We start from the raw sequence: 142,293 nt of genomic DNA on the forward strand, positions 1-142,293 counted from the left end.
CAGCACTTCCAAAAACCTTGTTGTCATAGAGCCAGCATCTGATGGTAAACTTGGTGACCATGTGTCCCCAAGATCCAACCAAGTTTTAGATCTCCACCTGTTCGCTCTTTGCCTTTCCCAATGGTGGTGGATGTTATATGTGTATCTCAATTTCTTATCCCAGTGAAACTGGAAGGCCACAGTATAGTCCTCTATGTTTGAGATGATGAAACCATGTTCATGCATTGTTATGTGGTATTTTGATACATTTTATTTAAAAAAATTAAGTGATGTCAATAACTGTGACATACAGTCCAGTGTATAGTGTATTCCCTGAATAATTATATTATGAGAAAAAAGAAAAATGTCTATTTTTTGCACACAGTACAGCTCATTACCTATGTTCTTTATTTTATCCAACCTTCTTTGCCTGTTTTTATCAAGGGTGTGAATGGTTTTGAAGGGCGATGTAGTTATTTTATTTTTGAAATAGACTTTAAATAAAATATAACAGGCTACACACATTCATTACACATTTTTAAACAATAACCTTCTTAATAAAAAGGGTATAATACATATTTTCTATGTATTCTTGGGTCATACATTTTTATTATAGATCTTTCATTATTTTAATTATCAAAGACCTCATCCAACCATCCATATACCCCCTCCCTTTACAGAAAGTGAACACACAGTTTTCCCAAATAAGTTAGATAGATGATGGCTATTCTGATATACAGTACATACATTACATATTCATTGTACAGATTCTGAAACCTGTATTCTAATGATCATGAGACTATTTTGTTTCCTGTCAGGCTTGGTCTTAGTCAGGACCTTGTTCATTCCTGGACCCTCATGCTCTCAGTGGCCCGTTTTTACAAGAACTGCTCATTTCTCTTACATAATGGGTTAGGAAATGTGTCATGCTTTTCTCACCTGCTTTTTCATTCCTCGAAATGCTCTCCTAAAATTCAGCTGAGTCCTGCTGAACATAGCAAATTAAACAGTGGTTTTATAATGAACGGCCATGGACTGACATGACACATTTACGGTGATGCGTGTATACTGCTCCATGAAGTGGTCTCAGTTCAAGTGTTCTTCCCGCACTACTGCCCTGGCCACAGTGCTGACATTGACCAGGGCCGTGTTGGTGCAACAGCATGAAGCCTTCCATTCATTCTGCTGTTAATATGTGTTATGGTGATTGTTGACTGGTGTGGCAAATGTGTGAGCAGGCTATGCTAGGTGCTGGCAGCGTGTGCATGTGTGTGTGTTTCTGCGGTGAGCTGTGTTCTTCCCCCACCCTTCAGAACTGCTAAACCTGTACCCCTGCACCTTAATGTGGTATTCTCAAGGGGCTGCATTTCTATGAATCTGGCGCCTGCTAATAGGGGAAGTTTTTCAAGACTAATTCTACCGCTTTGACTGTTGTTGGGGCTCATCTTGCAAGGCCTTTAATAGCATAAGTGTCCCATAGACAGGCAGAATGGGGAACTACCATTGTTTTGTTTTTTTGTTCACTGCACAACTCCAGCTATTTGGTGGAATTGCCCCTAAATAAGTATGCCCCACCCTTTCTTCACCCCTTCACTCATTCAGTCTCTCTGCTGTCTCCCTCTCTTGCAAATATATTCTCTCACTCACTAACTTAATCACTCCTTTTCTAGAGCCAGAGTGGGGGCTTGCAGTCCTCCCTGTCCCATACCGGGTCCATAAAGTCTACCCATTATCACAAGCAGAGATAATCTCCTTGATAACAGAAAATGTTTCTGACATAGCATCCCATGTTCTCGTGGCATAATTTTGCTCTCTGTCAGTTGCCAGGTGTCATATTTTCAGTCCTGCTCATTGTTGTGTAAAAGAACATGTCAACAACTTTCAAATCCCTCTGACTTTCTTGTACCACTGGAGATTTGGGGGACATTTCTGCTTTTCCCTCAAGCACAGATGCTCTGACTACTGATTATAAATAAGGCTATTGCAGCATGTGGACAGGCCATCAGATCACTTGAAATTACTGAAACATCCATCATGTACGGTAAAGTACCAGTATGTAACCAATAGGTCCTTGATTTTATCGCCTGTTATATGGCTTATGAGAAGAGTCAGTGTTCATGCATGCAGGCCTTCTGCAAAGGATGGGTGACTCATTCTGCCAAATAGTGGAGGTCTAGTTATAAAATGGCTCCCCTCAGAGTTCTGGAGCATCTAACCCACCCCCTTTCTCCCACACACAAACAGACACACAGCGTCTCAGGGACCTGGGGGTGAACTTAATTCTCTTTTTCTTTCATCTTTTATCTCCCCAGCTCTGCTCTGCCTGGTGAATTCTCACGTTCTGTTTGATTCCATTAATTTAATTTGCTGGGAAAACAAACGGATGGTAGAGGAGAGGAGAGGAGATGGAAAGGAGGTGTGCCGGTCTTGGGCCCTTAAACCTTTCAGAAAATCTTTCATCTCCTGTGCTACTCAGAAATAAATATCGGTCCCTAGAGAGTAATTAGAAAATAAAGCACTGTCCAAAAATAGTATAAATTTGCCAGGGTAAGTTGTAGTTTTGAATGGACTGCAATGGGGACATTTCTTTTTTGGGCCCAGAGGCTTAATATGCTGCACTACTTCTGCTTAACCAATTGAGTTTGACAGCTTCTGGGGGGACGTCATTCCCTGGTCCCCAGGGCCCAGTATTTCACGTATTTGGTTAGGGTTTCAGCTATCAGATAGGATGAAATCTCAAATTTGAGTATTTCAAGACTTGAAGCTGTGATCCTGATCCTAAAAATTTGGATACGCATTTGATAATCTAACCCTACATAGAATCTCAATCAAATGTTCTTTTTGGGTATTTCAAAATTCTAAGGTGGGGATTGGGATAGTTTTGGTGCTGATAATCTCGATAATCTCGATCCCGCTGAAAGGGTGGATTCAGGATGGGTTCAAGGTTGATGTAGGGACATGTGGGAAATATGGCACATCTTCAGTAAATCGTTTCATCTAATGATTGCTCATTAATAGGAACGCAAACCCTTACAAAACAATATAAATTATAAATTGGCAATGAAATATTTTCAAGAAGAACCTCACAAAATGTGGTGTAAAGATAATGCCAAGCATTAAAAAGCTGCAATGCTTTGAGATGGTATTTATAAAATATATTCTAAAATAATAGCTGCAAATACAAGAGCTTGTGGTCTTCTTCACTAAGACTTAGTGGCAGTATCACCACATCCTACCTTTGACATTTGGTTGGTAATTATCAAGCAAGGCATTTATGTTGCAAAGAATTTAAAGAAGCCTTTTGAGTTTTGAACAAAAAGATGTGATTATTTTTCGATGCCTGTTACATTTGACACAAATCTAATTTCTATAGCAGGATAGCGGTAAGCAATGTAGAGACTACATCTTAGTAATGGGCAAACTAGCTCCATGCTATGTTGCGACTATCTCACACATATGGAAAGCAACAGACAACAGAATCAACCCTATGGTGAATTTCTCAGTGTGCCATCTGGGTTGAATTTTGAAATTAAGCTGACTTTGGCCAATGCATTGTGTACTAAAGCAGATGAACAGGACTAATATGCAAAGTTATTTACACATTTTTCAACTCACTTCTGTTTGTTTTAATGAAATCTTGTATTATTTGTGCCAACATATAGAGACATAGCCGAAGACTGCAAATCTAGATTCTGTCATTTGTATTCTGTAATGAATTAAAAAACCGGGACAAAACCTACAAGATCAATTTGATCTGGGATAGCAAAAAAAATCTTTTCAAAAATCTGGATCTCGATTAAAAGTTTTGAGATACTGGGTCTTTCATATGACCTTTCCTTAAAACTCCTGAAAAGGGGGATCTTCTCAGAAAGGGCACCTGTTAGATGTATTTAGTCATAATAACCCCAAAGTTGCATCAAGTTCCTCTGGGCCTCTTCTGTTTTAACTCATGACTGCATGCTGACTGAGTTTTGGCATGGTGCAGGAGAGATTTGCATTCCACTGACCAGAAATTATCTCTCCAGGGGCTCAGAAATGATCAGAGTTTCCTGATTCATGTTGTGGTTTAAGGAAAGAAAAGCAAGAAAAGTTTTATTTACGAGCGTTCTCCTCTTGATTGTGCCCTATAATCATTGTTGTCTTGATCTCTATTGAAAATCCAACTAGGGTGAAAACTCTACAAGTAAAATGTATAGAGATTAAATATATTTCCTCAATCAATTAATTATTATCATAGTGGTTGCACATGTGTGTGCTCATGCTTGTTAAAATGTATGCTTTAAAAATATCTTTTTAGCAATGAATGCTGCACCCTACACAGCTGAAGCATCCTATTCACTGGGTGACATAGTGAGTAGTTGTGGTCTCCCTATGGATCTATCAGCCACTGTTGGCACTGGCGTGGTCTGGATTCATTCTGAGGCCGTGAGGCTCATTCCAGTTAAAATTGTTCATGGAATGTTTTGGTAATGCACCAGTACAAGGCCATACAGTGGCTCCACAAAAATTCTGCTGCCCGAATCCTCACCCACACAAAATCTCATGAACATATCACACCCATCCTCACTCAGCTACACTGGTTACCAGTTCAACAGCGCACTGATTTCAAGATCCTCCTACTCACATACAAGGTTTTGAACACCCTTGCACCCCCCTATCTCTCTGACCTTCTTCACGACTACACCCCAACTCGCACTCTCCGCTCCTCCTCAGCTGGCCTCCTGTCGATCCCCACCACCCGACTCTCTACTATGGGTGCTCGAGCATTCAGCTCTACAGCACCCAGGCTCTGGAACTCTCTACCCATACACATCTGCCATACAGAGTCACTGTCATTTTTCAAAAAACTTCTCAAAACTCATCTGTTTATTCTTGCATACCCCTGACTGTTTCCTTCCCTTTACATGTTGTTGTGTTTATCTCTGTCTGCTGTCTGTTTGTTTGATATAATTGTATGTTCATTGTAAATTATTTTTAATTGGATATATAGTATCATGTTTTCTTTTTTGTTGATGATTTTAAATGGGATATTTTGTATCATGTTTTCTTTTTTGTTGATGATTTTAAATGGGATATTTTGTATCATGTTTTTATCATGTTTATTTTGTATTTTGCACAATGTAAGGTGACCTTGAGTGTCCAGAAAGGCGCCACTTCAAATAAAATGTATTATTATTATTATTATTATTGGCACCCTTAATAAAAATGCTTGCGCATGGATAATGATCTATATATTATGTTCAAACATCTGGGAAAACTCTATGCTTTTACTAAAATTAATTTACTCTCATGTTTCAATGTTCTTTATTTACTCAACAGGAAGAGGACGCAAGTGCATATTATTTCTATGGATGGTAAGGAAGATGGTGAGGGAGACCATAAGTAACCCAAGGATCGCATACTTAGGGGCGACAATGGCTCAGGCGGTAAGAGCAGTCGTCTGGCAGTCGGAGGGTTGCCGGTTCGAATCCCACCCTGGGTGTGTCGAAGTGTTCTTGAGCAAGACACCTAACCCCCAAATGCTCCTGGCGAGCTGGTTGGTACCTTGCATGGCAGCCAATCGCCGTTGGTGTGTGAGTGTGTGTATGAATGGGTGAATGAGAAGCAACAATTGTACAGCGCTTTGGATAAATCCGCTATATAAATGCCAACCATTTACCATTAAATGCCATGAAAACCACAGGATTTGGATTTGGGGTATCAATGATTCTGAAAAGTTCTGTATGGAGGAATGGTCAAAAATCCCTCCAAATATGTTCTCTAAATGTATCACAAATTATAGGTAAAGACTCTCTTTGTCAGTGTCAGCTTTGTCAGTGGTGTTTGCACAAAGTATTAAATCAACCAATAATTAGTGGAACCTGTTTTTTGGGGTTTACAGCATTTTTGTGCATATTTATCAAGGGTGCCAATAATTCTTGAGCCCACTATACATAATAATATACAATTACTATCAATCGACTGACCCTGGCAAGCCTAATTATCCTGCATACTGTCTGTGTGTACTGTTTACTCTATCTGATGCAGTCCTTGGTAAGCATACAAAACAGTGATGTGTCCCCAGAAGGGATTTGAACATGCCAGCCTCTGGTAACAATCAGCATTACTTGACGTTATCACCTCCTGCAGTGTAAACAGGCACATGAGATGCAGATGAACAGATCCTCCCTGTTCAGAGCAGGCAGACAGTGGCTCATTCTCCTGGGCCTTTTTCCACCCTCTGTCCCCACCCCTCTGATTTACGCAGGGCGCTAGTTATTTTTGTGGAAGACTGCTTGTTCATTGCAAAGGCTTCTTTGAAGTTTGCCGTCCATTTCACGCTCTCAGGGCAAAACCAAAGAGCAAAAGAAAAGTCCCACTGGCTCTTGTCAGCCTGTTCCACTGGTTCCTCCACAGTCAGTCTCTCAAGACCATCAGCAGAGAGGTTGCTCCTGCCTTATCCCAGCGCTTGTCATGCTTGTGTCATAATCTTCGGTGGACCTACAGACCGGTCCTAATGGGCCCTAATGTGCTGTTCTCATTGGCTGTTGGCCCTGGTGATGATTTCCTCAGTTCCTCAATTTGTTAAACCGTTAGAAAATAAAGAGCCAAAGGCTGTTTCCTGGAGCCCTCAGCTGTGAACGCATCTGTGTGAAGCTTCCAGCCTGCCCCCACACATGTTTGCTCACGGGTCGCCTGATTGCCTTTCCTTCCTGTTTCTTTCCCACTAAAGACCCAGTGTCCTTCCCCTCTCTCCACTCAGCCTTTCTGAGAGATGGAGAGATGCATGCTGGGAGGGAGAGGGTTAAGGATGTTGCGAGGGAGCCAAGCACAAAATGACTGTGAAGAGTATGTGTGTGTGTGTGTGTGTGTGCATGTAAGTTAATGCACCTGTCCTTATCAGCCAAACATTTGGACGCACCTTGCCCTTTTCTGCTTTTTCTGATTGATGACAGAGGAAATAAAACATCAAACAATTCACATGTGGTCAAAGTGCAGATTCAGAGCTTTTTATTGAAGCTATATTTTTATTAATTTTCGTTTCACCACGTAGTAATTACGTCACTATTTATAAGTCACCCCCTATTTCAGTGTTTAAGACAAATTAACATAATGTCAAATAAAATAGTAATGTTTTGTTTTTGGTATCCTTTGCAGGTCATGATATCCTGAAGTCTGACCTATCAACATCACCAGAGTCTGGATATCTTCCTTTCAGTTTGTCTTACAAGTGATACCAAAATACATTTGCATTTGAATGGATCTCTATGGGAATTGGGGGGTGGGTCTAGATTCAGCTGTAAATTACACTGAAAGAATATGGAGCACATTTGTTGGCTAAATGGTTTTAAGTCCTCAAGGGTCCAAGTTATCAAACCACCATGCTGTTGGCAGATATGCAGTAAATACTACAAGGGAAGTTTGTCCAGACTAATTTTCCTGTTGAGCTCAATGGAAAGTGATTCAGGAGAAACAACCCTTGTAGTATCTACTACAAATTTACTGGCAGCATGGTGGTTTGAGGCTGGTTTGATGCATTGGGACCTTTGATGACTTACAACCATTAGTCCACTAATGTGTTTCATACCAGACTGTGTCAGCATAATTTAGTCCCACCCCCCAATTCCCATCGAGATCCATTCAAATGCGAATACATTTTAGTATCGCTTATAAGACAACCTGAAAGTAAGATATCCAGACTCTGATGATGTTGATAGGTCCCAGACTTCAGGAAGTCATGACATACAAAGTATATGCAGCCAAATACAAAACATGATTATTTTATTTGACATTGTTATTTGTCTCAAACATTGAAATGGGGTAATAAAGAGTATTTTTGTTTGTATTTATAGTCCTATTCCTTTCTGTGTGTATGCTTTGGCAAGATATTGGAATGTACTTCATGCCAATAAAGCATTATGAATTTGAATTTGAGAGCGAGAGAGCTTGCGTCCTGAAGTGATTAGCCTGCTGATTACGCAGCCCATGCTGGGGCATCAGCCCCACAAAGACATCATCCCTCACACAGGCAAGGGGGTCAAACAAAAAACACAACACTAGAGTAGCCCAGGAGCTTTCTTTGACTGTACCTGATACAGCCTTGGTCTGAGTCACAACAGTATTACTATGATCACAACACCAACATCGGCTCAGCTATATCCCTATGCCAAGAGAGAGCAGGTGTGTGAGAGACAAGGTGATGGTAGAAGTCAGCATCTCTGTCTCATTTCAAACTGCAACCTTCTAGTTGCAAGCCAAGTTTCTTAACATGGGGGTTCCCAAATGTTCTCATCTCAAACACCCCTTAAACCTATGTTACAGACAGACCCCAGCAGGTTCCTGTCCCCAGTTTGGGAATTCCTTTCAACCTCACACCACTGCTTGTGAATGAAAATACAATAATTTGGCTTCTTAGCTCAAGATTTCATAACATTCAGCAATTTTCTGCAGGCAAAATAGTCATCTCAGAGACTTTTTACAATAACTTAATTTGCCTACTAAACCCATTTGAATTTAAGATGGAAAATTATATGTTGTTTAAATTAGCTTTTACCTTTGAGAGCTTTGCTAAATAGCTTTGAGTTTCTCATGTATGTATTTGAATGGGTTTCATGCAAATTATATACAAGCAAGAACACAGAACCATGGCATGCCCCACCACCCACAAATAACTCATTTTTAGGAAATGAGAAAGTGCATTTTATTGCTGAGGCCAGCTTTGGGTAAAGACACCTTGTGTAATGATCCGACTGTATCATTACAAACTGCAAACTAAGTACCTCAAATGAACCTCAGTGCTCAATGATTTAACAAATATGTCTGTATTAAATCAATTACTTTATTATTTTATGAGAAACAAAATGACCAGTCAGCTTCAACTTTAAATTCTTCATTCAATTCAGGAATGACGTCTTGGCCAAAACAATCAGTGTTTGATTTAATTAATAGTAATAATAAAATTAGAATAACAACACTTGTTTTGAGAAAGAAAATTATAAAAACAGTGAAAATAAATTATCTTAATAACAATAAGAATAATAAACATTTAAAGTTAGGTTTATAAACTTTTTCGTTTGCCTTCTGCTTTTCATAAGGTCCTTTAAAAAATATGCAATGTCCATGATCAGTAATCCAGCATATATATATATATATATATATATATATATATATATATATATATATATATGTATATATTAAATGATATGGACAGACTTTCCTGGTGTTTGCAATATTCACAATTTCTACAGATGTGACCCCAGCAGGTCCTGGTCCAAGGAGTGTAATTTAGTGGGCAAGGTCACCCACGCAAGGTCATCCTGGGCAGCATCAGCCTCACATCCTCCAGTCTAAGGTGATACCAATTACAAAACATAGTGGGGGGGGATTCAGCTTTGGAACCTGATTTGCCAGAAATCATCCTTGTTGGGGGAGGGTGAGTGTAAAAAGTCCCAAAACATTTGTCTTGATTAACACCCTCTCTCAATTCTGTGCAGGACAGGAAAACATAACATTGAAAATGGCTCTTTAGTTTCATCCTCTTCTTTGTCCACTTGATGTAGGCAGACATGAATCTGCCTTTACATAATTTTTTTAATCAACTGAGGTCAAAATAGTCCTGATACTTTTCCACGTGAAAAACAGGAAAGGTCCCGAATGCTTCCCACACATCTTCCAGCAGGTTGGAGGAGAGTGTGGAGGGAGGAGGGCCAGGGCGGGTGGGATGTCAGTGGGGCTCTGCCCAGGGAGGTGACCTGTTTGAGTGGTGATGGTGTGGATGGGCAAAGGAAGGGTGGATGGGGGTTGGGGTGGGCAACATGTGTCCAGAATGGCTGAAGGGTGGCAGGTGGCCCATGTGTGGCATGTGTCCAGCCAGGGCCGTTGCACTGAAGGGCGAGGCCTTGTCGTGCATGGACCTGGACAACTCGTCAAAGCCATCCCCGCCTCTCCGGCTTTTCTTGGACTTGTTGGACATCTTGCGATTGCGCGTTTGAATGCCTTCCTTCTTCATAGTCAGAGGCCGGTTCACCTGCACAATGGACATGAGCAGAAGTTACACTGTAACTGCATACCAGCTTGTTAATGCAAATATTTAATCTGCCAATCATGTGGAAGCAACTAATTGCACAAAAGCATGAAGACGTGGTCAAGAGGTTCAGCTGTTTTTGACCAAATGTCAGAATGGGGAAGAAATGTGATCTAAGCGACTTTGACCGTGCAGAAAAGCATCTCTGAACACACAACTAGGCTACAGCAGCAGAAGGCTAAAGTCTAAAAAATAAGTTGAATAAATATCTAATAAAGTGCTCACTGAGTGTAGATGTGTCTACTGAAACACTGGCCACTTCCTCTGCATATTCATTACATTACATTATTGGCATTTAGCAGACGCTCTTATCCAGAGCGACGTACAGTTGATTAGACTAAGCTGGAGACCTCCCGTGGAGCAATGCAGGGTTAAGGGCCTTGCTCAAGGGCCCAACGGCTGTGCGGATCTTATTGTGGCTACACCGGGATTAGAACCACCGTCCTTGCGTGTCCCAGTCATTTACCCTAACCACTACGCTACACTACGATACAGTGTTCTGTGTCGGAACGTTGTGTGGTGCCATTAAAGCCTTTCTTTAAACTTGGGGATTGGGTAATCCTCTTTTTAATTTTTTTGTTTGTTTACAACTGGAATGTTTTTCTTTGGGCAAGCAACGGTGAAGTGTGCTTTATTTATTATCCTTGTTCATTTATTTTGTCATTTATCTCTATATGACATCTAGTGAAAACACTATGCAAAGTAAATCATAATTTTTTTATAGCAGTAAAATACTGTTATTACTAGCACTATCATGCATATGCTGTTTAGTCGTTTCTCTGAAAACACATTCACGCTCGAGAGTAGCCAACCAAGGGATAGAAGCCACGCTAAACGTCAAAGCCCTGCTTTCAAACAACCGTTGCTTGAATGACAGCTCCTCCCTTCAGTCTCTCTGGGGGATAACGCCCCCAATGAAACAAAAAGGATGAAAGAAACCGAAAAACGGCCACCGGGTCGTGCTTGACAGAGTAAGTAGGCTTTGCGCCCTTGCCTCTCCTTCCTTGCCGTAATCAATGCAAGCTGTCCGCCCACTTGACCAAGGCACAGTTTGCCGTCAGTGGTAGGCTACTACTTACGTTGTGCAGTTTGTAGTAAAGCCCGCAGGCGTTGCAGACCGGGTCGCCGTTCCCGTTGCGCCGCCAGAGAGTGGTCGTGCTTGTCTGACAGTTAGCACAGCAGGTGCCAGCTCGTCTCGCAGCAGACTGGGGAGAAAACAAATACATTATTTTAATCTATTAGTGAATAAGTAATCGTCCAACTGGTAAATGACACTGAAGTCTAAGCGCCTGAACTGAGCTCCAGAGCACACATTAATATGAAATGTAGGCTATGGCCGATCAACATTGTTTCATTAAGTGATTTGCAAATTGGTGTTCTATATCCACAAAACTGTTTAATTTCTTTTATAGAGATAGAACGATAACAAACAGACTGTGCTCCTCCAGCTCATGTAGAAAAAGCGAGTCTAGGCAGCATAACCTCCACCCCTTCTTTTGTAAATATGGGACCGGGAAACGCTGGTGGCATGTTTGGGATGCAGCATAGTCTCTCTGTTTCTATATGTATATTTTACTCTAGTCAGCGTATCTAATAATACCCGACTGACATCAAAGAACGCGTCTTCCTGTTGAACGCATAAATGGCTTACAGGCCGAAGTCAGTGCATTGTTTTAATTAAATGTATCACATTTATACAAGTTTAATTTAATTTTCCAATCTGTTCTGTGTGTACACAAATATAAAAAATGCATAAAGCAAAGTATTATTAAATGTGTTGCACCCTTTATTGATGTACACTCCATGATTAAAATAAGATCAAGTAGCCTGTTGTATACAAAGGCATTTTTATTTTCTCTTGATAATCACTTAAGATTAATTTTCTTACATTTAATAAGAAACATTAGCAAGTATTTAAAACAGTGTGTTGAAGCTAGATCTATTGCCTGTTTTCCCCGTTTCCTGACAAAAAAATACCTAAAACTTTGTAATAACCCGAGTGTTAATAGTAACAAATTAAAAGCAAGGAGCATGGAGGCCTAACGCTGGGCCAATTTAAACAGAAACCAGACAACAAAAACACGCATTCCACTACATAAGGGCAGTACGCACCGACCTTGACAAACAAGAGAGGCAGAACATAAATCCATTTATTTTCCAAATCCCCGAACACCCCTCACGTTCTTTCTCTACAAATTACAGAGTCCCAGTGTTGTGATAATCACTTTACAGTGTATGTCAAAGTCTGGCCAACCGGGGCTTTAGAAAATTCAGTGCGGTTTGTTGTAGACGGAAACACGCGTGAGCCCAGTTTCCTTATCGGTCCCGGACAGATATCCGGATAGGAAACAACTGGATGGCCTTTGAACGAGCTCTGAAAACACTTGGGTTGATAAAGTAGAAAGCTGCGGTGACTGACTCCATGGAAAAATATGGACTTTTCAGAGGAACGAGGCTGGACAACAATTGGAAAAATGCGCACATAGCCTACATTTACTCCATTATAGTGTTTTAGTTAGCACGTACCTACAAATGTATGGAACGGTGAATGTGTTCATTCACCAACTTATTAAATTAATGAATCAAACAAAGTAATAGCAATGGTTTTATATGTAGGTCTACATATACACCTACAGCAGATTATCGTTAAATTACTTTGTTGTTGTTATTATTAAAGAGGCGTCATAAACAGAAGCACATAACGTAGAAATAGTAGCTAAACGTAAGATGTAAAAATCACAAGCATTTTGCAGTTTTGTTAGTGTCGTACCCAAAATATTTATTCTGTCATTTGACAAAACCATTACTTGTTGTCAGTCGATTGAAATCAATAGCTGTCGATTGTCTCATTTTTAAAAATGGATTGGCTGTATTAATTCTGTGAAATGATATAGGCCTTATTACGTTCTTAATTTACAGAGTTCAGACACATGGGGGTTTAGTTCGATGCATATGAATAACACGTTTGTGCTTAGGTCATATTAATAGCCTAGCTATATTTTATTTTAACCTAACCGGCTACAGTTTGGCATTGATTTCAGGGAAGAAAATTAGAAATTCATAACTTGATAATCAAGAAAATATAATTCTCCTTTGAATGGACGCCTCAAAGCCTTCATGCTCTATTATGCAATCTCACCTGATCGTAAGCAGTAGGTAGGTTTACAATGACATAAAAATAAATCGAAACAATAGTAATAATAATGAGTATTCTTATATTTTTAGCAACCTGTTATCATTGGTGTTTTTTTCGCACCATTCTCTGAAAACTCTAGAGACTGTTGTGCGTGAACATCCCAGGAGATCAGCAGTTACAGAAATCCTCAAACAGCCCGTCTGGCACCAACAATCATGCCATGGTCGAAATTTATTCTACATTCAGATGGTTGATGTGAATATTAACTGGAGCTCCTGAGCCGTATCTGCACGATTTTATGCATTCTATTGTTACCACACGATTGGCTGATGAGATAATCGCATTAATATGTAGGTGTACAGGTGTCCCTAATATAGTGCTCAGTGTAGTTCAATATATCAAATACTAAATTATTAAGATTTTTTAGATTACTTTATATTACTATTTGTTTGAGAGCAAATAAAAAAGTTGCCTATTTTGTGTACAGGTTTCTAAATAACCCTTTATGAGGCAGTGTAAACAATATGTAAAAACTGTCCATGAAAGTGACTATTTAAATGAATATGCTTACTTTTTATTTAAGTGATTATTGTTTAAAAAAAAAAAAAACATAACAAAAACAATTTATGTTTTCATACTAATTTCATACAGCTTTTATGGTTATACGGCTTACAGGATTTAAATTGTCTGTCTACTTGTCTCATGCATACAGTTCTTAAAGTAAAGGTGTATGAGTGATACAGTCCATAATTTAACATCATACATATATTGTGCTAAATGTATTTCAAATGACTTATACTTTCAGCTTCTCTAATTATGTTTTCCCATTCTAGAAAAAAACCCAATAGCAATAACCTATAATCTAACATAATCATTTGAACAGGCGTATAGGATTATTTTAGAACACAAAACAAATTATTGATTAGGGCACTATTTTTTTCAGGAGACTGACAATTTTATAGGTAGCTAGCTAATAAAACCAGTGAGATTCTATAGATCGGAGAAAGAATGTGCTATACAGTTACTTGGATTGTTGGCCTTTAATGTATAGCACAATAATATTGAATGTACCTCTTACTTTTATTGTGTTGATTATAAATACCATTCACTGATTTGTACATTGAAAGCTCTAGTTTTTTAAGTAGTAAGAATGGAACAGCAGGATAATTGTGCTCATGAGGTATGTTATGCAGTAGTATGTAGTCCTCTGGCAGAAACACCAAGCAACTGAAATATAAACTGAATGTCACAGTGTATCTGAGGACTAAGTAACAAGGAGTTCTATCAGAGTTCAGCTGTATTGCTAGATGACAAAACCAGTTGCAGCAGCTAAATAATTCCCGTTAATCTTTTCCTGATATTAAGTGATAATAAAACCAGGTCCAGAACTGGTATCAGTGTCAGTATCAGAAGTAGTGGCACTACTAACAACAATACCGGCCATAACAATATCGATAGTAGCAGTATTGTAGCGAGCAGCACATGAGTTCGCCGGGGATGAGGGAGAAACACAATTCCAGGAAGCTGATCGGGAAAATATAACTTTTCCTGGAATTGTGTTTACACTTCAGTTCGTATTTGTCCCTCTTCCCAAAGCCCCTCACCCCCACTCGGATTCCCACTCTAGTATTCTCGTGGCCTACTCACCAGTCTCCGCTTGGGCTTGATAAGTGGTCGGTTCTGACCATTCATCTTGTGGTACAGGCCGCAGGCATTGCAAAGGTAGTGTCCAGTACCATCCCGTCGCCACAATGGCGTTGACGTAGCACCGCAGTTGACACACTCCCGGCCCTCTGAGAAATATAGGGGGGGGGGGGGGGGGGGGGGGTAATGGTTATAAAATGAAGAAGTAATCCACATACCACATAGGCCTCTGCAAAGAGATAGTGTCACACACAGAAAGTTTACAAAAAAAATTTGTGCTGTATAGCTATCCCTGGCATGGTCATGTACCAGCGAGTGCTTCAATTAGTGCAATGGAATGGGCATAGTTTCATCATTAAACTCCATCTCCCTCCATTTAGATTGTTAGTCTATTTTTTTCAATTTCAGTGAGTGTAAAAGATAAATAGTGGTTTGAGTGAGAATGTTTGAAAATGAGTGTACAAGCTTGTGGGTGTGAGTTCTCAGAACATCAGTGCCAAGTAGTAACCCAGGGATTTTTTTTCTTGGTTTGGGTTATGTTACTGTTTGACAGTTTGGTTTCAGCTGAGTTTGGTTCACTGGTTTGTGTCTGCGTAATTGTTTGTTCAATTGCACTATGCATAAGACTGTGGGCAGAACATATATATTATGAGCTTGCTTATGTGTTTTTATGATGAATGGTTCCTGGTAAAAAAGATTCATAAGCTTGTAGCTCAATCATGGAGATGGTCCTCAAAGGACAAGATATCACGAAAGAGACGTCACATCAAATTACAGGCCTTGCAAAGCAGAGCAACCTTCACAAGATTTTAAATAAATAATTTCAGTTCCCTTTCTCCCCCCTTTATCAGCCTGAAGCTATCCGCCTTGGTGCACAATCATCCAGAGTGGTTTACTGTCTGTGGAGGTATGCGCCTTCCTAAAGGGTTTGATATAAGTGTTGATAAGTCACAGAATTCCAAATGGGCACCTTCTGGGCACGATCTACTGTGTTCAGCTGCATTCCTTCTATATATGTACACATTTGTAATGTTGACTGGGGTGGTACAGGTTGCACATTTATGATGTTGGCTGGGGTGATTCAGATTATTTTGTTTGTTTGATGAATTCTTTCAAATCTTTGCGCTCTCATAACCATCTGTAACCATTGGCATGAGTGCCAACAAGTATCCTGTATGTGATACTTTTCTCTGGTATAGGTTTCTGCTGAAGTACCACGGCCATTTTGGCATGTGTGTGTGCTCTTTGAAAAGGAAAAATTTGTCTGAGGAAAATGCAAAGTTTCTCATCAACAATTCTCAGAAAGCATTTCAGTTATTTCTGTCTCAATCATGTGTTCTTACTATTTCAACACCTGCCACCCCCATCCCAAACCACATAAACAACAGTATGTCCTCTGAACAATGGGAAGTATCTTTTGAAGTGTGAGCTGTCTGGAACCTGACTCTTCCCTTTGTGCCACAATTGAGGTAAGTTGGTATCAATATAACCCTGCTTTCATATCCATGATTTACATTTCCTTTTAGCATCTATGTATGTACATATATGTACAACATAAATTGCAGTAGTCTATTCATATAGTTTGATGTTTACAGAAGCAATTGAGGTTAAGTGGTTCATCAGAGCCCCACCTGTGAATTGAACATACAACCTTGGCATTGCTAGCCCGGTTTCCTCACCACTATGCTGCACTGTCACCCTATAATGGCCCTGGAGTTTGGCTCAAGCATAAGCTTACAGGAAGCAACAGTAATGTATGTTTTGCACCATAAATTACAGTAATTTTCAGTATTTCCAGTATTTTTTATGAAACAGCCTAATGTGTACATTTGACTTAAAATCTAACAGCAAAAGGAAGATGGGTGTTTTTGTTTTCAGTCAATACCAATTTGGGAAATCCAACGCCAATGCTTTTAACTGTTATCCAGTATTAATTGTAACCATAGTGCAAGCCTGAAAATGGATACCACAGTCTTTATAGGGAAATAGTTTTTTTTTTGTTTTTTTAATTTATTTATTGTTTTTAATATATTTGCTGTGGTGGACCAATTTGCTCTTTAATCCAGGCAGCAAGGCACACAGTTGCCAAAGCATTGGTACTTAAATATTAACGCTACTGACAGTAGTTGTATTTCTGTTCTTTTCTATCGCACTTGCAAGGAGTAAGCCCTGCTGAGTATTCCTCTCGGCTATCACCTTACAGAAATAATTGACTCTCACTTGAACAAAGCAGCTGATAAAGTTGTTAGACTAGGAGCATCCGTGATGAACTGGGTGACGTGCTCTCTCTCACTCTCTCCTACAGTGTGTACTCATTGGTTTCCCTGTTATCACATAAATCACCGGTATGTTGTGTTTCCCGTGCTGTTATTGCGCTATATATATATATATATATATATATATATATATATATATATATATATATATATATATATATATATATATTCTTCTATTTTGGGACGGCATCAGCTGCATACGCATATTTACTCCGTTTCATTATTCCAATGAATATAATATGCTGTCCCAGCGGGTAAACCCAGAATCTGTACGTTAGTATCCGCATTGGTATGTTATCATATTATTTTGCTGATTATATTTACCCTTCATTCACTCTGAAATGCAACAATCAAATATGGTATTGAAAACAAACAGCAGCCCCCTGTCGCCAAACACGAGCACAAGCAGTCATATGGGATACATGTAATAACCAATCCATACTTCAATTGTTAATTACAAGACCAGTGAATATGTTATTCAAGCTGGCGACAAATGGAAAACAAAATAATAATAATAATACTACTAATACTACTACTACTACTAATAATAATAATAATAATAATAATAATAATAATAATAATAATTAACTAGCCTACTATTCATATATTTTTCATATAGGGACAGTTGTTATGTTCAATTGTATTAAAGGTAAATATTCGGCCACTTAATTTGTAGCTATGTATGCTGAATAGGTTTTGTATTGTCTTGTGTCTCCGGGTTGCATTTCCCTTAGATGCCATTTTGGCTAGTCCAAGAGTAAGGTTGTGTCCATTTAAAAATTCTAAATTTAGACTACATGAAAGCTGTATATTAAATTATTCGTAGATAGACGACGATGAACTATTGAGACATGCAGTCGTTGATTTTAAGAATACGATCGTATTCCTTCAGGACTATATGAGCAATTTTTGTTTTGGCTTTGTTTGCGTAAGACTGAGTGGCAGCTTGAATTGGTTTGTATTTGTTTGGGTTGACGAATTGGATAGGCTGCTGATAAGTTGTGCTGAAACAAGTTCAACATAGCCTCATGATAAGATAACTGTTTTCTTACATTATTTTTCGTTGTTCACTTTTCAAAAACCGAATTCCTGAAGCAGTCGTAAAACTGCGTTGCTGAACCATGTCATATACGTCAAGTATTTAAGTTGGCCCTAACTGAAACCAAAAGGTTAAATTACGAGATTTTAAGAAGAAAATTGAAGAATGAATCATATGTTTTATGCATTTTGTTGTAACATGCTATATCATATATACTATATATATATGCATTATAACCTACGAGGCTTATAGCCTACTTGAAAGGTGGTTGAAACCCAGATTTTAGAGGATGAGGCTCACCTGAACACGACCTGGTTTTGTTTTTACACTTCGGAGTGAAGCTGGAAGACGATCCATGGAGCAGACTGCTGGGGTGAAACAGGCTGCCGCTGTAGTCGTGAGGCGCAGGGATAGAGTAGGCTGGATATGTTGGGATTGGGTGGTGTGTGGAGGTCTGGGCGCTCATTGAAGCAAGGCTGCTGCGGAGCGGACTGCAACCTTCCATCTTCATCCCGTCTGCGAGTGAGATTTGGTACTTTATGGACTCTTTTTCGTCCATTCTCGTAGAAGATGAGGACGGGGAGGTGGCACCGGGGTCTGGGGATACGTCTTTGGGAGGGGTAGGCGGAAAGCTGTAGAGGTGGTGCGGACTGGAGTGGGACGCGGGGGTGAGCGAAGACACAGGAGCAGTGCTGGAGCTACTGTTACAGGGATAGCCGGAGCTGGCGGGGTGCAGCCCGGGCTTGCTGAAATGACTGACCGCCCATGCGTTGTGGTGGTGAGCTGCCGAGAGGGCTGCCTTCCCGCTGTCTAGCCACGGTATGCCTGGACTGTGAATTAGGTGTGGTCGACAGACCTGACTGCCAGTTAGGCGCGCTGGAAAATGACACAAAACAATTTGGGTGAGAAGGCATTTTAGAGAAAAATCTAAATAATGTAACTTAACAACAGGCGTCGCCTCATAAAAATACTGATAAAATGCAAATGATTAAATTATTTTAGTCAAACCATCACCGAGGAATAACAAGTAGAGTAGTTTTCTCACCTGTTGATTCAGACTTTGAATGATATAAGCCCGACATTGAACGGAAACGTAGTAGGCTATATACTGAGCCGTGGAAATCAAATAGGATTACGAATAATCGCAAACCAACGTTCTTTTACGTATTTATTTTAGTTATTTAGTTTAATCCTTGTCGTTTAATATTTATCAACATAATAATGTCGACCTCCTTTGTTTTACGTTGAATTACCAGCAACATTATATTACGTCATTCTACAAAAACAGTCTACCCTATTTTCGTCCGAGACAAAAAAATATTCAGTCGAAAAATCCCACCAGGAAAAATTCGGCCGCATGTGTAAAGGTGGTCTGATTGAGGAGCATGTTAGCCATTACTCTAGTTGCGCGGCTTTAGAAGAAATGGTCTTGTAACAGCGTTATTCGCGTTTTTAGTTTGATATCATATCCGGGAAGTTTCCCCCTCTCTCTCACACACTCGTTTTTTCGTCCGAAAACACCAGCCCTGAAAACAGGGGTTAGCTGACTTCCTTTTCCCTGTCATTTTATCTTCGACAATTTCCCTATCCAGTAGCATTTCTTGGTGGAGGTAACCAATGGCAAAATTCGTAATGTAATCATTTAAATCAAGCAAACCATTACGAAAAACAGTTTAAAAAATGAAGCTATACGACACTTTATTTATTACGACAGATTACTCAGAGCATGCCCTTACAACAGTGATTTTCGTTGTCACAGATTCCTCGAGAGTTTAACAAGTTTCCCTGTTTTGCTGCATTTGGGAACCTGCATGTATGTTCATAACAACAACAAATATATTTAAAAATATTTCATTCAAAACAGGATCTTGCAATACAACCAAAACTGTCTATACAATTTGGAAATGTTGGATATGGGGGATTATACAAAGCACGGAATTAACAATTTCATGCATATCTTATTTTTTGTATAATCTGAATCGCTGAATGTCATGCGCAGTAGTTTATATAAATAGTATAATCATTATTTGTATGACAATAGCAGCTTTTGAGTTTCCAGACTAAATGCCAAACATATACTACAACTTATGTTGGAGCTATGATGATTTCGTGTTAGGTGACAATGTGGATCTTACCGTGCGCCTGGCTGTAGGACACTCTGGCCCGGGAATTGGGGTAGTATGGATTCCCTTGAGAATCCAGGTGGTTCAAGAAAACATCAACCTCATCCGGTGGCAGCAGTTGTGCGACGGGCTCCATGTAGTTATGTGTCAGACCATGGTGGTGCGAATCCGGGTGCTGACCGTTCAGCACGGCGTGGTGATGTGCCATCCATCGAGACTGGTCGGTCGCCACTTCCATCTCTAATTCTTCTACCAACTAAATGGCGTTGTGCAAAATAATTGTTCGTCCAAGGAATGACCCTGTTTCGTTCTGAATCCTCTCCTATTGAAGGAATATACTCACTGATATAGTCCAGACGTGGCTACAATTGTTAATTGTTGGAATATGAAAAGCTTTTGACGACCCGTCACAACATTGGTGTTCTCATCCAACTGTGCTTCATCGCGTCATGGTCAGTAGCTGCAGGGAAACCAATGAAAATTAGATATCTCGTTTAAATACGCACTTTGGGAAACTTTATTCGTATGTAAAGAAAATTACTGCGCTCTTTTTGCCGGGATTTAACGTAAACACACGGAAGATGGAATTGATCGGATCAGTCTGCCTCCAAACTCAAAGCAACCAAGGCTACAGGTCCGTATTAAAACCAACAAAACAACACACATAGCTAGTAGTACAGTATATTAAAAACAGCCAATTTGTATTTTAAATAACAGGAGCAATCGTACGAACATTTGACTTACCAGAATATAAAACAAATGAATACTCCTGGCATACCAGTAATAGGCTATATCTAAGAGATTCCTTGACTGTGTTTTGTCCTTTGTTTTTCCAAAAATTATTAAAGAAAATGAGCAATGTCCCTGCAGTGGATAATATTAGTCCAATGACGCAGTTTGTTCGTCGGAGATTCTGTGCTTGGAAATGCACTTTCTTCCTTTTCTGTGCTTGTCAAGTCGTAAACCGAAAGTCTATTTTACCACACGCAGCTTGCAATGTTAAGAGCTGGCGCCAGTAAATTCCATATCATTCATACAGGGGCGGGGTCCCAGGTTCGGCAATGACCTCCTGCTAGCCAATCTACACGCGCCCTTGTAGCAATTGGCTACGCCAGCCCCCGATTATCCACGCTCTTCACCCAAAACACTGACAGGACCGCGCACGTTCTGGCAGAGAAACTCGGGACATATTAATCAAAGAGATAATTTATGAAGATGTATTCCAAAAGCCCGCATCTCCAGAACAATTACCCATCGGTAATAGCTTGCGCACACACACTCAAACAGCGGGGAAATGGGCATTTAGTATGAATTTGTGCGTCTTCACAAATTTTTTTTAATTAAAACTAAAGTACACCCACTACAAGCTACCTGCGGATGTGACAGAATTTATTTAGACTGCAAAGATATCAAATAGCATGTAGGCTACGGTTAAGAGCGTCATCCGAATTGATTTCGAACTACGCGGACGCTGTTTGGCATGTAATGGGAATAATGTGTGGCACAAGGGTGTTGTTTATATGGCTCGCCATATACAATTAAATTTAGTGCGTAATATTTCACATGGAGTAAAGATAACAAATAATTAAGCAACGCTCCATCCAATGATTGTGGAGATTTTCACGGTCTCGAAAGTGGGGCCTCATTGTTGCGAGAGTTTTGATTGTTTTTAATTGGTGCTCACTGCATTCCTACCCTCACGAAACGTTTTTGTCTCGTGTTTTAAAGCGATCAAACGTCACTTTACATCTTAATAGCCCCTTTCTCTCTCTCGGCGACATAGACAGGGCGTGAGGGTTTGGCTGAAAAAGCCAGTTGGGGGCCATTAACAGGAGTTTGTTAAGTCGTGTTCACAATTATCTGCTGGCAAAACAAGTAAGATGGCCCACCCCAGGCCCAAAGACAGAGTGTCGCCAATTGATCTGATTTGCAATCCGGTGGTGCGAGCAACTCTGCCGGCTGATGATCCTTTATCATACGAAGATAATCAGTATTTCAGTTTATGAATTATTTGCCTACTTTTAACTGAAATATGGCTCCGTCGATTGACGCGTAGCTTGAGTTGCACTTGGCATCCTTGCGTTGAAAATGTTGAAGTTTTCCATGCGTATCTGTCCACAACAAACGATTGAGAAATAACTTTACAAGTTGTCGTTTCTGTTCAGTGTTGTTTCCTAACTGTATTCGCGGAAAACTCCGCAACATAGGGTTGCCTACTCGCCGGCGCTAAATTGTATTGCCTGTCATTGACTATGCTACTTGGCAAAAGCGCTTCTTTGGTGTAAATTATTCAATGGACCTGCTTGTCCGGAATGCTACGATCTACCGGGTTGGATGTCTGAGCAAACAGCTGTATATGCCTACACTCGGCCGTCTGAGGCGTTCATTTCTGTAAAGCCACAGGAGTCAGTGGCGCTATTCGACCGAATCGCACCTTAATCACTTTGACCGAGTCATGCATGGTCTTATTATTCTTAATTTGGATTATGAAAGGTTTTTTTGGCATCATGTGAATGGAATTAAAGATTCTACATTTTACATAGAACTTGTGGCTTGCAGACGCCAAGGGCAATTTACATGGATGGATGTAGGATGGATAATATAGGCTACACGGTGTGCATTGGGTGCAAAGCAGTTACGTAATTACCAGAGTGCCTCCTCACTTAATAGCCCTAATTATTGTCAGACTGGCTAATCAGAGGATTGCATGGTAGTAACTGTAATAAATCATATTTTAACAAACCAGCAACATTTCCTGGTCTTTCTCATATTTACCTACCGGACCTGTTCGTGTGTTTAACAGTTGGGGCGGGAAAGTGAAAATGATTGACAGACAATCATTGACTGGCAGCGACTCTGACGCGTGACGTCATTGTACCATCAACACCAGAACTTCTGATCATAAAAATGTGGAAAGGCAAACTTCGGCGAAGAGGCTAACTTTGGTTTATGGAGATGCAATACTTCCCCCCAAGAGAAGAATAGAAGGATACAGTGTTAGACAATATAAAAATATTTTATATAGAAAGTGAACTACTCTGGTCTAATAATTTAATACAGTAAACTAGAACTGGCTGGTAGGGTTTGTGGGTCGTAAAAATCTGTGTAGGATACAGTCTATATAGCTACATTTAATTTGAGGGAAAGAAACAGATTTTAAATGTCCAAAATGATGAATGTGGTATATTTTGTTCAATTAATCACTTTTAAATGTATTTGAAGCTCAACATCTGAATGTCAGAAACGGAATATCTATTAATTATATATAAGTGTGCATGTGTCACCCAGGAACAGCCCTGCACCCTGAGTCTTGTGCTGTGGATCATGGTGGGACAGGCCACTGTCACATGCGGCCTCAGCTCACACAGCTTCCTATACCTCCCATTCTCTGCAGATGGGACCTTGTTGTGTTGATTTTGTTTGTTTGCAGATCTGGACTCAAAATATGTTTGGGGTTATTTGTCATTGTTATGCATTTATTACTGGTACTCATTTTTGTACCAAGCAGCTTTCACTGAGATGCATACAGAATAGGACCTCATTAGTGGATATGATATGTATAGCTGGGTATAGCAACCATGTGGCACTCATGGTTTTAACCCATGCTTAACCAAGAAGCAAAAGGTCTGTTGTCCTGGAAGATAGGAATATGATATTCATATGTCGGCTTCCTTACCGAAGAAGCCATGTCTGCACAGTTGTTTCGAGTTAGGCAGAAAAACACCATGAAAAGGCCAGACTCCTCTCATCTAACATGCTCAGTTGAGGTACGTGCACATGCATGAACAAGCTTATGACTCACTCTGGCCCAAGCATTCCTTTGCTGTGCACACTTGTTATTTTTCTGATATGGAGATATTTCATTAATTTTATTTTCATCTGTGCTATTGCTATTGAAATGTTCCTATCAGCAGAATGTGATGCAGAGCTAAGCTAATTAACAAGTAGTGTGACATGGATAATCTTGTTGTGACCTGTCTACCCTACAGCGTCTCATCGCCTTCCTCAGTCCAGGAGGAGCAGTGGAGGAGGACCAGAGAGCTGCACGCGCAGATAAGCAAGGCAGAGGGAGAGTGACACGAACCACTGGCAGGTATCATTGTCTTTCCCTCGTGGATAATTTGATTGTGGCTGAACAAAGAGGTCCGAAAGCAGCAGCGAATAGGTACAGGCACTGCTGCCGGGGAGGAGGGATCAGAGAAAGGAATGACTGCAGGCCATTCGCCGAGCATTACATTGGCTCAAAGATGCACCGTAGGTAGACCGTAGCAAGTGACTAGCTGTCTGTTGTATGCATACTCTATACTGTAGATATTTGGCATGCGTGTCATTAATGTTAATAAACGTGAAAGCTGCACTAGTCTGTATGGAAGGTCTTTATTTGGTACAAGGCCAGTTCAGCTACAATGAATGTGAGTACAGTAATGCATGGAGCAAGTGTTGCGTCTCTCGGGTCCTTGTACATTGATTCCATATTTCATGGGTAGCTACTTTCATATTATTTGCAAATACGCCTATCTAAGGTAGAATCGAAATATACAGAGGCTGGCTATGCTTTTCTAAATATGCTGATACAGCTGTATAACAAATTATTAGCAGTCAAAATTGGCATTGATAAGGGAAATACTAGAGAATGGGCTGTATTACTCTGGCATTTTCGATTGAAATCGATTAGGGTACAGGTAAAGTATAGATGATTACTTGAATACCACCTTAGGGCCAAGCTATATTCCAGGAATGCTGCCTGGAGAGGATGAAATCGAGTCCACAATCCAAACTATCACGTTTAAATAGCTGTGGTGTTCTGATGCCACACGGGAGAAGTAAAGTCCGACTGGTTCATATTTTCCGTTGCAGCGACGTAGCCTAATGATTTCTATGAATCTGGGCTTCAGAAATATCATAAAAACATCCGATTAAGTAGCATAAAAGTGGAAGTATAGATTAGATAAGCGATAAGAATTGTGGCTAATTATAGGTATTGTGTTTAGATATTCTAAGCCAAATCAAATCCGTCTATGGACGTCAGCCTTATAGGCCTACTTTTAAACAATTGCGTAAAATGTTCCTTTTCCTGTACTAATGGTGGTATATTTAATTACAATAGCATATTTGAAAATACGTATTTTAACTGAGATTACACACGCTTTGTCAACCAATGGACAGAAAAGGCAAAGAATATCAGAAATTCAGCATCCAACGAGCTTTGTGTCATACGTCACGGTTTGCCTCTCTTAATTAATTAATGTGACATTTGTTTGTGATAGGTTTACTCTTTTTTGTTGTGCCAGAAATGGGCATTCCAGTGTGCAACTGACCTGTTCCAGAATAAAGCAGCATTCCCACACAAGCCTTGAATAAGACATAAGGATGAAGAAAACGACAGCAATAGCAAATCAGCAACTCTGATCCCTGTTTTTCATTTGAAGGCAAATCTTTGAGTTGATTTCGAGAGCGGATAGCATGCAACATTTTCATTTGTATAAAAGCTAAACGAATTTCAATATTCGTTAAAGAAACATCTCTATATTATTCTGCTATAAAGATCAACAGCATATAATGATTGATTAGATTTGAAGCAAATTAAATTTTCCAGTAAATTTCCACGGATTTAAAAAGATTTGTTTCTGTGTCGTGCCGAAGTTGACAGAGTACGGATGCAGGCGCCTTCTATGAGCGATCATACGCTTGGTTTGGTGGTCAGTGAATAGAGCCTTATTGTGTTTATTAGACTGTCTCCTCAAGCAGAATAACAGGATTTTTGAATCTCCAAGATAAGCTAATATGCGCCTATAAGTAGTCCAGCAGTATTATAAAAACGTAAGTAGTTCGGTTAACACCACCAACAACAAATCCATTTAGGCTACTTAAAAGCCCTTTCAAAATAAATGATCTAATTATAAGACATATATATGCATTTTCTTTCAAGCATTTATACACACAAAATACACGTTGTCACCATTTAAAAACCACCGTTCAGTAAGAGCCTATATAAATCTTAGTTTTAAATTCCGCAGCACACGGCTTCACTGAGGCGCTCTGGAAATTATACCAGAGGTATTGGCTTGTGCAGTTTGTCGGTGCCGTGCTTGGTAGGGTTTAGCTAGCGTCCGTGCCTCTCGCTGCGCAGGTAGACTTTGTACGTTGCATTACATTTGACAGTGAACATGATATTGTTTGTCTCTTAACCTGTTTATTGTTCATTCCAGTCCAGTATCACTTCCATTCATATTAATAATGAACAATAGCGTAATTGAAATTTAATTAGGCCATTTTACATTTAAGAAAAAGTCTCCTCTTACCAAGGCATAGAGTAATTGAATAAGTATTTCAGATGAGATATTTCTCAAAATACTGTAGTAATTCATATTTTAAGTTGTGATGTAAGCCATTTTGTGAAAGCCTCTAACGTCTCAAGTGCATTTTTATAGCAAGACTATATGGTCATGACGGCAAACGATAAAACACCAACATGCAACCAATTGCATCATCCCCTCTAAAGACTCACGTCTTAAACGTAAGTGGACACTACGAGCAATATCGATTAGCGTCAATTATTTTAGTGAAATAAAAACATAGGCTATAGACTTGGTTGCGTCTCGCATAAAGTTGAGAATGTCCACTTCATTTCATTAAAACAATGAACAACAATCTTACCAGTGGATATGACAGGGGTGTCATTCCCCCATTGATAACACTTTCCCCCTTGCTGCTTTACCGAGTTGTCCCTGTGCTGCAGAACAGTCCGGTCAAAACTTGATCAGCAATGGTGAAACCGAGAAGTCACACTTTTGTAAAGGGGCTAGTCGATTCTGTGACTGGTTGTCCGTCGGTTCACTCTTTCGCATACAACAAAGGCACGCTTTTGTGAGTAATGCCAGCGAGTCTATAGAGAAGTCTTCACCATTCACCATAATAGTCTCTCTCTCTCTCTCTCTCTCTCTCTCTCTCTCTCTCTCTCTCTCTCTCTCTCTCTCTCTCTCTCTCTTTCTCTCTCTCCCTCCCTCCCTCTTTCTCTCTCTCAAGAGATGGAAGCCAGGTATAAACGTATAGGCTGCATTGCATTAGATTACAATTCCACCTCACCTGACTATTTTACTCTGGGTCTGGTACCTCTGGCAATCTGAAGATGGGCGGAATTGTGGACCGATAGCCTATGCGCTGCTCTGGCGTTCCTCTCGATCGGCTACAAGCCTGCCAGTGCAGGACTGGCTCCGCTTGATACCAACTTATGTAGCGATGGCCCAGAGCTCTCAAAATTTTAATGTGAAGAAAGAGAACACATCAATAGTATATTCAAAGATTCATGTGCACGCCCACGCACGGGACTTTTCCTGCACTAATGGAGATGTTTGTTTACAGTAATTGTAGTTTACAGAAAGATGTAGCCTGATCGGGGATAGTCACAACAGTTAAAATCAGTTAATGTTAAAATCCCAACAGTAGACTACAAGTTTCCCAGATCTATCAGTAACAGTGTGTCTGTAATGAGACACAAGCGACATATCTATCGACCTGTCTTCGTTTATTTTAATGATTGGATGATCAATTTAGTCACATTTCTGACGACGAAGGTTTGGATTTCTCACGCATATCACTAGAATGCTATTCTCAAACTATATTTAATTTGAATTTTGGTTAAATTGTCACTATGGCTATTGCAGCTATTAGCTTCCTGCCTTTGGGGTAGAGGCTAGTTTTAAATTTGAAATCGAGTTTGGTTTTCGTGATAGGCTAGCTGATACTGTGTATAAATTAATAAACGATGGAAAATGGAAATATCGCATATGTACCACTTGCTTAACAAATTAGATTCAGTCCATTCAGCGAGGCTTTTGACAGCAAGAAGCCCTTCACCCTACCACAACAACCGCATACTCTCATTGCACCCCATTTTTCTCTCAAACACACAACTTTTTAAAACATGCAAAGCCCCACTAAATCTCCTGCACGAGACCATTGCTTGTGCGCCCCTGCTGCAGCCGGGCAGGTGCAAGAGCGATTGTGTTGCTGTGTCTTGACACTGTCCACAATGTCCATAAAACAGAGAAAGTGAAAGAAAGGACATGCAACCTGTGACAGAATTGACTCTGAAACTCAAAGCTTTCGTTGTAACAATAAGTAGAAACTTTAAAATCTGTGTATCCAAATCTCAGTCTGATGGCATATAGAGAACGTGTTTTGCAAATTGTAGACTATCCTTAAGTCTTGATCATTAGACTATATCGTAATGGCCCATAGGTAGCCAACCGTGAATGATTATGTTATATTGATAGCCTATGCCGACTTGAATAACAAGAGCGTGTTTAAAAAATAAGTAGCTTCAGGATTTATTGAATTAATCGTAGTTTATATTAATATGACTTTTTAGTTCGTTTTTACAGTAGCTATATAGCACTAGGCTAAATTATCTATTGTAATTTGTAGAAAAGTTCAAACTCGTCTTCACGCATTGTTTGTGGTGATATAGCGCCAAACTTTAGGCAATTTAAAATAAGTGAATAGCTACATGGAGTTTCTTTTCTTTTTTTTCAACAGTATTCTTCGATCATATCTATGGTCATGGACTTGTGATGCCCAGCATAACATGACAAACATTTGTCTAAATTCGTTACTCAAAGTTAAAAGAAAGCGCATTTCAGTTAGGCTATGGCCTAGCATACTTAATCAAAGCCACAGTTCGTATTGTGAAATGTATTGTGCATTTAGCGGACTAGAGCTGTCGTTTGAACTCTGGGTTTGAATCATTGGTAATAGGCTACACTGTTGTTTTGAGCTTGCCTTTTTACTTCAATTGTTGGAGTGTAAAATCCAGATGTAGCGTGACCGTAAATGTAATACAGAACGCGTAAGACGTGAAATGGTGAGCAGAGGTCGCTCTGGCCAAGGGCGACTGCAAAGTAAATAAATAATGTAATTTAATAAGGTGTCAAATACTTAAGGCGTTGGACATATGGACCGAATCAATTGAAGCCTCGTGGTGCATAATCAGATTGAAAAACGCAGCGAAATGTTGTGTTAAACAGGCAGAAAATAAAGCGAAGTGTCTCGCCATCTTAAGTCCTGGCGGCTCTGTGGACCCAGTGCTGTATTATAATATAGGCCAATTTACAAATACAAATTGTTTAAAGAATATTAATTGTTCAAAAACATTTGTTCTACGCATTTTTGACAAGGACTAGGTAGACAAGTTGATGTGGCTATGTGTTGTTTTTTACTTTTTATGTTTGGAGCAGCTGCGTTACATCCACTCGGTCCTTCAACTGCTTTGCTGAAATTTTATATCTGCATCACAAGTGCATACGCATGCTGGACTGCTTATCAGTACCATATTTCAATCAGCGCGTGACAGCACGTTAAAATGGCTATTCACCTTGCTGTGCCCCATATATTGCTTTTTTCACATCCTCTTCTTCTTTTCGGCCTCTAGACTCCAAGGGGGATGGGAGGTCAGTCAAAGGTTGCCACGATATTTGGTACAACGTGTCAGCAATCTCTGAGGTGTTTCTTAAATGGTAAAAGGCTGCACAGAGTGCATACAATGTTGCTCGGTCATAATTCGTACTCTTGTCTTTATTTACATCATTACAATATATTTACAACTTCCACTTGTCATTATGCTCCTCTTGAATCTTTTGTGTTGGCCTCCTGTCAACTGTCTACATGAATTGAACCAGGTTTTTTTTGTCTATACCATGGTTACTGATGGTTTCTATTGTCATTTTACAGTGTTTTTTCATTATTGTTTCGCTAATACAAACTTGTTTGTGTATTTTGCGTAGATAACTTATAATTGAAGTGAACATTTGAAGGCAATACGAATTAGAAGAAGCTGGAATCAGTTTTGGTGTTTGTTAGTGGTGTTCAGCTTACGTGAGCTGGCACCAGAGAACAGCGCGCTCTTGATGTGCGCGGGATAAAGCCTTATCTTTACCGAACATCCACTTCTATCTGGAGCCCGCAGTATGAAATACTTTTAATTTGTCACGTTAGCAAGACACACGCATGCACGCACAAACACACACACACACACACACACACACACACACACACGCACATATGCAGCAGTGTCTCGGGTGGAGATGCATATCTGATACAAGCCTGGTTTGCAAAGAGAAAATTCTGAAAATGTCCTCTTTCATTTGTTTTTACAGGCACGATTATTTTAAAATGATAGGCCTATGTCTGATAATATGCCATTGTTACGATGATAAATCAAATAAAATGAACTCTAATTAAATAATTCTTCGTCTAACATCTTTTTTATTGCTGAATATATCTAGTATATGTTGCAGTGGTCGAATTAGTGCATTTGTTTTGGCTTATATTATTTAAGCTCTTAAGGCAGATATTAAAGTAAATTCCGTTTTAGTGCTTATTGTGTGTACGTGGGCGTGTGTGTGTGGCGTGTATAAAAAAATATGCTCATCTGAAACCAGGATCCTCCTTCTTTTGATTATTACCATCGAGGGGTAATTTTTCATCGGTGGTAGCTAATCTTTGTTCTTTGTGGAGATAATAAATAGCCTAATCGTTATCAGCAAGCTGCTGGAGGTGTCGGGAGACTGGGGCGGATCGGAGCTGGAAATAGGCTCCAAAGTGCTGCTGAATAAATGGTGTTTCTTATCTCTCACTCCCAGATTATCACCGCCTTTTCAAACTCACACAACAAATACACTGGATGCATCTAATGCATCATTTACTGGAGAAGATCTCGCAGCTTGATAGAGACAGATAGGGGATGGGACAGAGAAATATTTACACGTTTAAAGCGTGCTGTCATGTATAAGCCAATAAGCAGTATGGGCTACATTTGTGAATGTACACTGGCTGTAGGCTACAGTTACATAAGCCTATACGGCACCGATTTGTGTATATTTGTGCAATTGTCATATGGACACGCCGTTTGTATTAGCCTATTTCATCTGCGAAATTCGTTAAATGAAACTATTTGTTCCTATATAATTGCATTAAGCATTCCGCCCATTGATTCTGAATCGGAATATGTTTATTTAAAATGTAAATATAAATAACATTCAAATATCTTGTTTGATTGTCCAGAAGCACCACTTAATGAGCTTATTGTCTGTGGAAGCCAATGTATCTTATAATGTTTTAAAATGATAAAACTCCATGTAACCTGCATATGCGATTCATATTATTTTACTTATATTTTTAACATTTTGGAATTGACATTTGTAAAAAAAAAAAAAACAGTCTACAAGAATAAATATAGGTTACTAATAACTAAATTAGAACAAGTCCGCAATATTGGCCACATTGCCTCCGACCAACTAAACAAGTCTACATGTGCCTGAAATTATATCCTGTATATAGGCGCTGTGTGAACCATTCGATGGATAATGTGGTCTTTCTAACTTTTGTCACATCAAAGTTCGTCATGCCAGAATGCCAATTCCAGAGTAGCCTTTATGTAGATGCATTTAGCTATAGGGTTGGAGACTATAATATCTTCTGTATATTTATAAAGCTCCACACAATGTGCTCAGGCAATTCAAAATCATATACAACATCATGTTTTCTGAAGGAACACTGGCAAACAATAAAATTATGTTTAGTCATATTCCACATTTTAAACTGTGTTCTATTCCCCAAAACTTTTTGGTTGACTGAAGCACAGGCCCCAACTTAAGAGCTAAAGAAAGAATTTGTTTGCATTGCATAACACTTTTGTAAGCACTGCATCACCTTTCACAAATAACTTTCACCAAGGGACATATACTGTCAAGGGTGCAGTCTTCCACTTTCTTGATAGCTGTCACACATGAGAAAGAAGCTTAAAAGTCCAGTCTCAAATAGTTATTGCTCCGTTTTGGCAACAAGGAACACATGTTACTCTTCAATGAATTAAATTAGGTTCAGAATCTCATGGAGGGGGTGGCACGGATGGCGCAGTGAGTAGCACTGCCGCCCCACAGCAAGGAGGCCCTGGGTTCGAATCCCCGTCGGCCGGGGCCTCTCGGTGTGGAGCCTGCATGTTCTCCCCATGGCCCTGTGGCTTCCTCCGGGCACTCCGGCTTCCTCCCACAGTCCAAAGACATGCAGGTTAGGCTGATTGGAGAGTCTAAATTGCCCATAGGTTTGAGTGAATGGTGTATGCGCCCTGTGATGGACTGGCGACCTGTTCAGGGTGTACTCCTTGCTGGGATAGGCTCCAGCCCCCCTGAGATAAGCGGGTTAGGATAATGAATTAATGAATGAATGATCTCATGGAGGAGATACTAATGAGGACAAGTAATTTTAAGGGCACTGGAGTATTTGGGTTGAAACAAAAAGGGGAATTAAGCTAAACTGAAGAAGCTATTCAGCTGTGCATTTGTTTTGTGGAAATATACAAATGTATCTGGTTTTATGTGTTTAAATGGCTTCAGACTTGCCGTCACCATAAGTCATGCACATCACATCTTTTTAATGTCTAAATTGGAGAATAAATCCCAATCTTTGTTTGATTTGTTGTGTGTAGTTATGGTCCATGAAGTGCCAAATATCACTTATTAGGCCTACTTTCATTGGCCCTTATATCTCAATAGCTATTTTTAAGAAATCTGATAGTAAAACACATAGTTTTAGACCGTGCAGTTTGTAGACATTTAAAATATTCTCAGCATGTTTATTAGAACGTACAGTCAATATATAATTACACTTAAAATTAGGAAGTGTAGCCTATAACACACTATGTGGAAATTAATAAAACTGAAGCGAAATAAATAAATAAATAAATACTTTTGCTCTAATATCAATGATAAAATAATCATGATAGTGTGTTAGGTGTCATGTGTAGCTTTGTAACTGCACAAGTGCACATGCGGCCAATAATTATGCTGCTAATTTGTAACGAGTGTAATTAGCAGTTGTAATGAGCTGGAAGGTGGGTTCAGCAAGAGGATTGGGAGTAGCGCCATGCGCCGATGTCACAATTCGGTTCTTTCTCCAGACTGCGGCTGCTAAGGTGCGCTGGACGACTTGAAAGATGCACGATTCGGCACGTCCGCAGGCTGAATCGCCGGTCACAGCGACTTAAATCCGCAAATATGAACAGATTTTAAGCGGTTTTAAAATCAGTGTGTTGGGGAATTGATTTTAAATAAGATGACACAACGTTTCTAGCTATATGATGTATTTCCATGAGTTTATTTGTGATTATTTACATGGGGTTGCTGTTATTATTATTATCGTTATTTTTGTTATTTTTAATATTATTTCATCGTCCATTTTAATTTTAAAAAGTTGAACGTTTCGAGTCGAAATTTAGCTATGTTTGGGGGGGAGGGGTGAGATTTGTTGCGAAGATAATGGCACATTATTTAGTAAATACTCACGAATAGGCTTATTTCACATGGCTCAAGCATAAACTTGAGTGTACCGATAAAATATAATTTCAAATCATATAGCCTACAACAGTGCATCATTCCTTATGGGGCATGAAATATTTGTATTTGTTCGTTTAAATGTAGTTGGGCACCTTAGTGTGGAGACCAGGCTTGGTGTGACAAATGACAGCAAATGGAAAGAACATGACTGAATTTTGCATCTGAAGAACCTACTCTTGGTAGGGTAACCTAGGTGTAATGAAATTCCAAACGTAAATGTAGCTATAATTATATAACACAGTTATACAGTTTGTATTGAAATATGCAGAACTAGGCCTACTCAAGATTCGTTCGGGCTTTCGGATCTTTAAAACGACAACAATGTTCGTATGCTACAATTTCAAAGTCGTAGCCTAGTAGTCGCTTATGTAGTACTGTTCTTAGCAGTAGTATAGCAGGAGTGTTTATTATTTGGATTGGTCTGTCCGTCTTTATTAGGCCTATCCTACATTGTGTGTGTGTGTGTGTGTGCGTGCGTGCGTGCGTGCATGCGTGTAGATAGACATAGGCTACACCCTAAATTCATTAGGCTATTTAAATTCTGTATTTTCATCCCTGGGTTCACTCAACTCATCTAAAACTTTTTATTCTTCATTCTTTCATTCCAGTTTATTACGCCGAGAACCATGTAGGCCTTCCAGTGCCAAAATGTTCTATACTGGTAACTTGATCATTTCTATTGAATCCTTATCTGATCGTTATCTTGTTTCGATGCTGGAAAAGCATACGACCGTATGATTTGTAATGCACTGAAGATATAAACGTAATTCGACCCTACAGACGTATTCATGAAATACAAACAGAGGGGACAAGAGATTATAGCAACATTATAGCAACATTTCTCTTTCTAGGCTACAACTTCATACTTCGGTATCCAGGAATAAGGAAAAGGACAGTAGGCCTATGTGTGGAGGAGAAAGCCTTTCATTTATTATTGAGAGAAGAACATTATGTATTAACAACTCCGTCTGTCACTTACGACAAAGCTGTATTTTCCAATATACACAAACTCAACGTTTAATAAAGTATCTTCACCGGCCCAGTGCTCAGATGGTCTCCCAGGCAACTCAGATAACGGAGCAGCAGTTTTCCATATCTCCACCAGAGCCAATTCTAAACCGAGATTGGCTCTTTTTCCAGAAAGGTCAAAAGCAGCCACGAAAGATGATGTTTTCACTCATTTAGTGAATGTGCGCGCAAGAATAAATGTGCACTTCCTTGAGTAGGTCTAATTCCGTTTCGTTTTCTGTATTTATAAATATATCTAATGCTCTTTTCTTTACCATTGTGAATAGGTATAGCAGGATCCGCAAAGAGGTCTGCAGCCTGACGGGTGATGTAAAGTATAGACGGTGATAGCCATGGAATGTGTTATTATTTGATTCCATTGGCAGAAAGAAATATATAATTATCAACTACATACGGTCTGCGAATTCATTTGCGGAATGGACCTAGAGCTGTGCACTGCCAAGTTTGTTAACGGACAGGGACACCTAGTGGGAAGCCGATGAAAATCAACTTGTGAGTGCATTAGAACTGAGACGTTTTATGTATAATTAAAATGGGATGTACTCAGCCATACACAATAAAATGACTATTGCGTATATTTCACTCCAAGGGAATATTGGAACATTATTCCTCTTGGAATAATATAAGTTTCATTGGAGTTAAATTGTCACTGAACGTTTTATCGAGTTTAAATTAAGAGGATTTAAATGTCTGGGTGTTTGGACGTGTTTGTATTATTTTTTAACAGCTGCAGAGCATAGTTTGGGTAGTTTGTGTGCTATTGTAGTTTTCTACAAGTAGTGAGTGTGCATGTGTGTTTGTAAGTACAGGATCTGCATGTGTTTGTGCATTTGTGCATGTGTGTGTGCATGAGTGTGCATATGTTACAAATACTCTATGAGACACTGTTGGAATGTTCCAGTCAGGACTCCCTGCAGCTGGACAGGAAGTGTGTGGAGTCCTGACAGGAAGTGTGTGCCAGCAGGGCAACTGCAGGGTGGGGAGAAATAGAGTGCCTTCCTGTCAGTGAGTGCTTCCGACTTGCCCTCTCTCTTGTTTCTCTATCTGTCCCTCTATCCATCTCTCCCCACCCTCTGGTTATCCATCCCTCCCTCTGTTTGCACAGGGGAGGTGGGGAGTGCGACAGCGGAAAGAGATATTTGATATATGAATATACTCGCAGTGATCACTTTATTAGGTAGACGTATACACCAGCTTGTTAATACAAATATTTAATCAGCCAATCATGTGACAACTAAATGCATAAAAGCATGCAGAAATGTGATCGAAGTGACTGTGATCGTGGAATGATTATTGGTGCAGGACAGGGTAGTTTGAGTGTCTCATAAACTGGTGATCTCCTGTGATTTTCATGCACAACAGTCTCTAGAGCAGGGGTGCACTGCATGGGCTGCTCCGCTTCAGGATTTTGTGCCAACTTCTGCTCTTAATTATTTAACTAGCTAAATAATATTTTGATTAGACATTTGTATTTGCACCAGCTACAGCTGCAGACTGCTATCCTAAAGATCTTACTGTGCTCAAGTGGAGGAGTGAACCAGCACAATTTCTGGAGCTTTCTGAGAAATACATTAAGGGAATTGGTTGGAACAAAAACAAGCTCGCAGACAGGCCCTCCAGGGCCGGAGTTGTGCACCCCTGCTCTAGAGTTTGCAGAGAATGGTGCGAAAAAACAAAAATCATCCAGTGAGCAGCAGTTCTGCAGGCAGAAATGCGTTATTAATGAGAGAGGTCAGAGGAGAAGGGTCAGACTGGTCAAAGCTGACAGGAAGGTGACAGAATGATATTTTATGACAGTATGTTTAAGTAGATAGGCTACAGCAGATGAAAAAATAAGTCTAATAAATACTTAATAAAGTGCTAAGTGAGTGTACATTACATGGTTATAGGGACACTTCAGCCAAAAATGCAGTTAGAGTACTTCTCTTTAAAAATAGAGTATAATTCCACAGTTACTGGTGAATATCAACAGAGCTCAAAAAAGTACATTTTAATCAATAATAATTACTCTACTGCTGAAACTTGCCAAATGTGTCTGTTCAAGCAGAAGTTTCTGCCGAAGCACACCAGTATTCTGGGGCAAAGTGTCGATTGTTTTGATCAGTGATTTAGCCAGCTGTTTGCTGTGCTTGGCTTGCATATCAAAACATAAAAAGTGTACATGTTAGCCAGCTGTAAACTTTAGTTAGCAAAACACATGTACACGTGTTACCCCAGAATATTTGTGTGGGTCGGTCTAAACATTTCCCTGAACAGTTGGCGAGTTGCTGCAGTAGAAGAAATAGTTCTTGATTAAATGTGCATACAACTGGAAGGAAGATGTCCATTATATTACAGTGAACTGCATTTAAAAAACATTGTGAAATCTAGAAGGAAGTTAGGTGTTCCAAAAAATAAGTTCCCAATATGTTTTTTTCAGTGCTAGACAGAATTAGATAGCATATAACCTTACACTGCAAGTCTTTGAATATGGTAGTTGCATGAGTTTTTAGGAATTAATTCTGTCGATACTGAACAATGTTCTGGGAGGTGGTATATTTATTTATCGTTGTCTAGCCTTCTGCTGGACTTCAGTACTTCTCTCTTCTCTCACATGCACAGTCTGCTTGTGCATGTGCCTCTGTTGTGACCACCAAGGCATGGTTACCATAGCAAAGACAGTGTGCTTTGGGTTAGGATTCATTTTTTTTCCATCCAAAGGGCTTGAATGCCGGGCAGCCACAGGAGCAAATAGTTGTGCGCAGGAAGCAGGTGTGACAAGCGAGTGTTTCCTGCCTATGTGATGGCCATTTGATTTTCTGCACGGCCCACAAACACAGCTGGACTCTGAATGCAGCTGCGGAATGGGCACAAGATGCCAGGGAAGCGTTAGGGTATAGCAGGGACGGAGGGAATAAAATTCAATATGAAGACACAAAGATTGTCAAAGTCCAGATGGTTTATTTATTTTATTTTAAATTTATGATGGAAACTTGTTTGCTTTTGACAGTACATCTGTCATGAGAGAGAGAGGTGGCAGAGAGCAAGGGGCTTTGTGTATATGCAATATTCCGAGATGAATAAGCTGTCATAATATGGTGCAACACTCCCCAAAACACTTTTTGACAAACTAAAAACTCGAAATATGTGAGTTTTATGTGTATGTGTGTGCATTGTCTTTCGGTTTGTCTGAGTGCATGCGAGTGTACTTGCTTTTCTCCAAGGTGAAACTGTGTGGGTGGTACCTATGATGTCGTGGTAATTTATGAGCTTTCCAAGGCTGATAGTGCAGGATATTGTTCACTGACAGATACTGGTCTCTTAGAATACTTGGGGGGCATAATCAATCACCACTCTGTCAGTTTGCCCCTGCCAGACACTGTAGCACCCTCTAACTGATGCAAACACATATGTACTCAGGTGGTAAATGACACAGATTTCAAAGGTTCGTTTTTTGTCCCCATGTTTATTTAAGCAAAACATACAGTTTTTAACAGCAGTCACCTAAAATATGATCATTTTTAATTGGGAGTTAGCCCACCAGCTATACAGCGTTAACAAATTATATATACACTGTGCTTAAAGAAGTTTAGTACGCTTGAAACTTCTATATGTGCCTGTTGCTGCTTCTTTGAGACATTTTTGTGCCCATCCATAATGTGAAATTGACAATAAAAAAGGACAATATTCTTAATGAAAAAATATACTACACAAACAAATGTTCAAGTTAACTATAACATTTCTAACCATATGATGCAAGTATCTTACTAAGGTCTTGGGCCACCACAAGCCTCCAGAACAGCTTCAGTGCGCCTTGGCATAGATTCTACAAGTCTCTGGAACTTTACTAGAGGGATGGAACACCGTTCTTCAAAAGGTATTCCCTCATTTGGTGTTTTGCGGGTGGTGGTGGAGAGCACTGTCTAACAGGTCAGTCCAAAATCTCCCATAAGTGGACCTCAACCATGCCAGGAAAATGTCCACCACAATATAACAGAACCATCGGACCACCTTACTGCAGAGGTCAAGCATTGTACTGTTCTCTTGGTATATGCAACACATGCTCTCACAAGAGTCATACTCTGTTTATAAATGCAGTGTTTCTGTCATTTGTGCCAGTACTGTAGATTAACATAGAAAATACAGTGATGTCATGGCTGTCTCTCTGCACCTGTGTCCACCTCCACCTCAGCAACACTTTATTGCTGTTTCTTCTCTCTTTTTTTTAGCCAAATATGAATTCCCAGTACCACTGCTATAGTATACATTTAATAGATGTAATGGTAGCAGCTCACTGTTGTTAAATAAAGACAGAGGACACTTTACCATGATTTGGACCCCAACACCTCAACAACCCCCGTCCTTGGCCAGAGAGAGGGAGTTTCAGCCTCGCCACATGGCACCCGGCCCCTCCCACAGGCCCCAGCTCAGCGTACAGTCCTCGCCACATCAGGATACACGTCTGTTCATGTATTCCGGTTTAAACGGAATTTTGCCCAGATCAGGATGACTGCAGACCCTGGTATCATTACAGCGGTTACTTCTCGTATATCATTGTGCTTTAGCAACCAGGGAGGGACAGCCTGTACTAACTGCTGCTGCCTCCCTGTCACCCACACCACCGCCTCTTCCGCTCCATCTTGCCACTTCTTCTGCAGTCTTGAGTGTGCTCCAGTTGTGTCAGAAACAGCCTAGAATACCTCAGGTAATGGATGGAGGCTGGAGATGGGCAGGACAAGGCTGGGCTGTTAAAGAACATACATGTCAATCAAGGCAGAAGGTCAAATTGTGACAATGTACAGTTACAGCCAAACATACCCAATCCAAGTGACCCCCCTTACCAGCCTTCTGCTGCAGTCAAGTGCACCAACCCATGATGTAATGCATTACCAAGCATTGAGTCCCTGCAATACTCCACAAACTAAAACAGTCAAATGAAACAGGAACTTTTCTTTAGAATTTTTTAGGGGTCACTAACCATACCGCTCAACAGAACACGTTAATTTTAGGGGGGCGTGATGTTTTCTGATAGTTGGAGGAGGGGGTCTACGTCCACGTCTATTACCACTTATTTTCTCATAATGTTTGAATGGAAGTTACGGTTTTCAAGGAATTAATAAATTACAATTTACCAGTCATAGGAAAGATCAAAAATGATTTACAGAAATGGGCAAATTCTTTGTTTGCCTGTCAGTTGTTGTCAGGGTCAGGTTCAAAGTCCTGACTCTGGCCTACACTGCAGCCAACAGGACAGCTCCTTCCTCCCTACAGGACATAATTCAGCCCTACACGCCAGCTCAGCCACTCCTGCCACCAATGCAAATGGTTCTCGCTTCTGACCATGGAGCCTCTCCACCCTAGTTCCCCCAGTGGAGGAACAACTGTTCCTCTACGAACCACTCGGACACTGCCCATTCTAGAACCATAGTCACAGATTTAGGAAGATAGGGTGCAAATCACTGCTACCCGCTGATTTGCCATTAATAGAGAGAACTAGCTTCTATCCTATGCTACAATTTGGTGGTTCTCACAGTTAAGCTCTTGGTGTAAAATGTGTCAATACTAAGGGATGAAAGGATCATTTTCCTGTCTTATGCAATCCCCATTTCCCTCGGTCATGCACAGACAGTAGTGATAAGTAGCAATGATTAACAAATTATTTTTTTGATGGACCAGTATTGAAATCATACTCCCATTTGAGGAGTATGGTTTAAAACAAAAACAAATTTGAACAATTAACTGTCCCTCAATATAGAATGAAAGTGAAGATTATTTTGCCTGAATAATTGCTGAAAACAAAGATATTATTTTGTATGGGACAATTGGCAACTGGGAGAAGATTTTAATCAATCCAGAAGGTATTCTTGGGAACTAGAACATGGAACTACCTGTACAAGCGCAGATGAATGGAAAATGATTTAACTGAATGCAAAAGATAAGTTGCTCAATCGCTTCTCATGAAATACAATTTAAGATTATTCACAAATTACATGCGACTCGGATTAGAAGATCCAGATGCAATACTTCTAACTGAACTGTGCAAGATGTAATGTGCTACATATTAGCTACATATTTTCATAAAATATGTTCAAAATGGAACTAGTGGAGAAACCTTGCACATATGCATTTTCTGATTGAATATTGCTTAATGCCGTTTGATATTGCGTACAACCCTTGTGCTTGTACGCAATCAACACTACAGGAGTGCCCTCTACTGGTAGTCAGTATGGTCTACATCAGGGCTGCCCAGCCCTGTTCCTGGTCATCTACAGTCCTATAGGTTTTGATTTCAACCCTAATGACAAATATGATTCTTACAATCAGCAGCTCAATTAGATCTGCAGCTATTGAATGAGGTGTGCTTTGTTAGGGTTGGAGTGAAAAACTACAGGATGGTAGGTGGGTAGCCCGGTCTAGATAATTATGTGCTTCCAATACAAAAAGTATCTACATTCAAGTATTTAACATGTTTCTGAAAAAGTATGCATTGAGTTCAGAATGCATGTGAAAACCTTTTTCTTTTTTTCTTATACTCATCTAGGCTGCATTGACAAAACACACAGATACTGAAGGTTTACATTTTTATTCCAAATCTGCTCATTTCCATTTCTTTCATGCCATTGTAAGTTCACATAGTCATGTCAACATAACCAAATTCCCTCCAATACCCCATTTCACACACACTGTAATCTCATGTAGGGACAAATCTCACATTACAGAAGGCTTCCAATTCACATCAAAGAAAAAACAATTGTGTCGTCAAAGAAGTATAAACTATTGCAATCGCTGACAAAAAAATGTGCTAAACTGCACAGGGACTGACTTGCATCCAGGTCTTTTCTGTTTGCTCAAAGTTTTGGGCAAGGTAGGTCGCACCAAAAATAAGCTAGCTGATGCAGAGTGGAGCGGTTTTATTTACAAATACCTCCAACATACGCTGCAGTGCATTTGGCTCAAGCTGTCTGCAAAACAACCTCAGGTTTAGTGCCTCACCCTTTCATAGGTTACATATGACCAGGGTACTTGTGGTGAGGGGAAGGAAGAGAACATGAATATAAATTTGTACAGTAATTTAGAATAGAAAAACTCACAAATCGGTATTAACATTTATGTTCATATTTCCAACTAAAGCAATCATTCAAGCAAAGGTGAAAAAAATGGCCTTACAAAACCGAAACCCTAAAATAAAAAAAGCAGCGTTTCTGCTGGACCCACACAAGATTCTCTCACTTGTCTTCTCCCACACCTGAACACAACTGGCCAATCACAGCGTCAAGCATGTCTGCCTTTTCAATCAGGCGACGCAAACAAACTTACAACTTGACATGTGAGTATGTGTGAAGTCATATGTATAGGAGAGGGAGAAATGTATGCTTAAGTAAGTGCCAACTGTGTGTGTGTGTGTGTGTGTGTATGCGTGTGTGCATGCATGCGTGTGTGTGTGTGTGTGTGTGTATGCGTGTGTGCATGCATGCGTGTGTGTGTGTGTGTGTGTGTGTGTGTGTGTGTTGTTAAGGGCGGAGCTGCATGATTCACAAAGGGTATATTGCGTACATGCATTTACAGGGCGTCCAGCAGGCTGTCGATGCGGGTGACCAGCTCCTGCCTCCGGCTGGCCAGTGACTTCTCGCTCTCTATGTAAGCCTCTTTCTTCACCTTCCCAGCCACCAAGCGTTCGGCCTCCTGACAGGAGCGGAACACCAGATCCTTCACCTGGCCGTCCAGCTTTTGCACCTCCCCCACCTGAGGGCAAGGAAGCGCTTATATTATACAACAACACACAAACACGTTCTTTACATATACTTTCTTACTTTACACACAGTTATACTTACATCACTCAATGTATACACCCTGATAGTGTGTGCATACCTTCTATTAATAACATGCCACAAGTAAAAGTGATTATACCATTAATTGCCAACTACAGTTAACCCCAATTTGACCATATCTTTACTTTCGGTTAAAGAATGGTCTGGATTTGTTGGTGCTGTGACATGACATTCCAGTGTGTGTGCGTACAGCCCTCACCTTGTCTGCCAGGTCAGACCCCTCCGCTTTGAGGCGGGCCTGCAGGGAGGCGATGTCATTGGTCAGGGTGCGGTGCTCGGCCTCCAGAGTCTTCCGGCCGCTGTTGAGGGCGCCCGTGTCGCGCGACTGCTTGTAGCGGTTCACCACCTCGTCCAGGTGGCGGTACAGCCCCAGGCGCTTGTTGACCAAGGTCAGCACCTGCTCTGTGATGGACGCCACCTTCATGCGCACCTCCGCGGCAGGGTCCTGTGAGACAGCGTTAGACCATTCATTCATCATCACGGTATTATTTCTGCATGCCAATAAGACGTATTTGAGTCTGAATAAGCGGGACACGAGGAATGAGAGTGCAGCAGTTGAAGGAAACAGAAAGGAGAAGGAGTGGAAGACTGGAGTGACAGTGAAAGTAAGAGGCTGGCTAAGGGAGGGAGAGAGATGGAGTGGCAGATTAAGATGAGGTAAGAAGGACAAGGAAACAGGCAGTGGCAGAAGTGATAAGAGATAAAGGGGAAGAGACAATGAAGTGATGGACAGAGATGAGAGTAAGAGAGAGAGTGAAACAAGATGGCAGATTGCAAAGGCATACCTTGGTGATGGAGAAATCCAGGCGCACATAGATGATGACAGTGAAGAACAGGATGTAAAAGGCCCCAACCACAAGCAGGGGCTCCTGCAGCATCAGGATCTTGTTGAAGGTGTAGTGTACCTGATGGAGACACACAGATCTTTGAAGTGTACACACACAACAGTGTCACAATAATTCAACAGTATGTTTCACAGGTTGACAAATTCAAATGCTCCTACCAAACCATAACCCCCCTCCCAAAACTCACCACCACATCCTGAATGTGCTGCTCTACCAGGTTGCTCTTAGTGGCCACCAGAACTGGGCGGCCAAAGGTGTCCAAGTAGGTATAGTGCAGCTGGTCTGGCACACGGTGGATGGGGTAGGGTGTGTCCACATGGACGTTCCTTAGAGAAGGACCCGGTGACACACTGGGTCATTTGGGACATTTATTTGGCAGAGAAAGAGAGAGAGAATAGTCCTACACAGAGAGGGGAAAAAGCAAAGATGGAAAGCAAGCTCACCTGGCTCCTTCCGGAAGAATGAGTTTGACCGTGAGGAAATCGATCACCTGGTCATCATACACATGGTCAACCAGCCGCATCTTCAGAGCGTACTGGTCACCTGGGGTAGAGAGGCGGGGAGAAAAAGGATTAATTTGACCTTTAGCGCTTCTGTAAAATCCAGGTCCGTTTCATACTCAGAATTGAACCATGCAGTTGAGCCACTCACCCAGGGTGTACAGGTACTCATAGCTGGGCAGGTTGTAGCCGATGATGTAATGAGTCTTCCAACCACCAAACAGGGGGAAGCGAGGACGTACCTCCACCTCCACAGAATCTTCCAGAATCAGCAAGTGGGAGGTGGAGATGTTACCGATCTCGTCACGGTAGTAAACATCCTGAGCCGAAGCAGGCAGGATGGTCTGGAGGAGGAAGGTTGGTGTAGAGAGAAAGGGGCATTAATAGAGCAGGGTTTCTGGGGGAAAAGTGAAAAGAGGTTTCAATGCAGAACTAGAGAAATGATGGTTGTTAAAAGGACTTTTAAGCAACACACCTTGAATGATTTCACAGAGGAGATCCCACTGTCAGACTGTCTTTGGTAGTCATAGCGGGAGAAAGGCCCTTTTAGGACAGCCCCTGTATGACGCAAGTCGATGGTCTCTTCCACAGCGATGTTCCCCCAATGGGAGACCTCAATGGTACGGGTGATGCTACTGATGGTGAGGAAGGGGTTGTTGTTTTCATAATGGATCTTCATGGCATCCTGAGCAAGTAAAAAGTAGAAAGAGCCATCATGAACTTGATCAGTCCTAAACTGGCACGTTTACTATGGATTTGTAACTATGATAGGGGTCAAAGGAGCCCACTTGCTGTTAAAGAAACCTAGTTCACAAAGAAATTATATAATTATTTATTGGTGACTGAGCAGTTTTTCCAAAGCTGCTGTCACGTGCATATCAGTGACCGCCCAGTAGACCCTTCTCTGATAGACCCTTCACTTTAGACAATGATGAAATTAGACCTCCCCAGTCATAAACATTGATAATTGGCCCTTACTATTGACTGACAGCAATATCCCACATCATCTCAATGCAGTCAGTATGGTTATTAGAACTAGGCATATGGTAGTCGCATATTTTTAACTATCGGAAGTGGCCTACACACATAAAAACTGAAGTTATATCACTTGCACTTGCATTTTATTCAAACTGATAAATGGTTTTTAAACAGTAACCCATCATTGCCTGATGAAGATTGGTGTAACCTTGTTCACATGGAGACATCCTTCTGCATCAGTTCAGTTGTTTGGAATAGACATTACATTATTGGCATTTGGCAGACACTCTTATCCAGAGCGACGTACAGTTGATTAAACTAAGCAGGAGACAATTCTCCCCTGGAGCAATGCAGGGTTAAGGGCCTTGCTCAAGGGCCCAACGGCTGTGCGGATCTTATTGTGGCTACACCGGGATTAGAACCACCGACCTTGCGTGTCCCAGTCATTTACCTTAACCATTACGCTACAGGCCGCCCCTAGACCTATCACTATAATTTTACTTTCTGTCCAGTATTTGGAAAGATTTACTTGCCTCTGTCCCAACACTTCCTCCAGTGTTTTTTTCTTGAGCAAATAAGTGGTAATTGAACAAGTGTGGAATAACAGTCGAATCCTGGGATCCTGTCCAGAGTTTTGTCAAGCCAAGTGTACAAATGCTTGGAGTTAAAAACCCAAACAGCCTCAAGCAATTCATAAATCAATTGAAATAAACGGTTTATTTTGGAGTGCAATAGGACATTTAATATGTTGTCAGTTTTTGTGCAATTTCTCCGAATGTTTAATGCATTAGTTATCTATTGTTTTGACAGCACTGTTCATCTGCTCCGCTCATGTTTTATCTTCCAATACAATGTTATTGTGACTTCTCTCAAAGCAGCTGATTTCAAAGATTTCAGAAGTGTACATAATTTGGCCTTCTAGACTAATGCTTACACTCAAAACTGCATTGGTCAAACCATTGATGACATCTATTTGCTGATCAAAGCTCTTGTGCTCTGCTTACAGAAAGTACACCCTTAGTTGGTCTCTGTACCACCGCCATAGATGCATTTTTCTGTAAATGTCGATCTACTGTTGTCTGGAACAGTACAATTCGATGGTACATTTGAAGACTTGTAAGGGACGCAGGGCAAGTTACCTGGCTGTAAGGGGCAACATCACGGAACGGTCCATACTCAATGATCTCATCACTCTTGCTGGGGTTTCCCAACTTGGTGTAGCTCTCCACATTCTTGGAAGCAAGGCGAACACGGGTGCTTTGGCTTCGGGTAGGGTAGGGTGAGTACACATAGTGGTTGCCCTGGAATACTACCAGCTGCCGCTCTGCCTGGGTAATGTGAGTGGGGAAGGGCTGCAGCACATGGCTCAGCACCGTCTCCACTTGCAGCCTTAGTTTGCTGCCCCCTGCCAGAGGGGAGGTCAACTGCACCTGGAAGAACTTCCCACTAGAAGGGACACAATGTAGATTAAAGGTATGAGCATAAATTGCTTTATAGCAAAAAGTTCAGTTTTTCACTATGAAGCACTATGCCAAACAAACCAGGACACAGAATCTCCCCAATGTCAGACCTGGAATAGAAAAGAATGCTTGGGGGATTTCAACTGAAATCACTAGCAAATAATAGGTGCCAAAGAGAGGTCAAACAAAATAATATAAGCCTACATTAAACAAGTGCTTAGTTCCCTATTGGTCACATCTATGAACAAGATCCTCTCTTCAATTAGGATGGTCTCACCTGTGGTCTTTGATTGTAGTTTCTTTCAGCTCCAAGTTGCTGTCCTCATCTTCCTCACCTTTCACCTGGCCAAAACAAACATATGACATTTGACTACCTTTGCCATCAAAGTGGAGGAAATAACCCTAGATGTACATAGATGACTATATTACCAGTAGTAGAAGCAGCAGTCAGTAAACCGTGCCAATGCAATTCTAGTTTTGTACAAGTTTTACATTAACAATAATAAAATGTTCTGTTCTTGTGTGTGTACATACAATCAGTGACCACTTAGGCAATATATATATATATTTTTTTTACTTATTCATCTTTTGCTGCTGTAGCCCATTCACTTCAAAGTTCAACATGTGGTATATTTCAGAGATACTCAGTCACTTAGATTACGTTTCTTCACTATTCTGATGTTTGGTCTGAATAGCAACTGAACCTCTTAGCCATGTCTGCATGCTTCTATACATTGAGTTGCTGCCACATGACTAAAAGTCAAAAGTATAGGGACAGTGACACATTTTTTTTTCGTCGCAATTTACTCTAACACAGTCGATTTAAAACAAAGCAATGAAAAACTGGTGGCTGTATACCCGGATATGAGTCTCTGCAGCAACTCCTTCCAGTCAAACTAGCCACTCTGAATGCTTACGTGTCACACTCACAGCTCACTGACAGGAGGGGAACACGCGGAAGTACTATCTGCCGTCTTGGCCATTCATTTCCAAAAGATTCAGCCTTCGTTTACCTTTTATTGAATGTATACAATAAACGATTATACCAGATATATCATAATCTGTGAATTGCATCGCCCCTTTTAAACCAGTTAACAGAAGTGCAAAAATATTAATAGAATAGTAAGTTACTTAGTTCACAAGCTACGTTACCCTATATTCACTGACAAACTGCTGCGAAATCAGTATGATTGTTATCGAGCAAATTGAGATTGTAGCAAATACTGTGCATGGTTTATTAAATTACCGATTCAACACTAATGCAAGTTACAAAATAACTGTAATGTTACTTTATGTTGGTTTCCATTACCGTTAAAACTATGGTAGATAGTAAGGCGCGGCAAACTGGAAACGACCGGGTGCTTTACTAGCGGTTAGGCTGTACAATTTCAGCTGGCCAATGTTTCTTTCCGTGATCCAGATAACTAGTTAACCCTGTTAGGTTAGCGTCACCTACGATGTTGGGTATTAATAACCTTCGCGGCTAAACAGTGAACGAAAACTCTCGAGTCTAATGTATTTGCGTGCTAAATAACGTTAGCTAGCTAAATGAATTATAGCTAGCTAGCAAGGCAAAATGAGGTTAGTTCGGTAGCAACACATTAGCGAACAAACTCGGTTGCACCGATCCGGCTACTTACAGATACTCCAATGTAAGCGAGGTGTGGGGCCAACTCAGTTTCCAGCGCCACAATGAAGCTATGTACAGCAGATTCTCCCTGGTTAGACAGCAGAACCTCCGCTGTTATTTTGGCTAGGTGCGTGCTCAAATCCACGGTGCGTTTCACCTCCTCGTTCACCAGAGAGGTTTCAGCGCAAATTAGCCCGGTAAGTAGCACCAAACAGGTGGAATAGAGCTTGGTACCGTGCATTGTTGAAGCTTATTTTTTCGGGAAAATATTGGCTTTATTTACCGCCAGGAATTAAAATATAGCTAAATGGCTTTCAGAGAAGAAAGGCCTCGCCGGCTGGAGAATCCCTGCTACAGCCAAAGCGATGACGCTTCAGTCATTCCGACGTACACTCACGTAACGTTGGAGTACCTACGTCTTAACGTAATAATAAAATAAAAAAAACTCCACCGGGATTCTGCGTAGATTGACTTTCCTTCCAGAGGTCTACGGACCTTTTTTTCAGAACAAAATTAAATACACATTTGTACAAATTGAACAAAAAGCGTTATAGAAATATAAGTTACAAACATATTTTCAAGGCTTTATGAATGCCCATTAACTTCTTTTCAGTTTTTCAGTGCATTTAATGTCTGAAAAGAATGTCCCTGTTCAATTAAATTGTTGTACATTCAGCTTCTTCCTGGCCCGTTTGCACTTATGAATAAAACCTGTTCCATATAAAATAAAAAGGTTGAACATAAATGTTGTTTAATTATCAATATCAATCTTGTCATATGTGGCGGCACGGATGGTGCAGTCTCACAGCCTCACAGCAAGGAGGTCCTGGGTTTGAATCCCCGTCGGCCGGGGCCTCTCTGAGTGGAGTTTGCATGTTCTCCCCTTGTCTGCATGAGTTTCCTCCCACAGTCTAAAGACATGCAGGTTAGGCTGATTGGAGTGTCTAAATTGCCCATAGGTGTGAGTGAATGGTGTGTGCCCTGCGATGGACTGGCGACCTGTCCAGGGTGTATTCCTGCCTTTCGCCCAATGTATGCTGGGATAGACTCCAGCGACCCTGTTCAGGATAAGTGGGTTAGGATAATGAATGAATGAATCTTGTTATATAAAATATAATTTAATAATACATTTTTTGCATTTATGTTCAACATCTATCTAAAATAATTTGACATATACATCCATAAAAAAGATGATAGCTTGATTCAATATTACTTACACAGACATTACGTTTTGCATTAACATTGACCTTAAGCCTCAGCGGCATCTGATTTGAAGGATAGATTTGTTGGGGAAGTGAAGTTTAAAGTAAAATATGCAATTTTAACCGTCAACACCTTCATTTAATGCCCAGCACTCCGAATACCGAACACAAATGTATCAACAGTTAAAAGCCCTGACTTAACCAACATGTAAAATAAATGTATTTGTATTCATTATTATCGAAGATATCAAATATCAGTTAAATGGAAACTGCTAGGCAGAGCAACCTTTTGGATCAAGCTTGATCAAGATGTATAACTCAAAAGCAGATTCAAAATAAGAAAAGTTACAGCACAGATCTACGTCTAATGTAGAGACGGGTTCATCTACCTTAAAACAATGAAGTTTACAGACATAGACAAGTAACAGTCACAAGAGAAATTAATGAGAGAAAATACCGAACCACAGCTTGTTTCCTCCCTAAATGAATCCCAAGGAAGCCAAAGTCAATGCTCAAAAACCAGAAAACAGCCAAATATTCCAAAACGACCAGGGATGAGAATGTGGAATGCCGCATCAAGGTGTAGGACTTACCAACTTCAACTCAAAAATTATTAAATAAAGACCCTATTTTATCTCGGTAAAGGGAGGGTGGGACATTCTCGCTTCCCCTGGCCCATGCATATTAATGAATGATTGGAGGGGGGATCCTAGAAGTATCTAGGATATATATTTTTTACACTCAGTGAGCACTTTGTTAGGTATTTATTAGACTTCTAGTGCTGTAGCCTATCCACTTAGAGTTATGATGCATTGTGTGTTCAGAGATGCTATTTTGCATACCACTGTTGTAATGTGTGGTTATTTGCATTACTGTCACCTTCCTGTCAGCTTTGACCAGTCTGGCCATTCTCCTCTGATGTCTGTCATTAACAATGTGTTTCTGTGTGCTGAACTGCTGCTCACTGGATTTTTCTTTTGTGTTTTGCACCATTCTTTGCAAACTTTAGAGACTATTTTGCATGAAAATCCTAGGAGATCAGCAGAGTTTGAGATACTCAAACCACCCTGTCTGCCACCAACAATCATTCCACGGTCAAAGATCACTTAGTCACTTATATCCAATTTTTTCCCATTCTGATGGCTGATATGAACATTAACTGAACCTCCTGACCTGTATCTCCATGATTGTATGCATTGCACTGCTGCCACACAATTGGCTGATTTGATAATTGCATTAATAAGTAGGAGTAATAAAGTAAAACATTTTCCTAATGAAGTGCTAGGTGAGTGTATTGCTTATAACACATCCCTTTTTAAGGTTTCATGGAAATTAACCCTCCCCTAATGAGCATAATGGTGACATTGAATATTTAGGACTACTCTTGGGAGTGACAGCTATGGCTATTAATGAAATGTTTGTGACCACTATGTAGAGAGACAAGATCAGCCAGTTATGAATTTATGAAGACAGCAGTGAAGCAGTGACACTCTGACTTCCACTTTATTCTGGTATGGGTTGCTCTAGAATTCCCAAAATAGTGGCTGTAGGTGAATTAGCAATTTTTAAGATCTGGAATCTAAATAGTATAAGAGGTGCCAGAGTGATGTTTGCTAGGCCACCCCCATTGAGACGGACACACACACAGACACACACACACTAACTGCCCCCAGTTACTGCTCCGTTTCTTATCTGCAGCCAAATGTGAGCTGGTCCTTTAAAGTTTCCCATGACCAAATTAATCTTTCAGGGTACTAATGAGGAATCATTTTAAAAGAAACTTATTTTAAAGTCCAAATAGGTTTCCAATTATTTTGTCCAAATTCAGTGTTCCATTTTTGTTTTGCTTGAGGAATTGTGTCCAATTGACTCATTTTCCTAAAAAATGTATTGGTACACTTTTTATCCACAATATTTACTCCAATTATCATAAGATTGAAATTAATATCAGCAACATCTGTGCTGTATCCTTGTAATAATCTCAAGAGGCTTGATGGTATTTCCTGAATGACAGTAGCAGATTATTGTATATCCACTGGAATGTCGTACTTCCTCACAAATTCAGTGTATGTGCATAATTGTCCCTTTTCATTGAGTAATTGAATCACCAATAACATATCACTCTTGGCCCATTTAAAATACCACAATTTATGTCTATTTTGGATATAATTCTTAATTCATTTGATTTAGAATATAGCGTTGAATAATCCAAAATGTATCATATCCATACCACCTTGAATGGTAGTTACATAATATACATCTTTTTATTTAAATAATGGTGCTTGTTTCTCCAAATAAAATCAAACAATTCCCTGTCAATATGCTTAACTACCAATTTTTGGACATCCGATAAGATTCAGGGCCAGGGACCAGGGACCAGGGATTGATATTTGGGAGCCAAGCAGCAGGTGCATAGGCACACACAGTGTGTTTCTACCTTTTCTTTTCTTTTTAATTCATTATTTTCTTCTGGCTAGGGTGTCTATGGCAGCCCCTAGAACCATATGGTAAAAAGTTTTAAAATTTAGCACACTGATTGGGTATAGTCCCATGATTCATTTCACCATTTACATTTACATTTACATTTTGTCATTTGGTAGACGCTTTTAATCCAAAGCGATTTACAAGTGCATAGGTTCTTCCACAAGTCAAAGCATCACATCCATAACTAGGAAAATACACATGGAATGCTGTTCTAAACATATAGTCGTCATCATAAGTGCAATGTTTTTTTTTTTGGGTTAGACAAGGAGGATAGGGATATCAGAAAGGGGGGGTGGGGGAAATCAGGAGGGAGGACTAAGGTAGAGTTTGAAAAGGTGAGTTTTGAGTCTGCGTCGAAAGAGGGGGAGGGATTCTGCTGTCCTGACAGTGGTAGGCAAGTCATTCCACCATTGAGGAACCAGAACGGAAAACAGGCGTGAACGTGCAGCTCGACCACCAGGTGCATGTAGAGAGGGAACCATAAGGCGACCAGAGCTGGCAGACCGGAGTGGTCTAGCTGGGGAGTAGGGAGTGATCAAGGATTGTATGTAAGGTGGGGCAGTCCCCTTAGCAGCCTGAAATGCCAACACTTGGGCCTTGAATCGGATGCATGCGGCAATAGGAAGCCAGTGGAGGCCAATGAGAAGCGGGGTGACATGAGCCGACCTGGGCTGACTGGTGATCAGGTGGGCTGCAGCATTCTGGACCAGCTGGAGGGGCTTGATGGCACACGCTGGGAGACCGGCTAGGAGGGAGTTGCAGTAATCTAGGCGGGAAATGACAAGCGCCTGGACTAGGAGCTGGGTGGCGTATATTATAGAGAAAGAACCTGCTGGTTCTGGCAGTGGAGGATACTTGTGGAGCCAGGGTGAGGCAGTTATCAAGAGTCACTCCAAGATTCTTTCCCGTACGGGAGGAGGAAACTACAAAGTCCTCAACAGTCAGTCTGTCGATTGACGGAGAGGACTTAGCAGGGATGTAGAGAAGCTCAGTGTTGGCAAGGTTGAGCTTCAGGTGGTGGGAAGTCATCCACGCAGAGATATCAGCCAAGCAGGCAGAGATCTGTGTGGTGACTTGGGTGTTGGGGAGGAAGGAAATGAAGAGTTGGGTGTCATCAGCATAAGAGTGATAAGAAAAGCCATGGGAAGAGATAACAGAACCAAGAGACATGGTGTATAGCAAGAAGAGGAGAGGCCCAAGAACTGAGCCTTTGCGGGACTCCAGTTTGTAGGGGGTGAGGGTCAGAGACTGAGCCCCTCCAAGTCACCTGGTAGGATCACCAAGATTCATGTCACCACCTCAAGCACTCTAGTGCCACCAATGGGTCAAATTTGGCATGGATGATCTTCAGACCAAGCTTCACAAAAGATCTGAAATTGAAAACTGCCAGCGAAACCACCAAACAGAAAGTGAGGGCATATCTCAGCAATGCTTTGATGCATTGGTATATGGACTCAGGACAATTTCCTGGGGATGTGGAAAAAAATGGGTGTCATTTGACCACTATGGGGTGCTGCAATTAGCTAAAACTTTTTGCCTCATAAGTGTTCATGTGTTTCCCTTAAAAAAGGTTATTCTTGTGTCAGGTGATACTCTGGAGGTGCCAAAGATGAGATTTGGCATAGATGATCTTCAAACCAAGCTTCACTAAAGTTTTGGATTTTTGATTTTGAAAAGCATTCATCCATGACAAGAAAATCTAATGTAAACGGCCTAAACAGGACGTAAGCTCATATCTCAGTTACACGCAATCTTTTGTCACTTGACATAAAACTTGCTATCAGTGCTTACAGCCACACTTTTAACATGATCCGAACATGTTGCCATGGCAACCCTGCCCTGCTAGACTGCTTGGCCCCCTCAACCTTACTTGCAGGTTTAATTCCTGATAAACTAGCAAACTCCAGTGATTAGCAGAGGTACTACAGTTTATTAAGCCAAAAATTAAATTTCCTGACACAGAACTAATTACTGGACTGGGACCATTTCTTTTTCCAAGCCTCACAGAAGAAGATTCCTGTTTTTCCCATCATGTTTAGTTTAGCCCCAGTGTGCATGTTCTGGTGCCAAGAAATACTCCATTAAGCACCTCTAATAGGAACCCATGGAACAGGTAAGCAGAATCTGTCTACGGATCTTATATATCTTGATGGACTCTAATACTAATTGCACTAATTAAAAAAATGAAGTACATAAAATATGTTCCCGATTTTCGGTAGCCCCCAAATCTGGAACATAGACTGAAGTAAAAAGTGCTGTTCTAGGTTTTACTCTGGGCAGTTATGAGGCTAACTCAGTAATCATGCTTTGTGGAACAGGCCCCAGGTCCACCTAGTAGAGGTATAAATATACATTCTTTCCTGTGCTCAATCTAATAGCATGCAGCTAAAGCCCTTCTGTAAGACAGGCACTGAGAATGCAGGAACAGTCCTGGAAGGCATAGAATGAGAATTAATTTCGTCATTGTTCTGTTAAAACAAAAACTTTGACCATTATTTGGTACGACTTTTCTTTAGCATGCTCCATAGTATAAGACACTTTGTGATTATTAAGTTCAGATCCATAATTTTAAGGAGTAATTAATTAATCACAGATGGATCATATAAACCCATAAGTTATGTAATGTCAAAAGCAAATATCCAAGATTTTCAGATGTCAGTACAACAATAGGTTCTTTTTTATTACAGTGTACAGTGAACATTTACATTTTAGGCATTTAGCTGAGGGTCTTATCCAAAGCAACTTAACAATTAGTGAACAAAGAATAATTTTTGATAAGCGGTCTGACGCGTCGTTAGGCAAGGTTCCGAATGTTTAAAGGCGTGTCTTCGCGAACGTGCGCGATGACGTCACCGTCCGCTGACACCAGGGTTGTTTTGGAGGAAGTGAGAGAAGAAAAGAGAAAGAGAAACAGACAGTGCAGAAGAACAAGCAGACAGGCGACAGAAAACCCTTCATATTCACGTTCTACTACGGAAACACAAAACACAAGACAGTCGTGGTCGAAAAAAGCAGAAGGCACGAGAGAAAAGAAGCGAAGTGTATCCTGCTAGCTAAGTAGCTAGCTACCGGTCCGCCGAGCAAGGCAAGAACATTTTTATTCACCATTCCAGGCTAACGTTAGCTTTTCCAAAGTAACAGAAGAAAATACAATTGTGACAACGACTAAAAATCAGATATTTGTTTAATTCCAAATAAACATTTTACAAAACTGCTGGAATTACGAGGTAAGTTTTGATGACATTGTTTGCGACATGTATTGCTGGCTAGCTAGCTAACAAATGATAGCTTGTTAGCTATCTAACGCTAGCCATCTTTCGAATTGGGGGATAGTTCTAAGACGCTCGTTGGAAGCCGGTTTTGCAGTATAAGGTGAGTTCGAGGTCCAGAATTTTTCGTCGGCCTATTTGTTGCATGGATGAACACACCTGCCGACCACTATTGCCTTGTTAACCGACACTGCAGTACACACAGTCTCTGAGCTAAAGGGAGGAATGTGGCTGCGTGCGATAAACGCTAGCCAACTGTCTTGGCTAACTTGCATGTGAGTGTTATTAGCACTGTAGCCTGTGTTAGCTAGCTAGCTAAGTAATTTCTCCACTTGTCGAAATGGCTAGGCCGAAGTAACGCCGAGATGTTTCATTGGATATCTGGGCCTATACCATGCGAACATTGTTTTGTTGTGTAATTACCACTAGCTTTGATGGTAAATTAAGTACAAATGGCAGTTTATTACGTCTGTCATTTATGGGATCTAGCTCTCACCTGTCTTAATATCTGATTCAAATAACGTTATGTTTATTGCTGTATTGTATATTTAGTCTAAAATGACTAACCCGTTATTTATGCTTTATCACACCTGTTAGATGCGTGCATAATCAGAAGTGATTATATATATATATATATATATATAACTGCTAGATGTATAAAAACCATGCATACATACAAGCTGGCTATATCGCACGCATGTCACGTTAACGTCAGCTAGCTAATGAGATGCTGCGGTTATCGATAGCAATATAGTGTTAATTTGATTTGCTAATTTGGAGACGAAAATGACTAATTGAACTAATGTGACGTGTACCTACTATCCTCAATTATGAATACTGTGTGAAACTTTTTAAAGTGTGCACGTCTTTGGGTTACTGTGCCAGCAGTGGCCTCGCTACCAATAGACAGTATCCATCTGGCTTGGCTTTCCTTATCCTGCACAAGGGAAAAAAAGAAGAAAAAAAAACATCCCATGTGATGCGATTTGCCTGAATGTCATGGGTTGCAGATTAAATATGGATAAGAGTGGCAGGAAATGGCACTAGTAGTACTGCCTGAGCTGACTAGCGAGAAGGAAATTCACCGTTTGGTCATTGACGAGTCTTTGTGCTTAGCAGACTCGTCTTCTCTAAGGAACCTCTACAACTTCGCTACCTGCGTGGTTAATGAATTGTCATTGGGAAGTTCTGTTATATAAACAGTTGTCATTCTGAATTTAGATACTACTCTTTCTTGGTATTATCCACTTTGTACGATACTTTGTGAATTTTATGTACAGCTTCTTAATTTGTTAATTGTTTAGTCTTTAAATATTACAAATATTTTGATTCACAGCAGATTAATAGTAATCATATAAAGACATATGATCTGTAATGTAAATTTTGATTGTAATGCTTTTTTAGCATGGTATTTTTAGTTAATGTAGGATGTTTACCTGTTGTCATCATTTTGTTCATGATTTTAGCTTAGAGCGCCTATAAGTTAATTTTAAGCTATTGTACAACCTTCATCCTTAAAGAACTAATCTGTAATCGGGCCATTATCAGCAGTAGTTGGCATAGAAGTGTTATCACATCCATTTTGTGGTACTGTAGCTATATATAAACAATTCTCATATCATGTAGGGAAACGTTTTTCCTCGATCAGTTGGCAAAACAGAGGTCACGTAGCAGTCAAGTGAATTTTGGCCTCCAGCAATGTAAGGCTGAAAGCAAAATAAATGAGTCATACTGAAGGTTTAGGAATGTTCCTTCCTGCAAGAAGGTCTATAGATCCTTAGTGCTTCTGTCATAAAAAGGTTTGTATGGGTTGATGGTGGGCACGTGGGGAGGGTGTGACCTCTACTGTCTACACTTATTGCTTTTGTTCATTAAAATGTGAATGCAGAGACAAAATCTACCCAGAAATTAAGCAAAGTGTAGTATAGTGAGGTATGATCGCTCCTCTATGATCTGAGTGTCATTTGCCCCTGTAAAGAGATGAGGTAGTCATCAGACTCCAGAAATGAAAAAAGTACATTTCTTTTGATTCCTTTGATGATTTTTATTTTACTGAATGCACTATTCGTTGCTAACTGAACCAGGAGTCAGGGCACACCTCTTAGCTGGTTAAGAGCTGAGAGAGAAGAGGCAACATTATTAGTTAGATGCATAACCACTCCTCCACTCTCAAAATAGGTCAACAAGAGCATGTTTATTTAATGTTCATTTAGGGAGAGGAGGTGCCATCAGCTCCGGGTTTAGTTTGTTTTCTGAAACTGCTGTGTTAGAGGAGACAACAGACCATGGGGGATCTTTAGGATGAAAAAAGCCAGATGTTCCTAAGTAAGTAGGATCATGGAAGACACAACCACACTATGCCTGCATTCCTATTAACCAGACTGGTTTTGACGGCTAGATTGTGTCCATCAAATTACTAAGCATTTTTGCATTGAGCACACGCATCCTAGCATTTTCACACAAACCTGGAGGGCCATGTGATGCCTGTGGCTGTCTGTATTTGTACCCCCCCCCCCCCCACGCCAAATGATTAATGATTAATGTCAGTCTAATTGAATTTGTAGTGCATTTCATGCAACGGGTCATTGTTTCAATTACGATAGATTAGTCGCATGTAATTGTCGGCATGGTCATCCAATCACGCTCTGGAAAAGTTTTGTTTAGAGGACATTTGTTATTAATATCTGCTGAAATGTATTGGGCAGGACATACAGTATGAAGTATCTGTTGTGTCAGCGTGAAGTTGATCCTCATTGACTAAAGTTTGATAAAGGCGTCTGAAGTGCCTTTTTCAAGCTCACTGATATGTAGGTCCCCCAGAACGCTGCTCCCAGTAGATCTGCCTCTCATCTCGGTGTGAGATTGTCAGATCAGCTCTGATTAATGAGCCCATTAATCTGCCAGTGTGTCACTGAGCTGCCTGCTATGCTAACCGCGGTGAGCCGTCATTTGCTGTCCCTGCTCTCTCCCCAGCTGTGGCAGAATGACGTCCAGGAAGAAAGTGCTGCTGAAAGTCATCATTCTAGGAGACTCTGGGTAAGATCAGCTTCTTTTCCTTCCTCTCAGGATGGTCAATGACGGTTTGAACATCACAATCTGCATGTGTGTGTAAACATTAAGTGAGCACTTTTGCTCTAGAGTTAAGATGCATTGCATGTTCAGAGATGCTCTTCTGCTTACCACTGTTGTAATGTGTGGTTATTTGCGTTGCTGTCACATTCCTGTCAGCTTTGATCAGTCTGGCCATTCTCCTCTGATGTCTCATTAACAAGGCATTTTTGTCTGCAAAACTGCAGACCACCCTGTCTGCCACCAACAATCCTTCCACAATCAAAGTCAATTGGATCACATTTTTTCCCCATTCTGATGGTTGATGTGAACATTAACTGAAGCTTCTGACCCATCTACATGATACTGCAGTTCAGCACTTGTAAATATAGCTTTCTGGTATATTGAATAATCATTTTGAAACAAGAACATATTTCTTGGATTTCCTAATGATTAGTGTTTATTTAAAAGCTGTAACTTTAGGTTCGATTTTGGATCAGACTCCGAACTTGCAGTTGTGCACGGCTGCAGTGTTTGGAGAGCAGCTATACTGCAGTGTTTGGAGGGAAGCTATATTGCAGTGGAAGTAGAAAGCTCAAACAAGGTGTTCTCATGTGCTACCTGTGTCTGCTGCAGCAAGAGAATATTGCTGTCTTTAAGGTGGGGATGTGCTATTATACAATGTACTTGAAAGTGTTTTTATAAAGGCTGAGTAAATATAAATTAAATATCTTAAGATAATAAAGAATGTGTGTCTACTGTCAAAACTGTTAAACTTCCCAGACAGCCTTACAGATTACTGCCAAAGGTTCAGTTATTCAAGTTGTAAAGACCAAAGTATTAAAGCTATCTTAGTCTTTACAAATGAGATTACAGTCTGTTGATGTCTGGAAAATGTGCAAGGCCAATACTTTTTATCACCTTCTACTGGAAACGTCTGGCATCCATGCATCAGTCTCTTTCTCTCTCTCCCTCTCTCACTCTCTACATCTCCTCATCTCCTCATCCCTCTCTTCTTCCTGTAGTATTATTAGGCTGTTATGAAGTGATGACAGAAGATATTAATTAAGCTGCCTTGACTCCATCCATTTCAGACTGATGCATTCAGTGCCATGAAAGAGTATTTTCACACTGAATGGTTTCACATCTTTAGGCAAATTGTGGCATTAGATAATGGGAAACCGAGTGTAAACAAAATGAATTTTAAATAATTTCATTTATGATAACTCCTCCAGGAAGTCACAAAACTTCATCTCACATTTGTAAAAAAAAAAATATATATATATATATATATTTTAAAACATGTTCCCCAGGCCTTTTGGGATAATGTTCTATGGACAGAAAAATATTTTTTTTTGGGTAACACCAAGTGTCCCATTATGTCTGCCGTGTAGCAAATGGAGCATCTCACAATAAGAACATGGTAACAGTCAAACATGGTGGTGGTAGTGTGCTGGGGTAGAGACGCTGTGCTGCCTCGGGACCTGAATGACTTGCCATTATTGAAGGAACTGTGAATTCTGCTCTACCAGAAAATGTCTGGTCATCTGTCCGTGAGCTGCAGCTGAAGCGTAATTGGGTTATGCAGCAAGACAATGATCCAAAACACATCTGAATGGCTGAAAAACAAAATTCATGTTTTGGAGTGGCCTAGGACTAGAAAATGTGTGGCAGGACCTGAATTGAGCTGTTCAGGCTTGAACTTTGTCAAAGATTTGTCTGAATTAAGGTAGTTTTGCAAAGAAGAATGAGGTAACATTTCCCCATGGGTATGTGAAAGAGAGATATGAAAATTTAGGAAGCATTTGGTTGCAGTTGGTGGTGCAACCTTTAGCTGCAATAACTGGTGTGCTTTGACAGAAACGTCTGTGCATTTTTTAAACTGGCATTAAATCTGGAAAGATACTTTTTCAAATGTAAATTGTCAGTGCACCGATTACCAGAAAGTTGTGAAATCTTCACATCTCTGCAAAAACTATCTGGATGTATTGGATGCATAGATGGCATTTCATTTTTGGGTGAACTGCCCCTTTAAGTTTACGGTATACGATGATATGGGTGTTTATCTTTTTTCATTAAAACAAAATTAGAAATTAGAAGGGGGGCAAATACTTTTTCTTGGCACTGTAGTCATACTGTCACAATTCCAGATGAGGAAACTGAATTGTCTGAGATGGTTTCAGCTTCTTGCTCTTTCTCTTCATCTTTTGCTTATCAGTGGTGTGTGTGGATTTGAACCCAAAGTTTCTCAGATGCCTTCAGCTTGCACAAAATTCTAAGTGCATTTTATTGATGACTGAATGTGACTTTTCATAATATTCTAATAATCAGGAAACACCAGTATGCATACATTTGCATTTTTATCTTGCTTGGCTCAGTTGTGTGTGAAAGGTCTGTTTCAGTGTGTGAATATAAAGCTGAGGAGGATATCCATAACCCTCCTCCCTTTCTCTCCTCTTTGCCTTACCACACAGAGTTGGGAAGACTTCTCTGATGAACCAGTATGTGAATAAAAAATTTAGTAATCAGTACAAAGCTACAATAGGAGCGGATTTCCTGACGAAAGAAGTGATGGTGGACGACAGACTTGTCACAATGCAGGTACTTGGGTAACTTTGTGTGTGTTTGAACTTTGTCTACGAACTTGGACAGGTGGAATGTCCGGTCATGCCCCACACATGTTCTCTAGTGCAGTCCATTCCCTAGGTCACCTTTTCTTTTCTTTTTTGCAGGCACTAAAGAAATTACATTTGAGCTTTTTACACGTTTACCCATGATTAATTTAACAGTTTTTGTGACCCACGACCATTGGCCATCCTACAGCATCAGTGTGGGAACTCCTTCAGTTAGACCAGTAGAGTGGGGAAAGGAGAATCCAGGGTTTCTTCGCAGTGGTAGTTTTTCTCTGGTGGTTCTCTGCACATATTCATCCAGACTACTTACCGTTGTCCCTCCCTCAGTCTCAGGCCCTTCCTTTCACCATCTCCCTCGTCAGTCCTTCCCACTCTTATCCCCCGCCTCTTTCCAGTCTCTCACTACTACCCAAAATATTTTTAAGGCCAACAGCTACACACTTCTGTAGTGACTAGACATAACAGTGTACCTTTTCCCTGTGACCCACTTACACACATACACACACACACACACACACACACACACACACACACTCACGAATGCCTTTTGGTTTTCCTAGATCTGGGACACGGCAGGACAGGAGCGTTTCCAGTCTTTGGGAGTGGCGTTCTACCGTGGGGCAGATTGCTGCGTGCTTGTTTTCGATGTGACTGCGCCCAACACCTTCAAGACCCTGGACAGCTGGCGGGACGAGTTCCTGATCCAAGCAAGCCCCCGCGACCCCGAGAACTTCCCTTTTGTGGTGCTAGGCAACAAGATTGACCTGGAGAACAGGCAGGTGGGTGGATCCTACTCTGAGCTGGAGTACTCTGGTCTGGCATGATTTCACTGCAGATGAGGGCATGGCCACTCACTTCAGCTGCAGAGCTCCAGGCCGCCAGGTGCCACTGCACCCGCTCAGCAGCCACAGCTGCTCATCCCAAATTATGGTGGATTCCAAATGAAGTGTGACCTTCAAGCATGTGCGCTCGAACCCTGTGATGTATTTCCTGGCATTCTTATTGTTGTGTCATACTATTAGTCTCTGGGAGTAAGGTGCAATAATAAGTGGGACCAAAGGATGCAGTGGGCCCACTCTGAGCCGTTGTCAGGCTTTTGGTCATTCTGAGGTCCCGGTGTGATTTCCCCAGTGGGGTTAAGGACATGTCCAGACGTGAGGTCACCCTGTGTCCTTTCAGGTGACGACCAAGCGAGCGCAAGCATGGTGTCAAAGCAAGAACAACATCCCGTACTTCGAGACCAGCGCCAAGGAGGCCATCAACGTTGAGCAGGCCTTCCAGACCATCGCACGCAACGCCCTGAAGCAGGTGAGGGCACGAGGCAGAGAAGGCGGGGGCCTTCGGTCATGGGAGGGGGGGGGTGTAGGGGAGGTGGAAAAGGGTTGGTCTGAGGAGTGGAAGTTACCCAGACTAAGCTAAGCAGATACCAGATACTTTGACATTTGCAAACTCTTACTTTTGTCTCTTTCCTGTCTCTTGATGGCATCTGTTCTATAGCAAGCCTTGACAAACTGCTCAAGCGTCCCAGGACGTGCGGAGCTGTCGACCACATTCTTTTAACTGGGTTGTTCTTTTCATTCTGGCACGTAGGAGACAGAGGTGGAGTTGTACAATGAGTTCCCAGAGCCAATCAAACTGGACCGAAATGAGCGAGCCAAGCCGTCAGCGGAGACCTGCAGCTGCTGAAGTCCCCCAGGCGTCCCCTGCTGCTCTCTGTCATCCTTTCTGGCCTTCTGAAAACTCCACATCCCTTTTCCCCCCAACATCACTGGCCTTCAGAAGTACTTCATTGTGGTAGTAGATAAGAGCAGGCTTCTTCCCGTAAAATGTACCCCACAGACACGTGCTCTCACGCACGCATAAGCACACGTAACCCAAGTACGTGCATGCAGACTCATCTTCGTATCCGAATTTAAAGCCTAAAGAGCACAGAGAATGGAATCAAAATTATTACATTCTGATTCCCTGCCCCCCAAGACACATACATACACGTGCCCCCTAACCTGTACACCCCCCCATGCACTTCACCTGTTGGGGGCTTGGATGGTACACTCTTAACTCAAAGTTTGGAAGGGTTGGTTGAGGTTGATGAATTGACAACATAGTGCAAGTAGGTTAAAGTTTTAAGTCATGGCAATCACAGCACTTCATCTGTAAATTCAACTTGTTGTTCTGGGGAAAAAAAACAAAAAAACACTTGCACTTGTTTGTTTTAGATGGCTCAAAAGTAAAATTGCAAGCCAATCAAAATGAGTATTCATTGCTTTTACTTTGCACTTTGTTATCTTACAGATTTATTTATAATCCTATAAGAAAAAAAAAAGAAAAAAAACACTTTTGGGGAGCTAGAACTGAACTTCTTGGGCAGTGTTCAAAAGTCAAATTCAGTGGTGTGCCTGCAGCTCAGCACTGCACTCTAGCAGCCTGGGTGAGAGCTGCAGCCAAGATGACCCTTATCGTTTCCTACCCTGAAACCTTCCTCCTGCAGCAGAGGGAAGCCAGTTTCCAGCGCACCAAAGTGTTCTCGCCTCTTCACGCTGTCATTGTGCTGAATAAACCAGGAACCGAAGGGAGGGAAGCCAATCAAATACAGATTAAATTGAGAAACGATAACCAGTAGGGTGGGGGATTAAACGGGAGAGCAATGTTGTGATTGTTTGTAGAATTATTAATACTACTTACCACTACTACTATTGCTAGTACTACTTTGTTGTCTTCTGTTTGTTCGCTCTCTGCCATGGAGCACAACAGTATGATTACAGATCTCTGTTCATGTCCATCTGTCTGCGTCGAAGGCCAACTGTACGTTTGTCCTTTCCCTTTCATTACTTTCTCTGCTCTCTGTCTATGCCTGTAGCTCAGGTTGGCAAAGATTTTGTTCATAAGTGCTTGGTATTACTTTTAACCCATCTGATAATCTTTTGCAATCTGTTCATGTGCTGTCATGTTTAGAAGTTGAATTGAAGTATGGGGAAAACACAGAAATTCTCAATGTCAAAACAAAACCTGGGGGGATGGGTAAATCTTGTTAGGATGCATCATGGTATTAAATGCACAGCCAAATTACATTGTGTAAAAATGTATTTGGGTTTCAAAGGAATAATGAGAATTAAAAGATTCTTGAATAAAAGCACTGTTGTATAGTGTACTCACTTTCTCACTTTTCACATTCCCAACATTTTGTGGACCACTCATGCAGCAGACTGCCTCCTAAAAAAGGAGGAAGTGGCAAGTCTTGAGAGAAGGGCCTGAATTCAATTGCATGCCCTCATTTTTAACTAAAAAATAAATTAGAATTTTTCAGTTTGTCAGATTAAGCAATAACAAAATGAATGGATTACCTTATGAAGAAAAGTAACACTTGCATTTAATATTAAATCAAAGTTAATGGTAAATACTGATTTTATCTTTGCCAAGATCTTTGGTAAGGAATGACCTAAAATTGAACAGTGTAACAGACATTGTAAGACACATCTTGGGTGGAAATTAAACCCAGAAAAATTAACATTGAGTATTTTAAGTACAGATCATACATGGCCTATTCACTTGCTTCAAGTGTACAAGGGCAGAATTTATTTTTAGACTTAATAAATAAGAGCAATCCCTGCACGTAATTGGTTATTCCATGTGAAATTAATCTTCCGTCCTCACATTTCCATGGACAGTGTTTCAGAGGATGCATGTAACCTTTGTGGATACTTAACTCAATAGGCCCATTTATAATCATGAATATAAATATGCGTGGACATTCTGCATTATAACCTGTAAAACGTGGGAAATGTGAATTTTCACTGAAATGCACTCAGAAATAGTGACAGTGGAGGTACATTTTTGTTCTTCAAGGATCACATTTCCTAAATGTACCTTAAAAGTACAGTAATGTTCTCTTTGGATACAAATGAGTACGTTTCCAAGCAAAAAAAGGTTCCTGACAAAGGGTAATTGTATGCACATTTGCGTACCGCCCCAGCGACAATCATTTGTAAGTTTTTAGGCACTTTTCTTGCCTTTATTTTTGAGTGTGGATAACTCACTTATGCGTAGGTTACGTCTTTTAAAAACTGTTGCTTATGTTTATGTAATTGCTTAACTTTGATTCGGCAGTTTCACAGTTGAATAACTAGCATATTTCACATTCGAAACTGTACGACCGATTTGATTTATCTCTCGCTCACTTTCTCAATCTCTGAAGTCTGCCTCACTGAAATAACCACGCGGGTGCAGTTTGTTCCGGGTGGAAGCTCTGGTGAACTAGGGCAGAGATCATCTTGTGAAAACTAATAATGTCAGTATGTCGTAGATAGGCCATCAACTCTATGAATGAATTATGTTCCAGATCGCATTATGAGATCCGGCGTTTACAACATTTTTTAACCAAGGTGTGACTGCACAGAAAACACTGAAGCTGTCAATATGCAGCAATCTGCCACGCGAGGGCGTCTGTTGTGCTATTTAAAATAAATTAAACTTTGAATATTTCTAAAACATACCTCTTCCTATAAATAATTATTAGCTCAGTACATTGAGGGAACGCTCCTTTGGTAATATGTACATTTAGGTAGACTAATTTGTGTTCGATTTCCTAAATAGAACCTCGCAAAGTCAGTGCCCCCATCCTAACTAATGTTATGAACCAGGGGTGTGCAGTTTACTTTGTCAATTTTCTCAGTCGCTGTGCTCATTATTGTTCTATTTCTTCTATCGTCCTAGAGGGCATACAGATTACTGTATGCTAGCTGAATTTCACTGGCTAAAAAACGTTACATTGTGAAGAAAAAAACGTCAAATCGAATCACAAAAAGCACAACCTGGCACGCATCGTAGCAGCCTCTGTTGTTGTTCTCAAACAGGTCCGCGCATTTGTTATATAGCTATGTCTCCGCAGCGAGCGCTTTCAAATTACCGCATGCCAGTCAGTGGGCAGTGAATAATAACAAAAAGATAATAATTCAGTGTTGCTGAAGATCTGGAAAACGTTCTTAACCATGGCTACTGATGTCCAAGAAACCGTTCCAGTCGCTACAGAGGAAGCTCCTGCTGCAGCGACCAAAAAGAAGGCTACAGTCAGTAAGAAAGCCAAGCCTGCCGCTGCTCCAGCTACTACCGCCGCCAAGAAGAAGAAAAACAAGAAGAAGAAGAACCATCCTGGAAGATACAGTCAGCTGTTAATTGATACCATCCGAAAGCTGGGCGAGAGAAACGGTTCTTCTCTTGCAAGAATTTTCAACGAATGCAAGAAGGAGGGCTGGTTCGACCAGCTCCATGGACGGACGTACCTGCGCTACTCCATCAAGGCGCTCTTGCTGAACGACTCGCTGATACAGGTGAGGGGCTCCGGAGCTAATGGCTCCTTCCGATTGAACAAAAAGAAGTTTGAAAAGCAAGCCCCTAAAAAGACCACCCCGAAGCCTGCGAAGAGCTCTGCCACTCCGACAAAGAAGACTAAAAAAACCCCGGTCAAAAAGGCAAAGGCGAAAGTGAGCCCAAAAAAGAAGCCTGCAAAGCCGACTGCAGCATCCAAGAAGATTGCGAAGCCCAAGAAAGCAGCCAAAAAGCCAGTCAAGAAGGTGAAAAAGCCGAAAAAGATCAGCAAGCCAACTGTGCCCAAAGTGCCCAAAACCAAGAGTGCAAGAACGTCGAGGGGGAGAAAGTAAGAAGCACGACAAGAGGGCTAACCACAGACTTTGCTATGAACACGACATGCAGTTTCTTTTTGGAGCCATCGGTCGATCTCGTTTTTATTATGGACCTTGTTTAGCTTGGAGACGGCTTACCGCCACTTGGTATTGCATTTATTAGGCTATGTTACGTTGCGCCTTAAAGGTGAAAGTGTATTTTATTTTTTAAAATCAAATTCCATATTGTTTTGAAAAAAGTGTGTGTGGGGGGGAATCTAAAATCTTGTGCAGCCTTTAGTCGGGTTACTCGGATTTCCATTTTGTACAGTTGTCCATTTTTTATCGATTAACTGCACTGCGTAATGTTTTTGGGGTTGTTTTGATTTCATACAGCCCATGGGCAACGCCCCCTGGTTGCCCGCCCCGTATAGTCTAACCGTTGAGTAACCCAAATAGGAGGGACCAGAGACATTTGAATTGTCATTTTAGCCGCCATAAATAAAACTCTTATGTTACAATGTACTGCTGAGGTTTTATTCCGCTTTTGTAGTGCATCACGGTTAAAAAATAAATAAAAAAACTTGATTAACTAATATGGGTTTCTTTACAGTAGCAGTGAATGCCATTCAGTTATTTAGGTTAGGCCTACTTTGTCTTTTCCCACTCATCTTATGTCTGTTTTTCCATTTAGATTTAATGTGATTTTGTTTTTAACATCCATAATTTTAAGATGTGGTTAAACGTTTTTGTCTTCCATTAACACTACTTACTGACATAACGTAGCTTACACTTTTTCGACCTACATTCCAAAAATTCTGAGCTTTTATTTTTATTTTTAAATGGGACAAAACGAAGATGCACTGTGTGCGTATGTTAAATGGGAGAAGATTAAATGCCACAGTTAAAGAGCATTAGTTGCTAATGATAGTCGATTTGCTCGGGACAAAAGACCGTAGCCTATATTAGCCTACTAAGCGTAATCTTGTTCAATTAAAGTACCTAAGCTATATCTCACCGTTAAATCATTACTTTTATCTTCATCCAATCTGATGTTTGACCTTTAATCACGAATTACACTCAATAAAAAAAAGTTTCACATATCATTGTGAGCGAAGACTAAACTGCCTGAAAATCAAGACTAGTATAAACGCCATTGGTGGGTTAATTATGCATCATAGGTTTTAATATGGAAACTTTGGATTTGCTATCAAATCTTTTAACACAAAGCCATATCCCATCGTTTACAGGTAATTACAGAAATCACTCCAAATGAATGAATTGATATTTATGTGCATGGTTCTGGGTGTTATATATGTTGCTTCTTTTTCACTTTTTGGAAATGAGACTACAGACATATTTCTTCATAAATGGCTTTAAACCCATTTTTATTCACTTATTTCACTTTGATGGTTGGATAAACATCAGTTTTAAAAAGAAAATATACATAAAATGTTCTTTCACTTTTAGGACACAAGACCTTATGCATTTTAGTTTTTCAAGTTAAACAGATTTTCCATAATTTCTTCAAATATTTTCGGTGTAGTTTCACTGTGGTTATTCCATACACAATAACAAAAGATGTCATGATTTCCTGTGGAGTACCTCCAGCTCTATTGGCCAAGTATATATTTTTGATGTTTTTTGAATGTGCAGGTATAATACATACTTACTTCCTGGTCATCCTCCTGTGTAGGTGCATACGTGGTGTGTGTGTATATATAAATATATACATTTTTCATTTTATGAATAGCATAAGTACTTTTTATATGATTCAGGCATATACAACACAGCCACTCACATCTAAACATGGCAAAGGAAATTTAATAAATCCTTTCCACTTAAGTATTCTTGGGCCTCTTGTTGGTATCAGAATTTACCAGCCATTTCTGTAGCGGACCCACTCCTTTGGTGGACTTGCCCTGCTCGTCTTTCACTTCGGCATCCTCCTCCGTCTCCTTCCTCTTCCTCCCAGGTGTAGCGGTCTGGAGCCAGCTCATCATCATCTTACTACTGGCTGACGGACAGGGCTCCTGGGGGGGGGGGGCACATGCACAATGTGAGCACATGCACACATTCAACACATTGTAGTGACTGAGGTCCATATCTGCTCTATACCTTTTTATTCCCAGGTTCCAGAGGTTGTAGGCACTCAGGGGAGTTATTGCGTGAGTTGTTGACAAAGGAGGAGACAGGGTGAAAAGTCAGGGTGTCCTTGGGCTGCAGTAATTTGAGGGCATCTAATGACCGGACCTCCCCGAAATCCAGCCAACGCCTCACCTCCTCTTCACCATCTAGCACTGCTGGCATCCTGTTAACAGGCAAAAACCGAGCCTAATGTGTGTAGGACATGCATATAAACAGACACACACACACATTACGGCAGGAACATAGGAAGCCAAATGTATGCACACGCCATAACATCCCGTACAACACAGCCAGATGGCTCACAAAGCACTACTTTTGTGCAGTGAGCGGGTGTATATTTGTGTACATTTACGTATTTACCGGTCATGGATGCTTTGCAAGTTCGGAGAAGCGTTCACAGTGATGACGGTATAGGTGTAAAGTGCCTCTCCACCACCGGGGGGCTTCCAGCGATCAAAAAGCCCTGCAATGGTCAGTAAACGCCAGCCTGTCCAATCACTGTCCTCCTGCTACACAGGGCAGAATAAGGAACAAGACACTGAAGAGCCACTGACAGAAAGGAGGGGACATTCTTCCTTTCTAATGGGTACATTTCCCCCTGGACAGCTCACCTCTCCCTGGGCTGATGACTCTTCCTTGGACTCCAGGTTTTCCGAGTCCTGACATGATGCTCCTAGCACCGAGCCCTCTGTGGCCCCCAGGGGCCCCTGCCCCTGGCTCTGAGGGAAGTAGATGAAAAACGGCTGCTTGCCGTTTTCCCGCTTCCATTCATAGAATCCATCTGCCAAGATGACACAGCGCTGGCCTTTCAGCAGGGGGTCCTGAGGAAAACATGCACACACACACACACACACACACACACACACCCACACACCCACACACCCACACACACCGATGGGCACACACAAACACATTACTCATTTGCGAGGAAGATATGTAGAGACTCATTTACATGCACTCAATAATGTTGAACCTGCACTCTATGAAAAGCATGTTGTGTGTACAATGTTACATGTATGGCCACAGGTGATGGGTACACAAGCACCTTGTAGGACTTCTTCTCCAGGAGGCTCTCGCTGCGGCAGTTGTTGGTGCTGTATTGCATCTTGTTTGGGTCATTCTCTCTAAACCAGGATGGCACAAGGCCCCAACGCATTGCAGCCAGGACACAGTCATCTACTGGAGCTTCCTGTCGCAGGGGGCCATATTATCATCCGCGTATTAAAGTGCACTTAATAAGACCCCTCCCAAATGAACATCCTGATAAAGTACCCTTCGGTAACCTAAAGACCTACCGGGCTATATAATAGACCTCTTCAGCACATTGAATGTTCTTGGGAACACTATGGTTGTTCTTTCTATGTCTTCACATCACAAAATTAAGCAGGACCATTCGATGTCAATTCACCTCTTTTCATTTAGAAGATATTGGGTCTTAAAATTATATTTCTTTCAATTTTCAAGGGGTCAGATTGCAAGCACTTCACTTTTTAAGTGATGGTCCCATACATTTTAGAAAGCTCTAGCACAATAATGAATCATTGCCTACCACACAAATAATGAAAGAAATTCAAGAGTTTCTGCAGTGTACTTCATTTGAGTTGGCACAGCAGAACACACATTCTCACCTTGTCAAAGTGCTTGCGGGACAGCAACACTGGACTGTTGGATTGGGGGCTCTTGTTGTAGGATGGCCTATACTTGTCTGGGTCTCCGTCCCTCCACTGTGGCCTGCGTCTCTGCCCGGTACGGTCCCGGTAACCAGAGGCCCGGCTAATCTCATCTGGTGCAAGGGTGCAAGCAGTTCGCCCACACATATCAAACCCGTACCAGCCTAAAAGGGAACGGGGATCATAAAAAGATAGAAACATTAGTTAATCTATCTATGCCTTCGGTTATAGAATGCCGTGAAAAAGTATCCCCCCCAGCTGATTTCCTCGGTTATTCCGTATCTGTCACAGTGAATGGTTTCAGATCATGAAACAAAGGGAACACATTCTTTTTATTTTTTGTATTGTGCCACCGAAAACGCGTCTTTGGTCTTCCACATAATTTCAGAGGTATATACTTCAATTAGACATAAGGTATTGACTTGAAAAGATAACTCAGGTTCCCTTTGTCTAATATTAGATCTGAAATCATTCAAGCAGGAAGGCGGCAAAAAAAATTCACTACACTGTACGTTCATAAATCAATATGTAAGAAAAGTTACTGAAACAACCGACAGCTTCGTTCAATGTCTAACTAACGTCAACTAACTTGTAAGTTCCTACACTTATGTCCCACCCACGTCGTCCCAGAAATACACAATCAAGACGCCAGTGAGCCATCTAGTAAATTGCATAGTAAACAACTGTTCTAGCGAACCTAAACAACCCTTCAATGTTTGTCTAGACTCGAGACTTATGTAGCTAGCTAACGGGTTTAACGCCCTTTACTAGTTCTGTAAATTCATATTTTGCTTACGCAAAAGTAGGATCAAGTGACTAACATCGATACAAATAATTGCATTTAGAGGAGCTGACGTTAGTATTTGCTTCAGCAAGCTACGTTCTTCTAACTACCAAGAAAACAAGTCAGAAAACGTTCGCTAGCTGACTGGAACGCTAGGCTCCGCTTGATTGCGGATAAAAACTACAGCAGCTCGTGCTAGCTCGCTTTCTAACTAGTCTAACAATCTACGTTTCCAACTCACTTTAAGCTTTACATTTTATTAGCAAGAACAGTGGATAAAGAGCAGGCATTACCTTTTTTGAAACGAAGAGAGTAAATTATAGTGTAAGTTTAAGCAAGCATCCGCATCGACATGCCCGGGCTTCTCGCTCCAGTACAGACCATAGACTGTAGAAAAACAGACACACTGACAGCAACATCTTCTTCCAATGAAAACTACTGGAGATTTGACGCAACAATGCATATTTCTGCCCTCTACCGTCAGGAATGAGTAGCACAATCTTACTTACAAAAGCCAGTTTGTTCTGGTGAAGGCTTGGTATGGCCGAAACGTCTACCGATAGATTGGAGCGTTACAACAAATTACAAAGTGTACAAATTACAACAACATTACGACAATAACTCGGAATTTCATTTTTTCACAATTTCTAGGTTAGTCTTTTGGATTTAACACCTCAGTGGAGCCCTTTCATATGCATTCACCTTGAAACTAACACAATCTAAAACACCATTTAAGGTAGCTCTCAATTAAACTATACCCTCACCTCACTTCTCCAGTCTTTGTATTCACACTTTGTGGCCATCATTAAAAATGTAGTTTGTGTCCCATCCAGTTGCATCCATTGAAAATTGTACACATGGAGAGAAAGGCCTAAATTAATTAATAAGTGGAAAGGCCGATTAGAAAGTGCCTCTAGTCTACACAAGGATGAAGTCATGTTGTCATTTCTTGGTCCAGGTGGTTGGGAGGAAAACAAAGACTCAACCCATTGCCTAAGAATCCCTAAGGCCAAATTTCCCCAAGGAATATACAGTGGGCTACAGAATTATTGGCACCATTAATAAAAATGGTGAAGAAAGGCTGCATATAATAAATAACATGGATAATGATCTATATTTTATGTTCAAACATACAGAAAACTATTAAACTTTTATTTTAATACATTTACTTTCATGTTTCAATGTTTTTTATTTAGTCATCTAATTTATGACACAAAACTATTGGCACCCCTTACAATTATTGTAAATAAAATCAAAGTGAAATTGGCAATACAATTTTACTTTCATTTAGTTAATCTCAGTCTAAAGAAGCTACATTCTGTCATTCCATGTCATCCTGTTTTACTAGAGTATAAAAATTAGGTAACAAGCATGCAAAATCCCTTTATCAACCATCAGCCAAAGCCAAAGAACTGTCAATTCGGAAGACACAGATGGTAATTGATCATCAGAAGTCGGGTAATGGGTGCAAAAAAATAATGGTTAAACATACCACTATAAAATAATAAAAAGGCATAAAACATATGGAATGGTTGCAGGAAGAGGATGCAGGTGCATATAATCCCCACAGATGGCAAAAAAGATTGTGAGGGAGGCTATAAGTAACCCAAGGATCGCAGTTAAAGAATTGTAGAGAAGCAAGTTGTGTCTTGGGGGCACAGTCTAATTTTTTTTTAAATAAAATGGCACCTCCATAGCAGCAAACTATTTTGAAGGGTGGCAGTAAGTAAGACAGCCCTTACTGAAACCAAGCATCTTCAGTTTGACAAACTTCTTTGGAATTATAACTGGAAGAGAGTGCAATAGTCAGATGAGACCAAAATTTTATGTTTTGGTTAAATTGGAATGCACACAAGGAGAGGCACCTCATACCTGCTGAATATTGTGGTGGGTCACTGATGTTTTGGAGATGTTTTGCTGCCAGGAAAGTACCAGGAATTCTTTCAGAAAATCTGGTTGCCTCTGCGAGGAAGTCTTGATCATAAATAGATTGTCCAGCAGGACAGTGACCCCAAGCATACATCAAAATCCACACAGAAATGAGTAAAACAACAACCATGTTCTACAATGGCGATCTCAGACTCCACACTTAAATGAAAAACATGTGATCTGAACTGAAGAGGTGGGTATTCCATGGATACTGATGATTCTGAAAAGTTCTGCATGGAGGAATTGTACAAATGTGTTAATACAACCTGGTCACTAATTATAGGAAAAGACTCATGGCTGTCATCTTTGCCATGGGTGTTTACGCAAAATATTCAACCAGGGGTGCCAATAATTGTGGAACCTGTTTTTTGGGGAAATATTTTATTTTATTTTTAAAATGTAAAACTTTGGTTGATTCCGGTGAATCATTAATAAAGCAGACTATTTTATACATGTTGGAAAATAAAGCTTATGTCAATAACTATTCGTTTTTAGTTCAAGGGTGCCAATAATTATGGAGCCCACTGTATCTAACAATATTATTTGTCCAACTTATGTGTATTAGTCCTTTATTAATATTTTTGGTGAGGTCTCAAAGCACTTTAAAAACATTGTGTGGCCAGGCCCCAGGCCCACATGAACAAGCCCAGGGTGACAGAGGTTAGGAGGTAAGGAAAAACCTGAGGAAATAGGATCGCAGCCCAGGCAGTGGCCACCAACTCCAGGCAGACATATTAAAGTTGACAGATAATGGGGAAATTTGGATGAAGGCAACAGTTTGCAGGGAGTGTGTAGAAGTCAGAGATAAAGTGGGAGATAATAGTCAATTTAGCAAGGTCCAGTTGCCTTCATTAAGAGTTTTCATTTTTATATACTGTACGTGTTAACATTCGTCTTTACTCAACTCATGAAACACTGGTATCACTCACCTTATACGGAAGAAGCCCTTTCTTCCTCATGAAAGGAAACACCCCTTTCGTCTGGGACTACCTCATGTGAAACATTGTTTCAAATCATGATAAAATATGTTGAAGCATCGCAGCACACATCATGCATTTACTACAATGATCGGATACTGAATAATTGGCATGTTAGTAAAATCGCTAGTAAATTCGTAATGTACGATTCGCATTTGCAGTCACATCCGTTTAATAATTTTCCAAGCTGGAGGATGAACAACGAACGCATTTGCTGAGTGAATACTTTTTCAGAATGTCCGTCAGTGTGTATCACATGATAGATATGGCACCGAGACAGCAGAGATTTCTGGAATGGGGTAAAAAAATAAAAATAATAAGAAAAGAAAAAAAGAAATGTGTACTGTTTTGTGAGCGTATTTCCCGAATTTCCCTTGAGACTGTTAGGTCTTCAAGCAAAACGACTGCTACAAGTATTGCACATTCACACAAACACTAACACAAACCTCTGACCCAGCCAAGTAATAACAGTCAGCTGGGCGTTCTTTGTAACCCCATAAAAATTGCCATCTTTGGCTTTGGTGGGAGGACTGAAGAGTTGTCGTACGCAGGCGTGATGAGTGTATTTCCGTCTTCTTCCCTTGCGGATACAGAGAAATGGTAAGGTATCTGAGCCTTTATATTCCCGATAAATGGAATTTATCAACACTTGTTACAAGCGCATGGAACAATTACCCGGTCAGTGTGATTGAATGGTTGTAATATTTCCGTTTAGATTTACCGACGTAATGGAGATTATTAACTTGCATAAAGCCGCCTTGCCGGCAGCAATCTCCACCCAAATTTCAGACCGATGGCTAACGCTAGCTATATTTGGCTAACTTTCCTGTCTCGCTTGACCATGGTATGAGGCTCAGGTGTTTTGAAGACAATGTGTAACTTAGTTTGCTAGCTAGATAGCCAACGGCAAGTTGGCCCACTGTGTTTAATTGTAGCTAGCTATTACTAGCTAATTTGACTTGACCACGGAACCATGGCACCTTGTTGGCTAGCCGTTGGCTCTGTCAGTGTCATTGATATTTTGGAAGCTTGTACGTTAGCTGGCTAGCTACTTCGCTATGCAGCGTTAGTCTAAAGCTAACCGGTTCGTCTAGGTATTGGTAGTTAGCTAATAATCTATTATTTGTGAATACCTAGCTAATCTTATTTTCGTCTGAAATTGTTGTAAGATGTGTGGCGAACTTACGTAGTTAATTTGTCTATTTAGCCAATTTGACACTTCTGCGAGGTTGTTGTATTGCTCCAACATTGGACTGGCACATGAATCGTGTACGAAATCTAATGATGGCAACGCTAGCTGACTGGAATGGCTAGCTAGCTAAAGTTAACCCGTCGGTTTTTTGCTAGTTCACAGCTGTGTAGCTAAGTTCGCTAGTTACAGTTATTTCCTCATTTTGGAATGAGCTGACATTAGCTAGCTAGCAGCAACATTAGATGGCTATCTTTTATTGTTCCCGTTTTGTGCTAAGAGGGATTACATTCCATCCAGGAGCTTATTTTATTTGGCTACTTAGTACCGTAGATTATGAATTACTGGACGGTTGGCAATATCATCCTTTTTTAACTGAATGGATGCACATCTGACCTGACTATATTGCCACGAAGGGCATAAATTCTGCCATTGCTATGTATAAGTAACCAGCTAAAGCAGCCAAGAATTCCATCAGCAGGTTGAGGCCTGCAAAAAATTGACACACTGTTGGGTGGAGCATACTGTGGTGTTTCTACCCATTGCTATCAAGGTTAATCTATCCAGTTGTCCCCAAAGCTGTTTGTTGGTGTGCTCCTCTTACAGACTGCTACTCTTCGCCCGTATCTGAACGCTGTGCGTGCCACTCTGCAGGCAGCCCTATGCCTGGAGAACTTCTCCTCTCAGGTGGTAGAGCGGCACAACAAACCAGAGGTGGAGGTCCGGTGAGTGAACGTGTTTGTGCGCGCATGCGTTTGTATACTTGCCTGTGCAAGTGTCCACTCAATCCCCATTTACTTGCTGTCCATTACTAATGCGCTTCTCTCCATTTTACATTAACAGAGGATCCAGTCTGTCAGTTTGAGTGGTCACTGGCCATGTGTAATCCCTCACTCCTCTCTCCATCCAGGAGCAGTAAGGAGCTGTTGCTGCAGCCTGTGATCATCAGCCGCAATGAGAAGGAGAAGGTCTTGATCGAAGGCTCCATCAACTCTGTTCGTGTCAGCATCGCTGTCAAGCAGGTCAGTTAGGTGGTTCTTGCGACACTGCTTCTGATTCCACACCTTTATGCACGGTCATGTGCCACCCAGTCACTCTAGACCAGGAGTACCCAATCATGTGCCATGGAGGGCTGAGAGTATGCTGGTTTTCATTCCAACCAGTGAGGAGGCAACTAATTGGTGAAATCAGCTGGTGCTGTGATTGGTTGGATTGATTTAATATGAGCAATCCAGTGCTAACATTCACAGACTGGGAAGCAGGGAGTTGCATTGAATGTTATGTAGTATTGGCTATATTCTAAGCTATGCAACATGTAACCTACAAGGACTTTCTGCGTTCAAGTTTTAATAACGTCACTTCAGGAACTGATACATTAAAGCTTTTACCTGGTTAAGTCTTGGTAGACTACAGTAGCCGACATCTTACTTTTATAAACCAGAATATTTATCACATGACAACGTTAGTAGATATACAATGAATTTAAGTTGGTAATAACAGCAAGCAAAATGTGTAGTCCAGCCATTTTTTATTGCTATCACAAATAAATATTTGAACATGAAATTAATAAATAACTTGCTGCTAGACCTGTGACAGAGACTCTATTGAAAATGGTTCCTGGCTGAGTTAGTTATAGTTGTTATTGCTTTGTCACCCTCTCGTGGCAGATGCATAATACTGCACTGTGACCAATGAACAAACTGAAATGACTGACCGACAGACTGCTGAGAACCATACCAGACATAATTTATGAAGTGGTGCCAAAATTGCACAATTCTGTCATCTTTGTCATGGTTCAGGTCAGGATTTGGCTAGCTGCTGAAACATAACCACTGCTTATGCCATTGTTGATGTGGCCAAGTAATTATGAATTTGTCAGTAAAGGTTTGAGCTTTTTTTTTTTTTTTTTTTGTGTTCTTGGATGCTGTAGCCGAACATTGAGTTTTACATGGTAGATGTGAGGACTGTCCTCTGATTGGTCTACACAGGCAGATGAGATTGAGAAGATCCTGTGCCACAAGTTCATGCGCTTCATGATGATGAGAGCAGAGAACTTCTTCATCCTGCGAAGGAAACCTGTGGAGGTGAGTGAGAGTGAGAGAAGACTGATGGGGAGTATAGAGGGAAGAGCTTTTCAGTTACTGGTCTTGCAACACTGCCATTTTGTAACCGCACATGTCCACACCCCTTCCTGTATACACCGATCAGCCATAACATTAAAACCAGTTTTTTCATGATTTAAAAATGCTTATAAACTTGTCTAATAACACTTAATACTTCATTATGCTGTGTACTTGTGTAAGCAGATAATTATAAGTGAACTGCTTTCAGAAGTTACATTTTTTAATGAAAATGGAAATCTTGTGAGCTTATTGGGGAGTGGTGTTTGCTTCTATTGTTCATGGGTTCTGTATGTGAAGTTGGCTCTGACCAGTGGGGCAGAGATCCACTTGCAACAGAAAATAAATAGATTTATTGATTTGACAGACTAATGTGCTTGAGGCAGAAACCGGAGAGGAAGGAGCAGTACATATTGTGCTGTTCTGTAGATGGTGTTTTTGAACGGTGAAAGCAGGAGGCAAAGGTGGGGGGGGGGGATTGTAGAATGGGAGATGAAAATGAGTGCACTAACTGTTGGGATTGGATGGGACAGATTTTACTGACCTGACTTCTCCATGCTAGGGTTATGACATCAGCTTCCTCATCACCAACTTCCACACGGAGCAGATGTACAAACACAAGCTGGTGGACTTTGTCATCCACTTCATGGAGGAGATTGACAAGGAGATCAGTGAGATGAAACTGTCCGTCAACGCCCGCGCTCGCATTGTTGCCGAGGAGTTTCTTAAGAACGTGAGTTTACATATTATCTTTGTACCTGAAGGTCATTTTGTTACAGCCTGTGTAATCGGCAATTAAACCTGTACGACACAATCAGTGGTTAGAGCTGATGACACCATGTTTAAAAACAGAATTGCACATTTCTATTCTGAGAGGTGCAGTTTGGCTTATGTTTTGCAAGTGTGCATAGCAATATCCTAGTCTTAATATCCTAGTCTTCCCCTAGGATTGTTTTCCAGCAGCGGCACATGGTCAGTGTTGCGCACACACACAGCACTGACTCATTACTATAGCCGAATGGAGCCTCCGCTCATTCTGAACCTTCCAAAAGCCAGTCATCCAGCACTCTGAGTGTGCCACTTGGTACGGCTGAGTTGGGATAGTGAACATGGCAAGCCACTAACACTCATGCATAGCCAGTTACAAGTTGATTTAATGGCTTGACTTTAATCACCCAGAATTTCATTAGAATCGATCTATTAACAAGAACCATGTTTCTCCTGTGTGAAGTGACGTATAACATCAGGTCAGCAAGCTTTCCAGTGCATAAACCAGCAAGAATAAGGTAATGTTGCAGCATCATGTTCAGCAGTGGTGCTGTCATTGTCTTCATGTAGGGGAAACGCTGGACTCAAGAAGCAAAACCGTACCTAAAATGGCAAAATCATACTTAAAATTTTATTTTCCTGCATTTCTCTTTTGCAGTTTTGAGAAGGTACCCATCATTCCTCATGCTGATCACTTCATATGGCTATCACCATGGTTTCCGGAGCGGCGGGGAGGAGCTTAGAGGCCAGAGCAGGAAGGGGAAGCATAAGTGGACAGCCAATCAGCAAGGAGAACCGCAGAAAAGCGACCAAACGTCAAGGGAGTGTGGCCCTCTGAGTTCCCTGTATTTATGAATAATGATGTTTGTACATAATATTCTCAGCCTCACTTTCTGCCTTTTCAGAACAAAACTAGTATCAGGGCTGGTCCTTATAGTTAACCAAATTAATATTCATGAGAACAGGGAATAAACCATTTGAGAATTTTGTTCTAACAATTGAAAATTTTCTTTTTTTATATCTGTATTACATGGGTCCTTTGTTACAGTGGACTTTAAACATCATGTTGTTCTTAACATCATGAAGAACAGTGGGTAGTGGTACACTTGTATTTCACACAAAAAGCATATGCAACCTGAGTGGCAAGAAACCACAATAATGATGACTGTGATTACAAGGACAATAAACCCCAATTGTGCTGGTTTGTATTCATTGTTATTTTTATGCAGTGTGCAGAAATGAGGATGATGTATATACTTTTCCACATAGCTGGAGCAGTTAATGTTTAGTGCAAAGTATAATTTAATTTATTTGCATGCTACACTAGCAATGTCCACCACAAGCCATGGATCTCTGGCATTGCTGCCCTTATTATGAAACTTCCTAAGAGTCTGAAGAGCCAGGCCATTAAAATATGGTCATGTTACACGTAAAATATGCATACGTGCTGGATTAGAGCAGGAACATGTTCTTTCCATCTTCCATCTTCAAGTCTTCACTTAGAGCTTGTAGTCAGCTAAAAGGAAAACTGATCTACGCAACACTTTTCACCTCTGTCTGTGCCTGTTGATCACTGGCCCCAGAGGAAATGGATTATCCTAAGGCCTGCCAAACTCACACAGACAACCCCCTAATTACAAGTTGCAATGCTTGTTACCTACTTTATGAATTGGAATGTCTCACCATGTTCTAATTGGGGGATTGAATAACCTACTGATATTGATTGTTTAGCTTTTATAAGTTTTCTCAGTGTAGACGAGTTATTGCAGGGTGTCAATCATCAAGAACGGCTGGTTAGAAAATAGGTTATGTATGTTTGAGTATATGCATACTAACAGTTGTTTGTGGTTGGTGTTGGATGTCTGAAACTGCTTATAAGTACCTTAGACTATTTTTACCAATTTATACCAGCTGCTCCTAGAACGTTTCAATTATATAAAAACAAGAAAAAGGTAATACTGTATCAAATGGGATGGCCAAACATCTGGCTAAATGGAAAAAAGAATGCCACTGTTCTAGCTTTTTTAATGCTTTCCACCCACTGTCCTGGGGCTGAAAGTACTGACTGGGATAAAAATGTCTTTAGCATTTCCTTAGGATTTGCTCAACGCAGCATTTTTTTTAACCGATCACTCCCCATCCCCAGCTGTGCGACATGGCACAGCCTGTGTTATTCATTGAGAGGGCAGCACACTTTGTGAGGAAGGGCGAGCAGATGCACTTCTAGTCTGCTGAGGAGAGCTGTGGTCACTCACCATGCTTATATAAACAACATACTGCATAATTTCCTTCCTTTTAAAGTGTAATTCAGTACTGTAGGACTTGAATTCTATGCACAGCCCAAGAAGTGAAGGAGATAGCTTTATTATGACACAAATTCACAGACCACACAATTGCCGCCACCCCCCCCCCCCCCCCCAAAAAAAAGGAAAGGGGGAAAAAAAGAAAAAACTCATGTGGTAACACAAAAACACATTTTTTGGGTTTTTTTTTTTTTTTTACAGCTTTACAACAAGAGATTCCAACAGGTTTTAAACTGGTGCTACAGCAATGGTGCATTATTGGGGAAAATACCAGACAACTGTTCTGCAATTAAGAAGTTGATAGCTAGGTGGTCCGTGAGTTACAAATCAAGAAATTGCTAATCTACTCACAACACACCAATCTGATAGACATTTTGCTCTTCACTTTTTTATATAATAAACACTTAGAATAAAAAGGAATTTCCTATTAGGATTTCCTAGAAGTACCACAATGGCCAAAAGGATACACTTATGAAACCTTGTGACTTGTTTTCCAATGATACTGTATTTACTAATCATTTACAAATGAGTTTAACAGAGTAGTGTGTGAATGTCACTGTAGATCATGTTTAGCTCACTCTAGATGATACATTTGGTAAACAGTAGCAATGACTCTGCCTGATGAAATCAACAACTCCATCAGAGCTAGTCTGGCGTCACTTCAATTGTCTCGAGATTTCAAGCAGCAATCTTATTTCCCACTGATCTCTACTGACAACAAATGTTTTTCAACAAATAAATTGTGATAACTGTCTTCATCCCAAATCACTTAAACCTTAAATATTTTAGAATGAACAGTAAGTGCAGACAAATATAACTATAGTTGCATTTAAAAAATCCACAAATGATAGAAGGCCCATTCAGCAGGAAGTCAAAACATTTCCTTCAGCAGTTTTCACAGAGCAGCAAGTTTCTCACTTCATAAAACTTCTGCCCCTGCTTTCTCCTCCAGAAAGGACATTAAGGGCTTGTGAACCACAGATAATCACAGGAGTCACATCGACTTAATTCAGAAATATATTAATGTGCATCAGTTACCTTCTACAAGCCTTCTAAAAGGTCATAATACAACAGAATAGCCATTTCAGTGCAAACAGAACATGACAAGAATTCCCATAAACGTACGAGAGTGTCCGTTCATGAAGGTACCGCTTATGTTTCTAGGAAGTTGCGCTCAGATTGACTGAAGTGCTTGGGTCCTGTTTTTGTGTGACTTGGGAAAAACTGGTGGTCCAAAAATCGTCACACATTCACACAAAACACAAAAGAGGTTTAAACCCAGAGTGGCTTAGATTCCCCTCCCAGCTTGTTCTTAACCCAGAATTCTTCCTCCTTTTCAGAACCCAGTGTACAAAAATACACTGTTGTCCAGTCAAGATTTGACCAATAATTGACAGTGTAACCAAGGCTACAGGAGGTTACCACTCTTTGGACAGGAAAGAAGGAAAAAGATGTCCCTACCCTGGATCTGCCAGATCAGGTGAAGGGTGTGGATGGGAGGGGGGACGGGGGTGTTTTCCCAATCATGGGAGTATTGACGGTCCCTGAGAGGGAGCACAAGAGCTCCAACAGCTGGCAGAGGTCAAGGGTCAGAGGTGAGGCGGGACTGTCTGCAAGGCATCCTCTGTAGTGCGATGTATATTAACATTCTGGAAGACAGAGACAGTTTGGAAAAAATATGAGAAACTGTGGACAGGTTTCGTAATGTCATGACAGCCAATCAATAGAGGTGGATCTATCGCATCTCCAGCAGGCTCCTCGTAGAGCCCATCTACAAAAAAACAACACTAATTATAACGAAGGTATGAAAATGTGGCAAGAACTAGGAGAACAAAACACTGTACTTAAAAGAAAAATGCATATCTCTTCTAATTTACTAGAATGTCAGACAACGGCAACACACAGAAAATGTTCAAACTGGAGACCATGGCAAAGAAATTAGTACGAGAGAGAGTTCCATTGGTACATAATAATCATAATTATGCAGTTCTGTTGGTGAGCTTGGTCAGTCTGTAAAATGGGTTTCCATGGTGATTAACTGTGCATGCAGTGTGGCTGAGCCATCAGACCCTGAAGGAGGCCTGTCCATGTTCCTTATCTTGAAAAAGACGTGAAACAAGATTTTATATAGATAACACATACTGCTGGCAGCAATGCACATACTACCAACTGAATTAGGGTATGGAAATGCAAAGGATCCAAATAAGATCTGGAGAGCAAAATGGTGTGATGGGAGTGCCTTTTCTGAAAAGAGTAGGCCTACTCTCAGGAAAATGTCGTCAGTCCTAGCCGAAATATCACCACTACAAGGTGCCAAAAGCTGGATTTTGACAAAAGCGTCGCTCAAAAGTCAGTGCTTATAGGCAGAACCTCTCTATATCAAGTTTCATAGCTTTATATATGGTTTTATATATTTAATGTTGTGATGTACAGTAGAAGGGATACATCTAGGGTGGCCATATTCCCTGGAGTACTGTGTACATAACACAAGAGGACCTTCAGCAATGATAATTGCAGTCAGAAGAAATCAGTCAAATCGAGATTTTGAAAAAGGGCTCAATTATGGTGCTGTCCCAGGAAAAACAGGACATGTGTTCACCCTAGATACATCTGCAGTACTGTCCCGCAGAGAAGCACGTGTGGTGACGTCAGGGGAGTGTGTTGCCTGGACTTACCCTTACCCTCCTCCACATTGGAATATGTGTGATCTAGTTCAGAGGAGAACAGCATCTGATCCCTAGCCTGGCCAGTTATGACCCAGAACATTATGGCTTCAACCTCCCAGATTAATATATGAGGGCTGCACGCACAACATTCCCAGCTCACCGCATTTCTGACAGGATTCCAGGCATAAGTGACAAATGCCAGTGGAAATATGCTTTAACTGACTCAATTATTCATCAATTCACATTAACTAGTGCAAAACCAAAAGTCAAGTTATTGCCAGACTGGAGGAATGTGGGAGGTTGCATGTTTTGTTTCAGAAGTGACTGTGCACTGCTGCAATGCAGGAAATCAATAGCTATAAAACAACATAATCTGAGCTCACCATAATCAGGCCAGCAACTAAAACAAATTTGTGGCAAAAAAAAACCAGAAGCTTCATCTGAAGGCAGCAGAAAGAGGGGGAGGGGGAGCACACAGGACACATTTCACAGGTTTATTGTTTATCTGACCTGCAGTACATCAATACCACCATCATGACAAATACATGTACCATGGACCACAGAAACAAAAAATATACAATGGAAAAAAAAAAGACATGGACACGCAAAATTAATATTCTGATTGTTAGTAACAATGCAGCACAGGGAACAGATATTATGCAAGCAAAGCCTCTCATTCATTCAAGACATCATGGAAACATTTTCCCCATACTGTGGAGGTATTCCAAAAAGAAAAATAAATAATTTGTTCACAGCATGTCCGTCTGATTTGGGCAGGATTACAACTGCACAGGGGCCACTGGAAGGCTAATCCGCACTATTCTAGTGCATGGAATGGCCCCATAACCTGGTTTATAATCCAGATTGTGCCAGTGGTGCCTGCACAATCTAGCCCCACTAGACAACTCAATAAGAGGTGGCTGGCATTACATACAGCACGTGGTTGTCTGCACTCTCCTGAATCAGTAGCAGTGGTTGGAGCAGAACGTTTTACAGCACTGTAACATGCAACACAATCACCAGGTTCCATTACCTAGGGGGGTTAAAAAAATAATGTATAAAAAAAAGAAAAGAAAAAATACACATAAAAAAAGCAAGATATTCAAGTTTCATTCAACATCCAAATTCCACTCCATTATGCCCCCCACCAACCTCCTATTTTCTTTGCTACTCTCTGCTGTAAACATTTGATTGTAACCTTAAAAACAAACTCTTATAACAAAATATTATGAGGTAGACTACACTGTTTCGGTCACCCTTCACAGATACAACACACTGAACCATGAGCTACTAAATACACAGAAATAAGCAGTTTTTAATTAAAAATAAAAACCTAAACCTTCGTAATGAACATGTAGACAAAAATTGACATTTTATAACTGATTTTGTAGTGTATTTAACTGTAGACTTGAGCTCTCACTTACCCTCTCAGTCTCATTGCACTTAAAATTGCCATTCAAGTTAAAATACTAAACAGCATATTCAGTGGCATTCATATCTCCATTATATAGTAACTTTCCATACTAATAACCACAGTTTTCTGAGAATCCCTGAACTGTGTCTTATTTACGAATGAGACGTGTAAATGACAAGAGACCGACTGTCTCCCTCACTGATGGGCTGGCACTGTGAGCAGAGCCTCCTCTGCCAAGCGGGTCACATCTACATTCTGTTCAACGACAAGAACAACACAGGGAATCACCTCCAGGCAAGAGCAACACAACACAATGACAGCATGGTTCACAAACACTGACACGGGCCTTTCAAACCTGCTGCAAAGGGCATTCATTAGCCACCGTTAATTGCCTCAAAATGGTTGCCTCGAAAAGAAAGCAATGCATCAATATGGATTACTCATCTCCATGATTATCACCAAATTCCATACGATTAATGCAAGGTAAAGTCAACTTGTAAGATATTTTCATTCAATGGGGAAAGATATCATAGCTTACCTTTCTAGGTGGTCAATGAAATAATGTATACCTAAGTTTTTGGAGTTCACTCAGTATGAACATATTTTGCAGGTTTTTCTTGCTTTTTTGCCCACTTTTGATTTTCTGAATTTTAAAACTGTAGATTACATCTTGCTAAAGGACTTCCTAAATTACTTTCTGCACCCAATGGTATATTTCTGTAAACATTGGTAGCTGCTATAGATACACGGCAAGATATTGCTTCCCAAGAACCTTTGGTCTTTTTAATGTTGGCTTGGTTATTATAGCTTTAGCTGACTGCTGGTGAAATGATTCCATTGCAGTATGTTTTCGTACTTTAAAGATTTTCAACATATTTAACCTATACGAAGACAATTTTAGCCAGGATAATCATGAATTTTTCATATTGTCCCACTCCTAGATCAGCACAAGATGCTTCATGAACATTGGGCCATGATTAGAGTAATTTGAGTGGCAGTGCAGAAAATGTCCCAGATTATAACCAAAACTCAACAAAATACACTAATACGCCAGAAACTAACCTCTTCTAGTGAAAGGCAAGGAAGAGAAAAAAAACATACCTTGATCTATAGAACAATCAGACACCTCAATATATTCTCCATGAACAACCTTGCCCCCAGCAAACAGCTGCTACACAACACAATCTTGAATATATGACAATTTCAAGGACTAGCTCCACATCATTCCTGCAAGCTGCATTGCATTTGAAATCCACGTCATGATGTGTAATCTCCATCCTCTGAACACCATTTCCAATCATGCAATGCAATCCAGAGAACGTTCCTTGTGGCACTGCTGCCTGGGATCCCTCTACACACAGCTACACAACGGAGCCCAGCCAATCAGAGCTCTATGCATGTGACCATGTCAGAACATACCTCTGGTTTTTCTCTGTGGGTGTTCACCGCTTCCACGTTCAGGGAGATGGACTCCACCTTGCAGCCTGTTGCCATGGGGATAAAGGTACAGAGTTACTGTACAAACGCTGACACAGGATAAAGCTACAGAGTTGCAGTACAAATGCTGACACAGGATAAAGCTACAGAGTTACAGTACAAATGCTGACAGGGGGATAAAGGTACAGAGTTACTGTACAAACGCTGATACAGGATAAAGGTACAAAGTTACTGTACAAATTACATTACATTATTCGCATCTTATCCAGAGCGACGTACAGTTGATTAGACTAAGCAGGAGACAATCCTCCCCTGGAGCAATGCAGGGTTAAGGGCCTTGCTCAAGGGCTGTGCGGATCTTATTGTGGCTACACCGGGATTAGAACCACCGACCTTGCATGTCCCAGTCATTTACCTTAACCACTACACTACAGGCCGCCCCAAAATGCTGACACAGGGATAAAGGTACGGAGTTATGCTGGGGCCCACTGTGACACTGACCATACAAAAATCACAGCATGCAGAAGCTGAGTGTACAAATGCTCTTCATTCACGAACCACTACAGGGCAGCTTTGCACATGCACTGCTTAGAGGTGAGCGACTTTCAAACAGAAGTAATTCTTCCTACTCGCTTTACAGTCATGTTGTGGTTTGTGAACCCATAGCAAAACACCTCAAGTTTTTAGGAATATCTAAACTCGTAAGACTGGTACTTTAAATGAAGCCACCAGAAGAAGCACAAAAACAAGACATTGGATTCTGCTGAACATCAGAACATTATTTGGCACATATCGCGGCGTTTGCAAGACACAGCAATGAGGCAGCAGCAAACAGTCTCTCCCATGACATGACATTCATTTAGCAGATGCTTTTACCCAAAGAGACATATGGTAGAATAAGAGCTTACATAATGCCCTTAAACCACTATTCACATCCTGTATGCACAGTGACATGGTATTACATTAGAAAATCCTGAATGAGATATGGCAGTCCACAAAAAATAAATTAAATGGCCTTCAGTCAATTCATTTAAGTCAAAATCAACACTTACCATAAGCCACTGGCGTGAGTTTTAGTACCGTGTGCAAAGAGCATTTCAAGTAAGGCAGCTCCCCTGTTTGGAAAAAACAGACACATTAATGGACCAACCAAGAAGCCACAGGCATATAAGCTCATTGACATTAGCAGAACAACACATGGGATACACACCCACCCAGGCAGATTTGGGAGGGATATAGGCAATACAGAGGCCATAATGACCAGAATGGTTAAAACCCCCTTTCAGCAAGTAGCTTTTCAGTGAGGGCAATCAGGCAGGATTAAATGGAGAATTAAACTATGTACACTTTAGGCATCCACACAGCATACACAGGAGGGGATTAGGTACAGCAAGTTACCACTGCAGGCTATGATGGAGGGGAAAAAAGGGAAAGTGAGACTGATCACTTGTATGGGATGGGACAGGGGGGTGGAAAAGCTGGCAGGAGGGATGATGCGACACACAGGGACCAACCTGCGGACTTGTCCAGGAAGTAGGCTAGAAGGCAGCGCATCACAGCCTGGTGACAGATGACCAGCACGTTCTCCTGCCTCTCCAGTTCCATGATGACCGGCTCCAGCCTCTGTACCAGGTCCTCATAAGACTAAAGGAACACATGGGGGATTTACGCTCTCTCTCACGCTCTCTCTCACACTCTCTCTCACTCTCTCTCTCACTCTCTCTCTCTCTCTCTCTCTCTCACTCTCTCTCACTCTCTCTCTCACTCTCTCACTCTCTCTCTCACTCTCTCTCTCACTCTCTCTCTCACTCTCTCACTCACTCACTCACTCACTCTCTCACTCACTCTCACTCTCTCTCTCACACACACACACCTGCCACAGTCCTTCTCGCCTTTCTTGTCACAGAAAAGAAAGACAACAGCCACTGCACACACAGGCAGCACACACACTCCCTGCCAAAAAAGTCCATTAATCCCGTTTCAATCCAGCAGGCTGTTACCTAGCACCCACACCTCTATAGCCACAGCAACCGCAGCCGAATCCTGCCACTGAAACCTAAGCTTGACTCTGGAGCAGCAGCAGGAAGAGAAGAGAAAGAATCTGCCATCAGGGAGTCTTCTCTCATTACAGGGAGGACAAGGGATCCCACAGGCCAAGGCAGTTAATGGCCCATCCCACCAATTCTAAACACTGGGTAATGACCCCAGAAGTGCTGGTGGGCCCAGAGTTGCCACACTCAGCCCTGCGCTGAGAACTGCATATATGTATGCGGTCAGCCACCGACAAACCAAACAGGATAGAAGTTCCTGCCTCACATGCTAAGCAAACAATTACACCTGGGAGGTGTACTATGAAGGAAGCTTAACATACCCAGTTTCTTTGCGTAATATGGCTTCAAGTTAAACTGGTATCACTAAAATGGTGAACAACTTGGTAAGTGAAGAGCTGTGCATGTTCCCACAGAAGTGGCGGTGCCTGCAATAATGTGGACTGTAGGCTAGTCGAGCAGTGTAATTCTGATCTGAGGAACAAAACTGATATGGACAAATATACAGATACGAAGAACATAAAATATCCATCACCAAAATCACCTGCGCTCAATGGGAACATTCTGGAGAGACGCCCAAAAACGACACCTGTAAAAATAGTTGTTGACCTACTGCAACAGCTGAACTTGCTCACAATAAAACCCATTTGTAAATACATCTTCACTTAGTTTCAGTGTACCGCAGCTACAGTGCATGGTAGACACAGCCATAACCGAAACGCTGCAGCACACTCACCTCCCCCTTGGGGTAGCGGTAGCGGTACTTGTCCTGATCCCGCAGGGCGAACTCCAGAGGGAAGTGGTCCTGAATCTCCTCGTACCTCATCTCCTCACACACACCCTGGAGACAAAGAGTGATTGTGTTAACACAGAAAAACAGACATTCACACACAAACGTGGGCAAGAGGACAGTCAGGCTCTCACTGCATCAATCTCGTTGAGGGCCTTCCACTGCTCATAAGGCACCCCCAGTCCCTCGGCCGTCTGGATGGTCCTCTTCATCTGGCTGGTCCACACCTTCAGATCTGGGATGTTCTGGTCCTGGATGAACTTCCCCAAATACTTTGCAAACTGAGGAAACACATGGATGTGTGTGTGTGGGGGGGGAAGCAAGATCAATTTTGAGCTCACATTACCAGGGAGAGAAAGGACCCAGCCATAACCAATTAAACCAAATGCTGAAAAGGGCTTTAAATATTTTTTTCTATATAAATCAAATTCTCACTAGATCTAGCCATTCAACATGTTCTCTTCATATTAACTCCAGAACATCCAAGTATGTCTCAGTAAATGCATGTACTAATCCAATCCAAGATGTTCACATACACATTTCAATAATGACTAGTAAAAGAATGGCATTTGTAGCACCATCGATTACAGTACTTGCTCAGTGCTGAATACACTATACAGGTTAAAGCCCCCTCTACAGAGAGGAACACACCTCTCTGCCACGTACAGACAGCCCAGAATCACCGCCGATCTGGCCCCTGACATTGAGATCGCTCTCGCCGTGCCGGCACAGGTAGATGGAGCGGGGCGTGATGTGGATATTCATCAGGTAGTACACGATGCGGCTCTGGATGTGGTCCAGGACCCGGTTCACCAGGTACCGCCGGCCCACATCCATGATCTTGATGTAGGACAGCTCTCTGCAAAGGGAGAGGTGGGGGACCCAAAAGACCAAAACGTTATGGTTCCATACTGCTACCTCCTTCTGTCCTCTACTTCCTTACTCTAGTTGCATCTGCACTCTACCATGAGCCAACTGCTGAAACTGTTTCTGAAGTCACTTTTCAACCCCTTAAGCAGGAAAAGGTCTATTTTGATCAAATGAGTATTCAAGAGCAGAACAAAAAATTCTGGTTCCACCTGAAAATCTAAATCTGCATGAATGCCAGAGGCATGGTGTAGTACAGTGTAAATCATCAGACCACAGGCCCGGAGAGCCGATAACTGCCGTCTTTCCATTTTAAAATGTCAAACACTGAAGAGCCAACATTTGAAACAAATGGCTATCTCAAAGGTGACTGACATAGCAAACAAGCAGTTGTTGGTAACCAGAGGAGCGTACTCACCTATCCAAGACCTCATCCAGTGTCTGGTATGAGTTTTCATAGCACTTTATCCTCTTCATGAAGTCCTCTACTGCCTCCTCAGTGTTGCAGTCCGTATAGTCTGGGCTTCCAAGCTTCACTTGCTGAAGAAACAGGACGAAGAATAAAACAGTCAGGCTCAAAGAAATCCCCAAATAGTTAAAATAAAGAGTCCTAGAGTTTGTCATTCACAAACACAGAGTTCAATCACCAACACTAACCCACCAGAGTTTTTAAAGAAAAACTGGAACACTTTTTGTTTACTTGCAGGTCAAAGGACAGAAAATGAGTTAATTGTAGACAGGCCTTGGTTTTTCCCACCAAAATATGGAAGAGAATCTTATTTTAATAGTTATATCCCATCAATGCAACATGTTCCATTACTTTGAGGCATGCAGACCAGAGAGACCTCATCCACTGGCTGCAAATGAGTGATGAGGTGGGGAAAAATGCTTGGTTTTATCTAAATTTATAGACCATTATATTATTCCCTGTTGTTCTGCAATAAGATGAATCGCACATACCACAATGTTCTCTGCGATGACATCGGGGTCTTCACACACAGACTCTACAAAAAACACCTGAGAATAAAACAATCACTTTACACCTGCACAAAGGGAGAGACGCATTCTCACTTGTACACAGAAAAGATGGTTTAAGCACATCCACCGGTTGACATACCTTATAGCCATTCTGTTCTGCAAACCTTAAGATGGTCTCTCTCCTCTCCCTTGTAGTGTTTGTGGCATCGAACACCTGATGCAGAAAGGGAAAAATAGGCATTAATATCACCCAAACATGGTAACACATCTGCTTCAAAAGGCTGCGTTCATGTAAAGGCATGATGTTAATGCCCTGGGCTCACCGCCACCTGCCCTCCCTCTTCTCCAAGGTACTGCCGGACATCGTTCAGTGCTGCCAACGCACACTGCCTGGCACAGACAACACACAAGACGATGGTTAAATATTGAAGGCCAAAGATTAAGGGTAAGTTTATCAAGCACGATATGGCATATATCGTGTTTGGGGTGCTTGCATTATTGTCTGCTGAGAAATCTCTCCATTTCTGCTGTCTGCTGAGTTTTTCTTAAATTAAGCAAAATGCACGGCTGCCCAACAAACTCTTACTTGCGGATCTTCAGGCCTTCTTCATTGTCTGGACGGAAGAACTCAAAGGACTTGTAGATCTTGAGACACTCTCGTCGGTACTGGCCCACATTGAACTCTGAGGGAGAAGCGAGGGGAGAAAGAATGGTGTATGAAAAATCTTTTTATGAAAACAGCAAGCATATCAAGTCTGGTTTGACATGAAACAGCAGATAGAGATTTTACCACAGGATTCCCATGGCCTTTTTACTGACCAGTTGGAAGCACACAGGGACGAACAGTTAAACCTAAAAACCCACAGAAGTCCTTAGGCAGAGCAAAAGCAACTCCCAAGTGTGTGCTGTGGTCTGCCAAGACCTAATGTCCTGTCTCACCCAGCTCAAAGTGTACGCTACCTTTGGTGGGCACGCCAATCCAGTTCAGATAGCGGGTCAGCTTCTTGGAGATGTAGGTCTTTCCTCTGGCAGGGAGGCCCACTGTTACAATGAGCGTGGGGCAGTTGGTCATACACACTGCAAAGAGAGAAAATTATTGCAGTAAGATATAAAATGACATACAGGCTTGCATGGTGACAAAGAGCCTTCCCTGAGAAGTGTGTGATGGTTAAATGCAGTCCTGAAACCAAACATGCACACTTCTCCATGAACCTGCCACGCCTGTTTGTTCAACACAAATACTTCTCCAACTGTGTGAGCGAGTCAGTCAGTCAGTGTCTTTCTCTCACTCACCCTCTGTCAGCCCCCCCCCCCTCTATGGATGCAATCAATATTTTACATGCACTGTTACATTATATACTACTGTAAAACAAGCAGACCAGACACGTCACCTTCAGTAAAGCCATGCTCATTTACTCCTTCCTGTTAATAATCAAGGCAAAGCAGGGCTAAAACTGGGTGAAAGGACAAGCATCTGCTGCTTGTACAGACTGGGTCATAAATCATTGATATTCCTCTGCTGGAACAAGAAATTGTCCAAAACAAAGCAGCCCAACTCTGCCAGACCACTTCAGCCAAGGTCACTTGTGGCTTGGAAGTTACACTACCCAGTCCTTACCCCACATATTTAACTGTTAAAAACCTGCCCTCCCCCTCGAAAGGAAATCTATCTCTCACTCACCCCTTCCCCAATCCCCTTTAATCCATTGATGCAATACTCTAGACCAGATATCAGAGGCAAAACCTTCTGCAGTGGCCATTAAGACTGCTCTGAGGGACAGCGTATACTGAACCATTTGTTATTTGCTTTTTTTGCAAGTGCTGGTTTGATGCAAGCATCTCTCCACAAGTCAAATTAAGTAGGACTCCATAATGAACAGAGTGCATCGCAAACAGCACGGAACAGCACGGGTGGCCTATAGCGTAGTGGTTAAGGTAAATGACTGGGACACTCAAGGTCGGTAGTTCTAATCCCGGTGTAGCCACAATAAGATCCACACAGCTGTTGGGCCCTTGAGCAAGGCCCTTAACCCTGCATTGCTCCAGGGGAGGATTGTCTCCTGCTCAGTCTAATCAACTGTACGTCGCTCTGGATAAGAGCGTCTGCCAAATGCCAATAATGCAATGTAATGTAATGGAAGTAAAGGCCCGACAGTGCCTGCAATATTAACAACCTAAAGTCAAGGAATTAGAAGGGAACATCCTACTTGGAGTTTAGTGCTGTTATGTATAATGCCTACTTGACAAAGAATGCTTTAGAGAAGGAAGGCCTTCATCTGGTGCGTGTTGAAAACACAAGCCCTTTTTCTTACGGTGGCGTCTAGAACATTCTTCTCTAAAAAACATTTGCACCAATCTCAGGAATGTTTAATCCCATTTCATGAGTATGGCTACTGTAACCAGAAGGGAAAGACATTTAGGAATCTGTGCTACACAGCACATCTGCTTTTGCAGCAGCAGTAATAGCGCTTTGTAAATAGACATATGTTAATGTAGCCTATGTAGCTAAACTACTGGCAAACAAGTGCTTGCAGATGCGAAGACTGCGCCACCTGCGAAGGCCCATTTCAACATTTGGCGATGGATTATTCATAAAATCAGTAGCATGTAGTTCCAATAGAGCCAGTAATCTAACAAAATGCAGCGGTGGTCGCCACTTCTGCGGACTCAAGCTTAGCAACATTATAGCTAGCTACTCACTCAAAAAACGCCAGTCCACGACAGCCGTGTCGGCTAGTCGGCTAGTCAGCTGATGTCGAAGTAGGTAGGCTACATCAAGCATTAATCTGACACATGGATGCTGTTGTGTATTTTGGGCTAGTAGGGTGTACTGTGTGCATCAACAGCCACAAGGAACATTCATTTAGGGCTGGGCAATATATCGATATTATATCGATATCGTGATATGAAACTAGATATCCTCTTAGATTTTGGATATCGTAATACTGTACGAGTGTTGTCATTTCCTGGTTTTACAGGTTTACAGTAGTTTAGTAAAGTAATGTATTTTTTTGAACTTACCAGACTGTTCTATTATTTGCCTTTACCCACTTAGTTATTATATCCACATTAATGATGATTATTTATTAAAAATCTCATTGTGTAAATATTTTGTGAAAGCTAGCTACATATGCAGAATGTCACATCATTTTCCAATCAAGTGGTGGCGATCAAGCCAAGTCAACTACCCATGTAACTACATCGGTCCTAGCGAACACGCTAGTCAATTAACGTTTGTTATGTTAGCTAGCGCTAGCTATAGAAAGTCAAGTAACGTACAGTTAAAAGATTCATGCAACGTTAGCTAGTATAACATTACATGCAATTAAAACTCTAATCGAATAGCCAAATACAACTAGCTAACATTATGCATTCCCCAACATTTGGGTATCCGGAGTGTGTGCAAGCAATTGGTGACGAGCCTAATGTTCATGGTAGGCTACTCCACTTACCCTTTCTTTGAGAAATATTATTTTCTGGAAGGCCATTTTTGCAAGGCATCCATATTTTCTTTAGCGGGTTTTGAGTGAGCTCTCGTGGGGCCGCCAACGTTGGATGCTTTCCGTAGTCTCCCAAGGAAGTCATCGTGGTTACCGCACCATTAGCACAAATCCTTTTTTTTTTAAAAGAATAAACGGCTAGCTAGCTACCACCCACCGACCGACCGAATAGAATTCTTTGGGAGGAATATCCAGACGCAAGCTACGTATATAAGTTACCGTAATGTAGCGAAACGACGCACCTTATCGTATGTTGCAGTATATGCCTAACGTACTGTGGTCCGTCTTTTCTAATCGCCTACTTATCCATGGCGACATGTAACGTTAATAGATATTTAATGAACACATTCATATGCCAGTGGGTTTTAAGAGGGAAAATTAAGAACACATACTCAAAAATATACAAATACAGTTTCCCTTTATCAGATAAAATAGTTTTTTCATGTTGCCTTTCAGGGAAAACAGTGTGAGCTGTGGTTTGTTGAAAGAACAGGTACAGTATGTACGTTTCTCTAGACATTACACGTTCCACGTAGTTTGACAGCAATTTAAGCCCCTTTGTTCAAACTTAAGTCCACATTTTAAGGACCTTTTATTTCACGGGAGAGTGAAAGTCTGGTGGCTTGCTTTTAAAAAGAATCCAGCGTCATTCCACTTTCCAACACTGCGTGGCACTTTATGCGAAGTCATTATCTGATTTCGAGGAGATGCAAAAATAATTTTGCTGATAGTAAATCGACAATAATTATAGTAAAGCAGTTCCTGGACTAACATATGCTAATATTCCCAAGTATTCACATTCTACACCTGGATTGTGGTAGTTGATAGTATGGTTAGAAAATGCAAACGACATTGTTTGAAGAAATATGTGTCTTTTTAGTTACTCTTATTTTGAAAATACACGACAATCATGTCATATCAACAACCCCCATGTAACATCACACATAACAAACAGGGGGTTGTCACTGTTATCATCTTCATGCATTTTCATAATTTTCCTCAAGGTATCATCTGATGCTTCATGTGAACTTCAGAAAATCCCACAACACACATGGTTTAAGATCTTTAGACAAATGTATTATTTGACAAAGGGAACTCAAGTAAACATAAAACACTTTAATTTATTAAATGAAAAATAAAGTTATCAAACACCCATATGAAAAAGCAATTGCCACCTGAACTTAATAACCTGTTTCACCACCTTTAGCAGCAATAACTGCAACCATTAAAAAATTATTTATAATTTGTATAATTTTATAATCTATAATTTGATATCAGTCTTTCACATTGCTGTTGAGCAATTTTAGTCCACTCTTCTTTGCAAAACTGCTTTAATTCAGACAAATTGGTAGGTTTTCGAGCATGAACTGGTCATTTCATCTTCATTGGGTTCAAGACAGGACATTGACTCGGCCACTCCAAAACATATTGTACATTTTCAGCCATTCAGATGAGGACTTGTTTTTGTGGTCAGGATTATTGTCTTGCTGTATAATCCAATAACGCTTCTGCTTCAGCTCACGGACAGATGGCCACACATTCTCCTTAAGAGCAGAATTCATGGTTCCTTCCATAATGGCAAGTTACCCGGGTCCCAATGCAGCCAAGCACACCAGCATATTTGACTGATGGTATGATGTTCTTACTTTGAAATGCTGTATTTGTTCCAAGTTCCACTTTTGACTGATCTGTCCAGAGAACATCATACCTGATTCAACAGGGCTGGCTGCAATCAAGTCTGGCTGTGTTCAATAAGGTAAATGCAGTTGTTAATTAAGCAAGGGATAATACCCTATGAACAAGTTGGTTATTAGGAAATAACGGCCCGATAAGTTTACTACCCTGAAGGGCAGTTATTTCCTCATAACTGACTTGTTCATAGGGTATTATCTCGCTTGTACCACAGCTAACTTGCTAAAGTAATGTAGATATGGAAAGTTTATTTGTAGTTTAGAAACAAATGTATTCATTGGAAAGCAATGGGAAGGTGAGAAAAATAATGTCACTGAGAAAAAAAATTCTTCACGCAGCCTAAAATTGCCTGCTGCAACTAAAAGCAAAAGAACAGTTCACTAACTCACCATCACCAAAAGGAAATATAATATTAGGCTAATTTTAGCTTATAAAATAATTGTTAGCAATTTATAGAAATTTTACGCTGTCAGTGCCATACAACTGAACAGAGCCGTTCCCATTTTGAACTGAAGCATAGAAAGACCTCAATATTTTGTTGAATTTTACAGCACAGCTGTCATAATCAGCTGGCATGTCTTATTCTTGTAACCAGTCCCATTATTAAATTATTACGGACTTTAGGCTATATGTAGTTTACAGAGAATATCAGTGTACTAAATATATTTTAGCATCTTGGGGTGTTCCGTCTCTAAGTATATTCCTCTACGATTTTGGCACTGTCTGTTGTTTTACGGAATTAATTACAGACAGTAAAGGTTTGACAGTCTCTCCTCACTCACTTGTGTGTTGCAAGTTGTTATTATTACTGCCTAAGTTAAAACGCTCAGTTACATTACGTTTGAATCATCTCCCGTGGTAATCTTTCCGACAATGCAAAGTGTAACTCAATGCATTGCAGCCTACAGTAACATATTTTTGTCACCAGATTGGCTATAACCAAACTACTTGCACAAATGAGAAATGCATTGTGCATGATATTGCGCACATTGATATTTATTTGATATTTCAGCTGCAAATATATTCTACACACCTGTTTTATCTGTTCTCATTAGCAAGGTTACACAAAATTAATGGCACTGTACATTTCCAAAGCTAAAGCCTAAGCAAGCAAATACAAAAAAAAAGTGTTACTAAGTTACTAAGACAACTTAATATTTCAGATCCTGCTTAAATATGTAATGATGATTCTGATGCACCCCTTTGACCACCTCAGATGAATATGTCTGAAATACAGTTTCATCAATACTGATGAAAGTAGCTGTTTGTTTTGAGGAAGACTGTTACAATTCACTGTTAAAAAGCTGAAACTCCATTACCATTAGCCATTACCACCACCAATGGAACAATGTACTGTTTTTAAGAGCTTAAACAGAGATGTGGGTGCCACTTTATCTGTTTTGACTAGACACTGCTTAGAGGAATCCCTCTTGGACAGAGTAAACATGTCAGAGCTTTGCCATCATGCAAAGGAATACCACAGGACCACAGAACTGCAAGCATTTCAGACAGGTGGCGTCACCTAAATAAATGAGCCAGAACCTGCCTAAGTCATATCTTGCAAATATATGATCTGGAAATGCTAGTTTCAATTTAGAAATGCCACCATTTGGTTAGGGCCTGTTGCTCCGACATTCAGGATTGTGGGAGATCCTGTATAGACAACTGTGGTAACTGTGACCTTCAGCTGTACATTAACCATAATAAACACCCGAGTGAGAGATGGTGAAACCTTTTTGGTCCATTAAATTTCCTCTAATAAATACTAATTTCATTTTCTTCTTCCTGGGAAAAGGAAGAAGATGGGCTTTCAGAAAGACAGAAGGCGGCTGAAACAGGATTAGCCGCTTATTACAGTAAACAAAAGTGTGTCAGCTGTCTGCTCGATGACAGACTGTCTTAGCTGACTCGATGGAAACAGGTGGCCACGCCCACATAATGGTTTATTAAGCAATCATACAAACTATTTATTTTCACATTGTTCCACAGTGCAAAGTAGTGCATTTCTCAGTGTAAAATGATCCAGTTGTGATAAAGTGGAAAACCCCAAAAGAGTGACGGTGGTCAGAACGGACTGGTACAGCATATTGGCACTACATTTTGATCATATGAGTACCAGAACTTACTTTTTATCACTACAAGCACGGTTAACAATGAACTAAAGTTACAGGTAGCTGGAGGTTTGTCTGTCTAAACAGCATTTGTTTGGTATGAGTGTAGCCATTCTCTGTGATAGCATTGTTTCTGAGATGTATGGTTTCGATATGCACACAAAATGCTTTAGATATGCCTATTGTTCTGATGAATGCTTGGATTGGATAGCAGGTGTAACTGACCGAATTATCAACCAATAGAAATGTTTCGACGCACCCCTATTCTTTTCAACATGTGCCTTTCTTTTGAGACACTCAATACTCCAGCCTGCAGGTAACACTGCACTGACAACAGGCAACAATGGGCCAATGCAGTGGACAGAATTAGAATGAGAAAATATGGTTCAGACAGACTGTGCCATATGGACTCAATGGTGTCAAACCTAAGTCAGTGACAATGATTTGTTCTAACTAGTCATCTGAACAAATTGAGCTGGTTGGTTACAGTCTAGCATCAATGTATCATCACAGTCTATCTCAACCCTAATATAATAACCTGGGAAAGAATGGGGAAGTGGACTTGGAAATGTTTCAGCAGCTTTAGCACCTGATGCACCCAGCAGACAGCAGCACATATAACAGGTCAAAGGCAGGAAGTTGACCTCAGATTTCCATGTAGGCTGGGGCTTAAGGTGGCAAACATTTGAGAAGAGGAAATACACTGCGGCGGTGTACAGCATTTCATCACGTACACCCAGGACAGCCCAAATACACACCAGTGGAACATTGCTGGCTGGAGTCCAAGATCTAAAATAGACTATGCCTCTGTGAGACATGGAACCATGAAAGGCAAACCATGAAACATGAATCTTATCTTTAAAAAGTTCTTAAAACATCATTATATTTTTACGTCCTTCATGCATTTTAGTTGTAGCCATGATATAAAACGATATAAACCATCCCATGCCAGTATAAGGGAAATTTGTGGAAAAATATCCCTTCGGCATAAAGCTCTGAAATTAAATATACTCTCCTGGCAGTGAACTTTACCTGGATGCCTACAGTACAAATGTTGTCTTAGTATTGCCACCAAAACGTGTAAACTGTGAATATTAATCTCTTTATGGCTCCTCTCTTGAGAAACACAAGTATGGACTTTCGGATCTGTATATCAAAATTGTTTGACATGGAGGACATGGGATGAACTCAACCTAGCCTTGGCTCTCCCTCTCACTTTCTATGAAATACATGCTCCCAGTACCAGTACCAGAATGAGACAGGCCTATACGAGTACACGTTGCTATTTTAAAAAAGAACCTTTATTTGAACAGGGAGAGGCCAGCTGAGCAAAGCTCTCTTTTACAATGGCACCCAGCTGAGTTCAACAAATATACATTAAAATACCACGAAATGGAACAAACAAATACTAGCCTATTCCCTAATCGAGGGTAACCTGTAGTTGATTCCGTTTCAAAGGGGCATAGCAAGTGAAAAAATCTGCCCTAATGTAGTAGCTATTCATGCAGGGGTTTTGAGGAGTACCACAATTTTGAGAGCGAGCATGTTGTTCAATAGATCTAAACTGTAAAAATGCACAGATATAAGATATCAGCTTATTTACATTGCTTTGTAAGGCAGTGGTAGTCTCTGCTTGCTCCAGGAGAGGTCAAACCTGCTTTTTCATACAATATACAGTGGTGTGTTCTAATACTATCACCAGTAATAAACCTGAGTGCACTGTGGGATGCATTCAGAGTTGAGGGATACTGTATGCTTGTTCTAACCTGTTCATGCCTTCAGTCGCTTCCACAGAAATACCTTACAGCCTTTGTCTGTGAGAGCACAAAGGGTGTACTCTTATTAATGAGTTACTCTCAGCTTAGCAATCTACATAATATACATTTATTATCAAGTAATATCTTTATAATAATAATAATAATAATAATAATAATAATAATAATAATAATATAATATAATATATATATATAATAATAATTAATATTTATAATAAATAGTTTCACTGTCATACTCCTGTACAGAGAATAGTAGTTATAAGAGCACAAAAAGCCAAGAAGTTGCAACTCACTGATATAATATACAATTCAATGGTACATGTAGACCATAAGAGCAAAGACAAAAACCTGTTGTCAAATATTTAACAGGGAAATGTGTGAAATAATGTGTTGAAGGGCATCTTGTTTCAGGCCTTCTGTGTCATGCTGGTGTTCAGGCTGCTTGTTTACACACTGGTAGCATGATGACTGAAATCAGAAAGGTGAGGTGTGAATCAAGGACAAGTAAGAGAACAGACAACAGACTGAGCCAAGTGACGCGTTATAGCTAGAATTATCCTTAAGAAGTTTATCACTGCAACATATAACACCCTCTCCTATAGTGATTTAGCTACTGAATGTAATCACATATTTTCACAACTATGCAACCCATTTTTCTATTTATCACCACACTGTATCCTCTAATGGAACAAATAGACACCCCACAAGGCGGGGTGTACCAGATATAATACGAACCCAGGATTCTAAACTTGCAAACAACCTGCCATAATGCCCCCATTCCAACCCATATTAATAGATGACACCATTCAAGCAATGACTTTGAAAATAGAGCCACCTGCAAGAAAGCTGCAAGTGTAGTAGCTACACCTTCGGCTGGATTTCTACGGTCATAAAATGCTGAAATTAAGTCTGAAGACTGCTGAAGACACCGTGAACACACATTCACATCGACCCCACATCACAGTCGGAACAGGAAACAGAACGCTAGTGGAAAGCAAAAAACGCAGCAACAGAATCCAAATAGTCACCTTTCCAGACAGACACTGCTGCACAGTGTACAGTTCCTGATGTCCGAGAATGCGTAGCTACAATACACACGATTGCACATTAATGTAGAACATAGGCAACTTTATTTAGGCGGCCCGTTCAACATTCTGGGCGAATAAAACTACATAGTCAATTAGTTATACCAATTGGAGCTTCAACGGGCTATCCGCAATATTATACAGAAAATGTAACTACGTAAAGCTGTCCACACTGCAGTTAACTAACGCAGCCTAAACGGTGATTAGACTTCTCTGGTAATCTCTATAACGTTACACTTCGCAACCAAGTGATCATATCATATTTTCAAACTGCCATTTGAGATAAAACTATTTCTTTCAAAACAACATGCGACCCCGTAAACTGCTCCAGTTCAACATTACACCATATCCATCTCTCAACAGGCTGCGACTGTCATCTCTAAGATATGTAACGTTGGCTAACTTTTTGTAGCAAGCTAACTAGACCGCCATCATAAGTGGTACAGATAATAATAATAAAAAAAACTACTCGAAAAGGCCAACGTTACTGCACTGAAGTTTGCCTCTGTCATTGGAAATGGAGAAGCAAATCTAGCTAGCAAATAACGCAGAGAAAGCTATACACACCAAACCACGCTAGCTAGTTTCAATGTAAACAAGAGTATTTTTGAAACACTGTTGGCCACGGAGATAGCAGTTTATTTGGTACCAGAACAGTTAACGATTGAAGCGATTGTTTACATTTGGAATGACGTTTTTTGCATGGGAAAATGTTGTCCAACAGCTGTTACGATGTCAACCCAAGCTAACCACGCTATCTTGACACGGCCCATGAAAGCAATTCCGATTGAATGCAAATAAAATGCATACATTTTTTTTCATACATGAGTCACGATGTTCCCCATCCCGAGTACCATGCACGTTCTTACCGATATATATCACAGAGGTTGAAGACACATTGGCTACGTGCACAGCTCTGTTTACTTCTTCCGTCTTGCACATACCAGTAGCTGTGCAGCAAATCGGCTTGAACTGCATTCCATTTTCTGTGCTCAAAATGACAACTAACCAAAACTAAAGTTAAAGCTGAGGTTTCTTACCAGTCCTGTCGAGGTTCTGTGTGCTTTTGGGACGACTAGAGCCCCTCATTATCCGGGTTTCCGAAGAGGCGTTCGCTACCCGGGTCAGTAGTGGGTTGTATGAGTGAGTGGCGCTCGCTACAATGGAGCGTGGAGTTGCTACAGACCTTGTGCAACCGTGAAGGATCATAAACCGCTCGTAAATCAGAGACTTTCTGAGATGAAGTAGGCTAAACTAATTTCAAAAGCTAAATCACAAATGGAGGCATTCTAATATCAACAGAATACACTTAGATTACCTTTAGAAATATGCACAATCATAATTCATTTATTTTGCCTATTCCTCCAATTTATAGGCTAATCCAAGAATATACTGTCAACATTGCACATTTCTCATTCCACTACTGTAAATGTGATAATACTCACATAACCCTCGCTTTGTTTAGTTTATCTGTAGCCCTCAAAACGGTTATCTGTCAAATGTGTTTACAACGATTTTCCTGCCAACTTTGCTGTTCTCTAGTATCCCCACATCCTCGGTGCTTATGATCTGTTCTGAAACATATATGACAATGTATGCACCAAGTAGTTTTTGTAGTATAATATAGCTATAATGTCAAATGGAAAGGTAAAGTTATGTTTACTGATGATAGCAGTATGCTATAGTGGAATGCAAAGGGAAATAAGTAGGGGTTAAACAACCAACAACACCCATTCCTAATTCCACATTGCATTTACATTACAATACAATGATGCAGTGTGGATCGTACAATGAAGTGCAAATCATCACCATGAGACAAGGGTACTGAAAATCTGTACGGTTCCAAATGTGATCACATAGATAAACTTGAATCCTTGTAAAATAATCAGATAACTGTCCAAGTAGCAATATCACAGTTGGCAGCTAGAACCCTGAATATACACTGAATGCTTTCAGATCTTTAGACAAAATGTAATATTAGACAAAGGGAACCTGAGTAAACCATAAAAAAAATACTATTTCATTTATTTTATGAAAAAAAGTTAGCAAACACCCAAATCACCTCTGTGCCCCCTTAAACTTAATCCCTGGTTGACACAAATTGCAACCCAAGGCTTCCTATAATTTGATATCAGCCTTTCACATGGCTGTGGAGGATTTTTAGCCCAATCTTCTTTGCAAAGCTGCTTTAATTAAAGACAAATTGGTGGGTTTCCGAGCATGAATTGTTCATTTCAGGTCCTGCCACAGAACCTTTACATAATCTGCTGTTGCCCTCTACTGCCTCATGGTCATACATTCTTGCCAGTAAACAACGTTGTAATAAAATATAAAAGATTGCATATAACATAATGATATTGAAAAGTAATTTAAGCAAACTATGGTTGTTTTGTAGGCATGGTCAATTTTAAATCATATACATAGACTATGAACAGACTCTGGCCACATCAAATTATACTGACAAGGATTAGTGAGGCCTGGGAAGGACTATGCACCCCTTTCTGAAAGTATGACTCTGTCGGCAGTTGAATAATGCGATGCACAAGGGCTGGAGCTATTTCTATCCATGTAACGACACCCTCTATTTGTGCTACAAATGATAATGGTGGTGATAGGTCGGAAAATCCTGTCACTCTCATTCCTGGCTAAGCAGTGCGTGAATGCAGGGCTATGGGGAGATGGCTGAAAAGGAAGTTTGGGGCTGTAAAGCAGGTAGAGGTGAGAGAGGGAGGGGTTTTGTGTCTACGGCTGAGGGGGGTTATAATTAGAGGTGAATTGGGAGGTTGTATATAGATGTGGGGGTAAACCTGGAGGGACTGGAGGCTTTCATGTGCTTGACAGAGTAAACTGATTGCACACCCAGCTGGGACACTATTAGAAGAACGTGCACAGAGTGGTCTCCATTGCATTCCTCTGAAAGATCAGAGGGAAGAGTGCCCCTCCCTCCATCCTACACAGTACAGCTGCTGACACAAAATGGGGTGCCAGAATTACCACACCATACATCCCTCCCCCCGCCCCCATAAAAACCACACACGTATATTCCCTCCTTTCCCATCATCTTTCAGTTTTCCAGTCCCTATTTCAGAAACACATTATTAAGAGAAGAAAGGTTGACTCCGAAATTAAGTAAGCTTTCATTTACTGCAGTTTTTTCAGCTATTATTGACCTTTCACCTTTCAGCACACCACCCACAGTGGCACTGAATGTCTGAATGTAAAAAAATTGTGCTCAGAATATTTTACATATTTTCTACACATTACATATATGCATACACATACATACAACATTATATCTTTTCTACACATCTAACATACATTGCTCAACTTGCCAAAATGGAGGAAACAGGAGGGAAGGATATACCATGATACTAGATATAAATAAAAAACATGCAAGCATCAGAAAAAATTTCAACCGAGAAAAATATGTATACAGTGCATCCGGAAAGTATTCACAGCGCTTCACTTTTCCCACATTTTGTTATGTTACAGCCTTATTCCAAATTCCATTCCTCTTTGCAGCACCTCTCAAGCTCCATCAGGTTGGATGGGGAGCGTCGGTGCACAGCCATTTTCAGATCTCTCCAGAGATGTTCAATCGGATTCAAGTCTGGGCTCTGGCTGGGCCACTCAAGGACATTCACAGAGTTGCCCTGAAGCTACTCCTTTGATATCTTGACTGTGTGCTTAGGGTCGTTGTCCTGCTGAAAGATGAACTGTCGCCCCAGTCTGAAGTCAGGTTTTCAACCAGGATGGAGCAGGTTTTCATCCAGGATGTCTCTGTACATTGCTGCATTCATCTTTCCCTCAATCCTGACTAGTCTTCCAGTTCCTGCTGCTGAAAAACATCCCCACAGCATGATGCTGCCACCACCATGCTTCACTGTAGGGATGGTATTGGCCAGGTGATGAGCGGTGCCTGGTTTCCTCCAAACATGACGCCTGGCATTCACACCAAAGAGTTCAATCTTTGTCTCATCAGACCAGAGAATTTTGTTTCTCATGGTCTGGGAGTCCTTCAGGTGCCTTTTGGCAACCTCCGGGCGGGCTGCCATGTGCCTTTTACTAAGCAGTGGCTTCCGTCGGGCCACTCTACCATACAGGCCTGATTGGTGGATTGCTGCAGAGATGGTTGTTCTTCTGGAAGGTTCTCCTCTCCCCACAGAGGAATACTGGAGCTCTGACAGAGTGACCATCGGGTTCTTGGTCACCTCCCTTCTCCCCTGATTGCTCAGTTTAGACGGGCGGCCAACTCTAGGAAGAGTCCTGGTGGTTCCGAACTTCTTCCATTTACGGATGATGGAGGCCACTGTGCTCATTGGGACCTTCAAAGCAGCAGACATTTTTCTGTACCCTTGTGTGTGCCTCGAGACAATCCTGTCTCGGCAGTCTACAGACAATTCCTTTGACTTCATGCTTGGTTTGTGCTCCGACATGCACTGTCAACTGTGGGACCTTATATAGACAGGTGTATGCCTTTCCAAATCATGTCCAATCAACTGAATTTACCACAGGTGGACTCCAAGGTTGATCAGTGGAAACAGGATGCACCTGAGCTCAATTTTGTGCTTCATGGCTAAGGCTGTGAATACTTATGTACATGTGATTTCTTAGTTTTTTATTTTTAATAAATTTGCTAAAATCTCAAAAAAAACATTTTTCACATTGTCATTATGGGGTATTGTGTGTAGAATTTGGAGGAAAAAATGAATTTAATCAATTTTGGAATAAGGCTGTAACATAACAAAATGTGGAAAAAGTGAAGCGCTGTGAATACTTTCCGGATGCACTGTAGATGAAAGTTCAGGGCTGAATGCATTCTAGTTGCCTTACTCTTCAGCACATTCTGATAGTCAGTAATTGTGATGAGGCAGCTGGTTGACAAAAAATCCATTGGCATGCCAATGGCAGTTGGTTATGGATGGATGTTGTGTGCGGCTCCCTGCCTCCTTAAATGTTAAGCCAATCACAGAGCAGAAGGGCTTTGGACCAGTAGCAGTTCAAGTAAAACACTAGTAGAAAAGGTACTGGTAGTGTCTTCCACAGTGAATGGAAACAATATGAACTGCATTTTCAGTTGGCGGGCGGCACGGATGGTGCAGTGGGTAGCACTGCCGCCTCACAGCAAGGAGGTCCTGGGTTCGAATCCCCGTCGGCCGGGGCCTCTCTGTGCGGAGTTTGCATGTTCTCCCCGTGTCTGCGTGGGTTTCCTCCAGGTACTCCGGTTTCCTCCCACAGTCCAAAGACATGCACGTTAGGCTGATTGGAGAGTCTAAATTGCCCATAGGTATGAGTGTGTGAGTGAATGGTGTGTGTGCCCTGTGATGGACTGGCGACCCGTCCAGGGTGTATTCCTGCCTTTCGCCCAATGTATGCAGGGATAGGCTCCAGCCCCCCTGCGACCCTGTTCAGGATAAGCGGGTTCAGATAATGGATGGATGGATGGATTTTCAGTTGGCTTTTCGTTTGGCTGCGGCAGCATTCCAGTGCTAGTCAGCTTGATGTTAACAGGCTTCAGAATTATTATTCAAACAAAACAGCAGAAACACCTGTGAAGTAACATGATGGCAATTCACTTTGTGATGAAACTGTCAGTGCCTGCTCTGACTTCCTCTGGTTGCACCGTTGTGAAATGAAGAAATCATCTTCAAACAACACCAGGGCACAGGAATGAAACCCTCAAAAATCTACGAATTGGAAATGAGGCAATGCATGTTTGTTACGTCTCAAAGGAAATAGAATTCTGTCTCCGCATTTAACAAACTTAATGGAAGGCCAACATAACAAAAAGCAGAAGCTCTGGTTATTCTGTTTAATATCAGAATATTACATTAGGTTATTTAGCAGACTCGCTTACCCACAGTAACTTGGTTGAAGTTAAAATGGTTTAGGACAGCAACTCCCTCTATTGGACCAAAAGGCTACAAAAAGCTCATGTGTTTTGAAGGTAAACCCCTTCCCCTCAGTCCATGCCAAGAGCATGGGTGGAGCCACTGGACTTAGGAATGCACAGACAAGCATACACTCCCCTTTGATAGGCAGAGGACATGTGCAGCTAGTGCACGCAGGCGCCTGAGTGACCTGAGAGGTTTGCACTGGCGTGCAATGAGATATCCCACCTACTGAGAGCCCCTCCTCCCTGGGCAAAGCTACAGGCAGCTAAGCACCATGAGGGGTGGCAGGCCACAGTCTGGATATGACATCTAACCTCCAGGCTCATCCTCCCAGTAGAAAAATGCCTTAACAGGATGCGCCACCCAATGGCCCGCATTTCCCAGCAATACGTGACATTCTCCAACCATATCCAGTGTTGTTTGGCCATTTCAAGCATAAACAGACAACCCACAAACTCAAGATATGGTGCAAAATCTCAAGAAATGTTTTAATTCCTGAAAAACTGACCATAAGACAACACTAACAATAAGATACAAATGATTCAGATTGGACAAGTAGAGATTTCCCTTTATCCCTTAAGATATATTTTACATTCATTTTCATGGATAGGAGAAATGAAAAACATTAATATTGTGATCCATGTGCTTTTTGAATAAGAATGAAATTCATTCCAGCACAGTTCCTTTTTTTGGAAAAACCCATACATATACACAAACATACACATGTACACTCACTTACATATGCACGCACGCACACGCACACACACACTAAAATAAAGGAAAAATAGTGTACGAGAGGCAAATAATTTCAGTCTTAAAGACAAATCATTTCATCTTCAAATCCATCTTCAGCAACTGAATTAAAAGGCTTGGCTTGCACTCAACCGGTTCCTTATCCTTAATCCAAGCTAGCGTACCTTCCCTGGTAACACCCAGCCCTTAATCACAGCCCTGTGTGTTTTCCTGTGGTCTCTCACTGGTTGTTACACACAGTGCTGCCCCTCTTCCCTCCCGCCGCGGCTTTCTTGCGTCTCTTGTTGAGCAGAGGGTTGCTGGAGGTGTCCAGGTCCTTGATCTTCACCTGGTCGTAGTCCACCCGCATGGTGGCCAGGGCACTGGTCATCTCCTCCTGTGGGTAGCAGCACGCATTCAGGAGTATGAGCATGACACAGCACTTTTCTTTGTCAGAGGCGGTGTGAATCAAGTGTGTCGTCCTGGTTGTAGGAGCCTGATCCATCCAATGTAATTTGTATGTTAATGTGAGATTATAAAAGGGGGAGTATAAACGTGACATTGAAGAGTAGTGATGCATTTGCATTCAAAATTTCATTAAATTTCTTGAAAAAGAAGGCAAAAAATTGTGTATGAGAAATAGTTTAATTGAATATACCACCTGGAATTAAGTATAAATATCAATGTGTCTCATGCAGACACAAAAGGACACATTGAGATGTCCAGTATGTCAGTCCTGAATGGTACTAATATGCAATATTATAAATAAACAGACAGTTTGTTTGCTGAGTTGAGTAGTTATTCTACAGTTGGTGATCTGCAATCAGAATTTTCACTAAAGTCTGTGTCTACTTCCACAACTTTACGTTCTGCTCCCCTCTAGTGAACAGATAGTGTTACTGCAGGAATTTAATCGCCGCGTGATCTCGCATTTGAAGAAATGACATTCATTGGCCTCTGTTTAATTTGTCCAAGCTGTACAAAGTAAGAAACACTGATTTTTACAAAATTTAAATGTTTTGGTTTTCTCTGAGTTAAAATGGTCAGAATATAATTTTTAAATGCACTTCCCCTGGTAGCCAGAGGGCGTCAGTATTTCTCACCTTCACGTCATCCCACAGCTCTTTGTCCTCTCTCAGGACCCGGGTAGTGTGAAGTGGCGTCGGGGGCACCACCGTCGACTGCTGCTGCCACAACACAAACATAGGCATACACAAACAAACACACACACATACATACGCACATACACACAAGCACACACATATAAATACATATACACACACACACATACACACACACAAACACACGTACACAAACACACACACAGTAAGTTCTGTGCAGAGAAAAACAAAATGCCTGGAATAACAACAGCATAGGATGGACTTACGCTGATCCAGGGGTGGTTCATAAACTGGGTGATGGTCATTCGCTCATTGGGGTCGGTTTTCAATAGCTGGTGGATCAGCTGTTTGGCTGCAATGGTGAAAGGCATCATAAGTATTACATTTAAATGACATGACTACATAGAAGTGAGCTTTTAATGTTATCCAAAATGTTAAGCAAACACAGTCAGCTGGTTGGTCTGTATTTTACCATTTTATATGGAGAAATAATAATTTACAATTGAGAGAAGGGGTGGTTTTAGTACAGCTCCCAATAAATGTCATGTTAATAAATGTCTATCCAGACCCCAGTGCAAGCTGTTACATTAAAATAAAGCATACATCCATATACGTGAGGTGAACACTCTCCCCTAGTAAATCCACAGATTCTGCCAGGGTATCTATGGTATTTACCAGCTGCTCTGTATACCCAGTACGTCTTGTGTAAAATAGGGCTTAAAGGAGGTCAATGCTTTATTTTTAAATGCACCCTAACCTTAAGTCACCCCACCAAAAAAAAGTTTAATTCTCTTGATGAAGCCAATAAGAGACTGAGGTGCTCTCATCGGATTTAGTCGCTGTGGCCTCACAAACGCGTCCGTCAGCTGTTCACATAAAAAGCTGAGTGAAACTCAGTTCATTCTCTACAGGTGCTTTTAAGGATGTGGTTGAGCGTGCGGACATCACGGGTGATGAATGTGAAGAGTGACAGGGCCAGTTGGTGTGGCAGAGCAGCCTCTACCCGTAACCCCCGTAATCCCCTTGTTCTGCCGCCCTCCGTGCTCACCTTCCTGGGACACGTCGGCCCACTCGGGGTTGGGGAACTCGTACTGGCCCATGCGGATGCGGCGCTTCATGCCCGGCGAGATGGCCTGGCCCGTGTTGGAGTAGAATGGGGGGAAGCCACACAGCCTGCACATGCAGTCAAACAGGACTCATTTCCACAATTCAGTCCAACTCCCTGGTGTCTTAAGGAGAACTGCGCTTAAATCCTCATTCTATAAAAGGCAAAACTCTCCACTCCTGTGAAAGACTGCTTTTCACACACATGCTCTGTACTCCAAACTGTTATGAAAACGTTTCTCCATTCGTCTGCTTTACATGTGCACTCATGAACACGTACACGCTGGCATGCATGCAGTACACACAGACACACTATACAGACACACTACAGACACAGACACATTACAGACACAGACACACTATACACACAGACACACTACAGACACACTATACATACAAACACACTATACAGACACACTACAGACACAAATACACTGTACACACAGACACACTATACAGACACACTATAGACACAGACACACTATAGACACAGACACACTATACACACACAAACACACTATAGACACAGACACACTGTATACACAAACACACTATAGACAGACACACTGTACACACAAACACACTATAGACACAGACACACTGTACACACAAACACACTATGGACACAGACACACTATACACACAGACACACTGTACACAGACACACTATACACAAACACACTATAGACACAGACACACTGTACACACACACGCACACTCTACCCAGACACACTATACACACAAACACAACACACAAACACACTATACACACAGACACACTATAGACAGACACTATATATACAAACACACTATATACACACACAAACACACTATACACAGACAAATTATACACAAATACACAAACACAATATATACAGACACACTATACACACTGTACTCTTTATACTCACAGGATGTACATGATCACACCCAGAGACCACATGTCACATGATTTGTCATACTTCTCTGGGCCCAGCACCTCAGGAGCTGACAGAGACACAGGCAGTTGCACAGTGAATAGCCACACAGCATACTGACTAGAGATCATCAAATCATCAGTTTTCAGTTGACCATTCCATTCTTTACACGGTTAACTGTGTAAACAATACTGCTTATGACTGCCAGGGGTACTGACACATTCAATTGCATTTATTTTGGGCCATCTTAATATTTAAATGTCAACACTGTAAGTCAGATAATAGCATAATTGCCAAATTAAAGATTTACATTTACATTGAGATCGTGCAGTGTAACCTTACAGTTACAGCTGTGTGTAGGCTAGTTAAATACCTGTAGTTTATGTCCAGGTATGCTGGTCGATCGTGTGTCATTTTTTAAAATGGATTGGTTAAAATGATAATTCTTCATGTTTTCATCCCTCTTTCCTATAACTTCTGCCTGACAGACTTGATTGGCATGAAATCTCTAAATATGCTGCTGTTAAGAACTTTACAATGGGGTTGTGCATTAAAAATTCTGTGGTCATAATATTTGCCTGATATAACATGATAACACTGGGTCTATTTTACCATTGGCGAAACCATATTTTACCATTGGCAATGCCAATACAAGCTGCTGACCTTCACACCCCTAATACACATCTACCACATAGGGTACACAGGTGTGGCCTGTTGTCCCACTGGACTTATCTCTTTCGAAAATTCATTTACAGAATTTTAACAAATTGGCCTCTCCTTTTGGCCACCTGCTCACTGATCCCTGACCCGCCCCCTCAGCCTGGGATACTCACCTACATAATAGGGTGTGTAGCAGGGCGTCTGTAGGGGGTTGTGTAGCGTGGTCTCCTTGGCGAAGCCAAAGTCAGTCAGCTTGAGAATGCAGTTGCTCTGCTTTGTGGTGTACAGCAGGTTCTCTGGCTGTGGAGGGACAGGAAACATGCTGGTATGAGGACAGCCTCACCCTCTCTGCATTACTGCCCGGCTGCTGGCTGAATGGGCCACGCTCACCTTGATGTCCCTGTGAGCGATGTCCATGTTGTGGAGAAACTCGATGGCCGTTCCGATGTGAGACATAATGTGAGATCCCTCTGTGGAGAGAGGACCAGGAGACAATGTGGCACAGAGCGGAGAGAAACCAAGAAACACCATTTAAACAAAACCGCCAACACAACAAACGCTGAACGGCAATACTGAGCTCCGCAGAACACAGACAGCCATTTAAGACACAACATGGAAAACTATGCGATACAGAACACTGAGATGCATGGCTGTGGACAAACTTTGGATTACAGAACGCAGAAATCTATGAAACAAGACAGACGCTATTATTTACAAGACGATATTTGGCGCCCAGAACACAGAGTAACTAGATTAGAGACTGCTTAGCCAAGACAAACACAATCCCATGGGACCTAGACCTCCTATACTCCTTGAAACACAAACAAGGTTTCCCAGAATGCTCAGCCCCAGCCCGTGCCTCCACTGCTCACCTCTCTCGGTGAAGGCCTGGTCTCCCCGAGCCTGAATCCGGCTAAAGAGCTCGCCCCCCTCCATACTGAGTAAAGACACAACAGACACGTCAAACCCCCTCCACACATGTATACACATGACACACAATCAATCATTCACAAACAAATAGAACTGTGTTTAGTCAATAATTATCATCATCAAATGTGCTGGCACAAAAATGAATGGATGACCAAAGTGGAGATGGCAAGACATAAAAAAAAACTAGAACAGTTATTTATGACATTAACAGAGACAATAAACAATGATAGAAACACAGGACAATAAAAGGTGTAAGAAAAGATAAAGTGATTAGCCAGGATAAATTCCATTCACCTACACACTGCCCTTAACCAAAAAAACACGCTCATTAGTCACATAGAAAAAGCAGTGGGAGTGTGAAGAACATACTTCCTTTATCTGAGCAATGCTCATTTCCTGTTGTTTATATTCAGAAACCAACCCTGTCATAGAGAAAAACACCAAGAGAAAAAGAGTGTGCTGTTGTGTGAGTGCTTGTGCGCTCAGAACATTACAACATTCTTTTTCCACGCGCACTAAACTGCGTCCTATGTGAGGTTTATGCGCTTGGCTTTCCCAGAGGTCAAATCATGTAGGTCAAGGGGCAGGAAGCAGGAGAATATGGGAGGCGCGATTCACAACTAACAGCCTTATGTACTGGAATAGTGACGGTCTGTTTAATGAGAAACATTACAGCCGGTCTGGCTAGTTCTCAGACAAGATGATGACAGATCATTTTCCATCACAGGAAAGATGATTCGACCTTGTGTGGTTAAGGTTTCCCTCACAGTGAAGGGCAATACAGTTTGTGTTCCCACTTTCTCTCTGGTAGTGGTGGTAAATACCACCCCTGAGGCTGGCTTGGCTGAGACATAGCCATACGTATCTGGGGCCCATTTAGCCCTTTCTGCATTCTTGATTATGTGTAGCTGCTATGCCTCTGCACACCCCAGTTTCCACTGCGTGTAATGATTAAGAGATAGACTGGATGAGGAGAAGGACGGGTGTGGAGGGCAATATGTAAGCCGGGGAAATTAGAACGCCGGTGAGGAAGTGGTTTCAGTGGCCGAGTGATCAGATGTTCTTCCACAGGAAATACTTCTGATTATACATATAAGTACATAAAATCCAAATACTGAAAATTTGAAAGTCTAAATAAAATCCACTAAACAAATAAAAATTGGTTTTAAAAGGTTTTCCAGGTTTCTAAGATAAAAACAATGATACTCAGGGTTGGGCATGTTGAAACAAGTATTCTAAACGGATGAGTGTGGCATGCTGGGATAGTGAGTTCAGGATGCAGTAGGTCCCTACCATTCCATAATGATGAGAAGGCATTTCTTCCCCTGATGCATATTCTCATAGAGGCTGAGGATTTTAACAATGTAGGGGCCCCCAGTAACCCTCCAGTGAAGCTCAACCTCCCGTCGAGCCTTAGGACTGTCATATAAAATCTGCCAAGAGGAGAAGGACAGAAAATAATCATTAAATAAAACTACAGAATAAAATTAATTACACTGATAACATTAATAACATTTATGATTGAGTGACTTCCGCCTGCTGCCGGATGGTAGAATGTAAGAAGGCTCAATAGGACAGGATTCATCCTGTATAGTCTTCCCCCTATATGTTATCAGGAATTCACCATGAAAAAGTCATTTCACTGCCATTAAGACAGATTATTTAATTATCTCTCTCACTCTCTCCCTCCCTCTCTCTCTCTCATTCCCTGCCTTGGAATAGAAGCGGGTCTTCAGCATAGCGCATGTCTTCTGTCACACAGTATTTTAAGCAACTGACAGCAGCCTGTGGGGCAGCTGTTTATAGGGCCAGGGCAGTCCTGAAACCTCAGATTAGGGTCCTTATTCACATCCCTGGGGGAAAGGGAGGGATACCACTCTCGATCCTGAAGTCATTTGTTCCTAATAAAGAATTTATTTGTGTAATTTTTGTGGAAGTATGAAAATACACTGTACTGACGAATGTGCACTATAACAGGAGAACACTGGGGAACAAAATGGATGAAAAAATTGAGTGTTCATGTGCTACCATGTGTGAATAATCTGACCTGACTATAGTTTTTTTTGAGTATCTCACAGAGATAGGTAATGACCCAACATGGCAGCACCACTGCTCATGAAGCCTCTGCCCTAAGAACAGTATTCTGAAGGCCCAGTTCAGACATGAATCATCTGAAAGCAGAAATTATCCTTTTTATGACGACGCAGTCTTTTAGAATGCACGTGAAAACTGTCAGCAGCTTGCATTGTCAAGAAGAGCATAGGGCATAGAGAGAAAAGACAGAACACTTACTCTGCTGTTCACTGTACTGTAACAGGTCACTGAGCAAGCATAACAAAGTCAGTCTGACTGTACACAGACAGTGGCAGAGTGGGAAAATGAGAGAACATTATACACAAACAGTCAGGTTTATAATACACAATAATACACAAGTCAGGACAGATTTTGTGTTGATACACTCCCAGTCCGCGATGGACTCAACAGTAATGAGAGCTATGGAGACACACCATGTGTCTTTTTCTTTAGAACAGCCCTTCATGCATATTTGACTAGTTATGGATGTGATGCTTTAACCTGTGGAAGAACCTGTGCACTTGTAAGTCGCTTTGGAGTAAAAGTGTCTGCCAAATGACTAAAATGTAAATGTAAATGTACACCAGGCCCTGAGAGACCAGGATATGGGGAACATGATCAATCGGGAAGAGTGAGAAGGATGTCAATAAGGGGAAAAGCCACTGTGTTGTCCTAGAGTACCTCTCCAAGCTTTTCACGAGAAATAAACCAAATAACACACTCCTTCATTTTCATCCACATCACTAGCCCTTGCCTCTCAGTGGTGGCTGACAGGGCGGGCATTAAAAAGCATTGCCTGATCGAGTCAGTGGGGCTCACACACCGCCACTTTTGAGAGAGGGAATTCATTGGAGCTACTGGGACTGACAGAGGTCAAGATCAAGGTATGTGCATCTTGGGACAAAAGTGGGGGGGTGTTCCCAAGAATGACAACCACAGAGAAGTGAGAAATACAGATTGTTACATTCTGGATATGAGAAGGGACACGCCATCTAAATGAGAAAGTAGGCCCTATGGACTATAACTCACACCATATGTTATACCCACACATACATACTATATACACAAGTTATTATTTCTATTGAAACAAATGTACTCCAGAGCACAAAGGAATTGGTTATCCATTTGGAGTTCTTTGTGTACCCATTTTATCTTTTACAATTATTGTTGGACTTTTCTGACTGATTAACTTATCCAACCAGCTTTCTAAAAACAGAGTTTGTGCTTGTTCTGCATACATCCTTCACAAGCTGTCTTGCTACATCACGTCACACAGAACCCAGCGTGTACAATTCTCCCTAAACACAGTAAGCAGTCCACACAGAACACAGCCTGCATGGTAATACATTAACATGAACACATCTGTATCACACACACATTTTGTCCACAATGTGCAAATAAGTGTGTGTTCTGTCCAGTGCAGCTAGCATCATCAGTACACTAAGATCACAAAGGAAACAAACAAGGCTGGACAAGCCCTGGAAAATGCATTGCATGCTTGCTAGGAATGGTAAACACTTCAATGTGCTTTTGTCTGTGATTAAGTGAAGCAATGACCGAACACCAGGTCTATCGGAGACCTTTCATTTTTACAATCAAAACGTGAGGAACACATGGAATGAATGGACAGGATTTCCAGTGAAGATGAGCACTCAAGAGAATACAAGCAAACCAAATCAGATGCAGGACGGCATAACATAGGAAGAAAATTAGAATTAAGAACACCACCCTGAAATAAACTCTGTGTCATATCCACACATACACATCAACCAGGCCCAACCACACCTAGCAAAATTACAGTCGCACCAGCACTGAAATGAGCAACATAGTGCTTAAGTGCTGCACACCACACAGACACCCTGAGAGAGCCTTTCACAGGTTCCGGTTATTTAAAAAAAACCTGTCTATCTGTGTCATCTGGCCCTGATGGCCTTTTGCTTTTCCTCTTGAGCTCTATCACAGTCTTTCATTGCTCTATCAACCTTGTGCTTCTCATTACATAATGACATTGTCATTTCTATCTACAATGACAAGTTGGATGTGCCATTTATGATGCTGGAAACGCGTTATTATTATTTTTTTTTTCTAATTTAATCAGTTAGTAGTGGTTCCAACTCATAATCTCTTATGACCCCATTGAATTTAACTTGGGAATAATTCAGTAAACTGACACTACAAAATACAAATTATAAGTGTTTGCGTACTCATGTCTTGTACTGGGAAAATAGCATGTTATTGTGTGATTTTATTGTGCCTGAGGTGAGGCCACAATACATCCTGGGTTGGACAATAAGGATTATATTGTATTGGTGTATTGTCAAAGCCAGAATCAATTTAAATATACTTAGATCTCATTACCAGGCACTGCACTCGCACAAACTGACACCTGTTTGGTGTAGGGCCCTGAGCCCGGCTGGAGACGAGGCAGGCGTAAATCCTGCTCTCTGACGACAGCTTTCCACTGCGTGCCCGGAAAGACATGCGTCACGTTACAGGCTGCTTATGGAGACACAATTCTTAGCTCCCCAAGTAATACTCCACCTCCCAGAAACCCGAATCCTCCTGCCAAATCAGCTGGGTAACTGATATCAGCGAGTACCATGAACACCCATTCAAAAACACGCACACAAATATACACAGACACACACACACAAATATACACAAATAGACACACATATACATTCAGACACACGCATACACACAAACAGACACACACACACAAATATACACAAACTCACACACACACAAATATACACAAACAGACACACACATCCACTCATACACACACATATACACACATATACACAAACAGACACACACATGCACTCACACATTGATTTTCCTACCACTACATGAGCATTTGCCACAAAATAGCACAGGTTGAAACGCTACACGTATTCCCCTACTGGCCACTCACAGAGATAATTAATTTTGTCTGGTTACGCGAACCCACCCCCACACACCCACTTTTAGCTCCAGAGGGGCAGAGGTGAAGGCACTACCAACAGTACCACAGTAAGTGCCACCCATAGTAAGTGTAGTAAATGAACACCAACTTATGCTTCCTTCTGATCTATGGTCGTACATTTAGGTTTCATTTTAGGCTTGCTCAAATCAGGTTATATGGGCACTGTACATAATCATAGCCATAAGACTAAATTCTGCTTTGTGGGTCACAATGGCTGCTTGCACTACAGTGATCATGCATTGCCTGTGGCAGTGCGGACAAATAAAAGTACTGAAGGAATGCAATGAATTTTCGAGTTGAAGGTTTATTCATACCTTGCATGAAATGTTTAAGTCAAAGAAGTAAGTCTTCTGTAGGTGCTATAAAACAACACTGTTACACACATTACATGTGGCTCATTTGGGGTTAGAATTAGTGTTGGTAAATTCCCAACCTGTCTTGGTGTCTCACTATGAATGACACTGTGAATGACAAAGAGGATAGTGAATCATTCTGTACAACAGATGCTCTTTCCTGCACTGTCAGTCTTAACTCCTCTGCAGATGAGTGACAAGAGGATTAATGGAGTAAACGGTTTCATTAGCCTGTAATGGGTGATCTGTGCTGAGTGAGGAGCCATCAGAGACCTCTGAGGACACGTCCCCTGGGTGATTCCCCCGGGTTACTGAGAGGCCAAAGTCTCACTGTAAACTAATCAGCTACACTAACGGCTGACTGAGCCATTGTGTAGCTGATGAGCCCTGGATTCAAATGCCCACAGTGAATAGCACAACTCCTTTCATCATTTTCCCCACCCTCATTTTTGTCATGAGTGAATGGGCCTTAAGAAAGACTCTGCTACATTACTTTTCGCTTCTGCAGAAGATTGTTAAAATGTGTTGCACAGACCAGATGCTCTGTGATAAAGAGATGGTCAGTTTCTCTGCTCCTTCTATCCTCTCTACTTCCTTACTAGGCACAGTAATTTAGGGAACACTACTTTTATTCTAAACTAAATGAAATAAACGATATGACAAATACTTTCTTTCTTCATGTGCAATATGATTACAGGGCCATTTAACCGTGTGAAGAGTAGGTTTTTGAATTCTAGAACTTAGATGACAGTGTACATGAGACACAGGACAAACATAGTCAAGACATCCTCAAATCTACATCTTGTGTGTCCTCAAAACACAGCGTAGCCTACCCCTCATTAAAGAACCAAGTCTCCACTGCATGGGACTGTAGTCACATCAACGTTACCACACCAGGGTCACATTCTCTTTTCACACGCATCCTCGTTATGCTTCACCAGTGAAGAGACATCAAACCTACTTGCGTAATGGTTACCAGGGAGACGTGAGGTACACACTTGCTGCTGGGACAGGTGATGGTGACACCACAAAGCTCATGTCTACTTGTGAGAGAGTGTTATATGTACGCTAAAGCTACCATTTCAGTCAAAATGATTAGAAATGTAGGCCATCGATGGTCGATGGGACTTTCACAACCACAGAACAACAGCTATCTAAAAAAGAAACATTTGCTTTCAATCTCAGGGTTAATTTAGAGAGAGAACGAGAGAGACAGATGTACAATGTTCTGAAGGTCAAAGTTCCCTACTTTATCTGGTTTACCTTTGGCACAGTTCCTGGTCCTTGAAGATTGAAAGGCGCTTTTGAATAGGATACAATAATGGTATTGATCAATTAAATACTAATGCTAAACATGTAGCCAACACAAAAACACATCTTGGGACTTGGGACCCCGACTGTACCTTCAGGGCGCACTTCTCCCCCGTTTTCTTGTTGTAGCATTCCAGTACTTTTCCATTGATACCCAAGCCAAGTACTTGACTTGAGATCTTGTAGTCGTCCGTCACAGCATTACGCTTGAACTCCGGCTTGGCAACGCAGGGCAGCGTGAAGTGAGTGGGACTGCTGTCTCTGTCCGCGCTGCGCGCGGCGCTGTCACTCGCTGCCGGTTGACACTCGGGTTTCTCCTTTGGAGGTTCAGATTCTTTCTCCTTACCGTTACCATTGTGGTGCATGTTCGATCTGGTCCACCAGAAAACTGTATTCCAACGACTAAAAATGAGTAGGCTCGAGGAAAGCTTGCAGAAACGGTTAGTCGTGGAAAAATTAAATCACAAGACAGTTAAGACAATCCAGCACGCTCGTCCGATGGCCGAGTAGTTGCTCAATCTCTGCACCGCCTTTAACTGGCAACAAGAAGTGAAGTTGGTGGTTCCTGGTTCTTCCCCGCATGCATAAATGAAGATTCTTCATATGTCGCTGAGATGAAAGGTACACTTAATCTTTCATTTCATGTCACACCATCATGTAGCCCATTGAATAGCCGAGAGAAACTTTCTGGACTACAAGGGTAGGCTATAACCCTGTAGTAGGTCTATAAGTATTTAAAAGACAACTTTAATTAGAAAAGTTTCGCTTTTAAAACGTATGTACGTTTACCAAAAATATCTATTTGAATATTACCTACAACGACTATACCTATGGCAGAACAACATTTAATCATCCATTTGGATACAAATTAGCTAGATTAATTGTCGGCTTTCTTTACGGAATCCTCAACGCGTCCTTTAATTATAGGCGTAAAAATATAAATACTGCGATTAAAATAAAGTAGCCCAAACGGAGCGGACGGGACTTCGGTCTGAAGCGTTGTCCCCCACTTCTTAGTTTAGCTAATTGCAGTCCCTTTCTGAGGAACTCTGCTGTTGCGAAAACGCGACTCCGCTCGAGTCAAATTTATAGCGGTCGTCTTAAAGGAACAGTGTAACCGGCCAGCGCGGGACCAAGAAAACCGCCGAAGCTCAGCATAACAATACCGTTTTCAACATCATGACTCACTGAAACTGGCCCAGAGGTTAAAATAACTGGAAAAGAAGTGTATCTTAATTTCATGTTGTGGGTTGCCATGAGGAGTTACATACTCACTCTTTCTGTATTTCAACCGTTACCTGTTGAATTCTTAATTTCGGAAAGTATAGTAAACACTCACAAACGCTGGGTTATTGTGCTGCAGTCTTGGAGTGGAGGAGAGAAAGCATTCATACGGCAACTAGAGATGCAGCAAGCAGTTACATTACATTACATTAATGGCATTTGGCAGGCGCTCTTATCCAGAGCAAGGTACAGTTGATTAGACTAAGCAGGAGACAATCCTCCCCTGGAGCAATGCAGGGTTAAGGGCCTTGCTCAAGGGCCCAACGGCTGTGCGGATCTTATTGTGGCTACACCGGGGATTGACCAACTGACCTTGCAGGTCCTAGTCATCTACCTTGACCACTACGCTACAGGTTGCCAGTTGAAAGGGTCTTCCCCAGCTTACCTACAAAAAATCATCAGACCCTACACCCCTGCCAGACCTCTTCGTTCAGCCTCCACAGGCCGCTTGGCACCTCCCCCTCTCCGGACCTCCACCTCACGCTCACGACTACTGTCTGTTCTGGCTCCACGGTGGTGGAACGAACTCCCCGTTGAGGTCAGAACTGTACAATCTCCCCACCTTCAAGCGCAAACTGAAGACGCACCTCTTCAAGCAGCACCTCTCCCCATCCCTCCCTACCTCCCTGTGATCCTTAATTGTTGTCTTTGTGATTTACGTAGTGTTTCGGTATTTTTATAAATAAAATAAATAAAATAAATAAAATAAATAAAATAAATAAAATAAAATAAAATAGGCCCTGGTCCTTATCTTTGCTGTACGGGTAGCAATTGAAATTGTACTTCCCTCTAGGGTCTTTCAGTGCACTTAGCCCTGGTTATGGGTATGCACTTTGTTGTACGTCGCTCTGGATAAGAGCGTCTGCCAAATGCCAATAATGTAATGTAATGTAATGAAAGGCAATTCATCCTCTTACTGGGTAACAACCAAATGCTTCAGTATTTTAATAATCAGAGAATCACTTAATAAAGTAGGTCTTAAAAGAGCTAAATAGGTGTGTGTACACACATCAGTCCCAATGTGTATTTTACCGGGAGGTCAAGTGTGCATGTCTGTTCACTGTGTTTATGTTCATGTGCATGCATTTGTGCATGTGTAAGCACAAATGTATGTGTGCATACTGTATGTGTGTGTGTGTGTGTGTGTTTCAGACCACTTCCTCCATAACACTCATTATTCCCCCTCTTGTTTTGGGACTCTGTTGTTCTGTTCATAATGCGTGTCTGGCACCAGAGTTATGGTATTTTGTAAGCGATGCGGACAGAGGCTCCAAGGCTGGGTGGAGTGGTGATGATGTCGTGTCTCGACCTAGGAGGCAGACTGCCCACAGGAAATAGATGGGTAGAAGGTGAGGGCAGCGGCACACTTGTTCAAAGAAAGAGAGAGAGGGACAGAGAGATAAAGTGTGACCCATTCAGTTTACAGGAATGGCTAAAGGCAAAGAGGGGCTGAATAAAGAGGTGCAATAGATACCATTATACTAGCACATTACATTATACTGACTGCCAGCACCGAGTCCCTGTATAGGCCTGTAATATAGAAATGTCAAATGATCGCTAGTAGCATCCTGCTCATTAGTACATTTTGAAGAGGAATTCTCACCCAGGTATGGCAAAATATATGGAGACAAATGACCATTTAATCGAGCAAACTGAAGAAACGTTGAAAGGTCTGGGTCAGATTTGAACCTCGCGATGTTCACTGGATGACAAGGAACATCTGACGGCTGTGGTCGACATGCCACAAAGCTGCCTCAGTCCCAGAATAGCCCGAGGACAGATGGTAATGCCCCTGCAAGTGGCAGAGGTGCGCTCTATTCCAGAAACACAGACAGACCCATAGGAAGGGATCACTGTCTTTTCACTTCCCACAAACACAAAATTCATCACAGTTGCTAATGTTTCATAAGAAAACAAACAAAATATATAATTTAAACAGGGTTTCAACATTAAAAAAAATATATATATATCACAACTTTCTAACGAAATACATATATATAATACTTTCTAAAACACCAGCTGAAAATATTGAAACAGTCCTAATACCCCAGCCCTAATGTTTTTCTGCCGGAAGTCTGCGTGTGTGTATGCGTGTGTGTGTCTTTAGTAGTCCAGCGCACAGATCAGGGCCACGCCCTGCTTGATCCAGTGCCTCTGGGTATGGTTGGTGGGCAGCTCCACAGCGATGACGTAGTTGGTGGAATGCCCCGTGGTAGAAAGAGTTCCTGTGGAATAAACACAGCAGTTCTGAGCCACTCTCCCACCATTTATACAGCGCCAGTCCACAGTGGACACACCTAGCCCTTTTCTGCTTTTTCTGATTGGTGACAAACCAAGTAAATTAAACAATTCACATGTGGTCTAAGTGCAGATTCTCAGCTTTTATTAAAGCATATTTGTAACTTTTTATACGTAGCCCCTGATTTCAGTGCTTGAGACAAATTAACATAATGTAAAATAAAATAGTTATGTTATGTATTTGGTTGCATATCCTTTGCATGCCATGACTTCCTAAAGTCTCTGACCTATAAACATCACCAGAGTCTGGATATCTTACTTTCAGGTTGTGTGTGTGAGAGTGTGCATGTACGCCATGCTTACATGCATTTCTGTGTGTGCGTGTCTGTGTGTGTGAGATTGTGTGGGTCATGTGTATATCTGTGTGGCTCTCAGGTTACATAGGGCACACGCACGTCTGCCCAGTGTTACAGCAACCCTGTGCCTGTCTTCAGCAGCTGACTCACATATGATTCCCATCACAGCCAAAACTGAGCCATTCATATTGGAGTGCATTACAGGAGCAGTTTGGTGTATTGCATTTTGTACAGAATTCTGACTGCATGGCCGCGTATAGTAAGTGTGCATTCACAGTGTAAATGTTATGAGGGGAGCACAGTGTGTTTTTTTCAGGGGGGTGTAAAAAGGGAGAAACATGCACTGACTGGTGCAGGGTGGGGAAGGGCCGCTGACCTGCGCGGGTGAGGGTCTTGTAGATGGGGCAGACATACACCCCGGACTGGGGCGGCTTGCGGTTGGGCACAGGCACCATCCAGATGACGGGCATCTCGGTGTAGAGCTCCTTGGGTCGTGACTCGGTCAGACAGCCCGCCTGGGCGTCCCAGCGAGCCCCCTCCAGGAACAGCCCGTGAATATAGCAGCCCAGGTCCGGCCGTTGGGTCAGCTCCTTGCTGGACTCCTTCATAACCTGCACAGGGGACATACGCATCAGCCAGCTCTCCCTCACTCTGCTGGTTTACATGGGGAGAAATATGGGAAAGCCATTTTCATCATTTCTAAAACTACACCTAATGGCCTATTTCTGTTAGATTTAAAAATCAACTGACCTCATCGTTGAGGTTAAAAATAGAGAGAGGCTGTTCAACGCAATTCAGTAACTACATTCATAATTGGTCCACGGTGAAGGTTTTCCAGTTAGGATGAGGCTAGAGACTCAAATTCTGAAATGCTGTGAAGTGCAGATGCCAACGTCCGTGTAACAGGTCGCCACTGTCTAACACTGATAGTGTACATTAGAGAGGAGCCCTGGAGACAGGAGCGGTCGTCCCCGCACGGGCCCCTGGCCTCACCCTGAAGTCGAAGCCGATGGTGTCGATGGAGAGGACGGAGCGCCGGGCGTAGTTCTGCAGGGTGCCTGTCAGGAAGGCCTGCGGGAAGAAGAACCCGCTGATCCAGAAGACGGCCGGTATGCCGTCCGAGATCCAGCCCTGCACGAAGCTGATCCTCTGCAGCAGGTCTATCATCCAGGAGGACAACGGCTTCAGCGAGGGGTATGCCTGGAGGGGAATGGGCCATGTCAATAACATACCTGAATTCCAACTGCTTATTGAGTCAAGAGGCATCAGACTGCACTGAGACTATAGTTTTTTATTGGGTTGAGACCACCTCAACATAATTAGTGAATCAGTAACATTCAATAGTATTTCATAATGCTTCAATAGGTAAATACGCTCATAAATAAAGAGATATGTGCAGTGTAATGTTATGTAAGACAGGGGGAGTGTAAACCCTTGCCTTGGCCTTCCACATGTCAGGCACGGCGTTGTTGAACAGGCTGTTGGCCATCAGCTCCAGCTCTGACGACATCACCACTAAACCCTTCAGAGCCTTCACCAGATCTCCCAGACTCTGTGATATAACAGCCAGCAGTCTGTTATACCTGAGGGAGAGAGAGAGATCATCACAAAGAAGTAAACAGCACACGTACATGCATTATTAATAATCATCAGTATGGATGGCAGATTTACAGCTTTTTCACAATCTTTGTTGATGACTAACGTTCATCTTTTAAGCCATTAATTTCAAGAGGAAACATTTTTTAAATGTGAGGAGTGGGTGTAAGAGGGCGGGGTGGGGAGGCGTGTGTACCTGATGACCTCCTGGATCAGCACTGTGTTCATGGACTCTTCGTAGAGGATGGGGTACTTCCTCAGCACCTCCTCCAGATTAAAAGGATCAGGAACTTTATCCTTGATGCCAGTAACAATCTCCTCTACAATCTGTAGGGGGCGACAGAGAGTGCACAGTGCAGAGTCAACACACCACACTGACAGGGCACCACTGTATCCTGCTACCTGTAGTGCTGTGTGCTGTGGTAATGTAGTGTTGTGTGTTGTGTGCTGTGGTAATATAGTGTTGTGTGCTGTGCGCTGTGGTGATGTAGTGTTGTGTGCTGTGTGCTGTGGTAATGTAGTGTTGTGTGCTGTGGTAATGTAGTGCTGTGTGCTGTAGTAATGTAGTGTTGTGTGCTGTGGTAATGTAGTGTTGTGTGTTGCGGTAATGTAGTGCTGTGTGCTGTGGTAATGTAGTGTTGTGCGCTGTGGTAATGTAGTGTTGTGTGCTATGGTAATGTAGTGTTGTGTGCTGTGGTAATGTAGTGCTGTGTGCTGTGGTAATGTAGTGTTGTGTGCTGTGGTAATGTAGTGTTGTGTGCTGTGGTAATGTAGTGTTGTGTGCTGTGGTAATGTAGTGTTGTGTGCTGTGGTAATGTAGTGCTGTGTGCTGTGGTAATGTAGTGTTGTGTGCTGTGGTAATGTAGTGCTGTGTGCTGTGGTAATGTAGTGTTGTGCGCTGTGGTAATGTAGTGCTGTGTGCTGTGGTAATGTAGTGTTGTGTGTTGTGCGCTGTGGTAATGTAGTGTTGTGCACTGTGGTAATGTAGTGTTGTGTGCTGTGGTAATGTAGTGTTGTGTGCTGTGGTAATGTAGTGTTGTGTGCTGTGGTAATGTAGTGTTGTGTGCTGTGGTAATGTAGCGCTGTGTGCTGTGGTAATGTAGTGTTGTGTGCTGTGGTAATGTAGTGCTGTGTGCTGTAGTAATGTAGTGTTGTGTGCTGTGGTAATGTAGTGTTGTGTGTTGCGGTAATGTAGTGCTGTGTGCTGTGGTAATGTAGTGTTGTGTGCTGTGGTAATGTAGTGTTGTGTGCTGTGGTAATGTAGTGTTGTGTGCTGTGGTAATTTAGTGCTGTGTGCTGTGGTAATGTAGTGTTGTGTGCTGTGGTAATGTAGTGCTGTGGTAATGTAGTGTTGTGTGCTGTGGTAATGTAGTGCTGTGTGCTGTGGTAATGTAGTGCTGTGTGCTGTGGTAATGTAGTGTTGTGTGCTGTGGTAATGTAGTGTTGTGTGCTGTGGAAATGTAGTGTTGTGTGCTGTGGTAATGTAGTGCTGTGTGCTGTAGTAATGTAGTGTTGTGTGCTGTGGTAATGTAGTGTTGTGTGTTGCGGTAATGTAGTGCTGTGTGCTGTGGTAATGTAGTGTTGTGCGCTGTGGTAATGTAGTGTTGTGTGCTATGGTAATGTAGTGTTGTGTGCTGTGGTAATGTAGCGTTGTGTGCTGTGGTAATGTAGTGTTGTGTGCTGTGGTAATGTAGTGTTGTGTGCTGTGGTAATGTAGTGTTGTGTGCTGTGGTAATGTAGTGCTGTGTGCTGTGGTAATGTAGTGTTGTGCGCTGTGGTAATGTAGTGCTGTGTGCTGTGGTAATGTAGTGTTGTGTGTTGTGGTAATGTAGTGTTGTGTGCTGTGGTAATGTAGTGCTGTGGTAATGTAGTGTTGTGTGCTGTGGTAATGTAGTGCTGTGTGCTGTGGTAATGTAGTGTTGTGTGCTGTGGTAATGTAGTGCTGTGTGCTGTGGTAATGTAGTGTTGTGTGCTGTGGTAATGTAGTGCTGTGCGCTGTGGTAATGTAGTGTTGTGCGCTGTGGTAATGTAGTGTGGTGTGCTGTGGTAATGTAGTGTTGTGTGCTGTGGTAATGTAGTGCTGTGGTAATGTAGTGTTGTGTGCTGTGGTAATGTAGTGCTGTGTGCTGTGGTAATGTAGTGTTGTGTGTTGTGCGCTGTGGTAATGTAGTGTTGTGTGCTGTGGTAATGTAGTGCTGTGTGCTGTGGTAATGTAGTGTTGTGTGTTGTGCGCTGTGGTAATGTAGTGTTGTGCGCTGTGGTAATGTAGTGTTGTGTGCTGTGGTAATGTAGTGCTGTGTGCTGTGGTAATGTAGTGCTGTGGTAATGTAGTGTTGTGTGCTGTGGTAATGTAGTGTTGTGTACTGTGGTAATGTAGTGTTGTGTGCTGTGGTAATGTAGTGCTGTGTGCTGTGGTAATGTAGTGTTGTGTGCTGTGGTAATGTAGTGTTGTGTGCTGTGGTAATGTAGTGTTGTGTGCTGTGGTAATGTAGTGCTGTGGTAATGTAGTGTTGTGTGCTGTGGTAATGTAGTGCTGTGTGCTGTGGTAATGTAGTGTTGTGTGCTGTGGTAATGTAGTGTTGTGCGCTGTGGTAATGTAGTGTTGTACGCTGTGGTAATGTAGTGTTGTGTGCTGTGGTAATGTAGTGTTGTGTGCTGTGGTAATGTAGTGCTGTGTGCTGTGGTAATGTAGTGTTGTGTGCTGTGGTAATGTAGTGCTGTCGTAATGTAGTGTTGTGCGCTGTGGTAATGTAGTGTTGTGTGCTGTGGTAATGTAGCGCTGTGTGCTGTGGTAATGTAGTGTTGTGTGCTGTGGTAATGTAGTGCTGTGTGCTGTAGTAATGTAGTGTTGTGTGCTGTGGTAATGTAGTGTTGTGTGTTGCGGTAATGTAGTGCTGTGTGCTGTGGTAATGTAGTGTTGTGCGCTGTGGTAATGTAGTGTTGTGTGCTGTGGTAATGTAGTGCTGTGTGCTGTGGTAATGTAGTGTTGTGTGCTGTGGTAATGTAGTGCTGTGTGCTGTGGTAATGTAGTGTTGTGTGCTGTGGTAATGTAGTGTTGTGTGCTATGGTAATGTAGTGTTGTGTGCTGTGGTAATGTAGTGCCGGTAATGTAGTGTTGTGTGCTGTGGTAATGTAGTGCTGTGTGCTGTGGTAATGTAGTGTTGTGTGCTGTGGTAATGTAGTGTTGTGTGCTGTGGTAATGTAGTGTTGTGTGCTGTGGTAATGTAGTGCTGTGTGCTGTGGTAATGTAGTGTTGTGTGCTGTGGTAATGTAGTGTTGTGTGCTGTGGTAATGTAGTGCTGTGTGCTGTGGTAATGTAGTGTTGTGTGCTGTGGTAATGTAGTGTTGTGCGCTGTGGTAATGTAGTGTTGTGCGCTGTGATAATGTAGTGTTGTGTGCTGTGGTAATGTAGTGTTGTGTGCTGTGGTAATGTAGTGTTGTGTGCTGTGGTAATGTAGTGCTGTGTGCTGTGGTAATGTAGTGTTGTGTGCTGTGGTAATGTAGCGCTGTGTGCTGTGGTAATGTAGTGTTGTGTGCTGTGGTAATGTAGCGCTGTGTGCTGTAGTAATGTAGTGTTGTGTGCTGTGGTAATGTAGTGTTGTGTGTTGCGGTAATGTAGTGCTGTGTGCTGTGGTAATGTAGTGTTGTGCGCTGTGGTAATGTAGTGTTGTGTGCTATGGTAATGTAGTGTTGTGTGCTGTGGTAATGTAGCGTTGTGTGCTGTGGTAATGTAGTGTTGTGTGCTGTGGTAATGTAGTGTTGTGTGCTGTGGTAATTTAGTGCTGTGTGCTGTGGTAATGTAGTGTTGTGTGCTGTGGTAATGTAGTGCTGTGGTAATGTAGTGTTGTGTGCTGTGGTAATGTAGTGCTGTGTGCTGTGGTAATGTAGTGTTGTGTGCTGTGGTAATGTAGTGCTGTGTGCTGTGGTAATGTAGTGTTGTGTGTTGTGGTAATGTAGTGTTGTGTGCTGTGGTAATGTAGTGCTGTGGTAATGTAGTGTTGTGTGCTGTGGTAATGTAGTGCTGTGTGCTGTGGTAATGTAGTGTTGTGTGCTGTGGTAATGTAGTGTTGTGTGCTGTGGTAATGTAGTGCTGTGTGCTGTGGTAATGTAGTGTTGTGTGCTGTGGTAATGTAGTGCTGTGTGCTGTGGTAATGTAGTGCTGTGGTAATGTAGTGTTGTGCGCTGTGGTAATGTAGTGTTGTGCGCTGTGGTAATGTAGTGTTGTGTGCTGTGGTAATGTAGTGTTGTGTGCTGTGGTAATGTAGTGCTGTGTGCTGTGGTAATGTAGTGTTGTGTGCTGTGGTAATGTAGTGCTGTGTGCTGTGGTAATGTAGTGTTGTGTGTTGTGCGCTGTGGTAATGTAGTGTTGTGTGCTGTGGTAATGTAGTGCTATGTGCTGTGGTAATGTAGTGTTGTGTGTTGTGCGCTGTGGTAATGTAGTGTTGTGCGCTGTGGTAATGTAGTGTTGTGTGCTGTGGTAATGTAGTGCTGTGTGCTGTGGTAATGTAGTGCTGTGGTAATGTAGTGTTGTGCACTGTGGTAATGTAGTGTTGTGCACTGTGGTAATGTAGTGTTGTGCACTGTGGTAATGTAGTGTTGTGTGCTGTGGTAATGTTGTGCTGTGTGCTGTGGTAATGTAGTGTTGTGTGCTGTGGTAATGTAGTGCTGTGTGCTGTGGTAATGTAGTGTTGTGTGCTGTGGTAATGTAGTGTTGTGTGCTGTGGTAATGTAGTGTTGTGTGCTGTGGTAATGTAGTGCTGTGTGCTGTGGTAATGTAGTGTTGTGTGCTGTGGTAATGTAGTGTTGTGTGCTGTGGTAATGTAGTGCTGTGTGCTGTGGTAATGTAGTGTTGTGTGCTGTGGTAATGTAGTGTTGTGTGCTGTGGTAATGTAGTGTTGTGCGCTGTGATAATGTAGTGTTGTGTGCTGTGGTAATGTAGTGTTGTGTGCTGTGGTAATGTAGTGCTGTGGTAATGTAGTGCTGTGTGCTGTGGTAATGTAGTGTTGTGTGCTGTGGTAATGTAGTGTTGTGTGCTGTGGTAATGTAGTGTTGTGTGCTGTGGTAATGTAGTGTTGTGTGCTGTGGTAATGTAGTGCTGTGTGCTGTAGTAATGTAGTGTTGTGTGCTGTGGTAATGTAGTGTTGTGTGTTGCGGTAATGTAGTGCTGTGTGCTGTGATAATGTAGTGTTGTGCGCTGTGGTAATGTAGTGTTGTGTGCTATGGTAATGTAGTGTTGTGTGCTGTGGTAATGTAGCGTTGTGTACTGTGGTAATGTAGTGTTGTGTGCTGTGGTAATGTAGTGTTGTGTGCTGTGGTAATGTAGTGCTGTGTGCTGTGGTAATGTAGTGTTGTGTGTTGTGGTAATGTAGTGTTGTGTGCTGTGGTAATGTAGTGCTGTGGTAATGTAGTGTTGTGTGCTGTGGTAATGTAGTGCCTTGTGCTATGGTAATGTAGTGTTGTGTGCTGTGGTAATGTAGTGTTGTGTGCTGTGGTAATGTAGTGCTGTGTGCTGTGGTAATGTAGTGTTGTGTGCTGTGGTAATGTAGTGCTGAGTGCTGTGGTAAGGTAGTGCTGTGGTAATGTAGTGTTGTGCGCTGTGGTAATGTAGTGTTGTGCGCTGTGGTAATGTAGTGTTGTGTGCTGTGGTAATGTAGTGTTGTGTGCTGTGGTAATGTAGTGCTGTGTGCTGTGGTAATGTAGTGTTGTGTGCTGTGGTAATGTAGTGCTGTGTGCTGTGGTAATGTAGTGTTGTGTGTTGTGCGCTGTGGTAATGTAGTGTTGTGTGCTGTGGTAATGTAGTGCTGTGTGCTGTGGTAATGTAGTGTTGTGTGTTGTGCGCTGTGGTAATGTAGTGTTGTGCGCTGTGGTAATGTAGTGTTGTGTGCTGTGGTAATGTAGTGCTGTGTGCTGTGGTAATGTAGTGTTGTGTGCTGTGGTAATGTAGTGTTGTGCACTGTGGTAATGTAGTGTTGTGTGCTGTGGTAATGTAGTGCTGTGTGCTGTGGTAATGTAGTGTTGTGTGCTGTGGTAATGTAGTGTTGTGTGCTGTGGTAATGTAGTGCTGTGGTAATGTAGTGTTGTGTGCTGTGGTAATGTAGTGCTGTGGTAATGTAGTGTTGTGTGCTGTGGTAATGTAGTGTTGTGCGCTGTGGTAATGTAGTGTTGTACGCTGTGGTAATGTAGTGTTGTGTGCTGTGGTAATGTAGTGTTGTGTGCTGTGGTAATGTAGTGCTGTGTGCTGTGGTAATGTAGTGTTGTGTGCTGTGGTAATGTAGTGCTGTGGTAATGTAGTGTTGTGCGCTGTGGTAATGTAGTGTTGTGTGCTGTGGTAATGTAGTGCTGTGTGCTGTGGTAATGTAGTGTTGTGTGTTGTGCGCTGTGGTAATGTAGTGTTGTGCGCTGTGGTAATGTAGTGTTGTGTGCTGTGGTAATGTAGTGCTGTGTGCTGTGGTAATGTAGTGCTGTGTGCTGTGGTAATGTAGTGTTGTGTGCTGTGGTAATGTAGTGCTGTGTGCTGTGGTAATGTAGTGTTGTGTGCTGTGGTAATGTAGTGCTGTGTGCTGTGGTAATGTAGTGTTGTGTGCTGTGGTAATGTAGTGTTGTGTGCTGTGGTAATGTAGTGTTGTGTGCTGTGGTAATGTAGTGCTGTGTGCTGTGGTAATGTAGTGTTGTGTGCTGTGGTAATGTAGTGTTGTGTGCTGTGGTAATGTAGTGCTGTGTGCTGTGGTAATGTAGTGTTGTGTGCTGTGGTAATGTAGTGTTGTGTGCTGTGGTAATGTAGTGTTGTGCGCTGTGATAATGTAGTGTTGTGTGCTGTGGTAATGTAGTGTTGTGTGCTGTGGTAATGTAGTGCTGTGGTAATGTAGTGCTGTGTGCTGTGGTAATGTAGTGTTGTGTGCTGTGGTAATGTAGTGTTGTGTGCTGTGGTAATGTAGTGTTGTGTGCTGTGGTAATGTAGTGTTGTGTGCTGTGGTAATGTAGTGCTGTGTGCTGTAGTAATGTAGTGTTGTGTGCTGTGGTAATGTAGTGTTGTGTGTTGCGGTAATGTAGTGCTGTGTGCTGTGATAATGTAGTGTTGTGCGCTGTGGTAATGTAGTGTTGTGTGCTATGGTAATGTAGTGTTGTGTGCTGTGGTAATGTAGCGTTGTGTACTGTGGTAATGTAGTGTTGTGTGCTGTGGTAATGTAGTGTTGTGTGCTGTGGTAATGTAGTGCTGTGTGCTGTGGTAATGTAGTGTTGTGTGTTGTGGTAATGTAGTGTTGTGTGCTGTGGTAATGTAGTGCTGTGGTAATGTAGTGTTGTGTGCTGTGGTAATGTAGTGCCTTGTGCTATGGTAATGTAGTGTTGTGTGCTGTGGTAATGTAGTGTTGTGTGCTGTGGTAATGTAGTGCTGTGTGCTGTGGTAATGTAGTGTTGTGTGCTGTGGTAATGTAGTGCTGTGTGCTGTGGTAAGGTAGTGCTGTGGTAATGTAGTGTTGTGCGCTGTGGTAATGTAGTGTTGTGCGCTGTGGTAATGTAGTGTTGTGTGCTGTGGTAATGTAGTGTTGTGTGCTGTGGTAATGTAGTGCTGTGTGCTGTGGTAATGTAGTGTTGTGTGCTGTGGTAATGTAGTGCTGTGTGCTGTGGTAATGTAGTGTTGTGTGTTGTGCGCTGTGGTAATGTAGTGTTGTGTGCTGTGGTAATGTAGTGCTGTGTGCTGTGGTAATGTAGTGTTGTGTGTTGTGCGCTGTGGTAATGTAGTGTTGTGCGCTGTGGTAATGTAGTGCTGTGTGCTGTGGTAATGTAGTGCTGTGTGCTGTGGTAATGTAGTGTTGTGTGCTGTGGTAATGTAGTGTTGTGCACTGTGGTAATGTAGTGTTGTGTGCTGTGGTAATGTAGTGCTGTGTGCTGTGGTAATGTAGTGTTGTGTGCTGTGGTAATGTAGTGTTGTGTGCTGTGGTAATGTAGTGCTGTGGTAATGTAGTGTTGTGTGCTGTGGTAATGTAGTGCTGTGGTAATGTAGTGTTGTGTGCTGTGGTAATGTAGTGTTGTGCGCTGTGGTAATGTAGTGTTGTACGCTGTGGTAATGTAGTGTTGTGTGCTGTGGTAATGTAGTGTTGTGTGCTGTGGTAATGTAGTGCTGTGTGCTGTGGTAATGTAGTGTTGTGTGCTGTGGTAATGTAGTGCTGTGGTAATGTAGTGTTGTGCGCTGTGGTAATGTAGTGTTGTGTGCTGTGGTAATGTAGTGCTGTGTGCTGTGGTAATGTAGTGTTGTGTGTTGTGCGCTGTGGTAATGTAGTGTTGTGCGCTGTGGTAATGTAGTGTTGTGTGCTGTGGTAATGTAGTGCTGTGTGCTGTGGTAATGTAGTGCTGTGTGCTGTGGTAATGTAGTGTTATGTGCTGTGGTAATGTAGTGTTGTGTGTTGGGTTAATGTAGTGTTGTGCGCTGTGGTAATGTAGTGTTGTGCGCTGTGGTAATGTAGTGTTGTGTACTGTGGTAATGTAGTGTTGTGTGCTGTGGTAATGTAATGTGCTGTGGTAATGTAGTGTTGTGTGCTGTGGTAATGTAGTGTTGTATGCTGTGGTAACGTAGTGCTGTGTGCTGTGGTTATGTAGTGCTGTGTGCTGTGGTAATGTAGTGTTGTGTGCTGTGCTGTGGTAATGTAGTGTTGTGTGCTGTGGTAATGTAGTGTTGTGCGCTGTGGTAATGTAGTGTTGTGTGCTGTGGTAATGTAGTGTTGTGTGCTGTGGTAATGTAGTGCTGTGTGCTGTAGTAATGTAGTGTTGTGTGCTGTGGTAATGTAGTGTTGTGTGTTGCGGTAATGTAGTGCTGTGTGCTGTGATAATGTAGTGTTGTGCGCTGTGGTAATGTAGTGTTGTGTGCTATGGTAATGTAGTGTTGTGTGCTGTGGTAATGTAGCGTTGTTTACTGTGGTAATGTAGTGTTGTGTGCTGTGGTAATGTAGTGTTGTGTGCTGTGGTAATGTAGTGCTGTGTGCTGTGGTAATGTAGTGTTGTGTGTTGTGGTAATGTAGTGTTGTGTGCTGTGGTAATGTAGTGCTGTGGTAATGTAGTGTTGTGTGCTGTGGTAATGTAGTGCTGTGGTAATGTAGTGTTGTGTGCTGTGGTAATGTAGTGCTGTGGTAATGTAGTGTTGTGTGCTGTGGTAATGTAGTGTTGTGCGCTGTGTTAATGTAGTGTTGTACGCTGTGGTAATGTAGTGTTGTGTGCTGTGGTAATGTAGTGTTGTGTGCTGTGGTAATGTAGTGCTGTGTGCTGTGGTAATGTAGTGTTGTGTGCTGTGGTAATGTAGTGCTGTGGTAATGTAGTGTTGTGCGCTGTGGTAATGTAGTGTTGTGTGCTGTGGTAATGTAGTGCTGTGTGCTGTGGTAATGTAGTGTTGTGTGTTGTGCGCTGTGGTAATGTAGTGTTGTGCGCTGTGGTAATGTAGTGTTGTGTGCTGTGGTAATGTAGTGCTGTGTGCTGTGGTAATGTAGTGCTGTGTGCTGTGGTAATGTAGTGTTATGTGCTGTGGTAATGTAGTGTTGTGTGTTGGGTTAATGTAGTGTTGTGCGCTGTGGTAATGTAGTGTTGTGCGCTGTGGTAATGTAGTGTTGTGTACTGTGGTAATGTAGTGTTGTGTGCTGTGGTAATGTAATGTGCTGTGGTAATGTAGTGTTGTGTGCTGTGGTAATGTAGTGTTGTATGCTGTGGTAACGTAGTGCTGTGTGCTGTGGTTATGTAGTGCTGTGTGCTGTGGTAATGTAGTGTTGTGTGCTGTGCTGTGGTAATGTAGTGTTGTGTGCTGTGGTAATGTAGTGTTGTGCGCTGTGGTAATGTAGTGTTGTGTGCTGTGGTAATGTAGTGTTGTGTGCTGTGGTAATGTAGTGCTGTGTGCTGTAGTAATGTAGTGTTGTGTGCTGTGGTAATGTAGTGTTGTGTGTTGCGGTAATGTAGTGCTGTGTGCTGTGATAATGTAGTGTTGTGCGCTGTGGTAATGTAGTGTTGTGTGCTATGGTAATGTAGTGTTGTGTGCTGTGGTAATGTAGCGTTGTGTACTGTGGTAATGTAGTGTTGTGTGCTGTGGTAATGTAGTGTTGTGTGCTGTGGTAATGTAGTGCTGTGTGCTGTGGTAATGTAGTGTTGTGTGTTGTGGTAATGTAGTGTTGTGTGCTGTGGTAATGTAGTGCTGTGGTAATGTAGTGTTGTGTGCTGTGGTAATGTAGTGCCTTGTGCTATGGTAATGTAGTGTTGTGTGCTGTGGTAATGTAGTGTTGTGTGCTGTGGTAATGTAGTGCTGTGTGCTGTGGTAATGTAGTGTTGTGTGCTGTGGTAATGTAGTGCTGTGTGCTGTGGTAATGTAGTGCTGTGGTAATGTAGTGTTGTGCGCTGTGGTAATGTAGTGTTGTGCGCTGTGGTAATGTAGTGTTGTGTGCTGTGGTAATGTAGTGTTGTGTGCTGTGGTAATGTAGTGCTGTGTGCTGTGGTAATGTAGTGTTGTGTGCTGTGGTAATGTAGTGCTGTGTGCTGTGGTAATGTAGTGTTGTGTGTTGTGCGCTGTGGTAATGTAGTGTTGTGTGCTGTGGTAATGTAGTGCTGTGTGCTGTGGTAATGTAGTGTTGTGTGTTGTGCGCTGTGGTAATGTAGTGTTGTGCGCTGTGGTAATGTAGTGTTGTGTGCTGTGGTAATGTAGTGCTGTGTGCTGTGGTAATGTAGTGTTGTGTGCTGTGGTAATGTAGTGTTGTGCACTGTGGTAATGTAGTGTTGTGTGCTGTGGTAATGTAGTGCTGTGTGCTGTGGTAATGTAGTGTTGTGTGCTGTGGTAATGTAGTGTTGTGTGCTGTGGTAATGTAGTGCTGTGGTAATGTAGTGTTGTGTGCTGTGGTAATGTAGTGCTGTGTGCTGTGGTAATGTAGTGTTGTGTGCTGTGGTAATGTAGTGTTGTGCGCTGTGGTAATGTAGTGTTGTACGCTGTGGTAATGTAGTGTTGTGTGCTGTGGTAATGTAGTGTTGTGTGCTGTGGTAATGTAGTGCTGTGTGCTGTGGTAATGTAGTGTTGTGTGCTGTGGTAATGTAGTGCTGTGGTAATGTAGTGTTGTGCGCTGTGGTAATGTAGTGTTGTGTGCTGTGGTAATGTAGTGCTGTGTGCTGTGGTAATGTAGTGTTGTGTGTTGTGCGCTGTGGTAATGTAGTGTTGTGCGCTGTGGTAATGTAGTGTTGTGTGCTGTGGTAATGTAGTGTTGTGTGCTGTGGTAATGTAGTGCTGTGTGCTGTGGTAATGTAGTGTTGTGTGCTGTGCTGTGGTAATGTAGTGTTGTGTGCTGTGGTAATGTAATGTGAGGTGGTAATGTAGTGTTGTGTGCTGTGGTAATGTAGTGTTGTATGCTGTGGTAACGTAGTGCTGTGTGCTGTGGTTATGTAGTGCTGTGTGCTGTGGTAATGTAGTGTTGTGTGCTGTGGTAATGTAGTGTTGTGTGCTGTGGTAATGTAGTGTTGTGTGCTGTGGTAATGTAGTGTTGTGTGCTGTGGTAATGTAGTGCTGTGTGCTGTGGTAATGTAGTGTTGTGTGCTGTGCTGTGGTAATGTAGTGTTGTGTGCTGTGGTAATGTAGTGTTGTGCGCTGTGGTAATGTAGTGTTGTGTGCTGTGGTAATGTAGTGCTGTGGTAATGTAGTGTTGTGTGCTGTGGTAATGCAGTGCTGTGTGCTGTGGTAATGTAGTGTTGTGTGCTGTGGTAATGCAGTGCTGTGTGCTGTGGTAATGTAGTGTTGTGTGCTGTGGTAATGTAGTGCTGTGTGCTGTGGTAATGTAGTGTTGTGTGCTGTGGTAATGTAGTGTTGTGTGTTGTGGTAATGTAGTGTTGTGTGCTGTGGTAATGTAGTGTTGTGCGCTGTGGTAATGTAGTGTTGTGTGCTATGGTAACGTAGTGCTGTGTGCTGTGGTAATGTAGTGTTGTGTGCTGTGGTAATGTAATGTTGTGTGCTGTGGTAACGTAGTGCTGTGTGCTGTGGTAATGTAGTGCTGTGTGCTGTGGTAATGTAGTGCTGTGTGCTGTGGTAATGTAGTGTTGTGTGCTGTGGTAATGTAGTGTTGTGTGCTGTGGTAATGTAGTGTTGTGTGCTGTGTGCTGTGGTAATGTAGTGTTGTGTGCTGTGGTAATGTAGTGCTGTGTGCTGTGGTAATGTAGCGTTGTGTGCTGTGGTAATGTAGTGCTGTGTGCTGTGGTAATGTAGTGCTGTGTGCTGTGGTAATGTAGTGCTGTGTGCTGTGGTAATGTAGTGTTGTGTGCTGTGGTAATGTAGTGTTGTGTGCTGTGGTAATGTAGCTGAGACGGTACCTCCTCCCGGCCCTTGCCGCCGCTAGCTGCTGCTTTGGGCTGCAGCTTCACCACAGCCCCCAGCAAAGCAAACGTCTCGTTCTGGGCGAAGCTGATGTTGGCATTGTCATGGAGGCCAAAGATCTCTGGTGTATCGTTGATGGGCAGGCTGCGGATGTACTCCAGGTAGCCCTGCAGATGGAGGGACCATAAAAGAAATGTACCTGACCAGTCACTGATCCCGTATCACACCCTGTGGCTTTGATTGGCATAAGGTGAGAGATATGAGAGATTTGGGGGACAGGACTGCACAGGCCCCTCACCTTGAGGTCGTTCTCGGTGTCGATTTGCCGATACTCTCCAGAGGGGGAGTAGAAGTAGTTGTCAGTGAGGACAGCGGGGCAGTAAAAGTCCTCCAGAATGTTGAGGACGCAGCGCCGGTCCCAGTCATCTGTCACACGACCGCCGTAGTTAATCTGTCCTGCTGTGTACTTCAGCACCTGGGGAGCAAAGACCAGTCAGCCTTCAAAACACAGGACACACACATTCACTCACTCACACACACACACACACACTACAGTCAAACATACTAAGTGTAAAGTTAAATGAACAAACCAAAAATAAGTATTGTAAATAGTTAACCTATCTTTAAACAGCTACACGCTACAACTACACACTAACTCTATCTCAAAGGGAAGCCCAAAAGAAAGAGGACAGCTAAAGAGGGCCGGGGGATCCATGGTGTAAAGCAGGGCTGAGCTCACACACCTTATAGGGCGTCTGCTGGTACTCATCCAGGAACATCTTGAGCTGGCTGATGCAGATGCGCAGGTCCCCGTCTGTGAACTCGTACGGGATGTTGAAGCCGAGCGGGCCGAACTTCCTGCGCTCGATGGCGTTCCCGTGGAACAGGCAGAGGGAGAAGAGCAGGGACCTGAACGGCCCGGTCTGGGAGGGGGAGAGGGGTCCACAGCCACGGGCATGTCAGGGGGGTTCTGATACACACAGTGCTACACCAGGCTCTAATTCCCAGCGTTTCCATAATCTTTTCATTTTTAATCCACAACACAATCAAAACAATACAGCTACAGTAGAAAAGAGTTCCAAGGAAATCATCTGTGACCTTCAGTCATCATGTATATAACCCCATTCCCCACGTGCACATTGGCAATAGCAATTTAATTTTATAACCCTTCAAGCACTCTGGATATATGCTGTATCAACAAATACAATAATAGTTCAAAGAGCAAGAGCAAGAGCAAAATCAAGGAAAAGGAGTTGCTGTCTTGAATGAAGATAACATTTACAGTAACAATAACAACAGTCATTGCAAAAATATAGTCTGTGCAAATACTTACACAGTACAAGTAGACAGAAAACACCACAAAAGGGTTAAGGAAAGGCTTTAAAAAGATGTGTCTTAGGGATTTATGTAAAAGATACACAAGGGACCCATTTCGAGCATTTCTGTTGCTCCACAAGGTGCAATTAGCAAGGGAAGGTAGGAGAAGGAGACCCTTAAGGTTACTGGACTGTATACTGTAACGAAAGTCAGACCAGAGAGAGGCTGTTTGTGGCTCCTGTATGCTGCTGAGTTCTAACTGTGTTGGACCAGCATCCAGAGGGCAGCAGTGGGGATGGGTTCACTCAGCACTGTGGTGCTTGGGGAACAATGGCTTGCCACCGGAGACAATGCAATCAATATAGTCAGTGCTGCATGATTGGTGTTCAAGGCTGGACTGATGGAATGGGCTTGGAATGGGCTTGTGCCAACAGACAGTAATGAAAAAATGAACAGAATAACAGCAATTAGTAACATAATAAAATCAGAAGTGAACATTTCTTGAAAAGAGATTGTGACAAGAGCCACGTGTCTGTGACTGAGCAGAAAGAGAAAAACATGCAGGCAGAGATGGAGTGAGAGGAAGAGGAAGAGCAGGGGTCTGACCTTGGAGCAGGACTTGAAGAAATCATCAGAGAGGTTCAGGTAAGTCTTGAGCAGGTTAGCCTTGATGCCCCTTGGGGGCTCTATGGTCATCTTGGAGCCATTTTGCAAGATGGACACAGGAAACCTGTTACTGGGCAGGCTGGTCAGCCAGAGGCGGAAGTCCCGGTGTACCTGTAAGAGAGCAGGGAGCAGGTGTGAGCTGGGCTAACGCTGCCCCTTCCCTGCCTCACCTCTTCTGGACTACGGGGCTGCAGTTACGAAGGGAACGGAAGATCAGGTCTTAAAGTGATTTCCACTTTTCACTCACTTGTGTGATGGCTGATTCTTTGCAATACATTTCTAACGTGTAACAGACTGTTTTGGTGCTCTAAAGGCCTTGTAAGTTGAAATGGACAAAAGAGTCTGCTGAATACTTAGACGTAAGATGTAAAGTTCTCCATGGTCTTCAGGCTCTCCAATCCCAGTTCAGGAGCTTGGCCTGCAATGGACGCATCCATGCTTCTCACCTTAATGGGGTCGATGTTCTCAATGAGCCTCTCCAGGGAGGGCATCCAACTGGGGGCCAGGTGGCAGTTCTGGAAGAAGACCCAGTGGCCCTTGTCCATGGCTTGGTGCATCAAGACTTCTGCCCACGGGCCCTGAAACACAGGCCCAGAACATCACAGCCCGATCATGGCCATTGGCCAGTCGCCAGTTGCTGCTCAAGTGGGGACTGGTCAGGTAGTCTGTTTGTGAGCCATGCTGTCAAACAATGTGGAATTGGTCACGGTGCTTTAGAATCAGTTGAGCTCAGGTAAGGCTTGCACTTTCAGGAGCTTGTGACAGGTGGATTTAGCATTAAACACTGAGACGTTCATGTACGTGTATGTATGTGCCTTTATGTACGTGTTTGTGGATATGGCCTCATTAGCAAAACTCAGGCTGAATTAGCTCTCTGGAGCAGACATGGCTACGCTCGGTGCCTGACCTGGCCCTGGCCCAGAGAGATGGCGCTCATCTTCTTGGAAAACTTCATGACATCAGCAAACTTGTAGAGGTCGGCAGCGGGGTCAGTTCCAGGAGAGAGCACGAAGATGAGCGGGATGGAGGGAGACGATTCCTTAAACACCACAGAGAGGTCCGCCGTCTGGGAGGGGGAACGACGAGGGGGTTGGGGTTAGTGGGTTAAAAGCAGCATTCACACACCCACCTCTGACATGAACTCATTTCGAGGCTTCATTCCCAACATCAATAAGCGATAGAAAAATGGCCTCAATATGACTGAAAACACATTTGGTTCTGGGACCAGCTCTAAGAGCCTATACAAAACCTTTCCAAAACGCCTTTTTAGATTATGGTTTCTGATCCAGTATTCATTTATAATAGACACATTTATATAAATGTGAAGTGAACATTTTCAAATTGTAGTAACGTTCAAGAAGTTTCAAGTCCTTGATATTTGTTTAAATCTGTGGATGGAAGTTCAGAACCTGGGGCTCAATGAAGCGCTGGCCCAGCTGAGCAGACACAAAGTCTTGCATTCCATGGGTGAGGCAGTCAGCGCGCAGACAGCGCAGAATGAGCAGCTTCTGGAAGGAGTCCAGCTGCGTGTTCCACTCTCCTGGCAAAGGCTCCCTGTACTCACACACAAACACGCAATCTACAGTCAGCTGAGCCTTTGTCTCTGAATGTTCCTGCGTGCATGTGCGTGTGTGTATGCATGCGTACATGTCTCTGTGCGTGTGTGTATGCATGCGTACATGTCTCTGTGCGTGTGTGTATGCATGCGTACATGTCTCTGTGCGTGTGTGTATGCATGCGTACATGTCTCTGTGCGTGTGTGTATGCATGCGTACATGTCTCTGTGCGTGTGTGTGTGTGCTTACGTGCATGCATGCGTACATGTCTGTGTGTGTGTGTGTGCATACGTGCATGCATGCGTACATGTCTGTGTGTGTGCGTGTGTGTGTGTGTGCTGAAACCTGTGAGGCTGGCTGCTGTCAAAGATCTCCCTGAATCGGGGCTCATGCTGAGGGAAGCTCTCTGCCAGGCTGCTGAAGTTGGGCAGGCCGCTCAGGCCCAGGATCTCCTGCCAGGCTCGGCTGGACAGCCAGTCCTCCGCAGGGTTGGGGAGCAGCTTCTGGGCCATGCCCCCTGACAGCATGTACCTCCACTCCGCCTGTGACAGGGACATGAACACTCAACACTACAGGACTCACCCAACCCCAGAGGAACACACTCAACAGTACAGGACACACCCAACACCAGAGAGACACACTCAACACTAAAGGACACACTCAACACTACAGGACAAACCCAACACCAGATGGACAGACTCAACACTATAGGACAAACCCAACACCAGAGGGACACACTCAACACTACAGAACTCACCCAACACCAGAGAGACACAATCAACACTACAGGACAAACCCAACACTAGAGGAACATGCTCAACACTACAGTATTCAATCAATATCTTGTTCAAGCTGGGGGGGTAGACACACAGACAGACATGACAAGCGAGGGTGGAGTCGAGTGTTTCAGCCTCACCATGTCAATCTTGTTCTCATTCATCATGATGCGAACACACAGCAGGAAGGCGAACATGAGCTTGTGTTTCTCAAACAGACTGCGGCACACGTTGCTGTACAGGCTGAAGGTGAAGAACTCATTGATGTTGACAATCCGCTGCTCCACTGTATCTGTAAGACAGACAAGGACACGCTCACACATTGTCAATAAGGCATGGTGTAATGGGCATCTTTAAACAGGGGGCATGCATGTTAGCATTAAGGTTCAGTGTGATATCATAATGAAAGGCATGATGTAAGCTGAGTGTGAGCCAGTTGAAAGGGACGGTCTAGTACCTGCTTTCTCAGAATTGCCAATGCCCGCCATGAAGATGCACAGGAACCACTCGAGGGAGTACTGGTACATGGGGTCCACGTTGGAGAGTTCGGAGACGCAGAAGAAGAGGATCTGGGTGCGCACGGCCACCGGCACGTACTCCAGCCGCGTGGCGTCGATGTCCCGCTCCGTCTCCTCCGCCACCATCACTTTGGCCTGCGACGGCGGGAGGTCAGCGGGAATCACGCACACACACAGCCCCATCAAGGACATCCTCAAAGCACTAAGCACATGCTGAGCACATGCTGAGTGTACACTGTGCTGTACATGCACAGCTGAGGGCATTCATTCAATAAAATTCAAAAGTGCGTGCATTGAAGTCAGCACTGATACTGTATGCCCAGTATATGTATGCTATACTGTAACTACACAGACTCATGCCATTTAGTAGTACTAAATAAACCACATACTTATTTCCAGTGGACAAGAAATATAAAGATAATGTACTTCCCCTGTCAGCCATTGTTTGGGAGAGATGAAAGCCTTTTTGAAAGACTTAACTGTGCAGCAATGCTGGTAAACATCATCAGAGTCTTCACTGCTTGTGTGTAATAGCACCAGGTATGGGAGCTGACCTCTATCTCTCCTGCTTTGATCTTGGAGGCGCCCAGGACCCTGATGAGCTCCTCATCATCCACAGGGTTCCCCTCCACTGAGCTCAGCCTGTAGAGGATCTGGTCCTCAATCTCCTTCAGCTCCTGCTTCATCCGTGCGCTGCTCACAATCAGCTGGTTCTTCGCCTCTTCCAGGTCCGGCCGCTCCTCAGCAACCACACAGCCCAGCAGCTGGTCCTCCAGCCCACTGCGGTCAGAGGCCTGCTTCAGAGCTCACCCCAAATCCTGTCTCACTGCTCATCCCAAACCCTGTCTCACCCCAAATCCTGTCTCACTGCTCACCCCAAATCCTGTCTCACTGCTCACCCTAAATCCTGTCTCACTGCTCACCCCAAACCCCTGCCTCACTGCTCACCCTAAATCCTGTCTCACCCCAAATCCTGTCTCACTGCTCACCCCAAATCCTGTCTCTCTGCTCACCCCAAACCCCTGTCTCTCTGCTCACCCCAAACCCCTGTCTCTCTGCTCACCCTAAACCCTGTCTCACTGCTCACCCCAAACCCCTGTCTCTCTGCTCACCCTAAACCCTGTCTCACCCCAAATCCTGTCTCTCTGCTCACCCCAAACCCCTGTCTCACTGCTCACCCCAAACCCTGCCTCACTGCTCA

The 142,293-nt window shown here is 42.0% G+C and overlaps 9 protein-coding genes across 17 annotated transcripts in view; 3 read left to right on the plus strand and 6 right to left on the minus strand.

Moving 5' to 3' along the window:
• Positions 1-8,779: 8,779 nt before the first annotated feature.
• LOC133110427 (GATA-binding factor 2-like) lies at positions 8,780-27,481 on the minus strand. Its single transcript, XM_061220523.1, is given in 7 exon segments — positions 8,780-9,722; positions 9,725-9,985; positions 11,122-11,247; positions 14,826-14,971; positions 18,438-19,013; positions 20,273-20,720; positions 26,918-27,481. Coding segments are annotated over 6 exon segments (1,494 nt in total). The 5' UTR covers positions 20,499-20,720; positions 26,918-27,481; the 3' UTR covers positions 8,780-9,563.
• Positions 27,482-41,226: 13,745 nt separating this feature from the next.
• On the minus strand, positions 41,227-48,301 carry rpn1 (ribophorin I). The gene is made up of 10 exons (XM_061220900.1): positions 47,912-48,301; positions 46,549-46,613; positions 45,951-46,257; positions 44,309-44,518; positions 43,985-44,177; positions 43,777-43,876; positions 43,521-43,659; positions 43,274-43,393; positions 42,688-42,933; positions 41,227-42,402 (listed from the first exon to the last, which is right to left on the minus strand). Exons 1-10 carry the CDS (start codon positions 48,140-48,142, stop codon positions 42,220-42,222), a joined length of 1,794 nt encoding a protein of 597 aa, XP_061076884.1. The 5' UTR covers positions 48,143-48,301; the 3' UTR covers positions 41,227-42,219.
• Positions 48,302-54,435: 6,134 nt separating this feature from the next.
• On the plus strand, positions 54,436-63,667 carry LOC133109872 (ras-related protein rab7). 2 transcript variants are annotated; one of them, XM_061219594.1, is made up of 6 exons: positions 54,436-54,814; positions 57,830-57,892; positions 60,379-60,505; positions 61,098-61,316; positions 61,717-61,845; positions 62,128-63,667. In XM_061219594.1, exons 2-6 carry the CDS (start codon positions 57,840-57,842, stop codon positions 62,221-62,223), a joined length of 624 nt encoding a protein of 207 aa, XP_061075578.1. In that variant the 5' UTR covers positions 54,436-54,814; positions 57,830-57,839; the 3' UTR covers positions 62,224-63,667. The 2 variants fall into 2 exon arrangements, with proteins under 2 accessions (XP_061075578.1, XP_061075577.1); XM_061219593.1 differs by having other exon boundaries at positions 54,436-54,672.
• A 1,754-nt stretch (positions 63,668-65,421) lies between these two features.
• Positions 65,422-66,748, plus strand: LOC133110701 (histone H1.10). Its single transcript, XM_061220960.1, has one exon. The coding sequence runs from the start codon at positions 65,523-65,525 to the stop codon at positions 66,189-66,191; it is 669 nt and encodes a 222-aa protein (XP_061076944.1). The 5' UTR covers positions 65,422-65,522; the 3' UTR covers positions 66,192-66,748.
• A 775-nt stretch (positions 66,749-67,523) lies between these two features.
• On the minus strand, positions 67,524-73,856 carry hmces (5-hydroxymethylcytosine binding, ES cell specific). 4 transcript variants are annotated; one of them, XM_061220957.1, is made up of 8 exons: positions 73,613-73,856; positions 71,048-71,141; positions 69,929-70,134; positions 69,346-69,489; positions 68,912-69,121; positions 68,661-68,809; positions 68,271-68,463; positions 67,524-68,185 (listed from the first exon to the last, which is right to left on the minus strand). In XM_061220957.1, exons 3-8 carry the CDS (start codon positions 70,115-70,117, stop codon positions 67,994-67,996), a joined length of 1,077 nt encoding a protein of 358 aa, XP_061076941.1. In that variant the 5' UTR covers positions 70,118-70,134; positions 71,048-71,141; positions 73,613-73,856; the 3' UTR covers positions 67,524-67,993. The 4 variants fall into 4 exon arrangements, with proteins under 4 accessions (XP_061076941.1, XP_061076942.1, XP_061076943.1 ...); XM_061220958.1 differs by lacking the exon at positions 73,613-73,856 and having other exon boundaries at positions 68,661-68,806; positions 71,048-71,209; XM_061220959.1 differs by lacking the exon at positions 73,613-73,856 and having other exon boundaries at positions 68,661-68,803; positions 71,048-71,208.
• Positions 73,857-74,117: 261 nt separating this feature from the next.
• LOC133110711 (actin-related protein 2/3 complex subunit 4) lies at positions 74,118-78,938 on the plus strand. 2 transcript variants are annotated; one of them, XM_061220980.1, is made up of 6 exons: positions 74,118-74,260; positions 75,456-75,574; positions 75,760-75,871; positions 76,838-76,933; positions 77,532-77,702; positions 78,396-78,938. In XM_061220980.1, exons 1-6 carry the CDS (start codon positions 74,258-74,260, stop codon positions 78,399-78,401), a joined length of 507 nt encoding a protein of 168 aa, XP_061076964.1. In that variant the 5' UTR covers positions 74,118-74,257; the 3' UTR covers positions 78,402-78,938. The 2 variants fall into 2 exon arrangements, with proteins under 2 accessions (XP_061076964.1, XP_061076963.1); XM_061220979.1 differs by having other exon boundaries at positions 74,243-74,338.
• Positions 78,939-80,175: 1,237 nt separating this feature from the next.
• pfkfb4a (6-phosphofructo-2-kinase/fructose-2,6-biphosphatase 4a) lies at positions 80,176-101,566 on the minus strand. 4 transcript variants are annotated; one of them, XM_061219436.1, is made up of 15 exons: positions 93,693-94,077; positions 91,201-91,317; positions 90,827-90,923; positions 90,564-90,630; positions 90,380-90,454; positions 90,223-90,279; positions 89,681-89,802; positions 89,047-89,254; positions 88,530-88,676; positions 88,342-88,446; positions 87,072-87,201; positions 86,610-86,672; positions 85,540-85,604; positions 83,641-84,375; positions 80,176-81,689 (listed from the first exon to the last, which is right to left on the minus strand). In XM_061219436.1, the coding sequence occupies exons 1-14, from the start codon at positions 93,823-93,825 to the stop codon at positions 84,316-84,318; spliced, it is 1,446 nt and encodes a 481-aa protein (XP_061075420.1). In that variant the 5' UTR covers positions 93,826-94,077; the 3' UTR covers positions 80,176-81,689; positions 83,641-84,315. The 4 variants fall into 4 exon arrangements, with proteins under 4 accessions (XP_061075420.1, XP_061075422.1, XP_061075419.1 ...); XM_061219438.1 differs by lacking the exons at positions 83,641-84,375; positions 93,693-94,077 and adding an exon at positions 101,444-101,566; XM_061219435.1 differs by lacking the exon at positions 83,641-84,375 and having other exon boundaries at positions 93,693-94,070.
• Positions 101,567-106,755: 5,189 nt separating this feature from the next.
• LOC133109883 (MAP kinase-activated protein kinase 2-like) lies at positions 106,756-119,501 on the minus strand. Its single transcript, XM_061219609.1, has 10 exons — positions 118,559-119,501; positions 113,055-113,194; positions 111,704-111,768; positions 111,222-111,301; positions 111,005-111,131; positions 110,166-110,241; positions 109,199-109,323; positions 108,417-108,502; positions 108,133-108,213; positions 106,756-107,426 (listed from the first exon to the last, which is right to left on the minus strand). Exons 1-10 carry the CDS (start codon positions 118,829-118,831, stop codon positions 107,271-107,273), a joined length of 1,209 nt encoding a protein of 402 aa, XP_061075593.1. The 5' UTR covers positions 118,832-119,501; the 3' UTR covers positions 106,756-107,270.
• A 1,869-nt stretch (positions 119,502-121,370) lies between these two features.
• The window catches only part of dnah1 (dynein, axonemal, heavy chain 1), a 53,452-nt gene continuing 32,529 nt past the window's right edge, over positions 121,371-142,293 (minus strand). The window contains exons 63-78 of the mRNA XM_061220077.1: positions 141,647-141,872; positions 141,032-141,227; positions 140,715-140,866; positions 140,144-140,340; positions 139,652-139,796; positions 139,150-139,308; positions 138,689-138,820; positions 138,183-138,353; positions 137,003-137,182; positions 136,558-136,734; positions 136,256-136,426; positions 124,137-124,267; positions 123,783-123,927; positions 123,338-123,544; positions 122,721-122,955; positions 121,371-121,975 (exon numbers count right to left, since the gene is read on the minus strand). Coding sequence (XP_061076061.1) covers positions 121,854-121,975; positions 122,721-122,955; positions 123,338-123,544; positions 123,783-123,927; positions 124,137-124,267; positions 136,256-136,426; positions 136,558-136,734; positions 137,003-137,182; positions 138,183-138,353; positions 138,689-138,820; positions 139,150-139,308; positions 139,652-139,796; positions 140,144-140,340; positions 140,715-140,866; positions 141,032-141,227; positions 141,647-141,872 — 2,746 coding nt within the window. The 3' untranslated portion in view covers positions 121,371-121,853. The remainder of the gene's footprint in view (positions 121,976-122,720; positions 122,956-123,337; positions 123,545-123,782; positions 123,928-124,136; positions 124,268-136,255; positions 136,427-136,557; positions 136,735-137,002; positions 137,183-138,182; positions 138,354-138,688; positions 138,821-139,149; positions 139,309-139,651; positions 139,797-140,143; positions 140,341-140,714; positions 140,867-141,031; positions 141,228-141,646; positions 141,873-142,293) is intronic.

Source organism: Conger conger, chromosome 14, assembly GCF_963514075.1.
Source record: "Conger conger chromosome 14, fConCon1.1, whole genome shotgun sequence".
In the NCBI taxonomy this organism is placed as follows: Eukaryota; Metazoa; Chordata; class Actinopteri; order Anguilliformes; family Congridae; genus Conger; species Conger conger.

What these genes read in the sequence shown, in the direction of transcription:
- rpn1 (XM_061220900.1), bottom strand. Translation starts at nt 48,142, where the DNA reads ATGCACGGTACCAAGCTCTATTCCACCTGTTTGGTGCTACTTACCGGG. An exon ending in TGAGTACCTGTACACCCTGG is followed by an intron (nt 43,877 to 43,984) that starts GTGAGTGGCTCA and finishes TCTCTACCCCAG; the next exon opens with GTGACCAGTACGCTCTGAAG. An exon ending in GGTCTGACCTGGCAGACAAG is followed by an intron (nt 42,403 to 42,687) that starts GTGAGGGCTGTA and finishes CCTTGCCCTCAG; the next exon opens with GTGGGGGAGGTGCAAAAGCT.
- LOC133109872 (XM_061219594.1), top strand. Translation starts at nt 57,840, where the DNA reads ATGACGTCCAGGAAGAAAGTGCTGCTGAAAGTCATCATTCTAGGAGAC. An exon ending in ATCATTCTAGGAGACTCTGG is followed by an intron (nt 57,893 to 60,378) that starts GTAAGATCAGCT and finishes CTTACCACACAG; the next exon opens with AGTTGGGAAGACTTCTCTGA. An exon ending in TTGACCTGGAGAACAGGCAG is followed by an intron (nt 61,317 to 61,716) that starts GTGGGTGGATCC and finishes GTGTCCTTTCAG; the next exon opens with GTGACGACCAAGCGAGCGCA.
- LOC133110701 (XM_061220960.1), top strand. Translation starts at nt 65,523, where the DNA reads ATGGCTACTGATGTCCAAGAAACCGTTCCAGTCGCTACAGAGGAAGCT.
- hmces (XM_061220957.1), bottom strand. Translation starts at nt 70,117, where the DNA reads ATGTGTGGGCGAACTGCTTGCACCCTTGCACCAGATGAGATTAGCCGG. An exon ending in CCCGCAAGCACTTTGACAAG is followed by an intron (nt 69,490 to 69,928) that starts GTGAGAATGTGT and finishes CCCCTGCGACAG; the next exon opens with GAAGCTCCAGTAGATGACTG. An exon ending in TGGAGAAGAAGTCCTACAAG is followed by an intron (nt 69,122 to 69,345) that starts GTGCTTGTGTAC and finishes TGTTTTCCTCAG; the next exon opens with GACCCCCTGCTGAAAGGCCA.
- LOC133110711 (XM_061220979.1), top strand. Translation starts at nt 74,258, where the DNA reads ATGGTAAGGTATCTGAGCCTTTATATTCCCGATAAATGGAATTTATCA. An exon ending in AAACCAGAGGTGGAGGTCCG is followed by an intron (nt 75,575 to 75,759) that starts GTGAGTGAACGT and finishes CTCTCCATCCAG; the next exon opens with GAGCAGTAAGGAGCTGTTGC. An exon ending in TGCGAAGGAAACCTGTGGAG is followed by an intron (nt 76,934 to 77,531) that starts GTGAGTGAGAGT and finishes TCTCCATGCTAG; the next exon opens with GGTTATGACATCAGCTTCCT.
- pfkfb4a (XM_061219436.1), bottom strand. Translation starts at nt 93,825, where the DNA reads ATGACTTCCTTGGGAGACTACGGAAAGCATCCAACGTTGGCGGCCCCA. An exon ending in TAATATTTCTCAAAGAAAGG is followed by an intron (nt 91,318 to 93,692) that starts GTAAGTGGAGTA and finishes CTCTCTTTGCAG; the next exon opens with TGTGTATGACCAACTGCCCC. An exon ending in ACCGCTACCCCAAGGGGGAG is followed by an intron (nt 87,202 to 88,341) that starts GTGAGTGTGCTG and finishes GTGTTCCTTTAG; the next exon opens with TCTTATGAGGACCTGGTACA.
- LOC133109883 (XM_061219609.1), bottom strand. Translation starts at nt 118,831, where the DNA reads ATGCACCACAATGGTAACGGTAAGGAGAAAGAATCTGAACCTCCAAAG. An exon ending in CTTCTCATCATTATGGAATG is followed by an intron (nt 111,769 to 113,054) that starts GTAGGGACCTAC and finishes GTCTTTACTCAG; the next exon opens with TATGGAGGGGGGCGAGCTCT. An exon ending in CCAGGCCTTCACCGAGAGAG is followed by an intron (nt 111,302 to 111,703) that starts GTGAGCAGTGGA and finishes CTCTCTCCACAG; the next exon opens with AGGGATCTCACATTATGTCT.